Below are 144,179 nucleotides of genomic sequence, written 5' to 3'. Positions count from 1 at the left end.
AACTACATTAGATAAGTAATAAGTACTCAGGAAAAAAATTAACTACAGAGGAAATTACAGTTTCTCTTTTATGGTCATTATATATGCTGAGGATTCATTATTCCACAAGACATGAATCAATAAACTAAAGGTTTTTTAATAGGGTTTTAATTAATGTTTAGTATTTAAAGACAAAATAACGTGAACATTGAATTTTTTTAGGTTTGCAAGGATGTTATTATGACTGTCAGATGTGAAATTTAACACAGACAAACTACCTCCTGCAGAGATTGCATTTCATTTTATGGCATTCACCTGATAGCTTGCAATCCTCAGTTTGGAGTTGATTCAGCAGTATTAAAAAGCCAACTCCTGAACCTGAGTGCCCAAAAACCCCACACATGTAAAATCACACCCGTAATCTCTCAGAGCTCATTTCCACTCCCTCACTGTAAACCCTTAGGGTTTGAAAATGAAACAACTTTCAAGCCTTAAAAGTGAAATTCACTTCACCTGCATGAAATCATAGTAATCAAATTTTTTATGGGTGAAATATAGCAGGGGAAAGGGAGAAAAAAATTTACACTCCAGAAGTGTGGGGTCAAGTTAGGAGGTCCCATACAACCCTTTTCCCTCCTTCCCTCTCTTGCAGCAGCTCCTTTTTCTGGCCTATAGACAGTATCAGCAGCTGCAATTCTTCAACACACATGAAAAGCTAGGACTGTGAGAGCTGCAGACTGCCTACAACCAGGAGCACTTTCTCCAGACCACTGTCTTTCCTGTCCCCCTCGGCTCCCAGCTGTCCATGCTTACCTTGAGACTTGATTGGGGTTAGTTGCCTGATTAGTTGAACCATTTAAGTCCTAATACAGAGCTCCTGAAGGCTGGAAGAACTTTTCCAATGAATTAGAAATTGAAACTCAAGAGGGGGGAGGGTCCCTTAAAACAAGCAGGAAGATATGAAGTGGCAAAATGACTGTAACTGGAGAAAATCTGGGACTGCTGCTGGACAAAATTACTGGGATTCACCAGCAAGGGTAAGGGTAAACCCAGATTGTCTAAAGTAGACTTCAATAAACTGCATTAGTACAGACCTTCTACAGCAGTAGGGTGAAAACTAGACATTTACAGGATATGTGCCAAAGGTGCTATCAGAAATGAACTCAAATACAGGTTGGTCTGTGGATATAAAGATTTAGTGTTTTTATGCGAAAGTATCATTAGATGGAACTGACTGTTGCCATTGCCACAAGGAACATTGCAAATACTGTAATTAAAATGCAGAGATTCTTTTTATCCATCTGCAAATACATGACTTTCAAATAAGATACAAACTCTGAGAGCTGTCAAATGCTATCTTTGCTACAGGACAGAAATTGTAGCAAAGCCAAGGAGAAAAATATCAATCACATGTGCATGAATTTGATTTTAGAATATTACTGAGATGAGACAGTGTTAGATAAGATTTGCAAAGGCTGCAACTGCTGGTGACATCCTGCAGAAATAAATTCAGACTGGGAAGGATTGTACTAGATTGTCATATTGATTTAGCAGGGTGGTAGTTTCTGAATTGTTGTAGGAAACTCTGCTATGAAGAATATAATAATGTAATCAGGGGAGGAAACAAGATAGAAGTGATGTTTTATAATAGTCTAAGATGAAAAGTGACATTAGGAAAGTAGTGTTAGATGTATGCCAAAATTCAGGCCAAATTAAGCAACAATTTTCATGATGTGGTACAGGAAAATTGGCTCCTGGGAACAAAGTAACTGTAGATTTGTGCATGTTGGCTGGAAAAAAGTCTCTTCAGCATTTCCTAGGCTATTATTGTTGCTTCTCTGAGGTGGCCTTGCTTAAAGAAACTATGAGTGATTGTGTATACCCAGTTTGACTTTGCTACATATGCTTTGCTTGTCCTGGAAGTGTCTGAGTGCAGCTGTAGGGCACAGAACATGATTTTGAGTGCTTCATAAAAAAACAGGCTTTTAAATACACCTTCTCATTTGCATGACCCTCTATGACAGGTTCTCAGGGGAATGATATCTGACTTATAAAATGTCCAAGAAAACAGTTGTGGAATCAGACACTGACACTTTTTAGCTCTTTGATGACAGAAAAGCATGGAAGCCAGTTCTGTGGATGCTGCCATGGGACAGCTGTTTCCCTCTAATCACTAACATGAATTTTTTAGACCTTTTAATGTGGACAATGCACTTGTCAGGCCAGCAACTGGTATTGCTGGGGGTGCTTCAAGTTGTGGAAGAAGGTCATGGCTGAAAGATGAGGAAGACAGTATCATCTCTAAAGCCACAATTCAGTATGCACACCCTGGCACTGCCTGGGGTAAAAGCTGAGACCAACACAGCAGCAATTTAAGATGTGTGCTTTGCTTGTGCACAGTTATGCTGACTTTTAACTGATATCCCGGGAAAAGTACCAAATGAAACAGTGGGTTTAAAGTCTCAGAGGACTAATACCAAGTGTTGGATTTAGATTTTAGTTTTCTGAATTTACTTCTTTTTTTTAACATGTCTTACTTCCTTCTGTTGTTTTTAGCAAACACTTAGATTGTCTTACAAAATCCCTGGTGCCCAAGTTTCAGTTCCATACAGGGTTATACAGGTTAGCAGCTAACCTAGACACTTACATGACTTACAATAATTTGGAGAAATGTTGGTGTGTTTTGAATAAGTAATGATTACATTGCAGAATTCTGCAACTGGTGGTGCTTATCATCAATTTACATTACATATTTAAGTAAGAAAAGGTTTGTAGTATCAGAGAGGAATTAAGTGAAACATTTTGCACCTAAATTATATACTTTCACAAGCAAAAGAGAAATATAGCTATCTGTGAAGATAAAGGAGACGTTCAAAATAATTTTTAAAAGTATCTTGCATGCTAAAATGTTGATAAAGTTAATAGTTGCTTTTATTATATGTTATCATTAAGATTGAAACTAAAGTTTTCCCACCTGCATGCTGTGAAATAAGTGACTATACAAAAACAGGGTACCGGTGCTTGCTCCAGGCATTGCCAGAATCCTCAGCACCAAATACTCAGTCTTGGATCAAAGGCTCAGCAGTTACACACTTCTTAGTTCTTCCCTGACAATAGTGTTGCAGAGAGAGTGCAGGGGACCTTCCTTGTGGTTGTGCTGTTCTCTTCACCTGTACCTTATTAGAGGAAAAAGGTTCCAGCACTAGATGCCAATATTTTAAGGAATGTAACAGACCTTTTCATCTGTGGAAGTATTTCCTGCTCTACATTCTCTGATACAGCCTGTGGTTCAGAGCCAGTCCTGGGTAAAGACTATATTTGTGATATTTTCTAGCTCTGTTCCCAGTGCAGAAACTTCAGCATTTACCCTTCAGCCTATCTGGAACAGCTGATGGTCAGTCCATACATCAATTCTTAGATCTTTTCACAGATTAAATTCTGAATGTTTGGGTTTTTAGTTATGGTAGAGTGAGCTGGGGCTTTGTGTTTTACACTTCCATCTCAAAGCCATTGCTGTTTTCCCAGTAAATCGTTTTCTACTTAGTCCTGCTGCATAGTTGGGAAATAAGAGAAAGATGTTATAAGGCTTTGGCCCCAGATATGGTAATCTCATTTTCAGGAATCTTCACAAGAACACACCCACTCTGGTGGCTGCTGTTATCTCCAGAGAATAGCAAATGCCAGTAATCCCATGCTGATTTTAACATCAGAACTTTACCGAGGATTTCAAACCCTGGGAGGGGTGCCTGTGTGGCCCTGCAACCTTCTCCTGAGTATAAGCATTGTGCACTTCATACAGCAAAGTGTCGTGTGAAACTGCCTTGTGTTGCAATTTATGTTCCTTAGACTATGGAAAAAAAACCCTCCTGGTGGCATCCTTCACCCCAGACAGTGTGTTGTGTGCACCACGAGGGAGTCGTGGTGCAGAGCACGGGCTGGCACAGCCTTACCTTGACACATATCCATAGGGGTGAGGAGAGTGTCTTGGAAGCGCTGCTGTGCATCTTAGGGCTCCGTCCTGTCCCAGCAGGTCTGCCAGCTTGGATCACAGGCTGTGCTGGCTGCTCAGGGCTCTCTTAAACACCAGCTCTGTATGGCAGGTCTGGATGCTTTTGAATAGCTCATCTTCTTTTCAGGAACAACCTTTTTTTTCCCCTAATAGTGCTTTTGAAGATTAAGTAAGTGTGAAATAGCCATTTATATGATTCCTGTCCATAAAAGATGTTATCTGCCTGCTGAGCTTCCCTCCCCTGTTTGCTAATGGGAGTCAAGTTCTTCAATTCATGGTGCTAAATTTACTGTAATTAATTATATCTCTGTTCCAGTGGTGTCTTTGTAATGGGTAATAATTGCATGCTCTACACAGACAGATGTTCATTCATTACTGTCTCAGGGTGCCTGGGCTGGGTGTATGAATAAGTTCACAGGGGTGATTGAATTCTGAAGACTCAGCTTTATTTTGCAGCAAGGAATTAGACCACTGCTTTTTATTTATTTTTTTAGGAACCTATTACTTTTTTTATATAATTCTTTTCATAGGCTAAGAAATACAAGTTGCAACAAAAAAATTATTTCACATATGACACGTTGCTGTATGAAGTGCACAATGCTTTTACTCAGTAGATATTGCACAAGAGAGCTTTACAAAGCTATTACCTTTAGGAGTGTTCACGGGAAGCACAATACTGGTTGATTTTATTCCCTGCTTTTTTTTGCAGAGGGATGAGTGGGAACTGAATTTCTGTACCACTGAAAACTGTAGGTTTAATATCTAGATGTCCAGGTTTTAGGTCAATTGCAAAATTTCCATCTGAAACCTGTTTCTTAGAATACTTCAACAATATAATAATTATCTTCTGTTACTGTTAAAGAAAAATATCAGCATGGCATGGTCCAAATCTCATGGATGACAGATTCTTGGTGCACCTGACAGGCCAATGAAACCCTCACTGGAGCCGTGTAGGGCTGTTGATCACTACCAGAGCAAACCACCCTGTGCCTATGACTGGACCTGTTTAAGTGACCAGGCTGTGTTACAGACTTTTGTAATACACAGTTTGAGTGTGAAGAGAGTGCATTATACTATTTACTGCACATGTAACTTGCTTTTTAGTGAACAGGTCCAGTTAGGACTAAAGATCCCTCAATGATTTTCCTAAGTTTGTTGCCAGTCTCATAGATCAGCTTATATGTCACTCAACTTGTTTACTCATTTCTTTGATTGTAGGTCAGGGGACACAAACCTGACTTCTTGTCAACTGCTGGTAAAAAGTTCTAAACAGGACTAGGTGCTCCTCTCATTAATATTATTTATTCAGTTTGTACAAATAAAAATCACAATTTGCATTCTGTAGCTTACAATGGTTCTCAGTGGAAGAACTTTAGTGTTATAAAAAAACCCTCTGTAAATATATTTAAAGTTGAGGGGGTTGTCCCTTAACGTGAACCATGCTTGATCAAATGGAAGGATTTCTGGGCTGTGTCTTGTATACCAAAGAGAAATCTGGAAAACAGTTGTTAACATTTTAAAATGGAGTTATGAACTCTTGAAAATATGAGCTTTCCCTGAAGTTTGGCAGGAGAGCATACCCTTGTACTAATCTGGCTTGCAGGTGATTCTGGGTTTATTAAGCTCATACACAGTATTTTTGAAATTTTTAAGTGGTGCAGTGCCTGCATCTGTAGCCCTGTAGCTATACTTCTTGAGATTTATTTATTCGCAGAGATTTCTCTTTCAGTTTTGAAAATGTAACTTATATTTTTTATACTTGCTAAAAGTAGAATTTCAACATGGTATTTAGGGGATAAAATGCCTTCTTAAAGGAGCTATAAGAGAATTACAAGTTTAAATTTGTTTAGCCTCTCAAGGGATGTTTCAGCAGGCTTGTATATTTGCCAAGTATTTTCTACATAAAAGACTCTACTGTTGTATCTCTTCTCTCCTGCTGTTGTGGGGAGACTGCTGCATTATGGAAACTGATCATTTTGGATATGGTATTTTCCAATATCTAATCAAATTTTCAACCTGTCTGTGTGGATATAACCTAAGTTGTTTTCTCCTGCTGGCCAAGAGTCATTACCAAGACCTAAATAACAAAACTCCCTCTTTGGAAAGCGTATAATCTGTGGAGGGCTTCAGAGAGATCAAAAAATGGCATTTTTCCAAGTCTCATACTACAGCATTTGGGAGATACTTGGATCAAAAATGTGCTTAGGTGTTGTAAGTACCACAGAACCAGGCCAGCATGAAGATGAATTCTCTAAGTCTCCAACAGTGATTAATTCAAGCCGTGATCATTCAAGCTGCACTTTGCAGCCTGAGGCCCCTCTGTCAGGCTTGTGGGTGGGTAAAAGCTAGAGAACATGGTGAAACACAGTGAAGAGACAGTAGTGAAATGTAATATATTAATGAAAGTATTAATGAATTAATGTTATCTATTTCTTTTTTAAAGAGTACGGAGGTTGGCTACTTTTTCTTGATATTCATGTGGCACTGATTAACTTGAAGAATTATGTGCAAGAATACACTATGAAATTTGCATTTCTACCTACCCGGTCAGAACCTTTTATTTCATGCTACTGTTCTATATTGCTGCAGGGTTTTGGTTTTGTGGGTGTGGGGGTTTTTTGTTTGTTGTTTGTTTTTTGTGGTTTTTTTTTTTTAATTTGGGAATTTTAGCTCATTTCAATAAATTGTTTAAGCTTTATGGCAACTGGGGAAGTACTGAAATGATGAATTCATAAGTAAATCAGGTAATCAAGAGGAAAGCCCAAATTTAAGTCAAACTACTTCACAATCTCTGCAGAGCGTGATTTAACCTTATTTAACATTTAACAAGAGCTTCATTTACATAAAAAATTATGCGGTTAAGGTGCCAGAGCTCCTCATAAAAATCCCTGAGGCTTCCTGCAAGTCTTGCAGCAAAATCAAAGAATATTAATTTCAACTTGCTTGATCTTTCTAAGGAAAATATTTTGAATCCTTTAGAAAAAACTGAAAACTGATTTAGAAGAGAATACCTCACTTGATTGAAAAATTTCTGTGAGCTTTTTATTTCCTTTGAAAATAAAAAAGTTTCCATTGAAAACATTTAAAGTAGAAGCACAATTTATAAAGTTCTCTTCAGACCTATCTAGAAAAATAAAAAAGCTGATATACTCATTAAAACCACTGTATTTCTTTAATTGTTTCATAAATTGAATTAAAGATCAAAGATTAAACACACATACAGAGAAGTCATGTGTGTTTATGTAGAGGCCCAAAGAAGCAGGAGAGGGGAGAGGACATGGAGCACTCCATAGTGGAGGTGGTTCAAGAGCAGGGTGGGCTGGTCCTGTGAAGACCCCACTGCTCACAGAGACCTTGCACCAGGTGTGTTCAGCCTCCTGGTGGATGGTCAGCATTGCCAGTTCTACTCCTTCCTGAGGACAGATTGTCACTGAGATGGGCCTGCAGACTCTGAGACAGACTTTGAGAGAGAAATGAAAAGACAAAACAGATTTTGGACAGTAGAATTTAAAGTAGAAAAGTTTTAAGTACATAGAGTGGCACAGATATTTTCTCTGCCTCAGACTGGAACAAGGCATACTAATGAACATTTACATCTTTTTCTTTTGATGCAACCTTTCACAAGCTCCTTAGGGCACAGAATGTTAATTTCCCATCATAAAAACGTCATTGACAGTGTTAAATAGCAAATAACCTTAAGTAACTACACATGTATTGGCAGATAATTAAGTATTGATCTGCTTTTTAAAATAGTACACCGTTTCTCTATGAACTCACTGGAAGATACGATTATGCTAACAAAACATCCATGTCAAAAGTACATCTACAGATTACTTATGCTGTAAAAAAACAAAAAAGAAAAGTCTGCTGATCATGTAGCTGTCAGTCTCAAAATAGCCAATAGCCTATTTTTAATACCACCTCTAAATATTTCAGGGAAAATAAGCTATGAGTTGTAAGGTGGGGTGAAAAGGTAAAGAAGTTTGATTCTCTCAAACACACTGTACTAGTCTCAAAAAACATAACGCATGTAGTTTTTGCAGTGGTATGGGGGCTTTCATTATTTTTAAGCTGGATTGCCATGTTTGCCAGTCTTTATGCAGCTTACTTTGTACTAAAAAAATAGTTGCGTGATCCCATTATGCAGATTCGTCACTATCACAGTGAAACATACTCCAAAACCAAAAAAAAGTAGGAAAGGAAATTAGTTTGAAGTGGCTTTCTGTGAAGAGCTAACGTACAACAAAAGATGTTTTGCATTTTTTCCCAAACATCTACAGCAGGACAATATTTCATAAGAAAGGAGCTGTTAATTTCAGGCAAATGTCAAAGTGTACCTAAGGACCAAAATAAATGTTCTCTGTTTTGGTAAGAAACAGTTCTCTATAAAATCCCCCGAGGGCAGGTGTGGGCAAAGATTCAAAAGCCATTGGATGCCTTGTCCTGCAATACAATTACAACAATTAAACTTTTTTTCCTTGTCAATGAGAGGCAGAGAAAAGGAGGCTCTTAGAGGCTGGAAATTTCCTTGATCCCATTAAGTGAAGCTCCCTCCTTTAGTCAAAAACAATCACATTCCAACTGGGACTTTATGATGTAAAACATCTTAAAGCTTGTTTGGGCATATTTTTTTTCCCCAATTTCTTCCCTCAAAATAAAGCTGAAGCAGAGAGGCAGGCAGGGCAGCGGCTGCCCAGCCAGCTGGACAGGAGGCATGGCAGGAAGTCCAGTAAATGCTTCTAAAGTGAGTTAAGGTTTGTTCCTGAAACACTAGTCTCCCCCTTTCATTCAGAAATCCTCACAGGGTCAGCTTTGCTGACTTGAGGGGAGAAAAAGGAAAACTTTTTCTTCCTGTAAATACTTAAGCAGAAAGGAAATTTCACAGGGGAAAATGATTGTCATAAAGGCCATAAATCTTTAAGGAGCTTAGGAATACAAAGTGTCTGGAGTTCAAGAATCTTTTAATATCACCTTAGAGGAACTAGAGATCCCAATGCTCAGCCTTCCTGCTCTTAAAGCTACCTTCCCTCTGACACTGAGAGAAAAATGTGGGAATTATTACCTCCTTGCATCATTGCAAAGAAAAACTAGCCCATGACATTCACATATCTGACCACACAGGCACAAAACAGTCCCGTAAGTGGCCCCTGAGTGCGTATAAATCCTGCAAGCCCATGTTCTATCAGCATAGACTATACATTTCATATCTTTCCAGCCACCTCAGTTCTCACAATTGGCTAGTGGATGATATAAACCACCATCTCCATTTTCAAATGGAAAAGGGGAAAGATTTTTTTTTTTTTTTTCAGCAGTCTGGAAAATAATAGCGATTGGTTTGAAAGGTTAAACCAATAATAAATCTAATGTGGGAAATAACATAAGTGAATGAAATTAACTTTAAAAGTTACTTTGAGTTGCTTTTCTTCACTCCCTTTCACCTACTTTCATTATCAGAAGCTTTGCATTGGGACTGAGTTAATTAGAAGTATGTTTCTGATCCTGACATCTAGACTGGATAAGAATGAACAGTATCTTTTTCAGCTTGTGGAATAACAGAATTTGACACTGCCTGTAAGGTCTCCTTGGTAGGAATAGAAAGATCAACTGCAAAGCCTTCTTTTATACTGAAATCCGTCATCAGTCTGAGTAGGGGGGAAAAAAATCTAATGAGTTTGGTTCAAGTATTTCCTAAAGGCTAAACCCCACTCCTCTGATAGGCCCCAGATTGGAAAGATTCATACATATTCATAGAAATTATTAAAATATTCCTTCAAAAGTCTTCGTAAAGTGAGAAATCCCAGACACTTTGATGATATTGAAGTAAATACTTCTCATGCAGTTGGGGTCTACTACAGTTTAAATTTCCAGAGGTTATAGACTGCTGCAGTTAAATGTCACAGGTCTTAGAGTCTGAAAAAGGCTGTAATTTCTGCCTTATAAAATCAGGGTATCTAGAGATCCCAAGAAAAATCATTCCTATTTATTGTAGTAGATATTTTGCAGAGGACAGTCTTAGTGCTAGGTTATTCTCAGCTTTGAGAGGAGCTGGTTCTTTCTTTGGGTTGATCTTATCTTCTGCCCCAGCTATATGTGTTTATGAATCGGTGCTTGTCCTGCAGAGGACAGGGCTGAGCACACTCGAACTGCCTCTCCAGTCTTTCATTCCAGACACAAGAGCTGATACTGGCTTCTACAAGCACACAGTAATTCCATACATCTGGAAGTGGAAGAAGCAAACTCATACCTCTGTGTCTCATCATATCGATGGAAATGGTGTCTGAGGAATAGAGTCTGTTCTGCTCCTGACTTGCTCCAAATAGCAGAGCAGACAATTCTCTGTTGAAATTAAAGATATATCAAATACAGTTCAAAGGTCTGTCCAAGGTCTGGTTCTAGTTTTAAGGGCTTTCTTTTAATATTTTTTATACTTGAAAGGAGAGCAGACATTAAATTCATAGGTGACCCCACGCTGGGAGAAACAAGAATAATGGAAAACAGGACAAAAAGTTGGAATTATCTAGGCATAGTGTTCTGATAAGATAAAGATGAAGTGCGGTAAAGACAAGGTACTTAGGTAATCAGGTATAAGCAACTGAACAAATGCAGGATGGAGCATGACTGGCTGGATAGCATTTTGCAGGGGAGAGAGCAGGGAGAATTCCAAGATAAACAGAAATCATGGACCTAAAATGTTATCTCATGAGCTGTATAAGCAAAAGCATTTTCCACAAAACACAGAAGTATTTCTTCTCTTACTGTGTTGATGAGTCCTTAGCAGGAGGATTATATCTGATGTGGGGCAGCATATCAGAGTTGGTGTGTTCTTGTTCTGACTTTTAAAACACTGATATGCCTTCCTAGTGCTTCAGGGTGTGCGCTGTTCTTCAGACATCCCCAGCTCCTTTAGGGGTGCCCAGGCTTTTATGTCTGTCACAGCCACATCAATGTCATGACTCTATGCTGCTAAAGGCAGATCTCAAGAATGGGACAGGAAAGCAGCTTCAGATTTCTATGTTGCAGCCTCAAAACCCATGCCACCTATTAAAACGAAGAGGTAATACAAGAGCAGGCGATATTTCACATGTTTTTAATAAAGGCAAGAGAGATTTGAGCCTTAAACATGGGAAATCCCACATTATAAGGAATGTTTGGTGACTCCAGTTACTCTGAAAAAGATGTGGATGATCTGGAAGGGGTCCAAAGAGGACAGTAAGAATGATTAACTGTCTAGAAAGATTGACGGCCAAAAGAAGGGAAGACTGAGGAGGCAGACAGCCTTAAGCTTCCAGCATGTAAAAACATTGCTTCTGCAAGAGGAAGGAAGTAATTGGTTTGCCGTGTTCATGTTGGATAGGACAAAAAAGGAAAGGTTTATATGTCACTTAGGGAGGTTTAGGTTAAATGTTAGAAAGTGTTTCTGAACAGGCAGATCAGTGAAGCACAGGAATCATATTCCCTAGGGAATGGATTGGGACATACGGTCTGGATCACTGGGCTAGCTGAGAACAGGCTGCAGAGACTGAGCATAGCCCAAGGCAGAAAAATGGTAAGAGCAACCTTGCAGAGTCCTTCCAAGCACTGGAAATCTTCCCAGTACTATTTGTAAGTCTATCAACAGCAGCAGAAAGAGGTAATCAGCTGAGTGGAAATTTTTTTTGAAGTATTGTCTTGAAAAATTCATTAGCTCTTCAGGCAACAGGAAAGCTCCCATAGCGTGCTTTGAAAAGTACAAAATTCACCTTTAATACTCCATGCTGATTTCTTTAAAACATTCTGAGTTAAGAAATAGTCAGCACAAAATAAATTACAAAATTCAAATCAAAGTTAAGGGTTCAATTTTGACTTTTATTGTCTGCCTTTCTTTACAGACAGGCATCATCTACAGGATCAGGGAATGCAGTACAGGAACAGAGGGAGTTGGGTATTTTTTATTGCAGTGTTGACAATGTTATTTTTTTTTAGGTAATGCCTTGTCCCTAAATCTTTTGTCATGCATTACTCAAGAAAAGTAGATTTCACATTAAATGGATAGGTGTGATAACCAACATTAACACTACATCAAATAAATATATGTATATACATATACACACACAAAGCAAATATATATTTATTCTCCTACAATATTCATTACTTTCATACGGCTTAAAGGACTATTTGCTACATCTGGTTACTGAAGTTACTTTAATTTAGACAGGTAAATTTTCTTCATTCTTTGCAGGGTTAAAATTGCCATTTGCATGTAAAATTTCATGACTCTGTATGGAGGTCCTAGGCCCGATTTTTGAAGAGTTCATGACTATGATTGAAAACCACCAGACTATAAGAGTAAAATATTCTAATCAAGGCAGAACCATCATGACTATGGCTAACCTATCATTTTAATTATACTGAATGATTAAACAGCTATATTTAATAACTTCACTAATGACCAAGCCTTATAGTGCAAGACATGGCATGATTTTTCTTTAAGATATTAATTTTATCCTAAGACTTGATTTTTTTCTGACATCTATATGCCAGTTTCTGCACTGGCATCTTCATAGTGCAAAATTAATTACACCTGGGCAATTAAAGTTTCTGAATTCCTTTGCAATTTATTGTATTCTGGTTTTAATATTTGAAGGTACCATGAAAAAATATTTAAATTTCTCACTCTTTCATTGCTCTGTTTCTTTTGAAGCAATACACATTTTTCCAGGACCTAATAAAGGTGAAACTGCTCATAAAAGATTATTTTTATGATCTTCCATTTTCTGTATTCAGTCACATAAATGTGATATCATTACCCTGTGGGGATTGTGTTTTTTGTTTGCAATGGCACCCCAGAGACAGTATAAGGATGCATTTACATAACCATTGCCCTCAGAAATGTCATAGTATCAGGTTTAACTTACTGAGCAATAAATTCTTACCAGTTTTCAAATCCAAAAGCGGCAGCCTGGGAATGACTCTTTATATTATGTCTTTAAACATGCATTTCTTATACTTTCTAGGTGATAGAAAAATTACAGTGAAGTAGGGAGGGAGGAAAGGAGAAAGAAACAGTAATCCAACCCATGCTGGGGAAATCTGAAAAGGTCATTTCTTGTTTCTGGTCTGCTAACACTGGGGCACACTTTTCTCTCTTTCTCTGCCCACCTTGTACTAATGCTTTTTAGATGAGGTAAAGTTCATCCCCCTTCATGATGCAGTTCTGTTTCTGGGTGAAGACAGAACCAAAACCAAAACTGAATAGGAACAAATAGTATTGGAAGACACTTTCAGCCAAGTCTTCTGGGTTTCCCCCTCAATTCTCTTTTCTGACACCAGATTCTTCTTCTGACACCAGATGCTTTAGGAAAAGAAACAGTTTTGATCAGCTTCCTCACCCTTTTCTCAACTACTAATTCAGCTTTGACTTAACATCTGGTTTTACCTCCGAAATAGATTTTATGAACAGCCCAAATGACATTGCTCTTTTAGCTCTGATTTTTCAGTTAGTCAGACTCTTTCTCTCTCCTTCATCCTGATCAGTATGACTTAGGAACTGAGAAAGCATTGATTCTGACAGCACGTGTAAGCCACAAACTAGAAGCATTAGTATGGCCCCGCCATTGTCCAGTTCTGGGGTCAATGCATTTGAAATTGTAAGCAGAAGCATAGAAATATTCAGATATACTCTACTGCTAAACTATGCTTTCTACATCCTAATCATCCATCCTATGTATACTCTTATAACTACAGGCTGCTAATTCCCATTGCAGCAACAGGCAAATCTGCAGCCTGGTCAGTGGGTGGCAAACTGGAAATCTGATCTTTCACTGCTGTGTGGCCCCTAGTCTACAATATTTCATCTACTGCTTTCAACGTATTACTCCCATCAGAGGTCCTGCTATAAAGCTTCAGCACTTTACTGCTCTGAAAGGCAGCTCTAATTCACTCATCTGTGGTTCTGATCCAAGTCTCCTTAGTCTCTCAGTACAGATCCCAAGATAAATACAGTCCATCGCCATGACAAGCACACTGGCTCCAGATGCATAGTGCCATATACATCCCTAGGAGGGAGATCTAAAGTACCTGCAAGTAGTAAAAAGAGATGAAGTCTCAGAGATAAAGGCACGCCAGAATCCAGTAGATGAATAGGCAGAGGATGTCCCCATTGCTCCTCCTCTCCATCCCACCTGCCTGGAGGGAGGAGACTAAAACTGGCCCCTTCTTTCCCTTCTCCTCCAGATAGATGCTGCTGTGGCAAAGTCAGTGTGGGAGGCAACGTGGCAAATAACTATGCTGGCAGGATTTCTGAAATTTGGCAATTGCATTAGGTATCTTCCCACTCTTTATAATATTTCTCCTTGCTTCTATCATTTTGATTATTGTATGAAAGATGGCAAAAGCTAAATGATGTGGGAAATGGAAGTTTAGAATTTTCCTGAAATTCTAGGGGGAAAAAAAAGAAATAAAATACAACTTTTCCATCATTTATAAGAGGCAGATATTTATCATTTCTCATTTCCTAGTGTTATAATGTTTTGATACAATAAAAACTTAGTCATCTCCAAAACTGTTACAGGACTGCTCAATAATAAAAATGGTTTAACAGCTGGGCACTATCCTTGGCCAAGTGCATCAGGTGACAGTGCACCAACACCATCTACTGATCAACTGGCTGTACTACCAACAAAGAGAGACCCCCAGTTGGACTGATTTGGATTTGCAGATTTTAATTCACACATTAAAATTCTTCTACAAAACCAGAGTTTGTCACGTTGAATATGCCTGACAAGGAGAGCAAAGACAGCTAAATTTAGGAGTCTAGAAGAACTATAAAACTAAAAATTTTCAGGGAGCAACTATTTAGAGGCTGGGGATAATACTAAGCAGCTGCTGGAAAAACTAGATACAGATTATTCAAGTAGCATTTTGATTTGACTTACAAAAAAAACATGAAAAACTGGTGACTGTATGGTAGGCAACACTGATTAATGTTGCACTGAAAGGATTAAATGCTGCTTTCTTTTCCTGCACTTTTACTCATGCTAATAAAAATCATCAGCAATATTGTGTAAATGATGTCTGACAACTCTCCCAAGGTGTTAGGATTCCTATGTCCATTGAAAGGGATCAGCAATGTAATGCATTGCACTTCACAGGGCACACACTCAGTTCTTCAGCCTAAGCTCAGAGCACATCTGTTCAGAGTAGCTAAGCTGTTGCTTCTCATATTTTCTTGAATTTGATTATATAAATTGATAATTATTTCATGGCAAGGCATTTTTATAATTATGAAAGTGCTAAATGGATGTAAAATTTTGTAGCTTAAAAGTGATTATGTTGGTTCATATTCTTTATAATACAAGTGGTCCTTTTTCAACCTTTTAAGGTCTCTGCGTACTTAGACCAGCTATTCACTTTTTTAAGAGGCTGCATAGAATCTTTTTCTGCCTCTGTAGCAAAAGGATATTTTTTACTGGAAAAGTTACGGATGTTAAAATGTGATCTCTCAGCCTTTTTTATGTTATTGAATTATTTTGTTCTGATACCTCTGTAAACCAAGTTGATGAGAATGAGGATTAGCCTGGCAGATCCAGTTTGTGTGTAGAAGGGGGAGACTAAACAAGAATCCTGCTTTGTAGCTTGTGCAGTATCTACACTCTGCAAAGGGACCTATCAAAAATACCCAGTCAGAGCACAGAATTTCACATCTATTCTGTCTTGGTGTAAATGTCAGTGCATTGTGTATGAAGACACAGACTGGTGTTCAGAGACATCCTTTCCACTTCAAGTCCATCCTCTTTTGTTAAAGTATTCCATGTGGCTTCTTCTTCAATCCACTTATCTTCTTTTGCCTATGCTGGTAAATTGTGCCAACTTACAGCAATAGATAATGTTTTATGTTCTGTGCTAGTGTTACCTCTCTGCTCAACTTCACCATGTCTGTGCACTAACTTAAATGATCAGTGCTTGCACCCAGTCACCTTTGATTTATTGCTGAGGGTGCCATGCACACCTCTACACAATGAATGGTGTGATAATAACAACTTACTCCCACTGAACAAGAAATCAGACACTAGGTAATGACCCAGTGGGCTGTCTTGTCTTTCGCTGTGGTCAGGGGAATTTACAGGTGTTCAGCTGGCCACAGGAGGGCTCTCATATTGTTCCCTGGGTTCACTAAGGAATACTATGTGAGCAAACACCACGTAATTCAGATCAGAAAAATTCTCTCTTCCCAGAATACACATATAGTTATGGAAAAGGAAGGTTTTTTATAGTTCTTAAACAAAGACTTTCCATCAGGGTTAGGGCCAGCTGGGACCATTAGATCCTGTTACAGAATATGAAACCATTGTTCCCAATATTTTTGTAACTGGAACTCCCTGCAACCCCCTTCTCCATTTTCCCAGTCCCTAGACTTCTTTTTCTGTCTGGTGCTTTCCACTTCTGTTTTCTTCCTCGTGTATTCCCTGATTTTCATGTCTCTTAATGGCAATAGCAAGGAGGTCATGCTAGTTATCCCAGTAGGGCTTATTAGCCTGGACTCCAGTCACTGCTGTGCTTTGCCTCTAATATCGTGACTCTGTTCTGAAGCACACTTGAGTGACTGGAAAGTAAGAATATGAGCTTTTGTTTTGTCAAGATGTTTTTGCTGAATTTATTGTGCCTTTAGACAGTATAGTAATTTTTAAAGAATTATACTAAATCCATAGGCTTTAAAGTAAACAAAGAATGAAAGTCTTTTACTCAGTTAACACTTTCCTTGTCTATATATATAAATATATATATGCCTACCAGAGGCATGCACAGATACAGTTGTATGCATACATATATGTATTTTTGTGTCTTGATATCCTATGTATCCTTTTAAAATATGTACATAAGGATTGAAGAAGGACAGCACTCTGCAGTGACATTGACAGCATATAAAGAAATGCTTTACATGGAGGGGAAATACAAGAAAAGCACACTTAAATTGTACAACTTCCACGTTGGTATTATTAGATTTCCGTTTTCAATAGTTTGTGCATATCCACATGCATGTGCATGCATGGTTATGTGGTTACAACCGTGGTTACACGGTTAGGCCTAACATTCAAAGAGTTTCCTACAGTGATCATTTCAGTAGTGTTTATGTAGGCTATCACCGGCCTAAGTCCTTCATTTCAATGGGAATTGTGTGTCTAAACATTCCTGTGAACACTGTGCCTGACAGTCCAGAGGTACTGAAGTCCTTCACCTCAAAGCCAGCACATCTCAAAAGCAGGGTGGCATGCACTAAGCCAGTCTGAAACAGAGGCAGACAAACTCAGGGCACATTTTGACAGCTAACTTTTAGGACTAGTCTGAGTCACTCCCATGCTGGAATAACATCCCCGAACCAGAACAAATGCAGGGCTTCCTGGGATCCTCTCACTCTCTGTAAGTATGTGATCCGGTTTTTTTGTCTACTTTTTTTGGGTCAAACCCACTCATTCTTATCCCAATTTTCTCCAGCTAGATAAAATCACAACATTATAAGACACGAGTAATGAGTTCACCTCTCGTCTTCTGGGCTTCCCCAGAAAAGATTCATTCATTGTGCTTTGGAGAATACATTGCAATTAATGTCTTTATTTGGCATAATGTTTTTAGAAAGCAGAAACTGCCAGGATCCCAGTTTTTGTGGCACACTGCTTCTGTACTGTGTTTGATGGCCGTACCATCTTTGTCAATAAATGATCTCAATATATTTTCCCAGTTCCTGCCTCCAATATTCTTTTGTAGTGTACAGGGGCTGTAAGAGAAACAGAGTAGTCTTCGTGTCCTTGAGCCTTGCACTACAGGAGTAGCCTGGCTTTTGTCTATGAACATTGTTCCACAATCCCACCCTCAGCAGACTCTTAAGTTTTTTTCCTCCTGGGGAAAAAACCGCACCACATTTTTAGATTTCTTATTAGTCTACCCTGCCTTCCCAACATATGGCCACAAACCATCTTGCCTTAGGGTTTTTTTTGTGTTGGATGCAAGAGCTGATAATAACACTTCTCTTTTTTTATTAATTTTTTACTTTACAGAAGGCATACATTCAGTTGGAGGACTGTTCCTGGAGCAGCATGGGGTGTAGGAGTGCTCAGTAAGGGGCTGTGAATATTCCTTAGGAAATAGCACAGGGTTTGGTGTAATATTAAACTGGATGATCCATAACCAGAGCTGGCATATGGTGTGTCAGCATGGTGGGAAACAACAACACATCAGGCAGAATCAATCCTGTGAATCAAGCTAAATGGAAGGCCCTGGAAAAGCCAAAGTTTGCTGCCTTTGCTGCTTCGGTGAGCAGCAGAGGTTTGGTGCTCGCAGGAGTCTGCTCCGATAGACAACTCTCCACTTCGCCTTTCTCAGAGTCAGTCCTGCCCACATGAATGTTCAAAGGGTTCAGAATGCCAGACACAAATGTAATTTCACAGCACTTCAGCCCCCACTTCCTGAGGCTTGCCTCCTGAGAAAGCCTCAATTTTTTCCTAAGGAATCATGAGATGAGTCCCTTACAGCCAGTTCTATTTCTGATGAATTATGATGCCTGGTCTTATTCACTCATGAGACAAATAATACAGTCCTGCCCATCATTTCAGTATTTCACATTTCACTGTGTTTATCTTGCATGGTTCTTAAGTTCTGTCTTTTCCAGATGATGAGTAATTCAGGCAAAACCACCTGCAGATGCTCCTTCTCTCATTCCTGCTCCCCTCCCTTGGAAATCTGTGGCAGCATTCAATTCAGACAAACAGTCCTGCAAAAAACTGAGAAGAGCAGATTCTTGGATAGCAAGTAAGACAATAACTGCTCTCCTATCTTTTTAATGTCATTTAATAAAATTTTCAGCAAATGTTCAATTCTGATACATTTGCAAACAACAGCACAGAGCTCAGGTTTAATTAACAGTCAGGAATTCGGTCCTATGTTTGTGCTTCAGTCAGTATGATCTCCTCTATAACAAGGATAATGCAAACTTATTGTGAGAAGTATCACAGTTCAAAGGACTATTCAGCCATGTCATGTCATGTCATGTCATAGAATACCCTGAGCTGGAAGAGACCCACAAGGATCATCAAGTTCAACTCCTGGTCCTGCACAGGACCAAGAATCACACCATGTGCCTATACCATATCTACATGCTTTGGACAAACACAGGGATAAAACAAAGTGCAGAACAGAGTTCTGTGCATTTCTAATAAGTATACAGGAAAATAAAGGAGAAGCTAGGTGAAACCCAAGCCTGAGAAGTCTTGGCACAAGTGTATAAATATTTGCTAGTATGGTAATTAACTTCTTGGCTGAATCTAGATTACATAAAATGTTCAGTCTCAGTTTACTCAGAAAAGAAAAGCAGTGGACCACAAAAAAAAAAAAAAAGGCATTTAAATATAATAATGAATTGCCTTTCAATTTTTTAGTCTGCAGGTGAACCCCTTCATTTTTAAGTTTATCAATTGTGTTTTAAATGCATAGAAAAAGAGCTGCTATCTCCTTTTCACTAGAGCAAAGAGTAATTTAATTTTCTCTTAAGCTCTGGCATAGAGAATATTGTCCTCTCTTCTTCCCCTGCCTGACAAAAACTCTTTTATTGTTCATCAGTCCTTCGGTCACCTTCCTCCAACAGATTTCTGATATTGTTTGCTTTCTTCCTTCCCTGCCAGATGCAGCTTTGACACTTGGCTTTATTCACAATCTCATTTCCATTGCTTCACCCTGCTGTGTTATGCACAGACAACAAGTGCACTTCGGGTTTTCAGGGGCAACCTGAAAACAGCAGGACTGTGATTATCTTTACTTCCAGGGAATGGCAAAATCTTAAGGATATTGGCTTTGGCTTTTGGTTATTTCCAAAATAATGGGAGAGAGCAGGAAAAGGAAAAGGCACAAGTACACCAAGATGCTTCCTGTGACAATGAGCTCTGGGAACCATAAGGCTCGGAATAATAGCGAGTAAACCATCAGAACCAATTATAAGCATAAATACATGTGAAAAAACTGAGCAGTTTCCACATGCTAATATGGCAGAATTTAATACTTATTTGTCACATGAAACAACTTGGTAGCAAACTCTGTGAGCCTGACAACATTAGTAATGAGCTTGAGTTTAGTGACAGAAGGGAAAAAAATGATGTTGCAATGTGCATCATGTTAATTGTTGTGGGAGGGACAGTGTTTAGCACAAGCTAATTCAAAGCCAGGCCCCTGGGAGCTGAGAAACTAGTTGCATTTGCTGGCACAGCTGTGGCTGTCTAAGAGATTACTAAGCCCTAATGGGATGTGTGTGGCACTCAGATTCAGCAGAACAGTCATTTGAGAAAATTTATATCAATAATTGTCTCAGTGCTTTGGGTTTTCTTAACTAGGTAGTTAAAACTAAAATATTCCCCAAATTATTTCCAGTAAGAACTGGTGGAATATGGTGGAATGAATACCTGAAATATTTTAAAAGTCAAGCTTAGATAGAGCCTTGAAAGTTCTACTTTACAGAGGTTCCAGGACTATAATACAATTCTCTGTATTTGCAAATTACCAATAACTGTGGGCTATTTTTAAGCTGCTGCATAATTGCATTTGGACAAAAACCTGAGCCCTAAAAATGGCAAGTGTCCAGCTCTTATGAAGAAACAATGATTCAAACTGATGCAGCACTGTCTGTTTGAGTCAGCAGGTGTATTGACACCAAAGAAAGATGAGGGGTGAATTCTGATCAGTCCAAGAACACATACCTCAATTTAGATTAAGGAAAGAAAGAGGTTGAAGTAGGAATGTGAGAGTGGATAGCGAAGGACCTGTAGTAATAAAGATTAGGTAAAAATGCTAATTGCAGCAGTAGGCATGTTTAGGATAAAGCGCAGTTTAGAAATATAAACCAGGATAAAGGTATGAGATAAAACAAGTCGGAAAAAAAGATAAAGAAAAAAACCAAGAAAGTGCTGGTCAGAAGTCTGGGTGAGAAGGAAAAGTAAATAGGTTTTAAATGGTAAAGAAAATGACAAGGTTTTTGAGTAGAATGTTATAATTTCCAGTTGTGAAACTGGTGTGCTGGAAACTAAAGTTTGAAGTAAATAAAAATTGGAGCAGAAAGATAGATGAGATTTTTGGTAAATGTAGGCAGTAGCTGAAACCATGAGAATAAGTGAAGTGTCCTGGGTGACAGGAGATCTGAGAGCAGAGATAACAGGCACATGGGAGGAAAGGGAGCCACAGAAAGACACAATTGATTTGGGAACTTCAGGGAAATTCTGTTTCAAAATTCTTAGTAAAATTATGTCTTCTGAGACAATATTTTCCAGTTTTGTTCTCATTTATAAAGTGATTTCATTTTTTTCCCCCAAAGACTAAAATCTGTACAGAACTTGTAAAAAAAATTTAAGTTCTCTTAGCTCTTACCCAAATGACAGTCATCCTTTCAGCTAAATGGAGCCCTAAATAACAAGAAGGACAAAGAAGGATTTTAATGCTGAATAACAACTTCCTCTTAGTTATAAGTCTGCTTTAACCTTACAATAATCCTTAGTATGAATGTTGTCCCCTTTGTTTCTTTTATTCAGAATTTTTTTATATTGGTGTTCTTACTAAATCCTTACCTCTCAGAGTCAGGGGTTCATCTGCAACTCTCTGATATTTTTATTTTAAACTCAGCTTTCAGAAATGCAGGAAAATCTGGAAAACATAACTACCTTAGAGGTTAAAAAAAAAAAAGTGCTAGTCACAAAATGTGCTGATGTCTCCTATAGCTCCCAAAAGCTCCACAGACCCCACACACTGTTCCTTCATCCTTCTTTCTCCAGCCCAAAACCCACTAACTCCTCGGTCATCCTTTCATCTCTGCTTCAGAATGACAAGTCTCCCAGTCCCTTCTCCACTGCTGAACCCAGCCTCCTAAAACCCTCATTTTGACTTCAAGACTCCCTATTAGCCTTTCCTCTGCAACCTTTATGCAATGCTTACAGAGTTTTTTTTTTTTAAATCTCAGCCTGGTCCCATTCTGGCAGCTCCCACGAGATACATATAATTTTATTTAATATAGAAATAGGCCATTAAAAGCTACTTTGGGCTCTAATATTTATTGAAGCCTCGAGCTGGTCCACATCCAGTTGTCTGCCAAGGGATTTAATGTGCAGCCAGGTATGGGGATCTATTTCACACACAACTGTTTCATGCTGACTTCCCTATGTAAACAAGTACTTAGGTCTTGCTTAGGCAAACATTTTTTTACCTTATGAGCATGTATAGGCACTAGTTGACTCATATTAATAGCACAGCATGTGAGATCTTCAGGGTGAAAGCTATTTATGCAAAAGACAGCATTATGTTTTGGTATCCACATTCAGTATGTCTCCAACTAAAACCCAAACACTGCTAGATTTCATGTAAGAATATGAAATAATTGTTGTCTTGGCCATAAAACTTTGCTTTTCTCTTTGAAATACTGAGGACTAAATAGCTTCTATAATTTTCATGTAAAATGTGTAATACTACATAATCTGTAGCTAGCTCAGTTTACCAGGAGCATCACAAAATAATCTTCAGGGCTTTGTACTCTGATGTTCACTCTTTTTTTTGGTTTATATTTAGTTTTATGTGATCTTCCATATGTAAAGTAACTTCTGCACTGTAAACAAGAAGTCTTCTAAAAATTATAAAAGTACTTCAAAGCAATTCTCAAATGCACAGACTGCTGCTACCAACCAGAAAGGCTAGATAACATCCTGCTGGAGATATGCCTTTGTTACGAACATTTGCAACTCCTGGTTCAATGAATTCACTTGCTGTGTAGAAAATATTTAACTTTTAATCCATTATAGATTTGTCATTGGCTGTCCAAGCACTGCTTTCATAACTTACATTTGTCTCTGTGGAAATAATACCACAAGAAACACAGTACTAGTTGTGAGAGAGAGAATAGAAAAGAACAAATTAGCCCAAGTTTTTGCTTAAGTGTATTCAACTCACCATTAAGAAGTGTCTGAAAACTGATTAAAAATTGGAAATGTTAACTATAAGCCTAACTGCAAAGTAATCTGTATTCTCTGCAAGGCAAGAGAATTGGAAGTGTCTGTCTAGTAATGACTGGTACAGAGAGACTCATTAATAGGTAGTCATGTTGTAAGTATATTAGTATTCACTATGTGAATGGTCAGCTGTTTGAAAATGTGTTTGTACAATTTAAAATATAATTTACATTGTTTGTATAGTGTTAAAATGTCCTGTGCATAGCTTCAAATAGGAAATACTGTAGAAAGGAAAAAATTCCCACCTTTGGATAGGAATAGGTTCAGCCATCTAGTTTCCACTGCACCTCCAATGCTAGGGGTCAAGTATTCTTTCTGAATAGAAATCACAGAATCACAGAATGGTTGAGGCTGGAAAGAGCTTATGAAAGTCATCTAGTCCAACTTGCCTGCTCAGGCAGGGCCACCTAGAGCTGGTGGCTCAGGATTATGTCCAGGTGGCTTTTGAATGTTTCTATGGATGGAGACTCCACAATCTCTCTGGGCAGCCTGTGCCAGTGCTCAGTCACCCTCACAATAAAAAAGTGCTTCCTGATGTTCAGAGGGAACTTCCTGTGTTCCATTTTGTCCCCATTGCCTCTGATCCTTTCATTGGGCACAATTAACACAAGCCTGGCTCTTTGCACCTGCCTTCAGGTATTAAAACACATTGATCAGATCCCCTTTGAGCCTTCTCTTCTCCAGATTGACCTGTTCCAGCCCTCTCAGCCTTTCCTCATAGGAGAGATGGTTCAGTCCCTTCATCATCTTCATGACCCTTTATTGGACTCTTTCCAGTACATCCACACCTCTCTTGTACTGAGGAGCCCATAAATGGACACAGCACTCCAGGTGTGGCCTCAGAAGTGCTGAGGAGATGAGTGGGATCACCTTCATTGTCTAATGCAGCCCAGGATACCATTCACTGTCTTTGCTGTGAGGGCACACTGCTGGCTCATGCATGACCAGAGTCAAAGCTGAGCCCTCACTACAACCTGACTTCGGTCATATTATTTTATTAATATTTATTGACACCTCCCCTCTGGTGTTTACTCAGGCTGCAGTAAATTGTCTCCTTTTTTTTTTTTTTTTCTTTAAGGGTGTCTAGGCAATGGGTGTCAGCAAACAAGGCATGAAAACGTGACTGGAGTATAACTGGTATTTGCTTAAGTCTGAGGAGGATTTGAACCCAGCTCTGAGACATCAACTATCCCATGTGTCACAGGGAGTTTTCATCCAGGAATCAGTGGCATTACCAGTATGTCAGTGTTCGATACTTCAGTGCTCACTGAAGCAAGGGAGAAAAGATCATTTCAAGAGAAGCTCTTTGGAGGAATAGCTCAGCTTCATTTCATGAATGGGTGCATTTATGAGAGTGCTACCATACAATCATATAGATAAATTCAGCTTATTCAGGTAGGAGACAAGCCCTGTGTGTCCAGCGTAGTCTGTAAGCATATCTGAGCTGAAATACAGACTGATAATGCAGGGAGTGTGTGGCACAACATATCCCTTGTGTTTTCAAAATCTGCAGCCCAGAGGTACCTTGGGCTGCATCATAAGAAATGTGGCCAGCTGACTGAGTGAGGGAGGTGATTCTGCTCTCTACTCCACTCTCATGAAATCCTGCCTGGAATACTGTGAACAGCTCTGGGGCCCCAAATAAGGTCGTGGACCTGTTGGAGTGAGTCCGGAGGAAGCCACAAAGATGATTAGACAGCTGAAGCCTTTCTCCTATGAGTAAAGGCTGAGAGAGTTGGGATTGTTCAGCCTGGAGAAGAGAAGGCTCCAGGAAGACTTTGTAGCAGCCTCCAGTATATAAAGAGGGCCTGTATTGTAACTGTAATGGCCATTCTTCATGAACGAAGAACCGGGGAAGGTCTTTCCACCTTCCAGCCTGCGCATTGGATTTTTTAGGTGAGACACAGTGGGCGCGGAACTGAGCCCACCCTTTAATCCTGAGGTTCATCTGCCGGGGCCAAGCGAGCTTGGACGGTGGCAGCGAGGTCCTCAGGACGTAGATGGATTGCCTTACAGGGCTAATGAGCTCCATCTGCCCGAGGAGTGGCCTGACTGGGAATCGAACCCGGGTCTCGGCGTTGACAGCGCCGCGGAGATGGACTTTTTACAAGGGTCTGTAGTGACAGGACAAGGAGAAATGGCTTCAGATTGAAAGAGGGCAGGTTTAGATGAGATATTAGGATGAAATTCTTTACTCTGAGGGTGATGGGACACTGGAACAGGTTGCCCGGTGAAGCTGTGGATGTCCCATCCCTGGAAGTGTTCAAAGCCAAGTTTAATAGGGCTTTGAGCAACATGATCTTGGGAAGGTGTCCCTGTTAATGGCAGGGAAGTTGGAACTAGATGATCTTTAAGGTCCCTTCCAACCCAAACCATTCTATGATTTTGTCTTCTCTGTGCAATTTCTCACTCCTTTTCCAGCCCAGTCATTACACGTTATCCACTGATGTTGCAAGGACTGTTCTATCTGTGCTTTTTTGGGGGGTGAGGAAGGGGGGGTAGAGAGAGGTGTGAGGAGGGGGGTGGGGTTTTTTTGGGTTTGATTTGGTTTGGTGCTTTTTGTTTGTTTGTTTGTTTTTTGTGAAAAGTATACAACTATATTCAGGAAAAGAATACAAGTATATTCAGAAAAATGCATTTTCCTCTCTGTAACAAATTGCTCTAACTTTCATTATGGACAGAAAAAGCTTTTATATAAATTTATAGCTCTGTGTTCATCCTATTTATGCTAATTTAAGTTCATGCACATCCAGAGAAAGGGAAACAAGATCTCAAAAAAAAGATGCTATATGTGATTATTTGCCACATGGCCAACCTTCTTTCTTTAAGGAGTTGCCTCACAATCACTAACAGCTCCTAAAGTATGATTAGTTTTCTTATAAATCCACTGGGCTCCTCAGGCCATGCTCCATGCAAGATAACTGTTCAGACATGCCATGAATTTACAATATTGAAATCTTTGTTTATGGCAAGCAAGAGTAAGATCACATGATCTGTATTTGCTCGTTTGGTTTTCTCTGTGAAGTGAACTGCCTTTTTGTACCTTGTTTTCTTATAGGACCGAACTTTACAAATAAATCCTCCAAATTCTCAGGATGCAAAGATAAAGTTGCAGTGTCTACATGTTATTTATCAACACTCAGAAAATGCACTTGAAAAACTAAACAGTAAACCCAAAATACATTGTAATCAATTGTAGTGTCTCTTAAAAAATCTGGAAAATCAGTTTTAACACTTCTGGGACACTAGAATTTCATAAAATTCATAAAAGGAACGACCTTGTGGTAGCTCGTGGTATAGCTACTCTGGTCAAATATCGAAGTGACAAAATAAACAACTGTACTGCTTTCTAAAAATCAATGTATAAGGCATTGCATTTTTATTGACAGATTTTATTTAAAAATAGATATTACAAATAAATCCTGAAGCTTTAAGACACCTCGGGGAGAGATTAAACTTGAAGGTATACAAACTTCAGTCTTACAGGGAAACTGAAGCATTGGCAGTGTTTGGAAGCAGATCGTGGGAAATCCATGAGCCGGTTGGGCAGGGGCTTTGCTTTGCACAGCTGTGTAAAGACTTGCCATAATAGCTGTCTGTAGCACCAACCTCTGCGCTGGATGAAACATGAGGAGCGCCTGTTCTCCCTCCCTTAGGACACATAATGCTCAGCAGAGCCCGGGAGGGGAGGAGTGACGGCTGTGCCCTTGCGTTCAGCCCCCGCTGGCCTGGAGAAAAGCACTCCGAGAGATGTTTTTATGGAAGGTGCAACACGGCAGTGGGGAAGCCCCAGGGAGCCTGTCCTGCCCTGGGCAGTGTCCGCAGCGCTGCCCCGGCCGAGCCCCGCACGGTGCGGAGCGGGAGCCGCCGTGCCCGATCGCAGCCCTCGATGCCACTGTTTTCAACCCAGAGTTCGCCGTTCCCGTGCGGTTCGCAACAGCATTTTTTAAACAATTTTGCATTAAAACCAGTAGATGGGTGCATTTGCTGTTGCTCTGTGGTTGGTTGTTTCGTGGTGCTTTTAAAATCCTCTTTAAATACCACATCAGCAGCAGCAGCGGGGGCCATGGCCGGCGGTCACGCGTGGCCGTGAGGGACCCTGCGACCCTACACGTCCAAGCCGTGCGAGGGAGCGGGGCACCGCGCCCGCCTTCCCGCCCGTCCCTCCCGCTGCTGCGGCGAGCGGGGCCGGCATCGCCGGGGAGGCCATTTTGCAGCTGTTCGGGGAGGGAGAGCGGGCGGCGGGCGCGGCCGGGCAGGACCCGGCCCCCCACGGCAGGTAAGCGCGGCAGCACCTGGCGAAGGGCGGAGGGGCCGTGCGGCTGCCCCGGGCAGCGACCAGGGTGGCGGGGCCGGGCCCGGGCGGCGGGGCCGGAGCTGCAGCCGCAGCAGCCGGGCAGCCAGGGCGGGGCGGGGCGCGGTCGGCAGGGGGCGCTGCGCGGCTGGCGCGGGGCAGGGCAGGGGGAGCCGCCAAGGGTTAAGGGGCGGGCGGGGAGCTCGGGCTGCTCCCGCCGGGAGAGAGGGGGGACACACGGCGGGGAATTGAAGAATAAACCCGGGCCGACAGGCAGCGGAGCCGCGGAGTGCTCTCGCCTCCCTCTCCTCCCCCCCGCCTCCGCCGCCCGCGGGGACAGCGCGGGACGCGGAGCCGGGGCGCAGCGGCGGGACGACAATGCAGCAGGCGGAGAAAGCAGGAGGGGCAGCGCACGGCAACATGGAGGGAGGCGCGGAGCGGGCCAGCCCCTGATGCGGCTCTTTCTCCTCCTCCTCCGGGCAGCGGCTCCGGCGGCGATTCCCTCCCTGGCGGCGGCTGGCGGCGGCGGGTGGAAATGAGCAGGTCGGCGGCGCTTCTCCTCTGCCTGCTGGGCTGCAACGTGTGGAAGGCGGTGACCAAAACCTTAGGGGCGCCCGAGGCGACTCAAGGTCGGTGCGGGATGGGCGGCGGGACTGGTCCGCTTTGTGCGGCGGCCCCCGGGGCGGCCGGGGCTGCATTGTGCGGGGGGCCGGGTCGGGGGTACGGCAAAGGGGAGCGGCAGCAGGGCGAGAACTCTCCCGGCTCTCACCGCCCACCTCAGACCCTGCAGCCCGAGGAGACGAAGGCAGCCCTGTGGCTGGGGAGCTTTTGTTACCGGCAGGGGCAGAGGCTGCGCTGGCCTTATTGTGCTGCCCCCTCCCACCCTCCGTCCCTCGGCGCCGCCGGAGCTGTTGCATTGCATCCTTCTCCCCTGGTTTCCCCCTCCCCGCCGTGCCCGCCGCAGGGCCCGCCGCGGCGGTGAGAGGCGGGCGAGGGTCAGCGGCGGCCGCAGGCCGTGCGGGGCCACCGGGCCGGGCTGCGCCCCCCACGCTGGGGTTTGCCCCCCGCGCTGGCGGCGCGGCTCGGCCCACGGCCCCGGGACGTTTCCGGGCCTCGGCCGGGCCTTTTGTTCGGCGCGGTGGCTCCGGCCGGGCGGGGTCTGTCACGGCCGCCCCTGGGCAGCCGGGCAGAGACGCTCCCCGGCCGGGCAGGGTCGTCCTCTGCCCTCGCGTGGAGCAGAAGCCGCAGCGAGTCTGTGCCCGAGGGGCCGCGGGGGTTTCCCCTCCACCTGGGGCAGCTCCTGGTGCCTGCCCTGGATCCTGCCCTGGGCTGCGCTGCCCTGACCCTCACCTGTGCCGTGGGGCGGCAGCCGCTCGGCCGGCGAGGTGCACCTGCCCCCCAACCCTCGGTCCTGTGGAAATTCGGCGAGGGGGGGGAACACTGCCGTGCCCCGCTCACCCTCCGCCTTGCGTTCGGTGGCTGGAGCGTAGCCCCTCTGTCGTGCTTCGACAGGGATCTTGCCGCAGCATCGCCCCTGCCGGGACTGGGTATGTTAGGAAGCAGAAAACTTGTGTACGAGACATGCTAGGATAAAATGCATCCTCCCTGGTGGTCAGTGTTGGCCCTGTGGCACGTGTTGTCAAGTGGCTAAACGTGTCATCTGGGACGAGCGATCCTACGCCGGCTCAGCCTTGGTGGCGGCGGGCTGGCAGCACCCTTCCCGCTGTGCCGGGGTGGGACTGCACCGTGCGAAGGGTGCTCTGCTTCCTCAGAGCTTTCCTGCCTTGCATGTCGGTAAGAATCAGTAAGCGATTCCTTACTGCAAGAAGGAGAACGTTAAAAGTAATGTCTTTTGGACTCTTTCTTTCGGTGGTTGTATTTATGGTACACTGAGTAAAATCTAACTGGGCCTGTGCTCTCATACAGAGTAGTCAAAAGGTAAAGGTGTCTTGTAGAAAAACCTACCACGCTAGGCAGTCTGACGTCAAACGTAATGTCAGATTATTTTTTAAAGGACAAAACAGTAGGAGTTCTGGATTAAAAGTACTAAACTATAACTCAAAGGCCACTAAACTCAGGATACACTGAGTGTGTTGATAAGCATACCAGAAAACCAGAGCTGTGTTTTTCCTATGAGGCTATCACTTCAGATACTAAGGTAATATAAAAATCTGTTGTGATTTCTGTATAATATGGAAAATCTCCATCATGTATGCAATTGAAGTGGTGAGGTATTGGCAAAATTAGTGCCTTTCAACTGCCCTGTCGATTTCATCTTCTGTTGTCAAACTCAATTCAGATCGTGTGGAAAGGCGTGTCTCTGTAGCTTCTACATCTACATCAAGACTGATGGCTGATTATTTAAGTAATAGCAGCTATGTCAGTGAGTAGAGAACACTTTTATCTAAATAGAATGGTCTAATTTTGTCTTCCATGTAAGAACACGAGTTTTCGGAGATATTTTCATTTTCCAAAGCCCAATTACAAGCCTAATCTTTAGTCTTTGGACATGTACATTGAAAAGAGGATATGCAGAACTGATCTCATATTGAAGTGTATTCTGCTCTCTAGTTACCAGCTATTTACTGTGAATCTCTTTTTGAAAGTTTATGTGATGCCAGCTTGTAGCCTTGAGTAAGTTTCTGAATATCAGATATGAACACTTCCTGGGGAAAACAGTTTTAGCACCAGGTACATTCCCAATACGTATACACACAGCACAGAAGAGAAGTGCTAAATGGTTGTAAAACCTAAAACAATTTTTTTCCCTCTTGCCCTTTTAGCATCCTGGTGATAGTTGTAGGTACAGGTGAAGGGCTACTGCCAATGTTCAGGGATGTTTGCAGATGACTGGCTTTCCTTTTGTGGCTGGGAATATCCTAGTTAAAAAGCAAGGGATTGGAATAAAGGTGGATATGAGAAAGCCATAAGATGCCAATAGGGAATGATTACTTCAGCTGCAGTATTTATTGTTGGGCAGTTTACATAAGACTAGGGTGGAGAACCCTTCACGTGGTGGGACAGATTAGATGAGACGCGGTTAAGATGTTCGATGTCTGTGTTAAGAGACCAAATAAATAAGTCTTGGATTTGGAGCTATTTGAAGGTGGGATTTGTAGTCAGTGTTCTGATTAAGGAAGGGATGAGGAGGGATGCTTTGCACCAAGCATTTCTCTCCTTCTTTGCTCTCAGATGGATGTTCAGTCAGTCCCAGCTTCAAATTCTCCTCAGTCAGACTGATTATGTAATTTGTGAATATGGAAAGTACTGGTAATTAAGCTCTGCACTTAGCACCCTATTTAGAAAATTGAATGACTTTGGCACAACTGTTACCTTATTCGATTCATTATGCAGCTCTGTTGTGGCCTCTGAAGGTCACAAAGGTACCCTCTAACTTTCAGTACCTTGTTTTCTTTAATATGGTAAAATCCTCACAGCTGAGTTGTTAATTTCTGTTGGTGTTGGTGCTTAGAGCCCAGCACAGAGGTCAGTAGACATCCATGAAGGCACACTTTAGGATTGGTAAGGCTTTACCTATATAACTTCTCTCAAATACGTAAAACTTGACAAGTATTTCAGATGAAGAATAAATGATGGTTTTGAGGGTTTGGTTGGTTGGTTTTGTCTTTTGTTGTTGTTGTTGGTTTTTAATAGTTTTATCAGGTATTCCAGAGCTTGAATTTGTTTGAATGCTGAAATGAATGTGTAGCAATTTGAATTAAAAAACTCCAAGCTGACCCTTAAACTGTATTCCTGTTGGCATCGGTGATTTATCTGATGAGTACACAAAATACACAGTGCACATTCTTCACATGAACAGTTCCCTTTTAAACTTAGGGAGCCTTGGCAAATAGGGATTTAACAGTTATATGAAGAGGTAACACTAACCCAGGGAGAATGTAAGCAAAATCAGTGTAATTCAAGAAGGCATTAAGTTTCTTCATTGCCTACAAACTTTGCTTCTCAGTAAAAGATGAGGATCATTCATTCATAGATGCTGGGGAGGGTCTTTTAAGAGAAATCCTAGAATATTGTGTTACAGTGCAGAAATCTGGTATTACTTCTGTCCACTGCAATGGGTATTGGTTTTAACGCGTATCTTAATTGATGTTCCTATTTTATTAGTTAGAAGAAGTTATTACTCAAATGTTATTTTATTATTCATAAATAACACCCAGCTCAAATAGTAGTTTACTAGTAGATAAATGTGTTCAGGATGTCCCACCTTCACACTACCAGAATGAGATCAAGCAGATGCTTTTTTCCCCAGTACGATGGTGAATAAAAGTTCAGCTGTTGCTGCTTGGTCAGAATTCACAGTATCTCCTCCCTCTGTGAGCACATAAGACAGGAGAGTTGATGCTTGAGTGCTGCTGTTTGGAATTGCCTGCCTACAAGCAGCCATTACAGTACTTGACACTGTGGAAGCTGACTTCACAACCATTTCAGCTGAACATTCTACAAGGCTTCTTTTCTGGACAGCACAGTAACAGCTGTGAGGAGACCCTCAAGTTCTTGGCTTTTTTTTTAAAGCCAGTTATCCCAAGCTTGCAGTTTTAGCCATGATGGTAGAGTTTAGATGATGCGAAAATGAAGTCTTTCTCTTTCCTCTTGCACCGCTATATTGTCTCTGAAAATTACTGATGACCTTCAAATGCAAACATTTATTTCACTGAAACCACAAATGGACTCATCAGAGTAGAAGCTAAATTGCTCTAAAGCAGTGCAAAAGCCATTGCTTTATTTTAGTGGAAGAGCAAATTGTTTACTTAGTACTAGATAGTATTGTAAAGTCTTAATGAGGAGGAGGCATTTTTTAGTTTTATCAGTTATCAGATCCAGGTTTTGGTTGGTTGTTTTTTGGTTTTTTTTCTTGTATACCTTGAGCTGCTAATGCCTGCAAATGCCTAGTAACTGATTTCTCTCAGTCAGATGAACAAGTTACCTAGGTGATCTGAGGGTTTAAAACTGCAGTCTTTTTCTACTAAACAGTTGTGTTTTCCCTTTCGACTTGCAATACCTTACAGTAAGTGATTCAACTTACCTTAAATAATGCATGTATGCACTCATCAAGTGATGGCAAATTCACATGCTGGCTTTCCCTGTGGTCATTTGTCCACCTGTGTCTTGAGATGGTATAAATTGCCATCTGTTACCTAACACAAAGGTTAAACCAATCTTCTCTCTTCCTCCTCACTTCTTTTTTTTTTTTCCTTTAAACCCCACACTGATGCCTCTTCCTGCTCAAGACTAGAACCTGGTTCATGAAATTTTTAGGGACGGCTGCTCTCTGTGCCAACTTTTGGCCAAGTGAATGGTTTCAAATAGCAGTCCTGTTTCTGCAGGAGAGGTTTCTGGTAGCAATAAAATGCAGTTTTACCATTGTTAATTGTAATTGTTAGTTTAACAGAAGCCTGGCTATATGTATTTGTGTACTGGGGAGGAAGAAGGATTGTGCATTTAGATTTGTTGGAAAACTTTGGAAATATCTAGTGGTTTTGGTGCATGGAGGAACAGAAATGTCAATATGCTTCCTTTTAGTATAAACTTCAGAGTAGTTTTTCACTCCAGTCTTCTGTTGGCAATGACTAGCCAGTTGTGGTGCATGAAGAAAACCAAGAGGAAAATGCATGGCAAGGAAACTCAATGCATAGATTGTGTCAGAATATGTTTGTGCAGTACCTGGTAGCTTGATGGTTCAGCTTTAATGGCATTTATCGACAGCCCTGCTTGAAGTGTGACCACTGATTAGCAGTGTGGTTGGGAATGATGCTTCTCTTCCACATCTCAAATCACTCTGGTACATTTGATCAGCACGTTGTTGCATATCTCAAGCATAGAGAGAGTTATTAGGGAGAGTTACTTTTCCAGTCAGCCAAAGGCAAACAAAGCGATCTCTAAAACTACCTGCAACTTGAAATCAAAGTGTGCACTTTCAGCATTTCTATTGGCGTGTACGATCATTACCTTATGCAAGCTGCATTTTTGTAAGATTAATTTTCCTTTGCTCCTTTATCTATTCTGCCTTGAGATATTAAAAAAGGCAGCTTCTGAGAGAGCTGTTGCTGTTGGTATTCTGCTTCTCCCACAGGTCTCAGTGGTTTTACCATTTACCTGCCAGGGAGCACAAATAAGGAGGGCAAGAAGCCTGTGTAAATGGTTGTATTTTACTAGAACAAATCGGTTTAATAATACTAAGTATAATACACACTAATAATAAACACTAAAACATTTTGGTTTAGGAAATGACAAAGAGAACAGAGTGCTTTTTTTTTCCTTCAGAAATTCCAGAAACATTTTCCTGAAAGCTGGTTTACATTAAGCTTTCAGTTAATGTAATGTCTGGCTTGCTGTGCATGGGTAATAAGCATTATACACATGCTTTTTACAAATACTGTCTTTAGTTTTATTAGAAACTGGAAAATATGTATGTATTTGTTAATAGAGAGCCATAAGAATGTAAGCACACTGTAATTTCTTGTTGTTTTTACTAAGTGCATTGAATCTTTCACTTTAAAACAGTAAGACAGTCACAGCTGACATAATGACGAATCTGAGTCTTTGAAAGGAGTATTTAAGTATATTTCAACATAGAGCAGCATTTTTATTTAATGTAAAATGCTGATATTCTGATTCAGGTTACCCATTCCACTCTTGCTAGCTTGGAGAGCAAGGGATATTGAGATGAACTGAAGGAAAAATTTAATTTATGTGCAGTATAGTCTCTAAATTTGGCTCTCTGCTACTTGAGGAATTGGGTGTATTTAAACAGAGCTGCTGTGGATATAAAGTATGTTTTGAATAGAAGCAGTTTCTGCAGGCAGGGCGCAAAAGTCCCTGGAAATCTAACACCAAAGCTGTCTTTTAGCTATTCCTACTCTTAGTTATTGCAGTTCTGTGAGCTGTCACTGCCTGGGCCAGACTGTGGAGGCATACTAGGGAGTGAAATCCTGTCCTTATTCATTATTTGTACACCTCATGCATTGGGAGGTGTCCCTGTCACTGTAAGTAGGAATCTGTGCTATGGAAAACTCTCTCTTCTGCTGTAGTTGCTCTTCAGATGGAGGCAAGAGCACATAGCAGTAGAATGGACACCACGTAAGCCTTGCTGGAACTCGGGTGACTTGTAGGGGCCACCCTCAGCCTCTCTGCCCTGTAGGTACCCGACTTTGAGGAGGCGCAGCAGCAACTGCAGTCAGGAAATGGAGCAAGGGGGGAAGCCAAGGGGAAGGAAGTAGCAGCATCCTTTTGACTCGGGGACAACAAAGGAGCTCAATCCAATGAGGTGCAAAATGCTTCAAGTTTAGTTCTAGCTGCAGGAGTGCTGAGAGCTGCTGTACTGTGTGGTAGGTGTAAGTAATACAAAAGCAATGTAAAGGGGAGCTTGCCTTGACAGTTGGTAAATGCTGAGATAAATAAGAGATAGAGGCAGAAGGTACTCCTGTTTTGTACAAGGGAACAGTGCCCTTTCTTCTTCCTGCAGTAATTACCAGAGGTGATAGTAGTGTTGGGCTCTCTCTCTTATTTCATCCCACCTTTGTGATTGTCATGACTGAAAACACAGTGTCTTTCATCCATTAGTATGTGCAAGGGCACATACTAATACTGCAACAAGTATTTCTCAAGTGATTTTGTGAGACTTGGTAAGAAAACAGCACCATATTAAGGTAAAGGCTGCATTTGTGCTGCTGCTGGGAGGAAATTAATGTATCAGCAGTTTCATCCAGCCCTCTTGTTCTTCATCATACCATGAACAGTTGTGCAAAGTGAAAGGTTAAGATCCAAACATGTAATCTCAGTGTGGACTTCCTACGTGGATGTAAGATTCCTCACATGGGGATATGTAATTGTCATCCAGGGTGGGAGGCGTCTTGTGTGACTGGGGTGTCTGCATCTTAGCAAGTCACCCACGGTCCTTTTACAGATGTGAATATCTGATCTTCTCAGCCAATGGAACCGAGTATCATTCCTGTAACCTGGAGTAAGTGCATTTGGTGAGAGGAATCCTGCTGTGTCAATCTCTGCTGAGGAGCATGGCAGCCAATACAATTGTTTGTGCCCTCATTTAGTCGGATGAATCCTCCCTCAGATACTGTAACTGAAAGTTTCATGAGTTCGGTGTTGCCCTCTGGCTTGGCCTTGAGCTACTGAATATATACAATGTAATAAACTGTGTAAAGGAACACTCTCTTGGATTACCTGGCTGGGTTATCTTGTGTTTCTCAAGGCTCACACAAGAGTTATTGCCTATTTACATTTCTAAACCATTTGTCTTTGTAACATTATGCTTATAAGCCTTCATATTTCACTCTCAAGAGTAAATAAACAAAAAGAAATATTTAGAAATAAGTAAGGAGGCTTGCAGAGTTGTTTGGACTTGTCTACATGTTTTTGCCGTGCTTTTAATTAGTTTTGTATTCCCAAGGGTTGATTTATTTTGGGATAAACTGCATTGTTACTCTCACCTTTGTCTGTTTTCTCACACTGGCATCAATGTGGTAAACCAGATCAAGGAAGTTATCCAACTGAGAACTCCTGTATGTACCAGTTCTCTCTTTCACCTGGATCATTTCCCCAGTTGGATTAATAAAAATTTTACAAATGCTGTTGCTGGTGCAGAAGAAAGGGCTGAGAGGACGTGGTAAAGGAAAACAGGGACTCCATGGCAGTGCCCGTGGATGCATGATTAAATTTTTTTGTAGAACTAGAACATAATATGTGAGGTACAACATTTAGCAACTTAACTTTTTTAAAAGTTACTGCTTAAAGGAAATGGCTATTGTCTGAAAACAAGATAGCACCTCATTGTTCGAAGTAAAAGCATAAAGAATTTCTCAAAAACTAATTTGCCTACAGTAGACAAAAATCTGCGTTGTAACAGTTAATGCTGGCAGACCTGGACCTGGGTCCTGGCAGATGATTTAAGACGCTTTCAGTTGCAACTGTCTATGTCTGTGTCAGAAGGTTTTTATCCCTGCCTAGGATATTCCACTTTGTACCCTTCATGGAAGTTTAAAGAGAGTTTCATCCACAGTTTCAACTCCAGTGAACTGTGAGATGTAGTGCTCATGAGGGTTTCTCTTATTTGTAGGGTAACAGGTGGGTTAGTACCTGGATCTTCTAAATGGCTTGGGAGGAAATGATATATTTTGGCCCACTTGAATGCCAAAGAAATGTGGTGGAGCAGTACTGGCACTTAGAATAGCCTTCTGGTAGAGTAACTTTTGCAAGCTAACCATCAACATATGATTTGGTGTAATTAGCACATGATGCCTCATAATGTCTGGTCACTCCTCTGATCTGTCTGTCAGCTGGAGAGATTCTCACCTTCCTGCAGCTCATTACCTTGCTTTCCTTAGTCACTGCACTTCCTCAGTGATGTCTCTCAGATTGGAGTGTCTGCTGAGAGATAAGAACTTTTCACTCCTAATCCTACCCTTCCTCCTTCTGTCCCTGTGTTGGCTCTCTGCTATCCTGAAAGGCTTGGACTGGCTTTGCTGATGACAGGCAGGAGATCCTGCTAGGGTTTGTTCATGGCCTTTTTTTTATTGATACTTGAGTTGGGCAAGCATTGCTAAGAAAATAAATGGATCCAGGAGCTCTGGAGACAGGACTGATGGTCTGCAGGGGTTGAGGCAGACAAGGGCAGAAGGGGATAAACTTGTCCAGGTGTTGCACTGTGTTTGCAGGATGGGAGACATCAGCTCAAGACGGGAACAACATTTGCTTGCTTTACTTCGCTCTGAGTCGTGCTCTTGGCAAGTTCTGGAACCTGCTGAGTAGCATGCTGACCTGGGCAAATATTACAGTAGTTAAAAAAGCTACTTGTGATAATAACATTGACAGACACAGTGAAAAACAGCCATGTACTTGCTCTTTCAGCTTTACTGCTAGTACCCAGAATATTCATGCAACTGAGCTTATTTCAGCATGTGGTGTTGCATTTGAGGTCCTGGCAAATAAGTTAGAGCCAATCTCTAGGTTCATGATGTATGATTTACAGGACCCAGGAACACAGGCGTTCGAAAAGAGAGCTGTATTTTTGTTATTCTGTGGTGTACCTGTGTGTGGGACTGTTACTTTTTCCCTCCTATAAAAACTTTACTTTGAAAACTCTCATTTTCTTCAAAGGTTAAAATTTCCTTTGTTCTTATAAGATAGTTATTTCATTATTTAGTATACTGTTAGTTAAAACTTTTTAGAGGGAACTATGGCATTAGACTTACTTAATGGTAGGTATTGACGTTAGCAGGTTACATGAAAATTAAAGATGCACTTGCTTCAAGTAGCCTGAAGCAGTAGGAGTAAGAACTTCTAATGGGATGAATTTCCAGTTTACTGATTGCCATAAGCTGTTGAGTTATAACTGCAGCAGGCTTTGGAATATTAAACTAATAAAAGTACTTTAAAAATCAGTTGTTGAAGGAAGAGAACCCGATGTACTAAAATTCTTGTTGAAAACTATTAGTTTTTCCAGATATTTGATAAGGTTTCCATCTTTAGTTCAGCTTGGAATAACTATCTACTCTGTGAAGCTTCACATCAGCAAAACCTACTTGACATTCTTTAGCTATGTTCAGAATCTTGATGGAGATGTTGTTTTAGTTAGTAATTTTACCTGAGTATGTAATTAATCTTTCAGTGATTATTGGGGGTTTTTCTTTCATTTGGTTTTTTTTTGTTGTTTTTTTTAAGGCGTGGTTTACTATTGCTGTTGAAAGAGCTGAGTGAGCCCTCTCTGCAGATGTTGTCATTAGAAAAGGGATCGAAGTAGTGTAATGTCACAAGCTGACTTTCTATGCACAGAAAAATATCCTGAGGTTTTGAGGGGTAAGAGTGTAGGTAACAGAGTAGAGCAGTTTTTGTGGTGGTGTCCTAGAAAGGTAATGCGTTTTCCCATGTGCAAGTTAACGCATGCTTTTAAGAATATGCTGTATTAAGAAAAATCCAAAAAGAGTATATATAAGCTGTCAAGATCAAACTCATAAATAAGTGATAGCCCTGTAGGTTCCTTTGGAGCAATAGAGAATCTTTTCTTACCATGGGTGATTGCACATAAACAAAGATGCATTTTAATATCTAATTCATTCAGGTGTCAAGTCTTGCATCAGTTAGCTGCTCGGAATGATCAAGAATCATCTTCCCTTACCCCCAACCTAACTGTATGGGGGAAAATATTAAAGCTGAAATTCTTATGGACAAACTCCCTCAGATGTTTCTTCAGTCCAGGTGCTCTGTGTGCCTATGGTGATGTTAGCATTTCCAGGGAGGAATATATTGAATGCGAGGAAAAGCAAATGCTCAGCAGTGTTCCCTGACCATGATGCTGACATGGGGTAGAAAATCTCATTGCCTCACTGTTACTTCATGCGGTTCTGTCTGCTGCTATATGGTTAACAGACAGTGAGGATATATTCGAAGTAGTCTGTCCTGAAAGAGCTTTGCTGCATCTGGAACTGGCTATAAACAAATGGTATCTGATGGTGTCGGGTTGCAGATCATTGCTTACTTTCTGGTGTGTCTTTGTGGAGACAGTAAAGTGCAGCCTTCGTTACTCCAAATGTTGTTAAAATTCCAAACAGCTTTTAACAGCCCAAAGGCTTTGAAGGAGGTGGGTATGTTTGCCAACAGGAATAGCACTTTCTCTTGCTGAGCTGCATCTTTAAGTTATTCTTATAGCCTCTAGAGTGTATAATAAAAAACAGAATTAATAAAAGAGTGTATCTTCCTTGGAGAAGAAACACTCATTGTTTGCTCTCTAGTCACAGGATGAGGAAGATGTCTTGTGCAGAAAATAAAGTCAGGATTAAAGAGAGTGCAGTGATCATGATGATCCACTGTCTAGGTCAGGGCTGGGAAGTAAATCAAGCCCACACAACAGTTGAGTCCTAATTCATACCATTTTTACTTTAACAGTTAGGGAACTTTTAGTGAATTTACTGATACTCAGTAATGTAGTTTCTGCTTGGACCCTTGTGAAATACTTTTCAGATTTATTCACCTTCTTCTTTCAGTTCCATGCTTTTCTTCATTGTGCTTGCATGAGTGTAAAGGGTAAAGCCAAATAGCTGCCTGGCAGTTAGTGGGCAGCACAGTGGTGTGTCATCTGTCTGGGCTTGCTTTCAGCCTCCTGGGGAGGCAGGCAGCCCCCACCTGCTGCACTGATGTTCAAATTTGAGTTTTTTTTAGTGTAAGTACATACATACCCACTTGCCCCCCAAATGAATGGCAAGCTTGGTTTCAGAACATATATATTATTTTAAGAAAGTAAGAAGATAAAAAAGGAGGCAAAAAGAAAAAGCAGGAAGATGATAGGAAGGCATGTTAAAGTTCCTGTGTAGGAAATAAAGTTTCAATGGATTCCAGCTACGAGTACTAAGATACATCTTCCTTTTCCCCTTGTTCTTTTCCTCATCTTCCCTGCTCTATTGAGGTGAGCTTAATTTTTAACTTCATTTCAGTCTGTCAGAAGACAACCTACTTTTTTAAAACAGTCTTGTAAACTAATCTGTATTTCAAACATACTTGCAAACTTTATGTTGCAGGTAACATCAGAATCTCATTTCGTGTTCTGAAGCAGCAGGAGGATAAAACCCTTCAAATTCAAGGTGCTTTTAAAAAGCCAGTACTTGTCTGTAGTTACAAGAAAATATCATAGGAAGCAATTGTTTTAATTCAAAGAATGAGGCAACACTGATAAATGTTGATTTCAGGATGTTTGCTAATAACTAATTGCATTTGTAAAAAATGTGCTTCTAGTATAGTATTTGGTTTAACTTTTTTGTGATTTTAAACCTAGACTGATGACCTGTGATTTTTATGAGGTAGCTATGTACTGCATTCACTGGACCTCTTAGCCTGAGGGCAAAATAAAGAGACTGTATGTTTTATACCACATTAAAAAGAATAGGGAAAAAGAAAAGAACTTATTATTAAATCCAATGATCCCTTTCCTTGTCATGAATTATTCACATACTGGTGTAATTGGTTTTGTTAGACTTTAAGGGTTTTTTTAAAACCTTGTAAAGAGAAGAACATATATGAACATAATACTTAGCATTAGTATAATACCTAGTTATCTTCACACCTTAGTTTGTCTCAGTTTGTGTTAATTACCGGGTTTCTGAGACAAAAATAGCGAGTCAGTATGATTATTTTTCCTGGTTGACTTTGTAAAAACTACGAACTTATTGTTTGTTGGAATACTCCTGTCTTCTCCTTCTGCTAAGAAACGGGGATGGCTACAATTGCGGGTTGGAGACCTCAGCATTCATGCACACATATGCAGACATGCACACATGTGTGTCCTGTAAGGCCATATGGGATGAATCAAAGCTTACCTCACAGTAGTAAAACTGCAATGCATTTTCCACCATTTTCAGTTGTGTGTTCATGGCATGATATTCTGTACTTTGAACAATTTACAGGGATAGTCCTTTGTAAATGGTCATTATTCTATGAAATTAATGTGTTCTCCAGGACGCTTGGCTTCAATTTTGTCCTTGGATTGCTGTGGCTATTTCAATAACACCAGAAGTTGCGTCGTCTTTTCTGCTCACTGGCTTTGTTCAAAGCAGCTTTGGCTTGCAAATGCATACAGATGTGTTTTGTTCTTTCCTGTTCATGGCAGTAGATTTGCAATAAACCCTTGCTAGCAGATAGAAGGCATGTGAACTAATTGAGTGTATGAGTATGTGTACTTCCGTGTTGAGGATTTTTAAACAATCTGTTCAGACCTCTAATTACACATCACTAGCTCCTGGTTGGTTTTTTTTCTGCAGTTCTCATGGTATTTGCATACTATTCTTACAAATTAGCATTTTTATTATAAAAATCCACTTTTTTTTTTTCTGATAGACTTTTAGGTCTTTCACATAAAACTGTATAATTTAGAAATTTTTTTCTCTCATCTTGGTAGTTCAAGATGATTTATCTTTTAGGCTGCCATAGTGCCTTTGATACTATTAAAATTATCCTTTCTAGAAACACAAATATGCTTAGCATTAAAATAGAGATTGAACCTACTGTTTATCTTTTTTATCTGTTCCAAGATAAGTAGAGTTCCAGAGGTAGTTAAAACACCCTAAAAACTAACCAGATGCTGAATCAGATGTATTCACCTTGAAATAGTGAATGCCATATATTTCCATTTCTTTTTCCCAAATCAGTGGTGCTTTGTGCTAGAATCTGTGTGATTCTGTAGAGATGGTTATGTGACCAAAGGAAGAAGAAAAGCTTACTTCCAAGGTAGTATTACCCCGAAGTAAGGCAAGACATTCCATTAAAGCCACAATACCCTGTAATGAAAGATTAGGAATTTCTTGGATATTCTTAATACAGGTAAAAGTGACGGCATAATGTCTTATCCTGCAAGTTACATTACTGAAAATCAATACTGGTAGGTTCTTCTCTTTGGTACTGATCGTAGGTCCTTGACTTCTAACTGCTCCCGTACACTCTGTATACTTGTTTGGAACTGATAGGCTGTCATTTTTCTTTATCAGAAATATAAAATATCAAATAAAACTATGTCTACTTAGATAAATGTGTAAATTATGTGTCTTGCATATTGATTTTTTTATCATTTGTAAACACTCCTAAGCATCCTTCCAGAATATGTCTGGTAGCTGAATCTTCTGCCACACTTGTCGTTTTTGACAACAGGACTTCTGTTGCGAGCAGCTCTGGTGTAGATAATGGCCTTGGTGGAGTGGCCAATGATTTCTTCACATAATAATGATGACCTTGACTTTCAGAGGAGATGAATGTGTGTCCTCCTCAGTGTGCTTCTATGGCTCTCTTAGAGCAAGGAGCACGCTCAGGGCAAAGTATGAAGGAGATGAATAGTTCATCAGGGAATTTTGCTGAGGGTTGCTTAGTTATTTCCTGATTCTTCTTTCTGAAGGGTGTCCATTCTTGTGTGTACTCTGGAGATACTTTATGGTTTGTCAGATTCACTTGAACTTTCTTCTGACCCATATTTCCAACTGTTCATTGCAGAAGTTACATTACCTGGCTGTCCACTCAAAGAATCATAGAATCACTTAGACTGGAAAAAGACCTTTAGGATCATTGAGTACAACAGTTAACCCAGCATTGCCAAGTCCATTACTAAACCATGTCCCTGAGTGCCACATCGACATGTCTTAAAGCAGCTAGTTGTCTCTGAAAACTTGGCAGTGTTTCAACCTCTCCTTCCAGTTGTTTGAAATACATCTGCATTTCAGCTTCTGAAATGTTCTCATCCATGTGTCTTTTCTTCTCCCAGATTCTTAATCCCAGTCAGAAGTGATTGAGAAGGATTTGGTTGCTCAGAAGTTCCTGGAGAGAGATGCTCAGTGTGTAGGTGGAATAAGACATTCCTCTGGCTTTCAGTACCACAGAGGGATGTGCATAGATGGGGCTGTAGCAAGCACTGTTTCTCTGTGTTGTTCATACTCGAGGGAAGATTAGTTGGCTTGACAGCCATGGCGATATCCTGTGGCTACTAATTCTTATGGTATTGACCAGTCCTTTGTCTTCTTCTTGGCACGTTGCATCCAGACTTAGAAGGTCTATTGTGTTGGCTTTCTGTCAACTGAGGATCCTAAACTGCAACTTCTTTAGCTGGTATGGCAGAACATGCAGCAGTGAGCAGGCTGTGCTCCTGCTCTTCACACTCACCCCAGCCCTGCTGCTGCTGCCTTTTGAGTAACTCTACATCCAGATTGCATTGATCTGTGCAATAATTAAAATAAAAGGGTGATTCTTATGAGTATTTTGTGAACTCATTGGGGAAAATGAAAAGACAGACATCTTATTGGCTTCCATTCAGAAGAATGGTGTCTGCTGTGCAGTTATTTTTGCCTTGCTGCGTGAGCTTTAACAAATGTCTCATTGTTTTGCTCTCAATTCTTGCAGATGCTGGGCTTGCACTGCCTACCACTGCTGTAAGTTCTTGCTTGGCTGTTAGATATCTGTAAACAGCAGTAGTGCATGAGGGCCCCAGCTTGTGCCTGGGGTTCTGCTGGGCTGTAATCTGTCAAGTTTTTGCATTTTTAGTGTTCTCCATTGCTAAATGGAAGGGAGATAAATAGCAGAAGTTCTGCTTTATGACCACTTCTAATGCTGTCAGGTGTGCAACAGAGAAAAGCAATTAAGCTAGAAACAGAGGAAAAAAGTTCACATGAAAATGCAAGTAGTTGAAAGAGGTAAACAAAAGAGGAGAGGATACATGAAAGGTACTTATCTGTGTCTTACTGGCTTTGGCTGCTTGTTCTAAACTAGTAAGGGATGAAATGTGTCCACCCTAAGTTGCCAAAGGCTGACATACTCAGGATTGCTTTAGAACTACTATCCTTCAATACTGAGTACAAGATTTGAGGGTAGTTTACTGTTCCTTAGTAGTTGTTGGCAGCTTGGCCTTGATGGAAGTGAGTTCTTATAAAGGAGGTAAATTCAGTGCAAGGTTATGAAATGATGGAGTAGCATTTTATATATCTTTAAATATTAGCTCCTTTATTCACGTTGCATTTTTCTGCTTTGAGACGGTGTTTGTATTGTCCAGACATTGGGGCCTAATGTAGTGATGTGATGTTTGTATGATGGAATAGCCTTTCTCCATAGGTGTCAAAAAGATGAGCTTATGGAAAAAGGGCATTTCTTTGAAGAATTATAGACATAAGCATTTCTTACTCGTGCAAAACATTCTGTCTCGGGCATTCTGTTCAAAGACAGTCTCTGATTATGTGGTGCTTGCCCTGCAGGTCTTGCAATGCTGACCTTGTCTCTGATCCAAATTTGCTGTGGCTGTGTTTTAATGCCATATGTTAATCTTTACTTACTGAGCACCTTTAACATGAAACTGGTGTGTTGCGTGTTTGAATACTGCTTCAGACTGCTCCTTTTTAATAACAGTGCTAAAAAGGTTTTGTGCTCTTGCCTGTCCCTTTCACTGACGAGTGCCATTGGCTCTGTCACTGTCCCTCCTCTGCACAAGTCTTTTCCCTCTAAGAAATCATACTGCTCTCTTCAGCCTTACCCATCACTTCTATATAGGTCATGTCTGATTCTACATACTCTCTTAATTTTGATTTCTCTGTCTGTCTGGTCTCAGTCAGCTCCTGGCTACAGCATAATTTATTACAAGTGACATATTTGGAGGAGGAGGTCCTCCGCTGTATCATATCTCTGACTGTTGTACTGATGGCAGATGATTGTGCTATGACATTCCTCGGCTTGGGTGTTTTAAAAAAGTTCTAGGATGGAGGAACTGACATGTTCTGCAATTTGTAAAACCCAAAGGAGTTTAAAGTAACAGCTGCCAAACAGCTTTAACTCTTTACTTTCTCTCTTGGTTTATATTATGAATGAAGAATAAAGTTAATATTTAAAAAAAAAATGAACTGCATTGTGAACTGATGAGAATCAGATGCTGACTTTTTATTGTGTGATTCCTCAAAGAGTTAAAACATGACAGCAAGGGTGTTAATCTAGCAAATGTCTTCCGATCATGTTTTAAACCCAGCATGAACAGACATGGATGTTTTTAATAAAAAGACAGATATTTAATTCCAAGAAATATACAGGTCTTATGCCAGAAAAAATGCAATTTTGTGATTTCTGGTTAATTTTTTATTATTATTATTTTAGAATTATTTCCTTGGGGGCCATTTGTAGACTTTGGAGCACTTCATAACTTCTGCTAATCGTCTCAAGACTTTGTGTATTACATAAACTTCAGATTTCCTTGCTAGTAATCTGTGTTTATTTGACTTTCTGAAAGCTATTATAGGCACCAGCAACAGCCTGTACTTGATTTTTTGGGTTACTGATTTTTTTTTATTTTTTAACTTTTTTCCCCACTTCTTTGGTTTCAAAGTTCTGACTTGTCTCCTTTCAGTCTGGAGCAGGATGGTTGTTACCTGCGGAACTTGAAAAGCAAATCTTTCCTAGCCGGAAGGGAGTCTGTCTCATTTCTCTTCTTGGTGTGCACCAAGATAGCTTGTTGTTTTCAGAGTGAGTAGCTTGGTGTGCATGGTTGCAGTTGGTGCTTTTATGCAGAACAGAAGTGGGGACGAGGTGAAATGCCACAGTATTATATTGCAGATCACCCCAAATGGCCCCTCTGCCATCCAGTCTGTGATCACAGTACTGCAGAAATTTCACGTGGTGTGCAAGAGTGACCACATCTCCTTTTGTAGACACTGAAAGGTAGTGAAGTGCAGCAGTATCTGAACTTCTGTGTTTGACCTAAATATGCTTGGAACACAGTTATGAATATGAATCATGAGCCCTATGGAAGTGTAGGAGTATGGTACTGGAACAGACTGGATTTTCATCTCCGTAGCAAGTGCCTTGTGAGCATTTCTTGAATCTGATTGACCTCATCTTAAAACAGAGTTCTGCTTCACTTCACCAGTGTGAGTCAGAGGGTGTTTCCAAGCATTTCACTGTTATTAGTAGTATTTTACTATCCAGTGCAAAATTTTATCTGCAAGAGTGAATGAAATAGTTAAGTCATAGTTCATGGAATAAGGCATTTTGCTGACCTTCACTGCCATGCAGGGATGTGCATAGATGGGGCTGTAACCCTACAGCTTGATCCATCTGGTTGAGTTCAGTGAAAGTTGCAGTTGTACAAATGCCCTCATTAAAAAAGAAAAACAAGGTAAAAAAAAAAAGTTCAAATTTTCACAGGTTAAATACAGAGCCACAGTTGGTCAAATAAGAAAGCAATTAGTTCCTATCCAGTTAATGATAAACAAGTGAGAACCTAATAATCCCTCATATTTTCCTTCTATAGTATTATCCACATTCATGTAGCTTGCACGTGGTCCTGTAAAATTGAAAAATGGCAGAGAGGCTTGTAGACATAAAGATTTATCCATGTCTCTGACAAAGCTGGTTTTCCAACTTGCACATACCTCAGTACAGTTGCTCTGACTTTAATCTGGTTAAGTTAGTGCTGAGACAAGTTGAAGGAGGGAAATAAGAATGGTTAATCCATTAAATTGGGGAAAGAAAGGCATTGAAACTGTGGAGCTATGATCACAGAATCACAGAATAATTGAGGTTGAAAGGTACCTCTGGACCTTGCTTAGGCAGGGCGAATTAGACCCAGTGGCCTGAGACTGCTGACAGCTTTTCAGTATCTCCATAGAGACTCCAAAACCTCCCTGGGCAGCCTGTGCCAATGCTCAGTCACCCTCACAGTGAAAAAGTGTTTCCTGATGTTTTAAGGTAATTTCCTGTGTTTCAGTTTGTTCCATTGCCTCTAGTCTTGTCACTAAGCACCACTGAGAAGACTCTGGCTCCATCATCTTTCCAATAAAGTAGGAAGTGATGAAAAACTGTGGCATATGGACTGGAAGGGATACTAAGCAAGTTTGCAGATGACGCAAAACTGGAAGGACTTGTTGACTTCCTTGAAGACAGGGAGGTCCTGCAGAGAGACCTTGACAAATGAGAGGACTGAGCAGTCACCAACTGTAGGAAGTTCAACAAGGGAAAGTGCCACATTCTGCCTCTGGGATGGTGCTACCCCAGATGTATGTACAGACTGGGGAGTGAGATGCTGGAAAGCAGTGCCATGGAAAGGGACCTGGGACTCCTGGTCACTGGCAGGTTGAATAGGAGTCAGCAGTGCCCTGGCAACCAGGAAGGCCAACTGGGGGCATCAGGCAAAGCATCACCAGCCGGGTGAGGGAGGGGATTGTCCCGCTCTGCTCTGCACTGGGGCGGCCTCACCTTGAATATTGTGTGCAGTTTTGGACACTGCAATATAAGACATATATTAAACTGTTAGAGAGTGTCCAAAGGAGGGCAATGAAGATGGTGAAGGGCATTGAGGGGAAACTGTATGAGGAGTGGCGGAGGTCACTTGGTCTGTTCAGTCTGGAGAAGAGGAGACTGAGGGGAGACCTCATTGCAGTTACAACTTCCTTGTGAGGGGAAGTGGAGGGGCAGGCACTGATCTCTTCTCTGTGGTGACCGGTGACAGGACCTGAGGGAATGGCCTGAAGTTGCATCAGGGGAGGTTTAGGTTGGATCTTAGGAAGAGGTTTTTCACCCAGAGGGTGGCTGGGCACTGGAACAGGCTCCCCAGGGCAATAGTCACAGCACCAAGTCTGACAGAGTTCAAGAAGCATTTGGACAATACTTTCAGGCACATGGTGTGACTCTTGGGGATAGTCCTGTGCAGGGCTAAGGGTTGGATTCAATGTTCTTTCTGGGTCCCTTCCAACTCAGCATATTCTGTGACTCTGTGAAAACAATTGTGCCACATTCAAAGCTAGTTTTTCCAAGTTGAACTTGGCTGGAAGGTGCTGCTACTGTTAAGACCAGAGTGGAAAGTTCTGTGTTTGAAAAATTATCAAACTTTTACTGATTATTTATTCAGTAGAAGATATCTGTCTTGGAAATCAAGCCTTGCATGTTTCCTCAAAATTGTTAATTCCATGCCAAAGCCAAGAAGTTTACAGTATGCCAGGTTATTTTGAGTAGACTTGTATTCCTTTTGTAGCATTTGTTGTTAAAACATGGACAGCAGAGATACAAGGTGGACTGCCAGAAATTCTGGATGTTTAACAGTTGCCTTTGGTCTCAAGAACAATGTTTTCACACTGCATCTGTCTATCCAGTGCTCTGGCTGTATAGAATTTAATATACACTGAGCTGTGGTAGTGCCCTGATTGTATGCTTTTAGTGCCATATGTGTTGGCATCTATCTCTTATTTGATAAGCAGTTTTATACCATGTTTCTTATACTGTTTCCTCCTTACAGCTAAAATATGATCATCTTTTAGGTCTGGCAGAGTCAGCAGTTATTGTGAGATTGCTGTTCCACATTTTGGATAACCTCAGTTGGTTTTCACCTAAAACCTGTCAGCAGTATTGTTGCCTGAAGTCACTCCTTGGCTGCTTTTGCAGAGATAGAAGATGAGGTGCTCAAGTAATGCTCTGCAATCCTTCAGCTGTGGGAGTAATAGCATTCAGATGGGGGATGGTGCTGGGCAGGCTGCGCATGAGCATCTTCATCTGCTACTGATGTTTGTGATTACACCGTTTCGTACACCTTTGGTATCTGTGGTGAGCAGCTGTTACAGCAGTATTTGATCCTGTTCAAAAAGCTGTCTTATTCTTTTGGCTGATCAGAAGGGAATGTTATTTTCCTATACAGAAAAGGTTGCTGTTGGTAGCCTGAGCTCACAGCTTGGCGAAGCCATGTGGGATTGTTTTTATTCTCTTGTTATCAGTTTGTGCCACCTGGCACAACTCCATTATATTCGATATTTTTTTTTTGCCCAGAAAGAAGGAAACAGGCACTTGAGGCCCTCAATAATCATCTAAACATCAGTGTGTGATGATTGGAGATAATAAATGAATTATTAAACATTATTTTTTGTTCTTATAATATCCATTCCTACCTGGCTTTTGAACTACACATGAGCTTGCTCAGTCACACTTTTTTCCTCATGGCATAATTAACTTATTTTTTTCTAGTACAGGTTGCTGTTTTCTTTTTTGATTTCCTTTGAATTAAAAAAAAAAAATTAATTCCTTTGAATGGCCTAACACTGCATTCCAGTACTGTCAGCTGTCTATCCCTCAAAAAAAAAAAAGGAGTTCAGGGGTTGGGGAAGATTTCTTGAGGTGTTCTCTAGTGTTGTTCCTCTTAAGGTTATGGAACCCAAACCTTTCTGTGCATGCAGTAATAAAGCTGTTAGTAACATGTCGTAAGGATCTTACTTTCCATTTGGCATTGCAGAAGTATTCCTGTGTGACCAAACACACTAGCCTGTGAATAGTTGCTGAGTATTTGTGCTAGTGTTAGTGTTTTTTCATTCACGTTTCTAATAAGGAGATTTGTAAAGCTTTGATTTTGAAACATTCTTTACAACATGAAGTAACTATATTACAGTATGAATTTGTGTCTTTTGGGACCTGTAACATTAATTTTTAAGTTGGAGGTTTATCAGCTGTTAATTATAGGGGAAGAAAAAGATACAAGAGTGTTGGTCAATCACAGAGCATTTTATGAGCCACCAAAGACAAATGAACGGTGATTCTCTCTGCAGGTATAGAAAGAACCAGTTTATGGGAAGAGTAACAGTTGACAGTTTGGTCTTGAGAAAAAAATATGCAGTTAAAAGAAATACCTCTTGAGGAATGGGGTTGGGCACAGCAGCCAACTGTGTAGTGTAGAAGATGAGTAATTACTTCTTTAGGATGAAACTTAAAAAGCTTGAGCTTTTTTTGTAATGTATGTTTCTTCTGGTGACAGAGATTTGACTGGATTTGACTACCCACAAGGCTCCTTTATGTCCTTTATTCTAATTTAAAACATTCTTCCTAAGAACAAGTTTTAAAAGAATAGAAACACAAAAAAAGTAATAGCACAATGAAGATCCAGCTAAATTATTTTCCCTTTGTTTTTAACTTTTGCTTTTCAGTGGAATAAAAAAAACCTCTTTTCTAAAAATGTCCTGAGGTGACTCAGTATTTAAATAAAAACCTAAAACCAACACAGGATGATGAAAAAGTGACTCTCATATGTCTTGAGATGTACAATTCCTTTTGTATTTGTATTGCAGCTAATTAGGGATTGTATATTAGTATTCCATGAAATTTCTATAATTTTTGTCCATTCTTGCTGCAAACAAACTTGTAGTCCTTTGAAAATAGTTACAGTTTTATTCTCAGCGCATATGGGAAGTTATTCATGTGTTGGATAGGGGACTGAAAGGCAAAACACTGTGACTGCATTTCAGGGCTGATGTGAATGACTGTTGAATATGGAAGAATTTGCCTTCTTGTTTGTGGTGGGTTTGGTTGTTGTTAAAATATTTTTACAAAACCACCACTGGATAGCAAGAGGAACATGAAAAGCAAAGCAAACTAGTAAATGTAGCTCCTAATTTTGGGAAAAGCTAAATGTCTGTTAAATGTCTATTATAGGATCACACAAAGGTGTGAGTGCTGCACATGCTGCCCTTTGAGTTGATGGAATGAAATGTTTGTAATGCCTATTTTCTTCAGCAAATCTGTTTGAAGAATATTAGTCTGTGGGTTTCTTTGTGTGCTCATCTGTTGTGTAAAACGTTTGGGTGATAAAGTAGGATAAGTTGAAGCTTTAAAAAGACTATCCAAGTATTCTTAACACTTGGATAAGAATACAGATACAATCCATGTTTGGAGAGGTAATTAATGCTATATTTAGCTATAGTTTGTTTTAACCAGCAACCGAGATAATTCAGAATTGTAGAAACATTAATTTTTTTTTTTGTGCTAATGTATAAAGTTTTAGTGACGCTCAGCTCATTTAGTATACAAATCAGATTGCTTCTGAGAGGAAGGGATCTGATTTGGTTCAAGAAGCTTGTAATGCTTCCTGAAGACAGTAATTTTTTCTTTGCCATTCATAGTGTTAAGGATGGGACCCTGGGACAGGTATTAGCTTGGGAACATTGTGTTGCTGAGTTTCATGGGAGAGCAGCAGAAACCTTGATTTTGGCAATAGAGAACAGCTAATAGCAGTCTTTCCCTCTGGAATGCTGTACTTCATCTTGGGAAATTCCTCTGCATGCTCCTTTGCCTTTATTTCACCTCCACACTTAAAAAGTAGTATTTTATTTTAGCTCAGTTTTTCTGCATGGTTCTTGGTGGGAATATTACTTCAGGTATTTTGCAAGAATGCTTTGGGTTATGGAACACCCTTCTTCATGAACTCTCATGCACAGCTAAGTCTGTCCAAGTTACTGCAAATAACTATTTAGCTATTTTCAAAAGTATTTAATGTTTTAACACTTTCTCCACCAAAGAATGTTCTGTTTTTACGTTTGGCTTGACAAAATTGATTGTTAGTTGAAAACCAAACCCAAGTAAAATTGCAGTAAAAATAGATACTAAGAACAAGTTCTTTTTCTGCTGTGTGCCCTTGTCTTGTGCCTTGCTAGCTGCTGTTTCTGTCTACAAGAAATGCAGATTTGTCACCTAAATCAATCTGACCTGAGCAACTTTTTGCCTGGAAAGTTTTTTTTTTCCTCCTGCAGTAAAATGGGTATGGAAATTATTTCCTGGTGATCCAAAAAGTTCAGCATGGGAAGTTTCTTGATAATCATGGAACATCTTAAAGGTTATGCGTTGTGAGTAACTCTTCTCATCTGCCAAAATGCAAAACTGTGTAAGAAAAATGAATATGCTGTTTCTGCATACATGAAAACCGGGATACAACTGCACTGTTCTTGACCCCAACCACACATCTCTCTTTGCACCACCTTTCAGCTGTACTAGCGCCATCACCACTCACTACACTGTGTCAGTGACTCGATCTGGGTTAAAAAAAAATGTCCTTCCCTTCTTAACTAAGTTTTTTAACTACAGTCTGTTAACCAGCCCATATATGTGTTTATGGGGTAGTGGAAGTGGAATGGATCAAAGGTCTGCAGAGGTTTTTCCCTATTAAGTGCACCTGTACCGTGGGTAAGTCCCTTCTGGAACCATCTGAAGAATGTCTCTTCTTGCACCCACTGGAAAATTTTTTTATCTATTAGTTCTTTTAAAATGACTATCAAATACAAGTGCTTGACAGACGGAGCTCCATCTGTCATTATGCCATTATCTGTTGTATTTCTAACTTTGCTCCCACTTGTAGTGCTTGTGAGAATACTTTGGCATTGTTCTTAATTGTTCCTTGGACTGCTTGCAGAGATATAACCTTGAACAGTGAATTAGCTCTTGGACAAATGCATAATTCATTACATGATTTTATGTAAGACAATGCACTTGGCCCTATCCTTTGTTCTTTTAATTTCATATGTGTGTGTGATGCAACTTTTTTTTTTTTAATTAGACTGACTTAGTCACTTTCTTGCCAGTCTACAATATCGAGCCAATGCCAAAGGCAAATACCATGTTAGATACAGTAGTGGCCTGATCTGGTGTGGCAAATCCTATTTCCATTCCTTAATTAATTTTTTTTTTTAAAATATGTCTGTTAGTTTAAAGTCTGATTTACTTAAATCCAAACCACAGTGAAGTATTGCTAATTGCCTTGTAATAATTGTGTATTTTGAGATTGAGTGTAGATTAAGCTTTATCTAAAAATGTAAAGGAGCCTATGGCCTTGAGAGTGTCAATATAATGGTTTAATCAGGTGAATAGGTTTAATTATTTCAGTAGTCACATTAGTAAATTGCAGAAGCCAACAAAAGATAATGCAGTTTATAGGATCACTGGTTTGATTCAGCCCATATACATCATTCAGGAGTCCCTGATCTGTAAACTAATATTTGCAGCAGCCATTAAAAACCCCACCCAAACTGCCTGAAGGTGCATTTTAGTGGTTCAGCCTCATTTCCCAGCGTTGATACTTGGTTTTAGTCAAAGCAGTGACTGAGTTCTGTCACAGAGGATCTATCAGGTGCACTGTACCTACCCTCTGGCTCTGGATAACCCTAAATTTATGTGGCTAAAACCCATCCCAAACACACAAACAGAAATCAATGGGTTAGTCAATTCTCTGCCTTGCTTGTTGTCAGTTAAAGGACACTGTAACCTGCATTGTAGTAGGGGAATAAATGCAAAATGTTTGGTTTTTGAGGACAGTAGAGTTTTTCAAAGAGTTCATTCCATAGGAGAATTGGTTCATTTTAATATTTCGCTTAATTTTTGTTGATATCTTGACAAATATAAAATGACTGGCCAGTTAAGAGGATATCTGTTTTTAAGTGGTTAGTTGAGGAGGTTGATAGTAATTCATGCTCTATTGTAGAAGTTGCCTTTACTGTCCAGGTATAACTTACCACACTTGACAGTGGCTTACATTAAATTTCCCAGAACTGCCTGGGGAAGAATTTTCTGATTAGATAGTTTTCTTATCTTAAGAAAAAGCCCTTTTCAAAAATCCTGTGGCTGAAAAGTAGCTGGAACTGGGATGTCTAGTTGTCTTCTTACACCAGCAAATGCGTTCATCTTGTGCTTTTTCTAATCTGCTGCAGATACGTTCACTGGCAAGGTAACTGGGATGTGTGTAATATGGAAAAGTTGATATTTAAAGCCACTAAAACATGATTTATAACAGGGGATGTAAATCAACTGAGTAGACACATGGGGACTACTGGTATATTTTTAATCTGCTGGTCCTTGCAAGCGTTTGGCTCTTCTGTAGCTCTGGTTAATACATTGTAGATATTGCAGTGATACTGAGCCCCATTTTGTCTCTTCGTAATGTGTATGCAGACCTTGGACTGTCTTTGTAGAATTGGCACCAGAGAAGCAGCAATTTAAACCAAGGAAGAGCTTGACTCTTTGCTGCTTTTTTATGTAAATGATACTGCTAAGAAGTAGGGGAGCAAAAAGCCTATAGTTTGGCAGAAGAAGAGAGAGGAAATAGATCTTTCTTTGTGGAAAAAATGAAGTAGCTTTAGACCAAGTTGAAATCTCATCTGGAACCTCATGAAGGTCATCATACATCCGTATTTGTAGGTAGTTTCCCTCCTTTCTCACACACATGCTCACACTCACTCTTTTGTAGCAAGCCAGGGCTTGCAAAAAGTAATAACCAGTATTCCTTAATGCAAGATGTAGACCTCTCCTTTTAGCATTACTTTCTGTAAAGCTGAAGAATCACTACACATGATCACAAGGCTACTAAAAGAATAAATGTCTTTATTCAAAGTAGCTATGAATATTAACATTCTTAATGGAATTTTTCCCCATATGACAGTATAGTCATATTCTGATAGCATTGGTACAGGTAGAGAGCAAGAGAGATACTAAATGGGCAGGTCTGCAGACCCTCCAGATCCTTCTAACCAAGCTTCCTTTGGAGAAAAGGACTGACTTAATGGTTCATTTCAAAATCATAGAATCAACTAGGTTGGAAAAGACCTCTTACATCAAGTCCAACCTTTCCTTGATGTTCATCCGTTCTGTGATGTGTGTTGCCTAATTCGAAATCCTAAAATGGATGTGTGGTATTGCTGAAGGAGCTCAGAATAGTTCTGATGCAGCTGAATATGGAGATCTGGGCATTACAAGTTAACATGCTTGAAATGCCAATTTTGTTAGTACTTAGGTGAATTTAGTACCTGGCCATTTAAAATACTTGGAAAGTAATCAAATTACACCTTGAAGTCCTGTATGCTTTACTTCCATGTGATAATTGCATCAATGCTGTTTTCCAGTGGTGTTTGCCAAGAGGAGCTTTCTGTCCTCAAGAGAAGGAAACTCTTCATTTGTTCCTTTTGTCCTCTTCCCTTTTCCCAGCCCCACACATGAAAGCCAATGAGGGATAAGGGCTTGAGAGCTGGAGTATTTTTGTATGTTGTATACCCATGAAAAAAACATCCCTGCAGTCAAATATTCATGCAGTTAATTGAAGGCATTTTCTGTCTTCACTCATGTATTTTTTTCCTCCCCACTTCTGTGAGTAGGTTGTCTAAAGTCATGTGTACTGTGTAGTTGATAAATGCAAGCTGATGTAGTTAGTGAGCTTTTTCTACATTCAGGAAGAAAGTCTAATTGAAGGTATCCATCGAATAGCTTTCCAAAATATTTACCAAAATTATGGAAATTTACCGAAATTTTGGTCATTTACTGTAATGAATAAATCAGCTAACAGCCTTAAAAAATAAAGCTTTTTAAAAGGCCACAAACACCAAGGTGGTCATCTAAGCCAATTTAAGTTGGCTAAATGTAAAAGATTGTGTAGTATTTGGAAAAAATGGAATTAAGCAATGTGGGTTTGATTTATATTGTTCTTGACAGATAAGCGGTCCAGCTTTTGTGTTATCACATTGCCTTTTTGCTTGCTTGTAGTATGTTGACTTGTGAACAATCACATTTTTACTTGAAAGTGAACATTTCATTGCTCTTTAAGCCCTCTTTGTGCAAAGCAAGTTTTTAATGAGCATGCACATTTAACTGTAGACAGGAGGACTCTCACGGTAGAAAAATTTGTATTTTGAAAGCTTGCCCACTACTGTCCTTTATTTATGATGCAGTAGTAAACTAATGCAGTGTTACAGCTCTTGCTTCTGCTTGTGGTCAGGCTCTTTTGATTGTTGTTGTTTGGAAGGGGAGACTGGCTGTAATTAAGGTGATATATCCATTATATTCATATACAGGAACTGTTAAGTAAGATACTTTCACCTTCAGCTAACATTTAATGTGTATATTAAATCAAATGTCAAAGGAAATTGAGGTGCAAACAGTCATTAGGAAATATCAGGAATGAAAGCACTCTAAGGAGAAATGGAATCCAATGGATTTTAAAAAGTGGCTTGATGAAGATAATGTTCTCTGTTAAGTATGGAAGAAAAACATATTGCTTTTTAAACCAGTTTCCAGGCTGCTTCAGTGTTCCATCATTTCCATACTACTCTTTCACTGTGTTTTCTCAAAGGACGTCTTTCAGCAAGATCTCTCTTTCACCATGGTTTACAATAAGGTAACGTACTGCAGCACAATTTGAATGAGGTGTGTTTCTTGCTATATAAAGTTGTACAGCATCCACTGTTTCTCTTTTAAACATAGTGGAATGGAGGCAAAAATATATGGTTGCAATTAAAATCTCAACCTTCTTCTTTTCTAGGTGGAATTAAAGGGAGAGGGGAGAATATCAAATGCAGGGGTCTTAATTTAGTAGGCAGGCTTGTTTGTTACTAGCATGTTTGTTACCAGCATGTTTAACTTCAAAACTTCTAGGAAAGCTGGAATTGAAACATTTGAAAACTGGCATAGTGTTTAATTTCATTGCTGTGGATAATTTTCCAAGTAAACTGTGTGGGATTTTTGCATTGTTTTCACCTTGATAGTGCTATCAGTATTGATAAGAGGCTAATTAAAGTACATTTTTAGCAACTTTTGTAGTGGTCAGAAAGCAAAAGGGAATAATACCACTGAGGGTTAAAGATTGCTCTGGGAAATTGCTCTAAACTGACAAATAATGATTTGCTGTCTTTGACATCTGTTAAATTAATACAGCTGAACTTAATTAAATAAAGGCATTGCTGCTCAATCAGTCTCCTTTTCCCCTTGCTTACCAAGTTCTTCTTGGAGAGACAGTTTGACTACAAACCCTTTCTCCAATTGCCTTGTGATTTTTCTGCATATATCTTCAAGTAGGTATGTGTAATGTTTTTCAGTCTCAGTTTTAAGCTAGTATGGGCATTTAACTTGCTTGCAAATAGAAATATCAAAATAAGGATCCTATACACTTTGGATTTTTACTGGAGGAATATTGAACTTCCCTGAAGGTGTTGGATTTGAATGCTTCTGGCATTAAAAAACTGGTGATATAAACCCCCCTCATTATGTGTCCAGCGCAGGATTTTTATGCTCTTTGAGCTTGGTCTGATAATTGCAGCATTTTTGATCCATGAAGAAAAAAAGTCAGAATAAGATAAAATATCTGCAAAACAAGTCCAATGTCAGGAAGTAGAAGTCCTGCATGGAACAGTCCTGTTGCTTTCTTGTGGTGATGAACCCCTGAGGAGCTGTAGTCATGGGGAACGACCTCAAGAGACCTGGAGGGTCACCAAAGACCATCGTGGTCAATTGTCCTGCTCACAGCCGTGTCTGACAACCCCTGGTATGTGGTATCTGCCTGGTAAGGGGGAAAAGTGGATCTTCACAGAGTTCTGCTTCTGGCTCTGGCACTATAAGGTTTTACATCAAGGTAATTTTTTATTAGTGGGCATGCTGTGCATGGATGGTGTGATTCCAGCAGCCACACCACATTGCTGGATACATCCTGAGATGTGACATATTTCAGTCCTTCAGTATATTGTGTTCATATAGGGATAAATAAATATTCCTGGTTTTGAGCTACCTCTGGAATCTTCTGGTCCTAAAAATGTCAGATACAATAAGTTTTTGCTTGTCACTTACAATTAAACAGCCACCAAATGGATGGTACTGAACTAAAGTTTGTCTAAAATTGTAGTCTGATTTAGGCCTTTCTGGTTGGGTTTCTTAGCTCATGATTAGTACCATATGGTGGAGACCTGAAGAAAGCCCATGTGAAGTGGAAACTGTGGTTTCTTGATTTAACTGCGAGGAAGCTAGTCCTCAGTCTCCTTTATGCTTCTAAACCAGTACTTGTGTTAAAGATGGAATGCATAAAAAGTGTAACAAACTCCACAAAGTTTTGTAGGAAAATACTTTCCTAATTAAGAGAATACACTGCGGCAGTGAAAGAAAGGGATACTCTGATTTTCAGATGTTTCCATTCTGACTTGGCTGAAGGAAATTAGAAACTTCCCATTTAATTGTTTTCTTTTTTACTAAATGACTTATCTTAAGCATTGTTTCTTTGTCCTGCATGAAAATACAACTTAAAGATAAGCAATGTGGTAGTGTCACTAGTAGCTGTAAACTGTATGAGGGTGTATGCTAATATTAAGTAGGTTGAATTCCTGTGGTGGCCACGTTTTACTCTGCCTCTGGCATAAAGCATGACAAAAGCACCTGGTGTGCAGCAGTGGGCTTTTAGTTTGTGTCCTGCTGTTACCTTCCCCTCTCTATGAGCACAGGAGGAAAACTGCTACTTTTAAAACACCACCCACAGATTAAATTTTCTACATTACAACAATCTCAGCAACCTATTATCTGTTTCAATAGCTGTCAGGATATCGACTGTGAACGTTTATAATGCAAAATGAAAATCTGTATCATTGTAGACTTGTCAAAAAGTCAAAAAGTTGCAAATCTATTACGAGTTAAAAAAGCAAAGTGTAATTAGATGTCTCAGTGATCTGCACAGCCTTTCTTTCTTCTTCATTGTGTTTTCTTCCATGAAGTAAAAAGAGACAGCAGCCTCTCTGTGCAAAGCAAGTCCAAACCCTAATAACAGTCTTTGTTTTTCACTGAGGTGCTGTGCAAGTTTATAGGTCTTTGAGTCAGCCTAAGGCCCTGCTCAAAAAATCGGTCATCTCCTCAAAGCACAAGAAAAGTCATGAGTATTTTTCTTCTCTAGTATTATCTATGGGGTCAGGAGTGTGTGTGCATGTGTTGTTTTAAGGCTGAATAAAGGAAAGCTTCAGATTGTGTCTTATCTTTGGGACTTGGGTGTGGGGAGTCCATGAGATGGTAGAAGAGTGCTTCTTGGTTCCCCATCTGCTGCTGGGTCTCTTGGTTTCAATAATAAAAGGAAATCTGTTTTCAGCACTCCCACATGATGGTTTCTGTGTTGCTGTGACAGCAAAGCAGGGTAGCTTCTGAAACAGGCACACGAGGGGTTCTGCAGTAAAAAATCAAGGCAGTGATTAGTGCGTCACCAGATTCCTGCTTGTTCTCGCAAAGAGGTTGTCATCATCAACCCACTCACCCCTTTGTGAGCCCTCTTGAGCTAGCTTTGGATAAAAGAGGCATTGTGAGTGTAGTTGCCAGGGAGTCAGTCTTCCCTTCAACACAGTGAAGAAATACTTCTATGTGGTCACCATGCAGTTCAGTAAATATCAAGCTCTTATCAATCTCTTTCAAAAAAAAAAAAAAAAAATCAAAAATAAGAGCCTAAACTTAAACTCCAAATGTTGCTTGACTTCTTCTCAAAGGTATGCTGATGTCACAGGAGCGTGAATCCCTAGAGCCTTTGGAATCATGGAGGTGTGTACATGCACAGACTACTCAGACAACTTAATTTTCTGAACTTGGTAAAGCTTGTGATTTCTGAGGTAGCTGAACATGCAAGTGACAGTCCTACAGTTGTTCTTTGTGACACTAGTGAGTGCTCCAAATAAAACTCTGCTGGAAAATTCCTATGTAAAAGCTAGAAAATATTTCACTGTCCATGAGGAACATAATTAAACTAATTAAAGAAAAATCTGTAGTCTTTTACCTTCAAAGGAACCTGCAAAGATTTTTGGAGTCAAGGCAGGATATAAAAAGCAGCTATGACACATTTTGCATACTTTTTTACTAGTTTTCACTTTGACTATTTTGGGGTATTGCTTCATATCTGATTGCTGATGTGTAAAGATGTCCTCCACCACCAGTCATCTCTCCAAGTGACAAATCTTTGCCATTTGACTCTTTTCCTTTTTTTTTTTTTTTCCCTTTTCACAAAGTGTGATGTGCAGATCATCTTCTAGTACTTACTTCACTACTTAACCTATGGTTTGCTTAAGTGTTTGCAAGAACTGTGTTGCTATTGGATGCCTTTCTCATTGCAACTTGCTCTGGTTTTATCTTGCAAACTGTAGGAGGTGTCCCAGCTGCTGAGTGCTGTCACATAAGCTATGCCAAAGCTTCAGGGGGAGAAGAGTCCACCATGTGCTTTGCAGTTCTCACTGGGGTGGGACCCAGATGGGTTACAGCTATTTCAAAATTTCATCCTGTGGAAAGCAAGCTGCAGAAGTCAAACGGATGGCATATTCCTAAGTATCCTTCCAACATGGGGCTGGGATCTGTCGAAGCAGTGTATACATATCCGAGAGCCAAGGCATGTCCCAAGGTCCCACGGCGGAAGATTGGAGTTGGTGTTTGTGAACAACTGGTGGTTTCAGGGCACACTGTTTGATTTACCTTCCCCTCTCTAAATATCCTGCTGCTGGTTTTGATGCTTGCACAATGTGAAGTCAGTGCTGATGTGAGTCATTCTGTGCCTCTGAGGGGAAGGAGGGAGGGGTGTAATACTCCTGCAATCCCTAAGCAACATCAGAGCACAATGTGTGCATAAACAAGTGTTTGTAACTCTTAGCCTGTCCTGACTGCTGCAATGGGAGAATCATAGAATCAACTGGGTTGGAAAAGACCTCTGAGATCATCAAGTCCAACCCTTGATCCAACACCATCATGGTTACCAGACCATGGCACTAAGTGCCATGAACGGTCTCATCTCAGAAACCTCTGGGGAGGGAGAATCCACCACTTCCTTGGACAGCCCATTCCAATGTCTGATTACTTTCTCTGTAAAAAATTTCTTCCTAATATCCAACCTAAACCTCTCCTGGCAGAACTTAAGCCCATGCCCTCTTGATTGCCTGGGAGAAGAGACCGACCCCCACCTGGCTACGACCTCCTCTCAGGTCGTTTTAAAGAGTGATGAGGTCTCCCCTGAGCCTCCTCTTCAGCAGAGCCTGGGATTATTTGGTCTCCCCTACCCTCCGCAGTTCCTTAGCAGGTAGCTGACAGCACTGAGGTGGCGGGTTGGGGATGGTGTCTGTGGGAGATAAGAGACCAATGTGACCCAGCAGGCAGGAGAGTGTGCTGGCTGTGGAGCTCCCCTGTTCTGTGACCTGGCTCCGTGACAGCTGCATACAGCTCTTGGACTGGAGTGTCTCAGGACAGCAGTGATGTACTTCTCTGCAAATCACAGGGAGCAGCTTGAAATACTCAACTTCTGTCTTTCTTTTCTTTCCTTTTTTTTTTTTTTTGTTTTCTCCTCCTCCCCCAACACTCCCACATGCAGAGGGAGATACTTTACATATACAAACCCCACATGCATAGGAGGATCTTAAAAGTGAACAGCCAGCTGCTGTAATAAATATAATGTAGCAAATGATCTCAAAGAGAAAGGGGAAGTGGAGTCAAAAGGCCAAGGTGTTCTGGCCCAAAACAGATGTTGGCAGTATCTGGGGTTGTATCTGTTGGCAATGCTGGAAAAGGAGTGAATCTTGGATGATGTGTAAGCCCAACAATGGGGGATGGGCAGCACCCCTGCAGAGTGAAGGAAGCCCAGCTGCTCTTGGCTGTGGGTGGGGAACAGAGCTGTGTGCTGCCTCTGCTGCCTTACTCCTCTGTCCAGAGAACTTGGCAGGTAAGGAAAGGGGAGTGATGAGTGTATTAGCAAGCAGGGCCTGTGGCACCACGTAGATGTTATTCTTTCACTACTGTACCAAACAAAAATTTTCTCTGCATCTTGCTTTTCTCAGTACTTTTGGATCATTTTTAAAACCAGTCCAAGTAAGAGCAAATTGCAGCAGTCAGTCTCGAGCTGATGGGAATTACTGGAATGGATAAAGACTTATAAAGGAAGGACAGTCAGTATTTGGGAAGAAAAACCCTTATGTTGGGTTGTGGTTTTTTTTTTTTTTTTTAAACTGCAGGAAGATGGAGGAACATCATCTTTGGACCTTTACCTTTCCCATGAGCATCTCTCCTCATTCTTGTTTCCCTGTTGCAGTCGATGGAGATTATCCACCTGTTCCCATGTCTTCCAATGTCTTCCTGTCCCCTCCCATTTTACCCAAGCTGACAGGTACAGCAGGTAACCAGGCAGGCTTTCAGCTGAGTGTCTGTGGTCTTAGAGCCCGCTTACTGTTCATCCCACATCAGCCCAAAGGCCTTTCCTTCACAAGGATACATTCACTCATCTTTTTTTTTATGGAACAGGAGGTGAAAGTCCTACTGAACATGAAACATTTTGTAGATCCTCTGGTAACTAATAAACTGTCAGAATAAATTGTGGGCTTTAATTAAACTCATACAAAAGCTAGATGCTGCTCTATCTTTGTTACATTTTCACCCTCTGTTTTTCTACTTTTTTTTTTCTCTGAGTTCAGAGCTCCTTTTCCTAAATAGAGTCTGTGACTATTTCTTAAGAACTCTAAACCAAAAACCAACCCCACTGCCATCTTAATAGACTCCCTTCATAAGTCAACAGTAGTTTTTAACCTTTTGCTTTTATTGATCCTATTAAAAATATATTAAAAAATCCAGTAACAGTAAAAATGGCAATATAGCACTGGTAAACCTCATGACTTGCTCTTTTTCTGGTGTCATTTGTGACTCTCTTGATGTAATCTGTAGGTTTAAGGGCGTTGTACAGAGCCTGAAGAAAGCTACTATAGGGGAAAAAAACCAAAAAGACTGGGAGGTGATTGCTTTCTTCAAAAGGGAGTAGGTCAAGTAACATCTTTAACTGTTGCAACTGAGTGATAGGCAAGAGAAATTAGGGCTGCCAACACAAAATGAGAGGAAGATGCTGCTTTTGTATGGGTCTGCTGGAACCTGCATTTCCTCACCCTGGATATAGGAGTTCCAGAACTCTGGTGTACCAAAGGGCCATCCCGCTGCTCTGAACTTCGTGACCATACTGTGTTCCAGATATTCAACATACTTTGCTACGTGATTTAGTGGGCTTCTTTTATCTCTGAATTTAATGCATTTGGGAAAAAGGTTTGGGAAAAATATGAAGCAAGGTGTTTCACAAACAGCTCTGAAAATTTATAGCTGAGGTACTGAACACATCATCTTACCCAAGTTGTTTCAGCAGCAGCTCATTATGCCAAAGACGAGGTGGTTTTAAGCCAAATGAGTCTTCAGCACAAGAGTGGAAAGTAACCCAGACCAGGATTCCTGGGAGAGACCATCAGCCTTGAGCATCTTCTTACGCTGCTCCAGGGACCTAGGCTTGGCAAGATGCTCTGCAATGGCTCTGCCTGCCAGAGAGGCTTCAGGGCTTGCGGTGCAGCTGCCTTTCACACACCCTTTCTGCACATGATGTAGCCAGGACAGCAGAAATCAGAGAACTACCAACATGAAGGCTCCATCTTCAGAGTCCAGGTTTTGTTACAGCTGATGTAACAGGCAGTCCCCAGGGCATTTTTCCAGGAAACCCCTCTAATTTGCAGAGAAGGATAGGCATGGTTCAAAAGTAGCTTATGGCCTGCAGAGCCATCTGCTTCTACCACTGTCTGTGTTGACAGCAAATTTAGCACTGCATCCCTAAGTGGATCATGAAATCTCACCCGTTATGCTTCACATAAAAAAGTTACCTATTTCATTTTTTAAAAGTCCTTTTTACCAAGGGAATTGGAGCAGTGGCTCTTGAAAACACTTTGGCTGAGGTTCCTTGTTGAAAAGGGATTTTAAGTAATTCCACCCACTTCACTGCAGTTTTAACATGGCAGTAACAAGAATGAATTTTTAAAATGAGCCTCCAAAGTAGGCAGCAGTTTTTTATATGTAAGCATACCCAATGAAAAGAACATGAAATGTATTTTGCTTGGCTTTGGTACTGCAGATAACATAAGAATCATCATGTTTTAAATGAGTATCTGTACACTATGAGTGTCTAAGCTGAGTGATTCTCTTGCTGTTTTATGCTGTTTGTGGCCCCAAGCATTTTGGACTCTGTGTGAATATAACCACAAAATAATTTCTGCGTAATTTTAATATTCATGTAATGACTAGAAAAGATGAACTGAAAGTTCAAATATTAAAGGTCTTATTTGCATAGCTAATTATTATTAGCTAATGATTTTTTTTCTTGTCTTGATTTTTCTTTATTTAACTGTCAACTCAGAGGGGAATATCTGATTGAGTGGTCCAAAACTGAAGTTGAAATCCTTCTTGCTCACATTGAACATCTTGGCATTAGCGTAAATCTGTAATTTCGGGAAGAAACTTGAGTCTGCAGATAAACTGCTTTACGTTGCCATTTAAGGCAATTGGATTTTTGATTATTTTGTTTGTGGGTAGAAGATGTTAATGTGCCTCTATAATTTTGTTGTAACTGTGTAGAATCAGAACTATCACTATTTTGCTGTGGTGTGTTGGCTGATCCTGTACTAGAGCGGTGGACCCAAATTCTTTTCTCTTTGTAAACATCTAAGGCAACTCGAGTGATTGTCAGCATCCTTGAAGTAGACCTCTGGTTCCTAGAGGCTGCTGGATTTCCTAACCTCTCCACTTTCTATGATCTTTAAAATGATGCATATTGTGCTTGTCCAGCTGCTGGCTGAAAGTCTCAGTCATGCTGTTTTGGTAGCACAAGCCTACCTGGGAATGCAGGCTGGCTTTGAGCGGTAATAGCAATCTGCTGTCATTTTATGCTTCCCTTAAGTAATTCTGCAACCTTGTGAGAACAACTGGCCACTTTGGGTTATTAAACCAGTATTGAAATAAATACACCTGTAACACTCACGTAATACTCACTGGAATTGTATTTATGACTAAACATGGTAGAACAGGTTTTTAATTTATTGGGCTGGTTTCTTTAAATTCTTGGTTAACTGTTGAATTTCATTTTTCTTAGCAGTTCCTTTGTAAATGTGAGAACAAAATTAATTGCAAACAAAGAGATGATACACCTGCATGAAATATGTATTTTATTAACTACAAGAAACTATCTGTAAACTTGTTTTTTGAATAGGTTTCAGGGAAGTGGTATGGACTGATAGTCTCAAGGAAATGTTAAGTAAATGCTGTCATTTTTAGTGTGATTAGCTGTACCTTGTGCTTTCGGTTTAACTTAGCATACATATATATGCATAATATATGTGAACATTTTATCTGCCAGTCATAGAATCTTTGAGGTTGGAAAAGACCTGTAAGATCATCGAGTTCAGCTGTTGACCCAGCACTGCCATGTTCCCCACTAAACCATGTTCCCAAGTGCTAATAACATTATATTTATTCTGGGCACATAGAGCGTATTTTGCCCTTTCAGAAGTTGATTATTGGTCTTGTATATCTATTTTTTCATTTTCTTCCCAGCAAATTCCTGTTTTAACATCCTGTTAATGCAGCTTCTGTGTGTAAGTTTAGCCTCTGTATGAGTTAGGTATTTAGAAAGGCCTTCTTCCTGCTTCCTCTGTAAGCATTACTTGCACGCAGTAGATCACTTTCCAAACATACAGCTGTTTGTTTAAACCAGTATAATACTTTAATACAAATGGTTGCTTAATGTGTAGACTAAGTGGCCTACAAAATATTCATGTTGCTGCCTGTGCCAAGGAAGCAGAGCACACCGCTGGAATGTTTTCAGTTCTACATGTCAGCTTGTTAATGGGAAAGTGTCTGTATTTGTCAAACTGGAAACACCAGCAGCCCTGTGTGACAGTATTACTTACTAGCAGATGTGTGTTTTGCAGCACAAGTAAAAGAAACAGACGAGGTAAAATGAAAGAATTTGGGAGATTCTGTGCTGAGGGAGAGATCTTGAGCAGAGTGCTGTGTACAGCTATAAATCCCTAAGATGGGTTTATGCCAGAGTGTAAGCATTAACTCCTTTATGTTGCCAAATGGACAAACTAGTAAATAATGGAAGTGTTTGCCAAAGTTCTGTATGCCCTGAACAGACTCTTAGGTTGGCCACATGTGGAGGGTATAAAATGTACTTCTTTGAAGATATTTAACATTATGTGGGATTTTTGATATAGCACAACGATACAAAATATACTGGCATCACAATACCAATGTTAATAGGAAATACAGTAACAGCAAGTTCAATCACTACACCAACGTGTGGTACGTGTTGCTGGTCTCTAATATGCTCACCATCACAGTGCTGGGCTTCACCAGCTACCAAGAAGGAATATGCGAGTTGAAAACAGCCCATAGACGCCTTTGAATTTATTTGTGTTGCTAGTTGTTCAATTTTTATACTCTCTACTGGTCTGAGTCACGTATACACGCCTTCCCCATGCTGGTCTGGGAGACATTTCCATCTTTTAATGAACTTGGAGAAAGATTTGATCCACTCAACTGTGGTGTAGTCAATTGATTCACTCAAATGACATGGCTGTTCATAGCTAATACAAAGGCCACCCTTGGGCCCCATTTGTATTGAGATACAGTCAGCTCTGTTTGCTGCAGCTGTGCCCAGTCACACCCTGCATTATTCCCTGAGCTTCAGGGCACGTTGCCCTTGCTCATCTCCTTTCAGCCTTCTTCTGCCATTTATTGGCCAGTCACAGCACTTTACATTGAGATTGATCTTTAAAGAGAACAGGTAATTTACCGATCTGTATGATGAGCTGGGATTCATTGGTCTTCAGCATTTTGATTTGTGAACCCCAAGAGTCCTTCAGCAGAGTGCCATCCCCTTCAGACCCCCTTTAGGAAGGCATTAAACAAATACACTTCTCCAAGTTACATTCATACATTCCCAAAGCTTGGTTCATGGACCTCCAAACCTTTGTTTCTAGCTACAGAGGTAGTCATAGGAATGTTATAAGCACCACTGGGAATCAGAGTTGCAAGGTGACCAAGAAATGCAAAGGTATGTTCCAGTGCTTTTCCCATTAGGGAGAACAATATAAGGTGTATGAGCAGCTTATCAAACCCCCGGTAAGTGTCACTCTTTGGTTTTTATATACAATGAGTCTGTAAGAAAGATGAATGTTGCAAGTGTAATTGTAACTGCACTTTCCCATTATGACTGAATTTCTGGAAGAGCCGGTAATGTCTGATTTACATAATTGACTTCCAGTGTGGTGGAATAGAAAGTAACTTTTCAAGATTCACAGTTTTAGTCTGATTATAATTTTTTTTCTCATGAAATCTTAACAGCCCTAAAATTAATCCCCTGCCAAGAATTAAAATCACCATGGCTGTTATGGTAATTTAAACTGACGCAGGTTTTGGTTGCTGAGTCAGTTATGTATTCTCTGCATACGTATGCAGTCATCATAGCTGAAGTATAGACAGTACAGCAGCCTGGTTCAAAAATATTAATTGAAAAATTAATTGACTTGGATGAGAAGGCTTCTGTGTGACTGAGATTGGATGAGTAAACAAAGGGCAATAACAAATGGCTGTGTGTTAAGCTGCGAATGTTTTACTGTGTTAGGATGAAGGGAACTGTAGTGGGTCCTATTTTATTTGAAGTTCTTATTCATTATCCAGAAGAAGATCTAGATCACAAGTTGATTAAATTTTTAAGCTAGTCCAAATGAGGAAATTTAAATATTGTTTGGAACAGAAAAATCTCAAAAACTTGGAAATATAATAAATATTTTTGGAGAATAAGAAAGTTTCAGTATTGTCAAGTTGGGTGGTGATTAAATCCTAGGCTATAGAGAGAAGAAAATAGAAGTCACAGCAAGTGACATGTAGAAATGTTGATAAAAGCAAGCTTTTTATGGTCAGAGGGAAACAACAGTAACCTCCTCCATCCACCCAGCCAGAAATAACAACAGGATTGTAGAGGTTTTTCAGTGTTCAAGAGAGGTGGTAAACACTGTGTAGTGCCTGTGCAGAAGTCCTCACTGCTCCATATCAAACCCTTTCCTGGCATTGTCACAAGCATCCTGTCCTTATGGAGCCAGGAAATTTAACTACTGTGGTGCCAGTATGCAGCAGTAGAGGTTGAGAAGCATTTGGGAATCAGTATGGGATTTGGGAGTAATGCAGAATTAAGGTCTATTGCAACTATTCATGTCGAGTACTGACCTCAAGCTTGCCTAGATCAGGAGATGGACAGGCTTCCCTTCCAAAGTGACCGCAGGGGTACAGTGGAGCTGACCTAATTGCCTGTGAACCAGCAGGGATGGTCCTGAATCCCTTCTTTCCCTCTGCCAGTGTTGCACTTGGCCACCACTCTCCACCCCCACACCTGCCTGTTCTGCTGATTTTGGCACTTGGGGCTGTGTTGCTTCAGCAGTTCAACCTGATAACCTGGCACTGAGCCATTTGATATGTTAGGCCAGTGCTGTGCTGGGTTAGTAAATGGAACCAACACAGTGACAGGTCCAGGGAACAGTAGGACAGAACAAGACAAGGAGCAGGAGTCTGCAGCCAGGCCAAGGAGGTAGGAAGGGATGCTCCTGGTTTTGCTGTGGAGTAGCTGAACAGTAGTGCTGCGTTCCTCGTCACCCTGCAGAGCTGCCTGCTCAGGCTGGCTGGGCTGGAGGAATGAGGTTGTCACTATGTGTAGTTTCACCTATGATTTAATTTTCTTGTCTGCCAGCTGGGGATAACCTCTTCAAGTGATTATAAATTGACTATTGAGTTATTTGAAAATAGGGAATGTGCAAGTGCCTAGATAAAATTTTAACTCAATAGTTTGCCTCTGTACCTGTATGGGCTTACATCGGCAGAGTACTGAGAAAAGTTTGCACTGCAGGCTGCAATGGGAATGTGGAGAGTCACTTGAGATGGGTTTGTTTCAATTGTTACAGTGGTTTGTTTAAAAACAAACAACTCCAGTAAAAATACACTCCTCCAATGTTATATCTAGGTTTGCTTCCACAACAGGTTTTGGAAATAAGTAAACTTAAGATTAAAGCTGCTTGGAAATGAGCAAAAAAATTGCTTGTCTCTTCCCTGCCCCATTGCATACACATTAAGTCACTTAAACATAGAATACATCTGCTTTAAATTGCTTTCATCAGATGCATAATTTTATTAATAGAGTTAGGATAAAGTTGTTCTGAGAAAATGTAACACATCCATTTATGGCTAAGCAAATCCAATCTTTCCCTTTGCTGCTCCCCCCCCCCCCAACTAGACTGATGATGCAGTAGGTATAAAGTTGGCTTAAAATCCCTTGGAGCTGCACAGTGGCTGAGCTTGATGTCGTGTTATCCTCAGAGCTGATGTTGCAAAATCAGCTGTGGTCTTGTTTGAGTCAGTGGAGAACTCTAATGCTGAGCAACTGGAAAATATCAGTGCATTAACTGTTCATTCCATATTGATCTCCAAACAGAGTTTCAAAGAACTCTGTTATGAAAAAAGAGGGTTTTAAGCAGGGATTACTTTTTCATGACTTGTAAAGAATACATTATGCGTGTGGCAAGCTAAAGCTTTGAAACTCAACTTCCATCTGCGCTCCATGACAGCATTTTATTTAATTCCATGTCTAAGAGACAAGGTTTGGAAATGAAATTAGTTTGTGTCATGCACAGTTCCTGTAGAGATCAAAGGCAGACCTGTTAATGCAACTATTGCTATTCATGAGTTTCATAGCCGTGTGAGTTTCAAGTTAATTATAAATGCTTGTTTAATCACTTAACAATAGGGTATCAGAGTCTCATCTGGGCATTATGCATATAGCTCCCACTTTTTTTAATTAAAGCAAATTCCTTCCTTTTTCCCAAGAAATCAATTTTGGTGGTAATGCTCTAGGCTCTAGCAGGTCAGAATATGCAAATCTTCTTTTAAATGTTGGACAGTTGCATGATGAATGTCTTTATTTTATTATCCTGTAACTGCCCCTCCCTCCTCTTTGAGTGCATGGTTGTGTAGTAACCTGGTTGTCACTATACATGGCATAAATTGCTCTAGTTCATATACTAGAATTCTTTTTGTGGCATTTTATTAAAATGTGTGTACATTATCCCTAGAAGATAATGTATTTTGAGATAAACTAATGTATTTGTAATTTTAGGTTCTAAATGCTTTGTTTAATAGATTTTAAACACGAAAAAGCAAGGAGGACACCTGTCTGACCTTTATATCACAGACCACTGCTTTATTTGAATATTGAGGATTAAGTCTAATTATCGGATAATTAAGATAAACCATTTCAGTCCCCTGGAAATTAAATTCTTGTGCACGAGAGGAACTAGTGCCAACAATGCCTGAGGCACTTGCAGCAGCAAGGAATATTAGATGAGAAATGCAGATGAATCAACCTGTGCTGCAGAGAAGGGTGAAAAAGCCTCAAGTGCCACCTGAGAGCAGCCTCCTTCACAGCCTGGGCTCCTGCTTGTCGCAGAGCTGAGATGAGCAAGATGCACTACTGGGGCATCACATGGGGGCTTCTCTGTGTCGGCTCTCATTGCACCAGCTCTCTGTTGTTTCTGAGGAAGAGCAAGGGGGAGGAATAAAAGGAAAACTCAGAGTCATAGAATCAACTGAGTTGGAAAAGACCTCCGAGATCATCAAGTCCAACCCTTGATCCAACACCACCGTGGTTATCAGACCATGGCACTCAGTGCCACATCCAGTCTCACCTTAAAAACTTCCAGGGATGGTGAATCAACCAGCTCCCTGGGCAACCTATTTCAATCTGATTACTCTTTCTGTAAAAAATTTCTTCCTAATATCCAAACTAAACCTCCCCTGGCAGAGCTTAAGCCCGTGCCCTCTTGTCCTACTGCTGATTGCCTGGGAGAAGAGATCGAACCCCCACCTGCCTGCAACTCCCTTTCAGGTAGTTGTAGAGAGTGATGAGGTCTCCCCTGAGCCCCAGCTCCCTCAGCCTCTCCCCATAGGACTTGTGCTTGAGTCCCTTCACCAGCCTCATTGCTCTTCTCTGGACCTGCTCCAGCACCTCAATATCCTTCGTGAACTGAGGGGCCCAGAAATCAATCAACTGTGCATTTGGGGAAGAAAGTTCCTTCTTGAGTTCTGAGGTGTGAGAGTTAATTATAGACATGATACTGCAAGTACTCAGTGTGCCAAGGACCATGCTGATAGTCTTCCCCATGACCTGTAAAGCACAAAAGTGTTTAGCAGATTCAGATTGCAGTGCTAAAAAGAAGCACCAGAGACAACCATTTGGGCCGGCTTCATAAATGTTCTAAAATCAAGCATTAATTCTCTTAACTCTTAACATTAATTTTAAGCCTTAATTAAACACCTAGAACTAAAATTAAAGCTATTTAAAAAATTAAGAAAATAAATCTTCCCATAGCCTGAGTGAATCTGCCACCTAGTAAGCTGTTTTCTTGTTGCACCTGAATTTGCTTAGGTTCAGCTGTTGGCTGTCTCTGTCAACAAGACTGAAGGTCTTCAGCTGACTTGGTTTTTGCAGTTTCTTCTTGACTTCTCTTGATGAGGAGTGCAGCAGCCTTGGTATAATTTGGAGAATGACTGAACAGGCAATGAGCAGACTTCCTGCATCCTGCCCTCTGCATGGTTGGATTCCCTGGAAATCAGTGACAGACACTCACCCTAGTTGAAACCTTGGTGGATGGGAACGTTGTGTAGCACCACTGATTTTCCTATAATGAGGACCAGAGCTGGTTCTGAACAGGGCCATTGTCTTGGCTGTGAATCTTCTGCAAGCAGTACCTAGTTTGCCACTTGAGGTGGTACCTGTGTGCTTCTGGAGGGGTGTTACGTACATATTTTCTTCATATGAACTTATTCTGCTGCTATTTTGAAGTGTGGTTGTCAGTAGAGCCTTCTTGATGCAGCACCTTAGAAAGATATGATGATATGTAGATGCTTGAGTTGGCATCTGTGGCTAGGGGATGGGGAACAGTACTTTTTCTAGGAAAATGTTTTCCTTTAGATAAATGAAAATCCTATTGTTTGGCTGAGGATTGACCTCACACATGGGCAAAAGGTTAAGAGGCAGAAAGGCTTATCCATTTGGCATGTAGGATTCAAAGCCAGGCATGTTGCCAGTAAGCAGAGTCAGAGCAGAGGATACAATTTTAAATAAAGTTCATAATGGCATTTTTTAAATGAGCAGGAAGTTGTTTTGTTTTTTTTTTTTTCTAATCAAAACCTAGATAATTTAAATATCTCTTTCTTTGGTAATATCCTGACATTGTCCATGGATAAAGGACCCCCAAAGGAAAAGCTAAGTGATAACGGCTGCCTGTGTCAGCCTGTTCCCAAAAGAGATCATCTGTCCAGCAGACGTCAGTGGGAGTCTGCCTGACAGAGGGGTGTGTGCACAGAAACCAAATTGCAGAATTGGGATCTAAATAGGATTGTGATCTTTGACTTCCAATCTGTGTCATAGTTTTTCTCTGTTTATTCCAGTATTTGAGATCTGACAGTTTGCCTTTGCTCAGATCACTCAACTGAAACCCAAACCCACCAAAAACCAGTGCTTTTCGTTATTCAGGAATTTGGTTATAGAAGACAGCACTGATGATATCAGTTCTGAAGGAAACTATTCCCAAACTGAGAGTTCACAGCAATATAAAAAGCAGTTGTGAGTCCAAGAAGGGGTTACAAGTGCAGAAGTAGTTGTCTTAAGGTTAATTGTATTTCGGGGGAGGCAATAGGGTTCATAGAGCAGATGGCACAGGAAGGATTGCTCAGAGAAAGTTTGGATTTAGTAAAATCTCAAAAATCAGATTAAGAAGACAGATGGGATTCTGGATTGGAATGCTACCATTTAAAGGGGTTTTTTGTCTTTTTTTCACTTTCCCAAATTATAACCTTGAAGATGCTGGAGTTTTTTATATAGCTTACAATAAATCTGGTACTAGGAAACTGAGAGGGAGTTACACAGTAAGCAGCTGTTTTCATGGTAACTAGTAGTTTTGGTTTACCGTCGTTTGAAAAACAAGTAAGATGTTATTGCTTGCAAGGAGACAAAGGAACATGACTGTAAGAGAAAAGACTTATTTGTTTGAGCATACACATACATCAGCCTTGATCTCTTTGTGCAATTTACCCCTGTATTTGCTGGTTTTATTTGCTGTTTTCCCACTAACCCCCTTTTCCTGCTTTGCTTTGGGATTTTTGAAGTAGAGTTGCAGGTCGCACTATTTAACATTTGTGAGTGGCCCATTCCTACCTGCACTTCTAGACAGAGACACAGAAGCTTTTTCCTTGATGATCTCAGAGCTCCTTTCCAACCCATCTGATTCTATGATTCTATGATTCTTTGCCTGTGTTTATTTTCTGGGAATAAACAGTTATCATAAGTGGCTCTTGCTTGGACATGAATCTTTTCTGTAAGAATATAATGGCAGGGCACATGCTAGTGGTGCAGGCAAATGACTCTCCTCTCTGCCTGTGCCCACCTGTGCTGCACTGCAAGCCAGCGGGGCAGCACGCGCTAGGACAGCCAAGGTCTGAAGGAGTCACATTCACACCACACTGGTCAGGAACCAGGTACTTTAGACAGGGCTATGGCTCAGGCATAGCCTGTCCTGAATGGGGCTGGCTTGTCTGGGGAGATGGGAGAGATCACAGCTGCTGTGGGTAAATTCATCAGCCTGGGATCTGTCACCTCAGCCACCTCTGCTTTGCTCTTGAATGAGAGAACGTCAGCACTTTTTGCCCTTATGTCCCCTTACCTCCTCCAGGACCTCACTAGTAGCACAGAGCAGAGCTCCTTCACAACTTAGTAATTAAATATTCTTGCTGTACATACAACAGTATGACAAATCTGTGGGAGAATGAAGGAGGCTTCTCTTTAGCAGTTCATGTTCTTGGACTTTACCTTCTGCAGCGCTTTCAGTTCCCCACCTCCATTGTGTTCCCTGCTTACTACAGATGTCCGTCCTTCTCTGAGTTCACGTCCTTAATTCTGTGTGACCTCTTTGCTGTGGAAGGCTGTAAAACTCAAGAATAATATATCTGTTTTGCTGAGAGTACCTACTAAAAAGTTTGCCAGATATTTTAAACACTCTATTCCTCAGCTAACAATGAGTCTTCTAAACAGCTTTTTCTAATTAATTTCTTGTACTATACCTAATGTGCAGTCTAAGACCTCCCTCTTAATTTGAGGTCAGGCTGATCTTGGGTCACTTGCTGCCCCTACTCTTCTCTCTTATTTCCCTCCTTCAGTCCTCCTGATCTTCAAGTGTCTGAATATATCCCAGCAATTATGAAACTGTCTCTTTTTATAGGTTGTTCTCATCACATCAGTGTTTGAGACGATGTTTTCTTCAACAATTTCCCTCCAGTTTTAAGCATTTAATTCTGTTGCTGTGGAAATTACAGTGATAGTGCAGGGTTTAATGTTCATGACTTTACTGCTGCATCAGATAAGAAAAAAAAGGGAGCTGTTGTGTGGGAGAAAGCTCTGAATTAAGCAAGCTGTATACATTTCACATGTATGTCAGGGAAGTTAACACATGAAAAGGAATTAGGGTTGTTCAGGGTGCTAGAATTTTCTCTGTTTTCTCAGGAAAAAACAAGTCTAAATGTCAAAAAGGAGGAGAAAAAAAGCTCAGTGTCTGACCTAGGGACTGTGGTTTGGAACAGCAGTTCCGGTCTGTTGCCTTTCAGGACATCAGTCTTCCATCTTGGATGATGACCTTAGTCATTTCTGTTTGGAAAGAGGATTTTGGAAACCCTTGAATCCCTTCTTCTCAGAAAGAAAGAAGGATGCAGAAAGAAGCCTTTACATACCTATGAAGTGAAGGACAAAGAAAGTTCCTACCAGAGATACCATACTCTCTGATTTGAGAAAAAAGACATGGATTTGTGTATACAAAAGAATTTTATCAGTTTTTGTCTCTTAATCAATTTTAGTAGTAGTCTCTATTCTAGAATTTTGATTGTCTATAAAGAATTAAATAGGTTTGATACTTCTGTTGTTTTCTGACCCTCTTCCTTAATTAATATTTAATATTCCAGAGCTCCTGGGTTGCTTCTTCTTTGTGGTTGTTTTAGAAAAGGCTAACCTTATATGTTACTGAAATTGCTAACAGAAGTGTTCAGGTTGTCCTGTTCTCTTGCTTCTTCTTTAGTGCATCACCCATTATTCTTAACCTCATCTGTTCTCCAGCATTCTTTGCTAGGCAATTCAAAGTGGAAAATACTAATAGCACAGCTATCTGCCTTTGGATCTAAGCATATAGCACCTTTTGAAAATTATAATTTATATTGCCTTTTGTCCTCACGTTTGTAAATACATGTACAGTTTGTAAATACATAAATACATCTGCGTTCCTCCTTTGATTAATGTGGCTGCCTTTCACATGCACAAGATATCACAAGTTGCTTGGTGGTCAAGGCAGGGTTTCTAAGGAGACACTCTGTGTGTGTGCAACACAGCCTATGGACTCAGGTTTTCAATATACATTGTTTTCTTTGACTACTATGTGCAAAACTTGGAAGAAGTCCAGAATCTTTAATAGCTAGAATGTATTTCATGCTGATCCCATCTAAATTGGCATCCTCCATTGCCAAGTTCTAAAGTGAGGTCTGTGATGATGATGAATTTCTGTAATGGGGTTTTTGTTCAGGGCTGCCCAGTATTTGTATTTTCAGTACTGCAGGATTCAGGCAGATGATCTCAGCTTATAAAAGGACCCATATCTTTCTAGCTCAAATGCCCTTAGGACAGTTGTGCTGATGTTTATGTATTAAATTCTGAGATCCTTTTAAAATTTTATGTTGTTACAGTATGTTTCTCAGCATACTCAGTTGTGTCATTTCACTATTGAAAGTCAAAACAGAGATTTTGTTAAGTTCCTTGTTGTTCTTCTTGGTGTTATGTCTTGCCATATGCAAGTTCTTAAAATTGTAAGGCACAGTAGTAATAGAACAGAATTGTACCACCAATTCTGTTCTGTAGAAATCAGTGCATTGGTTTTAAATATATATGAAAAAGGGGTCATGCTCTCTTTTCTGGGCATCATGTGCAGAAATGAGTTGCACGTGGAGTGTAAACATCTTGCTTGTGAGAAGTTTAAGTCCCGGACACAAAAAGAGCATTGGCAAATACTCACTACTACCCTGGGGAATGAGTAAGCTGGTGTAGAGGACTTCATGCAAAAACAACAGAATTTTCAAAAATTAGGGTGGGAATGAGAGAAAGGGGAGAGTGGGAGAGAAGAGAAAAGAGGGAGGGAGGTATTCATTTAGGAAAACAAGGCAACTGGAAATGAAAAAAAAACAAGGAGTGTCTTGGTAGAGGCATTGGATCATTGCATTCAAATCATAGTTATTACAGAAAGGCAACAGCTGCTACTTTAGAACATGAGGCAGAGGAACTACTGCAAGCACAGGAAAATAATCGTAGAGATGGAGGAATGCCTTCCAGAGGGACTGTCTTGCACAAGCCAGTCCATGTTATGTAACAAAGGCCTGGTGACACAATGCATGGAGTGCCCAGAGTGGGCAAGTATTGAACAAGTATTCAAGTATTGAACATCTGGAAACATTTAAACTAGTAATTAGTTTCTGGAAAATATGGCAAATTACTCAAGGAAAATTAGTCCATTGTGTTAGCTTCTGAATACATATCTGCAAGATGTATGATTCTCCTGGCTGCCTTAGCTGTCACTTCTTTGCTTCTCATGCTCACCAGTAGCATGTGGGGACAGAGGATACAGTAGTGTCAGGGCTGACAGGCTGACACGCTAGGGGCTCTGACATTTGGGCAGAAATGTTACAGAAAAAGAGCTGGTGAACAGAGAGGACAACAAAGTGTTCCCCTCTTCCTCACTCTGCATCCCACCTAGTTGTCCTGTGCTTTGAGGACATGGACCTGATCCTGTGGGATTTCACCACCTTGGTTAGACATCACCAGGAAAGTCCTGTGCCAGCTGGGACAACCTCTCCCACCAGAGTTCTAAATCTCCTCTGTAGCACAGCCTGCTTCAAAGCCCATTTTCTTCTCGGGCTTCTGTCACAGCAGATTTCCTCTGTTTGCTACAGGGAGACAATTGTTTTGGGGAAGGGGTGAGGGAGCACAGCCCACTTCCAGCCTTTCCCTCTCCCCACTGGTGCTGGAGAAGGCTGGCAGGAGCAGAGGCACCAGCAAAGCAGGGACCTTACATGCTATCCATGGCTAATATGTGATGTTTGATAGCACACACATTTAGAGTTGCAATAGTACTGTGTGATTGGTGTGTTGCCCATCAAACATGGCAATATGGGGGATGTGCTGCCCAGCTACATGTGGGTCACAGGTGGAATACAGATGCTTCCACAGCTGAAGTTAGCGGTCAGGCAATAATTCAGGACCTGGTCTTGCCTGTGGCACAATCTGCAGTGTCTCTAAAGATTGCTTGCCTGAAATGGAGAACTGCAGGCCAGTATGAGAGGTTGTATGTGGCATCAAAGTGTCAGAGCCCGGTGTCTTTTCAGTCATTGGTGTGCCAGCATGTTCTAACTTCTGCCTCCTGCAGCAACTTTTCAGACGATAATCGCTGTGGTTGTTTGTCATTACAGAAGTAACGCTGAAGGTCCATGTAAGCGATGCCAGCACACATCAGCCAATAACTGAAGCCTTCATTGAGATTTTTACCAATCAGATCTCCATTGCATCTGGAACCTCAGGAGCAGATGGCACTGCCTTCCTCAAGTTTCAGTATAAGTTGGGCAATCAGCTGATAGTGACTGCTAGTAAACATGCATATGTGCCAAATTCTGCACCATGGAAACCTGTAAGATTGCCTGGTAAGAGATCTTTATTTTTGTTCTGAGGTAAGATTTTGCATCTAAAGGAAGTTACACAGTTTTGTATGATGTGTTTCAATGCTTGAGATCCTGGGTGGGAGGAGAAACATCTGTGCTTTTCAAATATAGTAACAATTATTCCTCAGTTAAACTGCAGCATCAGGGCTGTGCAGATATTCACTCTCCTCCTGGCTTGTCCTCAATACAGTGCTACATCAGTTTTCAAACAACTGTTGGTGCTCTTACAGCTCCTTAGGAAACAGAAATCCATCCCAGATCTTTTTTTTTGATGGGAACTCTGTTTCCAAGAGCTTTGTTTCAGCAGCTGTGAGGCAGCTCTCCCAAGGTGCAGCAACCACTGTTGCACTGTAGGCTGTAGTGTACCAAAAAGTCCTGCCAGTTTAGTTCTTTGCCATGTCCATAGGACAGTTTTAATCTGCAGTTAAGTTATTCGGATGTAAAGATTTTTACTAACTTAATTAGCATGGTTTGTTTCTTCCACAGGCAAACAAATATAACAGCAATACTTGCATGTCAGTTTTTGTCAGAATGCCTCAAAATTGTATGGAAAGGGGTAGACTTGACATGAGAGAAAACTGAGTCATGAAAACTTATTTCTGTACTGCTAAATAGAAGAGATTGAGGGCGGCTTTCAACCCTTGAGGTATAACATCTATATGGAGGTCACATCCCTAGTTCCATCTGCCTTTTCTCTAATCGCCAACCACAGTTAGGGTCCAAGTAATTTGGGAACAGCCCCAGGCTTTATTGTACCCAAATCACACCTAAATATCACCTCAAATTTGATAATTAGCCTGGGCCAAAGCCATGACAGGTTTTAAGTGCACTAATATTTAAATACTATACATGTTCCCGGGGCAGAGTTGAATTCCGTGTCTTGGCTCTGTTTTATTTATTAATATCAACATAGCCAGAAGGACTGCGTGACTTGCTGCAAGGTCAAGCAGCAAATGTATTTTCAGAAGGGGAAAGGAACATGAATCTCTTCAAACGCAGAATTATGCTTTAGGCATTTCAACGTGCTGTTTACTTATCTGCATTCACTTGCTTCAGATAAGATAAGACTTCTACATTTTATATCCTGTATTCTGCCATGTTTCTCAGCTACTTAATGGAGCTACAGCAAAGACTAAGCCAGGTACTTTGGGGTATAGTTAAAGAATAAGAAGTAACTGAAATGAGTTGCAGCTAGGAGAGTTTCAAATTAAAAACAGGCAACAATTCTTTAAAGCAGCAGTAGTCAAAGATTGGAATTTTACAATGTAGAAAGGTTGTGAAATCTCCATCTTTAAAGACATTCAAACTCTATTGGATACCCCTCTGCTTGGTGGAAGCAGGTGACATCCAGAGATTCCTTTCAGCCATAATTGTTCTGTGACTGTTTAGAAATTTCCTTGGTTTTATTTTTCCTATTTAAATAAGATGAAGTGCAGCTCCCTCAGCATACTTCATGTGCTTCCTTAAGACAATCTTAAATGATTAAAGCATGCAATAACCTTTTCTTGCCTTGTGTCTCTTATCTTTCTGACTCATACCCTGGATCTTTTGAATGCAATGTACTTTTCCATAGCCTGGAGTTTGTTTGTTTAGGTTTTTGTTTGTTACTTTTTCTTCAATATTGGTTTTGAGGCAAGAGAATGAAACAGGGCATTTTTGGTTTAGTAAGTCACTGAAGTTTAAAGAGCAGTAATTGTATAGGTCCCACAAAATCTTTCTTTCCATGGCTGAAACATGAGCTTAACTCAGAAAATAGATTCCTTTCACCTCAGATTCTCACCCATTGAAACCGGTAGGTAGTTTGCCATTGATTTAATTAGAAGTAGAATCCTTTCTTTTGCTTTCTGTACCTTAAACTTAATCCTTTCTTTGATTAAAGAAACAACAGGTTACAATTTGATACACCCTATGTAGATTTAATAGGGTTGTTCTTAGAATGTCCTGAAAAGGGACGTGGCATAAAAGTTGAGGCCCAAGATACTTAGGCTGTTATTTTTTGTATTGACTAATATGCCCAAAAAACTTTCCAATAACTGTATTTAAATGCCCTGTATTTGAAGGCCTATCATGCTTGTAAGCAGCATAGTAGTTAAAAGTTTTGAAAAATGAGAGAGTTGTCTTGTTGGTATTTTTTAAGCTGGTTTGAATGATGGGGAACAGGCAGCATATCTCAGTCTTCATTCTGCATTGTGCAATCTGGGCACACCCGTACAGCTGGATCCTCATGTCCTGAAAATGCCTTTTGACAGTTCTAGGAGCTGTCACCCCACAGAGCAGATCCCCCACTTGGAGCAGTGTTCCACCCGTGGCGGTGTTTTAAGCTGATGTGCCATCCTGTGTGCTCTGGGAAATGAACTGTGGGCGTATTAATTCAAATATTGAAATGATAATCACAAGCAGGGAGTAGGTGTGAAAACTATAGGATGGTAATGTATAAAGTACTGCAGCAGAACTTTGCCAAAGGATCAGAATTCTCCCATCACAATCAATATGCAGTAGTTATAACCTTATGCTGAAAAGCTGTGCAGCCACTGAACTCGTGGTATTGTAATAGCTTCGAGAAGTAAGAATCAAGGGGTTTCTGTTCTCATAATTTGGCAAAAATGAACTTTTCTTATATTAACCAAAATAATTACTGACTCTTTACCACTTAAGCAGGAGGATTATTTATTTACATAGAGATAAATGGTAGGAGGAAAAGATTAAGATCTTTCTTTCCATTAAAATATTTATCAGCAGAGCCATGACTCCACTTATTAACAGTTCATTAATTTAACATCACTTGAGTTGTTGAAGTGTTTGTGATGGAAGCTGTGTTCATCAGTCTGCTTGTAACCAATTTTACAATTACTAATTACAAATTACTAACTTTGTAAGTAATTTGGAAGAAAACGTTTGTGATGGGTAATACTTATTTAAAAAGACACTTGTTTGGGACTAGTGTGCGCAGTGAAGAGAGGGCAGTTGCTGAGACAGCACAATTCAGACTAGCTTGTTGGGACAGTGTCATGGTCTAACTCCAGACATCAACTAAGTACCAGGCACCTGTTCACCCCCACCCAGCCTCGGTGCACTGGGAGTAAAATCATAAAAGGGTGAATACCATGGGTTGATATAAGAACAGTTTAATAATTGAAATAAAGTAAAGTTTTGTAATAATAATGAGAAGAGACATAACAAAAAGAGAGTGAGGAGTAAAACAAGCGATGCACAATATAATTGTCCAGCCTGTTTTTGAGCAGCAGTTGACCCCTCCCGGACAACTCCCCCCAGTTTATATACCGGCCAGGACCTTCTGTGGTGTGGAGTATCCCTTTGTCCAGTTGGGATCAACTGTCCTGGCTATGCTCTCTCCCAGCTTCTTGTGCAGTTCCTCACTGACAAAACATGGAGAACTGCAAAGTCCTTGACTTAGGGTAAGCACTACTCAACGACAGCTGAAACACCAGTGTGCTGTCAACGTTATTGTCATACTGAATCCAACTCACTGTGTTTTACCAGCTGCAGAGAAGAAACTAACTCTAACCCAGCTAACCCAGGACAGTCAGGCAAAGGAAAGCATGGTATTTTTGGGAGGGGAGAGCTCATCTGGAATAGTTTAGCTGTAAAAATAAGGTAAAAACTGAGAAGGTGGAGTATAGTATTTCATGACTTGTCCTTGGTGCAGCCACTCAAAGAAATGTGTGTCCACTTCTGCATCCACACTTCAAGGAAAATGTTTAAAACTGCAGTTTTATCAGGAGTGATTAAAAGATTGGAAGGTATGGCTTACAGGGAAAGACTTTAAAGTGCTTAATTTATTTGGTTCCCTAGAGAGAAAGTTCATAGGGTAATTTGATCATAGTCCATCAATACCCTCATAGAGAACAGGAAACTGGTAAGAGAGAATTCTTCTGTCTAGAGGGCTTGTGTAAAAAGATCAAATGGCTGGAAATCTAATCTCAATAAATTTTGATGGGTAAAGAGGCTCATAGTTTAGCCACCCTCATAATTATTCACTGGAACACTGATGTTGTGGTGCGTTCTTCACCACTAGACACCCGTGAAAGAAATTTGGATAGTTTTTGTACCACATATTTTCAAGTTTATGTACAGCTGTTGCATCTAAAGCGGTAATTAATTCAGGAAAGTTATACAGGAATAAGGCTGGATCATCACTGTCATCCTTCTGGCCTTAAAAACGATGTCTTTTGGTCTTTGTCATGCTGAGAAATGATTGTGCAGAAAAGCTCAAGGGAAGTTTAGAAGTTATATATTCATTATAGTCTGGCGTATGTGGAAGATGTTGGCATAGTTTATTGTATTGAGCTCCCCAGGGTGTCTAAATTATATTAGCTTTCTTCATACAAATTAAGTTACTGGAGTAAAGACAAACAAATTTTGTAATTGTGTGGCTTTTGTGCTACTTACACTAGGCTTTCTTACTTATGTTGCCTGATATGTAGATCTGTTTACATGTAGGGTGTTGGAAAGAAAATTCTCAGCTGTACTTACAATAACTTATTTTAGTTTATTTTAATGTTCATTTGCATTGCTAAGACCATCTTTTAAGTGGTGGTTCTTATCAGTGTGTTTCTCCTAGTTTCTTCTCCTTTCTCCTTTACTTCTCCCGACCACAAAAATTTCCAATCTCTAAAAAGAGAATGTATTTCTAATAACAGAAAAACAGTAGTCTCCCTATTGGTAGCTAACATCTATAGTGGCTCTTGGATTAAGTAATGCATATTAATTTGGAGGAAATTGATGAAGTTCCAGAAAATCAGAAGAGTTTGCACTGTTCTTCTACTAACTGGTTCTGGGAATGTCTTCCTCAGCTTGTGGTCACTTCAGACTGGGATGAGTACTTTCCAGGTGCAAATGTAGGATGCTGCCCAGTTAACAAAAATTACTAGTCTGCATTAGTCTTCTCCTTCTGTCTTTGAAAGCCACAAGTGGACTGTAGTCAGTCTTTCTCCTTACTATTTTCATGGATGGGGGAATCAGGTGTGCTCGGTGGTTAACTCCTTCCGGATTTCTGGTCTTTTGGGTCTGAAGAACTCGGCATGAAATTATATCCCATTTTTCACTCTTCAAAGATGTGTTTGCATATAGACACAGCCCCCCTTAAGGAATGTCAGTACCCAGTGGAAAGGGAGGTCCTTGCAGGCAGACTTCTTGCAGCAAATATAATTTATTTGTCCCTTTTCGCACCGCTGGTAGGATGACAGTAGTTCTGCTATATATATAGCACTTCTCTGGTGTAGGTGGTGACTCACTAAGGACATGCTGTATTTTAAAGCAAATTATTCAGACCTATTCATCATGCTTTGCCTTTCTGTATGACTTACGTAAGCATCTCAAAGTACTTAAAAGTTAGGTTTCATTAAAATCTTTCTGAGGTAAGAAGTATAGCCATTGTACAGAAAAATAAATCAGCCAGACTGAGCTAATGTTTCTCCTCTCTTCAGGAAATGGCATGTCTTTCTGTGGAGCTGGGAATTGCTCCATGAAACCCTGCTTTACACTGCGCTCTTCTGTGCTTTGAGCTACCATGCAGAATGTGCAGAGGCAAAGCGTAGAACGTGTTGTTTAGTTCAATAATAATTGCCCTGGCAATGTAACTGTTTGGTTTAGAAAATGTGTGTGGTTTCTCTCATGTATACAATACGATTTTAATAGTCTGTGTGGCCTGCTTTTGCAAAAATGTAGAAGAAAGTAAGTGCTGTTGTTGGATTATGTTTATAAGAATTTAAATATATCCCACTTAAACCACTTCTCTCCCACAGTGTTCTCTTCACTGAGCCTCGGCCTTCTTCCTGAACGCTCAGCTACTCTGATGGTCTATGACGATGTAGTCCAGATAGTCTCAGGATTTCAAGGTATGCTGGCTTTTGGAAGTTGGAATTGAAATCTGAGGGGCACTAAACAAAAAGCCTGACAGCCTGATACTTTCTGAGCTCTGTCCTGTGGGTGAGACTGGTATTCTGTGGGGAGTTCTGAGTTCCCTGAGGAATGCTTCTCTGTGGGATGGTTTTACTGAATTAATAGCTGAATTCATCCCTAACTGCTGTGACTAGAGAATTCAAGTTACATGCTAATAAAGGAGTTGGGACTTTAGTGTGCTATTTGAGAGGTAGAGATTAAATTTCGTACACTATCTGTTGGATGTTTTTTCATGTAGCCTCATTTAGCCATCCTTGCAGTAGACATTTTCTGATGTTCTTATTGTCTGAGAATTTTTTTTTGTTCCATTTTGTGAATGACTTAGAAATTTTGGGCACAGAAAAACCAAAAATTTATTGTATCTGTGTTGTTGTATACCCTGTATAAACTTGTTTTTCTTAAGTATTTCCTTGAACCCCTTATCAGACTGCAAGCAAACTCAAATAGTACAGGATGAAACTTGCTGTTTCAGAAAAATAAAGTTTGAAATACTTCATAAGGCCAAACTCAGATGTTAAAGCAACTTTAGTATCAGTCAGATGAATAGTGTTTTCTGAACTGCACAGTAAAGAGTAAAATATTCATCTGACTTAGGGATCGGACCTAAAATAGTCTAACTGATGTGATAGCTGAGGTTAACAAAAAACCAGAAGCTTTAAAAGATACCTTGATGAACCAGAACAAGGGGACGTCCTTTCTGTGAGCACTGTTATTGGGCAAAAATGGTGTCTTATTCACATGTCTTATGCTTACTATCATTTTAAACTCTACTGAATAGTTAATAAACAAGGGAGTACTGCCCTCAATAATATTCCAAGATAACCTTGTTTTATCTGTGGGAATATAATACAATTATGCCTTCCTGACATATTTTTTTACATTTAGAAACCATCCAGACACAATAGGCTTTTCATTAATGATAGCACTAGATGTGGCTGGAGCTGAAAAAGCATTAAACAAATTAGGTAGCTGATGGAATGCTCAGAAGGAGCTGGGGAACAGCACAGCTGCTGTACATATATTCTGCAATTTGAGAGCTGACATTGTCTAATGGGATAAATTAGATGGATGGTGAACTGTGTTGAACTATAAGGAATTCCATTAGGCAAAACATGAAACGTTGTTTACCAACAGCATTCTACTATCATGATGTATTAAATACTCTTATTCTTATGCAAATGTGTTCATGTTATACAATTAACTGAAAAAGAACAATATTTTCATGTTTACAGCTTCCTTCAAAAAATAGGTGATGCTTTTAAAGGACTAGAGGGACATTAACAGCTGAGTGAGACTCATAACTTGCTCCCTTCAGTGAATTGATCCAGTGTGTTCCCAAAATATTTAAATTTGAATAATATAATAACTAGTTCTATTGGGATAGTAGAGAAAGAGGAAGAAGGTGGTACCTAGGGTGTTCTAAGGGTTGGGATTTGAACACTCAGCCTTGCCCAGTAAAATCTATTTTATAGGTCCAGTCCACACTTCTTTTCTTGGGAATTCTCTTGTAATGAAGCCTAGATGAAAGACAGCCTAGACATTGTTCCAGTATTTGAATGGAGCCTCTCTAGTCTTGATCCAAAATCCTTGTGACCTAGTTTTTCTCTGTTATTTCTCCAATTTGCTTCCCAGTAACCTCGTGCTGCTTCAAAAGAGCTGATCAGGAATTACCTTAATGCAAAAATGAGAGCAAACCAGAACTCATTATACCAGGAACAGGCTGGGAACACTGGTGTTTGAAGCACCAGTCAAAGGGAAAGAATGGCCTGTCTTAGTACAGTAAGTTACCAATTGCATTTGAATAATTAATCAAGCAAGCAACTTATTATGCAATTGAGAAGTTTGTCTGAATTGATGCAGGCAGCTTCATTTTCATGATGGCATTACAGTCCACTGCTGTGCTCTGTCAGTAATTGTGAGGGATGGAGCTTGCCAGCCACTGGGTCATTTAAGTTATTTAATACCAGCACAGTGATGAGCTGAACTTCAGCATTCAGTGAATGGGAGCTGTATGGGGACCCTCTATCTGCCTCTGACCTACGAGACATCAGACATAATGAATTAGTGAGACTTAACATTTTACTTCACATGGATTAAAGCTCAAATGCTGGTGTTGTGCCACATGTCACACATCCAGCATGACAAGGGGCGCCTTACAGGGACTCCTTGAGGTTACATCTTCACTGTGCACTGGCAAACTGGAGCTGACAGCATTTGAATCATGGCTGATATGTTGACAGTAGGATGTTTAAAGAAGATCAGTGCTCACCAGTCCTTTACCTCATGGCACTAACCAAGTGGAAAAAGCTCACATGCACATTTTAGACTTGAATGTGTTTGGGTGTTATAAGTAAAAATTAGGTATCTTTGGTAATAGAAGCAATACTAATAATCCACTCTCAGTGATAAGTGATGACTTGTTGACATACACTCTGTCTGGTCAGTACAGGTTTCTCCTGTTTACCACCTCTAATTCCCTCAATAAGTCTATCCCCAAACATATGCCCCGAAGTCCACTATGACCTCTGGTAAAGGAGTGCATGGGATTATCTTCTAGCAAGGTGGTGAGAGAAGGTGAAAGCTTTAGTAGCTCCTTCCCTCACAAGCCTTTCACTGGTGGCTCCCTCCTTTGAGGTCTCTTGCTGGATGTGAGGAGACCCAACTGAGGAGCCGAGGGGAGAGTCAGGGTGAGTGGCAGGTTTTGGGTGAATGTCAGTAGGAAGGAGTTGTGTTAACTGCTCTGCCCTGATTTATTGTATGTGTATGCACTATCTACAGAGGAAGCCATTTCTTCACCCTTAAAGCATGTATCCAGGTTGATTGCTGTGTGGGTTTCCTGCCAGGTTTGGGGCTTAGACATAAGAACACTTTTTGCTGACTGTAGGATTCAAGGCTGTTGAGGTTGTCTTCCTGAGTCCTCCTTACCTACTTAAAGTTTGGCAGCTCAAGGCTCTCCCAGTACTAAAACCCAACCATTTTTTCTAGTAGAAAACCTATAAACTATTGTATTACAGACTCAACAACAGTTACTTTGTTTTTAATTTTTCATTAGTTGGTATCTTTGGAAATATAATACCACTTCCTGGCAACTTGAATAATGCATCTTAACCAGAGATTTAGACAGCAGAAATCCTAAAATTTTACATTAAACTGTTAGTGATAATCCTGATACTAGTTTCTTTGTTGAGTTTTTTTTTTCCTGTTTTGTTACTGTAGATGTTTATCCCCATGGGCCTTGGGAGTCTGCTCTGCAGTGCAGTTGAAGGTTTCCAAGTACCTGAGCAGATCTGTCCCTGAGGTACAGCCAAACTGCTACAGCAGTTCAGAGCACTCAGGAGATGAATCTTTTCTGAGTTCATTGCAGCCAATTTATTTAATGTTTTATATTGTTTTCCGTTTAAGTCTGGAAATTGGATAAGGGAGATTTCTTCTCTTGTCACATGAGTGCTGTTTAATGACTCTTTTAAACACTTTGGATGCTACCAGTCTTGAGAGCTTGCTGTAAACACTTAAAAGTTTCAGAAATTAAAAAATTAAAGTGACTTTATAGCTTTTTCTTGCAGCTTTCTTTATAGCTTTTTCTTGTCATCAAAGAAATGACAGCTAAACAATGATCAGCTCTTTGGAGGTACTTACTCCCCTGCACAAAAATTTTATGGGCCAACACAGAGTTTTTTCTGTTGAGTTTTATGTTTTCTCACAGCTAGAGTTCCTGCTAGAAAATTATGCAAGAACACATTTCAGTCTCTAGGTTAATGACACTGGCAGTTATAAAGCTTAGGAGCAAGTCAAGCTCTTTATTCTTTCTCACAGTGAAGCTACGTGTAACCTAAAAGTGCTGCCAGAGACTAACAGGGGAAAAGATGCAGAAATATATTGACTTGACATCTTTGAATCACATAGTCAAATGCGAATTAAGAAAAAAAATGCTTGCCTCTTGATTTTGTACTGTGTGGGAAGTGTTCTGTGAGTATGCAAAATGAGCTCTGGAGAATACAATAGCTTTTGATTTAAAAATTAATTTGCATGTTGTGCACACGAACTTGCAGATGGAGTCTTGCTGTGTGTTGCTAAACAATATTAATGGGGAGTATCCTTTGAAAAAAACTATTGATTTTATAAACTGGGATTTAAATGAGACATGAAATGCCATAGTACTTGAAACAGTCTTAAATCATGTTTTGCAGACCCTTCAATTAACACCTAGTGATCTTTAAAGAAACACTAACACTATACAAGACAGAGGAAAAGAGAAATCTTACATGCCAAGTAATCTGGTTCTGTTTACAAGTGTTCTTTGCATGGGAAAACATGGAAAATCTTTTCACTCAAGGTTTCTCAAGTGAATCTTTTCTTCCAGTGATTTAAATATAGTGGCTGGTTTCAGTTCTAGAGATAGTTATCATGGCCAAAGTTTTGTAAAAACTAAACACAGAAATTACACAAGTTAATTGAGACTGCAGGTAGGATTGTCTCTTAGAAAATAATTTTAAAGAGTATAAACTACATTTATTTTGCTATTTCAGGGAAAACAAAATTTAAACAAATATGGTGAATTGGATGCTTTTGTAAGCTGTCACATGCCCTACCTTTAAACTTAGTTTTAGTTACAGTTATACTCATTAAAAGAAGCATGTAATGAAATTGGAGGTGATCTGGGGAAATAATATAGTCAGAAAAGCTTCTGACATTAGAATACACTTTTGTTCTGTAGTACTTATGAAGAAATAATAGCAACTTCAAAATAAATGTAAAAATACTGGTTTTCCCTCTTTTTCATTATAGCCTTCTAATGTCTCTGTCCTTCCCAATCTACTGCAATTTATAATGAAAAAAAAATGTACCAGTTCTTCCATAAATATGAACACCTAAATATTCTGCCCACCTTGGATATAAAGTCACTTTTAATATTTTCAGGTGCACGGACTCAGCCACAAGTTCACTTTCAGAGAAGATCTGTGAAATTACCAGAGAACACCACCTACAGTGACTTGACAGCATATCTGACTGCAGCCAGTTCACCCTGGGAAGTGGACAGTTTCCCTTATTTGCAGGGATTAGATGGAAATGGAACAGGTAACCCATTAAGTCTGGTTTTGCTCTGATTTCATATTGGTTCAGTGCTTGACTTCTGGTCATATAATTTTTCCATTCTCCATTCCAGCAAGCATTCTTTCAAATTTGGATAACGCGAGGAGTTCAAATGCTCTACCAAAATGTTGTTTCCATGAGCAAGAGGGTGTGGTCAGCTATCCCTTAAATGGAGCCACTGAGTAGCAAATATGAAAACTCCTTGGCCTTGGGAGATAAGGAAAGTTGGTTACACTTATAATTCAGAGCTGAGTCTCCAAATGCATTGCATGTGCACATACGAGATTCAAGATAATGTGTAGGAAGAAAGAGAATTTAATCTCTTTTTCTAAAAATAAATGAAACGCCTATATATCAAGGATTTAATACTGTGTTGTTTCAATGGCCTCGTTGATACTTTTGAATCTAGCTTCCAGCCCAGATGTGCAAATTTGTCTAGCACCAAAGGGAAAATAATGAAAATTCATAGTAGAAACACAACTCCTCTTAAGTTCAAAGTTATGATACATTTCTATGACTGCCACTGTCTATTATTCTTCCACTTTTCATTCAGTCTTGATTGAAATAATTGGTGCTTTCTAGGTAAGAGAAAAATAGCAGAATCAGGCAAAAAAGCCTTCAAATTCTTAAAATTCTGGTGTGAAAAGGAGAATAATGTTTTCTCTGTGCCCTTATTGGGTTAGAAAGATATCAGTGGCCGTGAAGTGTAGCAAGAGAGATTCAGGCCAGTGCTTAGGAAAACCTTGCTATGGTGAGGATAGTTTAAGCTGTAGAATCAATTGCTTGAGGGTGTTGGACAGAGTTAGCGACTTGTGAGGATGGCACAGACATAACTGAGCCTGCTTTGAAGCAGGCTGAATATTCCCTTGAGGTCTCTCCCTGCTGTTTCTCAGGATGCGTTTACTTGTGATGTGTTGATCTAAGTGACTTTGAATGCTAGGTTGTCTGTGTAAACGGTATCTTGCTAGCTTCTCCCTTCTTCCCTTTGTACAAATCTGCATATCTCCTTTTCTAGTACAACAAAAAATGTGTCTGGTACCTTACCCCAGTCGCTCTGTCTGCTCCAGTGATTACATCTCGTCCTATCTCATTCTATCTCTCTGTCATTTTCCTATTCTCATCGTCCACCTCCAATTTTCTCTGACTTTTCATAGTCAGACATGATCAAATATCTCTATCTTTTTTAAAATGAAGGAATGCATTTGATCTCATTCATTTGTCTACTTCCTTGTCTCCTTTATTGCTATCTCTAAACCAACTGAACAAACTGCTGACAATGTGTGTGGGATTCCTCTTTCCCAAATCTTTCCTTAGTATTCTGCAACCCATTCTTGCATTTTTTTTAGTGAGCACAGGTCCTGCCAAGGCTTCAGGCGATTCCATCTCATGGGAACAGCAGAATCAGGACATTGTCTTTCCCCCTATAAAATGTATAAGTGCACCCTTGGCTTTTTAGTCTTCTGTATGCTTGCATGACAAAAACTTTTTTCCTTGAACATAGGGATCTGGACTTGACTTTTAGCCTTCAAATAAAAGTATATCACAAAAAAACAAAATGATTGTTAAAGAAATGGAGTTTAAGAGGTTGAGAAATACCTTGTCTTCTGAATACTGTAGTATTCCATATAACGTAATACAGACTACAAATGCAAGATATTGTAATATGCACTGTAATATAGATAAAATGTCCTCTGTCTTTAGTAGAAGTTTCTCTTGATGTGGAAACATGACACTTTAAAACCCTAAAGTTGGATTGACTTTCTATGCCTGTATCTCTAAGTAACTCGGTAAAGACTTTGCCTGGAAAACTTCAGAAGGAATAAAAAATTAGGTTAATACCTGCTGAGGATTTTTTAATATTTTGGTTTTCAAGAGGAAAAAAAAGGTACAAATTTTAGAATTCTAAAAAAACTTAGCGTTAATTTGAATGAGAAATTTGGGAATTTGGCAGAACACTGCTCTTGCCTCTCTCCCACTTCTCCTTCTCCCCCAGTTACTCCTCTATTCTTTCACAGTTTCTTTACATATCCGTAGACTTTTTGAGAGGTCCCTTCATTTGTTTCAAACAGATCAGTTCTCAGGCTAGAATTTGTCCAGAGTGACTTTATAGTAGTTTTAGCTAAAACCTATTCTCTATGACTTCAACAGTTATCATAAAATCCCAACTGGGTGTTGAATTAGTAATATGGAGCAGTGAAAATGTAATGCATGAATCAGCATGTTCTAAATACAAAAATTTGAAGAATTTCATTGCAAGTAGTGACAAACCTGTGTAGTGTTAGGTTATTGTTTATATTAATCATCAATTGGAGAGCAGTAGAGTGATTTCACAAAATCTTGTCCTTTTAACCCAACTAAGCAAAACTTTCCATTGTCTGTATCAATGGACCAAGCTGTCTAATAACCATTACTCCTCCTTGTTTCTTCATAAAGACTCATGTCTAAAGTGACAGTGGATTCTCCTCTGATTATTTTTAGAGCTCTTTACAGGTCACCAGATGTCAAAAATGACAAGAAATAAATGAGAGCTGACATTTATTGAAGTCCATTCCCATTTAATCTGTGTGTGTGCTTATCAATTCTGTAGGATGCAGGAGTTTCATAAGCATTGATTTTCATTTGCCTTCAAAACAGGAAAGAGAAACATTTTATCTTTTTAATGAGCATTAACATACTGTACAAGGTGGCAAACTGAAGAATTATTTCTTCTTGCTAGAGATCAGTGGATTTCAGAAATTTTTTCGTTTTGTACTATAACTTGTTCAGCCCAGTACTGAGCAAAGTGTCAGTGCATCATAAGTAAAAAAAATGCATTGGGATTTTTTCTGTGACTGCTAAGTCATTTTTACAGACACATGCTGTATCAAGACAGTAATAAAACAAACATTCAAAACTTTTAGTATCTAAAAATATGGAAAGTATAAAGCATCACTTAATCTTTTATACTAATCGAAAATCTGAAGTTATACCTTTTTCCAATTGGAATTTGCATGCGCCAGAACATGGTCACGTTACAATGCTTAGCTAAAGGAATTAATTTTCTGATACCAGCCTGAGAACCTTAGTGGTCCAAGTCCTGGGGACAAGCATCAATTTGACAAAAGTTAAAGGTGGGTGGCAGAGGCAGTGTATTGAACAATCAGGAATAAAGGAAAAACTTTTCCCTCACCATTTTGTTCCTCTCTCTTGCTGTTTCATATTCTAAGGTGTCAAGGGGATGACGTTGTGAACCACCGGAGCCTGTGATATACATGCACGTGGGCAGGCTGGCAACCTTCTCTTATACCCTAGCTGAATTTTCAAACCTCGTGTTTCTGTTTTCAGTCTGTTAGCTCTGTGGCTCTCTTAGATGGCCACCTTCACAGAGCCTGTTTTCTCAGTTCTCCAATCCCTCTGTAAGATAAGCGTCCGCACCTCTGTTCACAGCAGTGTGTGTGTCCCTTGCATGTCAGCTGTGCAATGCTGACACTCACCTGGAAACCTTGGGAAAGTGTGTGTCAGAGTAGATGCTTTAGTAAATAAGCCACATGCAAAGTTCCTTATGGTTATTTTCCATTTTCAGTTTGGCACCTCTTGCAAAATCCAAGGAATTTAAAATTTGGAAGAGTTTTGTCACCTTTTTTCCCTTCCCTTTACCATTCCCCACCCCTTCCTTTCCTGGTGATGTCTTAACTTTGGTGAGCTGTTACTCAGAGACATCAAATTTAATAAAGGCCATGCCTTGAGACTTACTCACTGTTATGAGAAATCATAAAGGTCTCACTGCTTTTCCACCATTCCTTCAAGTGTACTTATCCTAGCGAACACTGTCACTGAGATGCAGCATGGTCCTGAGAACCTCTTGTTGTGCCACCACTGCTGGGTGTGAATGTGCTGTCACAGGCAGTTTATGCAATGTAGGGCACCACGGTTACAGCAGGGACAGTACCCCACCTCTACCAGCCAGGCACCCTCTTCCTCCTCTCTGATCAGCCCCTCAGCAGGACAAGCAGCTGCAGAGGCCCTGGAGTCAGCACAACGGAGGCAGAAGGGATGGTGCTCTTAGCAGCCACGTGGGCCTTTGGGGCTCAAGTTCCCTGAAAAACTGGAAGCTCTATATCTTCCAGTTAAAACCACTCCCACTATTGCCTTGAGCTCCAGATCTCCTTGGTTTCAAACCTCAGGTTTGGGTTTTTTTCACCTGAGTACATAGATACATCTGGGGTGTTTATCCCTGTCATTAATTCATTTGGTTAAATGATTATAACGCTTTTTAAAATCATGTTGTCATTAGGTAACATTCATTGGCATGCAGTTTAAACATTAAGAATAATTATAGTCTTACATAGATAAGATAACATTGTATATCCTAATAATCCATTTATTCATTGCTGTTGGTTCATTGCAGTGAAAGGCCAAAGGAAATGCAGCCTGCCATTCTTAAACATGTGACCAGTCATCCTCCCAGTGCCACTGTTTCTTTGGGTGTTTGTTAGTTATGATACATGCATGTGAGGTTGTAATACAGACTTGTAAGATAATTTGTTTTTGTCATGATTATGGCTGTGATACTCATACACATTTATTTAAGGTTAATTAAGATGAGAAAATATATGCAGGAGATTTTTTTTATTGTAGTTTTCTTGTCTTCGGGTTTTTCCCAAAATTAAATGAAAACCAGATCCATATACATCTTTCTTGGAGCTTGTGGTTTGGGGCTTTTTTTTTGGCAGGGGGAGGGTTGTTTGTTGCCTGGTTGGTTGGTTGGTTGATTGGGTTGGATTTTTTTTGTAAGGCAGGGAGGATTGCTGCTACCATCCCTTGAGAATTATGTTGAAGAACTATTGTGGTGTTGAACCACATGGGTCTGTCTTAAATTCTGGTACCTTCTGTAGTCACAGTGTTCATTCCCTCTCTCAGTAGGAAACAGCACTAGGTATGACCTCACCCCTGTCACTGCCGTCAGCGTCCACCTCCTCAGCAGCGATGGGACCCCCATCCCTGTGAATGGCCCCATCTATGTAACAGTGCCTCTGCCAACAAACAGCAACTTGAAACACAATGCACACGTCCCAGCATGGAGGTTTGACCAAAAATTTGGTAGGTAACGTCTCACTGTGGTTCCCTAGGTGGCTTCTCTTCTCTGAATCTAGTGTCTCACTGCATATATAATGTTAATATAGTAAAGTCTTCACTGGATTGTACAGAAATCTGTTTTCTGTCTAAAAGAAGCAAAGATTGAGTTTTACTTATCAAGTAATATATATGCAAATACTTGACTAGTGTTGTGTGCCACTTTTTGTGCAAAATGTACCGTTTTGCAATTATTAAATATTTTATTTTAAAACTATCTTGAGAGAACTGGATTGCACCCACAGACTGAGAAGCAGAGACTTATTCACTATGGCATTAAATTGGAAGTCTGGGGAAAGGGAAACTTGCCTTATCTTTGCCAGCAGCCAGCTATCTGACCTTGGGTCCCTCTCTTGTCTTGAGCTCTGTTTCCTGCCTGTCAGATAGGAAACATAGTACTGACTTTGTTTGTAAATCACTTTGAGATTGACTAATACTATCAAGGAAAGTACATGTAAATAAATTAAAAAAATTTAAATGTAAATAAAAGAATTTTAAAAAAGAAAAAAAGCAACAAGGAAAATTCATTAAATACTTTGAAAGGACAGAATGACTAATCAATAAAATCTGTAAAGTGCACTGTTCTTTATACTGCAGAATATCGTTTGCCATTGTGAACAGGAGTTTTCCCAGAAATATGTAGTTTAGGCTCTCTTTTTTTATTACTTATTTTCTTTATTTTGTTGCTAGCTGGTATACTGTACTGGCCTTCTTTACAGCTTCAAACTTTAAAGGATTAAGGAGTGCAAAAGTTTGTCCTGCTGATCCCCCTTAAGTTGTTGCACTATGTTTTCTGAAGTATGTACCAGAGGATTGTTAAGAAAAAGAAGAGTGTAAGATGAGAAAGGTAAATGCTGTGAGTGAGGAAGAGAGGAAGAAAAATGAGCCAGCAATATTGATTTATATAGACAATTGCTGGCTTTGTCCCTGTAAGACAAGTGTTTTGAGCCATTTGATGATCACATCCAGAAGCAGAGCAACGAGCACGAAAGCAGCATGTTGGAGGAAGGGGAGAGGTGAAGGGAAAAATAATGTTTTTGCTTCCTTCCTCCCTCTGTTTGCTGAAAAAGGTGATGTATGCCTATGAATCTTTTACCAGAAGCTGGCTATTTTAGAGAGTAAAGCAGTAGGATTTAATGAAAAGTAAATTTGAATATTATATAAAATGGAATAGTAGAAAAAGAGTGCAGTGAATGAGTTTGAGGTTTCCCTTAACTGTGGAAATGACACTTTTCTTGTGCTGTTCTGGCAGCAAGTTTCACTACATTTTTTCTGAAACTGATTTTGATTTGTGATTCTAGAAACCATTTTGTTTTCCCTTGTTCAAAAAAAGACAAGGAAGACTGCCTCACATTTACTTTCCTCAGAAGAAGGAATCCTTCCTGTCTGCTCTAGAGCTTCAGCCTGCCTTATTACTAGGTACTCATTGCTAATAAAATGGTTCTGATTTTGATTATGGACCTTTCTCATTTATGGCCAAATTTTCATGTCCCTGCAGTGAGGTCACAAAAGCTCTTTCTTAGTATGGAATATGATTTTTACTTTAATCTATAAAGAGCTAGTTACCCTATCGTGTGCAGTGTATATTAGTATAGATCAATATAGCTTAGTTAATGTTGCAGGCTGAGGCTCCCAATCTTGAGACAAGTCCAGCCTTATTTGATTCATGACAAACTACTGGAGTACTTATGTTTTTGGAAGCAGAAGGCTTCCAAAAGACTGCTAAACAAAATACATCTTTGTCAGGACACTTAGCTTCACAAAGCTGTGGAGAGGGAGATATTGAAGGCCTTATGCTTCAGCTCCAGCTCACACTTCAGCTGCAGTAAGCATCTTTCCTTGCAACCAAAAATGTTGAACAAAGATGCATTTTAAGCCCTGACTGCAGCATGCCAGTTGTAGTAGAATTTTGGCCACATCCCAAACAATTTAAATTAGAGTATCCTAATTTAATAAATAGACCAGCCATACTGTCTTGTGCAGGCTACAATAGCACCCTAAAGTCTGTCAAAGTAGCCATGTGTAGCATGAACATGGTGGTGTTCTGTCATTCCCCACCCCTGATATGCTTGGATGTGAAGGGAGGAGGATGGATAATGACTGGGATGGCTCCATGCTGGAGAAATCCTTAACTGGCAGATAAGTTGTTGTAACCTATTTGCATTACCAGATCTGTGCCTTGTCAGGATAGGACCTCTAACCTTATTATTCTGATTCTCTTTCATTTCAGGGCTGCTTTTTTCAGTGCTAGTTATATTGAGGTCTCTCCTTAATAGATTTTCAGTGGCTTAAATTTTCACATTTGTATCTGAACACTGAATAAATGCCAGAGATGGAAAACTATGACTGTGTTACCAGGCACTAACACAGTGCTTCTCTCTCTCGTGTATTAGCAGTACAGTGGGTGCTTGTTCGTGCAAGCCATTGTTTTTGTTTAGAATCCATGTGGTTGTCATCATTTCTGCATGAAGACCAATTTCTGCTCTAAAAAGCAGAAATATTTTTCACTTTTAGAGGGACTAGAGAAGGCACAGAAATACTGCAAATGTATTTTAATCCTTAGGATCTCATATGTTTTGCTGAGCTCATAATGTACTGGTATGAACCAGAGGCATCTGATTGGAAGTGCAGAGATTTTCATAGTTTCTACAAAAGTGAGGCATATGATAGCAGCCAAAAAAACTAATGGCTTTTTAGGATGTTTACCATAAACAATCTGTATTTTCATGTCCATGATTTCTGTCCTTGGGAGAGAAGAGGGAGAAGCAGCATAGTCTGCTTAAGGCTGAGAGTGGCTCCACTCACACTGATGAAACACATAGCCAGAAAAAATAGCCTGACATCAAAATAAGACAATCTGCTGCATCTATTTTATACTATTCCAAGTAAGATTTTTCATTACAAAGAAACTTACTGCCTTATGTGCACAGCAAGCAAATTAAATTAAAGCAGTAATACCTTTTGGAATAGTTAATAAAATGTAGATCAGCTGTCAATGCCCTGGAGATGTTTTAAGGGTAAACAAACCTTGTTAAGGGTAAATGTAACCTCGTTCTTATGTTGGTCCACCACCATTTTCTGCAGCTTTTCTTAGTGATGGTAATAATAAACACAGATGCATTGATGTTATAGAGACATATATGCTAAAATGCGATTTAGTCATTCCAAGCTATTGGCATACCATGTCTCTTGTGTTTCACACTACTGTGGGACTGTGGTTTTATTTCATAGTACACACTTAAAGGTTTGAACATAGAGATATGGATTTTCATGTCTATAATCAGGATTGCCTTGTAAGGTTTTCTAGGGTTTTGGGGCATTTTTTCCTGCCAAGTGCTGTCTTGTTTTTCTCAAAATCTGAGGGGGGCTAAAAAACTTTTTTCTCTTTATCTGTAAACAGATGGTTGGGATCATGACTTCTTTCCTGTATGTTTGCCCTGATGTCAGTAGGATTTACAGCAATATTATTAATCTCTCTATTCTTGGACACCAAATTTCTGTTCAAGACTTCTTTCTAGCCTTGTCCTCTTCAGTCAGAAATAAATACCACAGATCCCAGTAGAAATGAAACTTTGTTCCTCCTGTGTCATCTCCAGCTCCCACCAGCTGGACTGAATAACATGGCTGTATTCTCCTCAGTCTTCATTTAAATGTTTTTTGGTTTTGTTTTTTTTTTTTTTTTTTGATGTTAAGGTGTCTGGTTTTCATTGGATTCAGTGAGCAAAACTTTATTTTTAAGTCCTCAGTTTCATCCTGCGTGTGCTATGTAGGCACCTAGACCTTTAGCTCCACATCTGGAGCTGTATATAGGACTTCAAAATATTACCGAATATTCCAAAGTGCATAATACAGAAATGTGATTTATTAATATGATGCATCTGCTAGTTTGAGCCATTCCCACCAAATAACAGGAAAATATTCTGAACACTGTTTTCAGCTTTGTGTGCCAAAGGACTCTGTAGGGGAGGGGTCAAACCTCTTCTTTTTTGTTCATCTTCCCTAAAACATGTTATTTCTTGCACACTACATGCAAATGAAGTTCAGAATACTGTTCCTCTGTTATCCCCCCCAAGCACTTGGTGTACATCTTTGGCATGACCTTGTTATCTTTAAATAACTAGCGTCTTTCGTGAAGAGGATGTTTCCCCAGTGCCTGAAATTTCAACCAAGTATTATTGTGATGGCAGAATATGGAGAAGAGTATCTTGGGAAATTCTTTATAGCTTTATGAAACACAATACTTTATGTACTCTGCTGTTCTTGGTCAGTGCTTTCTGACTGCATTTAATGCCATAATAGATTTCTAAATACATTTAAAAGCCTGGTACTTGCTTTTTCTAGTTGATGTCCTGCCTTCACTGGTAAAATTTCTATTGATTTTTATAGTCAGAATTTCCTGATGTTCCTTCCTCAGCAAAATGAAGATAATGTTTTCTGTGCTCAAAAAAAGTGATGAGGATGTACTTACGTATAAACAGTATCAGTGCCTACATAAACTTGACTGCAATATGGTTTTCCTGTATTTCATGGAGGTGAAAGGATGCTTGCTTTTTGTTCATAGTGTTTGTAGGGAGAGAGTGACAGCTACTGTCAGGCAGAAAATGTAAGAGGGTTACTGTATATCTACCTGTCTAGTTCACTGCACATTGCTTGCAAATAGGATAATTTGTAAATGTCTCTGATTTAAGCTTCCCATGTGGTAGCAACAATAATCCACCCACTTAAAGATTGACTTACAGTTTAAAAATTAAATGTGTTTCTTTTGTTGTGAATTTAAGTAACTTCTGATTGCCACCACATTCATACCCTGCATGAGACAGAAAATAATCATTAAACAGAAACATTCTCAGTCTGTCTCTTGATCTGACACTGAGTGTGAGCCCCTGAACTTGGATAGATGGCCTGATTTGGACTGTGGGCAGCTGCGCACACAGCCTGGGACTTCATGCACTTCTCCATGCATTTCATTGGATTTTCTATGTCTGAGAAGTGGACATGCTTAGGAAATCACATTCCTCACCCCCAAAAAGCTTGAATTTCATATAATCAGCTCCAGAACACATGGTTCTAGACCAGATTCACTGGTAATATGAAGATTTGTTTGAAAATTGCAAGGAGAAAACCACAAAAGCTCATAGTTCCTTTATTTCTGTAGTTTAAAAATTCCTTGGCAATTTGATTTTGACTTCCTTTTTTATCTCAGCTATGAAGGTTAAATTATTCTTTAAGACTAAATACACTAAGGAATACAAATTCTTAACTAACTGCTCTCAAAGAATTTCGTATTTTGTGTGTTGCCATAGAAATGGCAGCTACCAAACCCAGCTTTTTACCATGTACGATGTCTACATAATAGGTGCAGATATAATTGCAGAGTATTAGACAGACCTCATCACTGAAAGGAAAAGAAGCTCTTCCTCCAGTCCTTCACAGTGTAGCTCCCTGAGGTATGTTTTCACTGTCATGATTCCTCTGGAGAGGATCATAGGAGAAAGCTGTGTTTATTTATTAATATGTGTGTTTTTAAAACCGATGCTGTGGCTTACACATGTGAAAGTGATGTCAATGGGGTTGTTTAATCCTTTCCCCACCTCGTATACCATCTGAGTTACATTTATGCTACGGCATGATGGTGGAGCTTAAGGGGACATTGAAGGAACCAGGTTTGTGCTAAGGTGTAATGATATGTGCAAATAATCTGCTAATATGTAGTCAAGGAAATAAAACTGGAAACAAATCCCATGGCTTCTGGGAGCAGGTTTTCGTGACGTGCTGTGTGTTGTATCATGTACATGACCCTGTAGCTCCAGCTACAGAAGCCATGGAGCAGAAGATGGGAAGAGGTGGACAACAAAACTCCCGAAGTGGAGAAAAGACCTTTGCGCATGTGCGGTTACAGAGTTTGAAGAGGACCTGGACGTTGGTGGAAATCCAAGCAGGCGTGCATAGAGCAGGAGTGGGAAGTGTCTGGGTGGGGCTGGAAGAGGCTGAGGAGGACCTGGGACAACCTTCCTCTGCAGCCTTGCGATGTTAGATCAAATCCCATTATGCGTCTGCTTCCACTTCCAGTTTGAAAAATAGAGACTGAATGTGAGTGTGATGTGAGGCTGAAGGAAGGAAAAGGCATGCAGTGTTTGAATTGCCTTGTGCTTCTATTTATTACTTGTTCTAATAATCTTGTCAGTAACCGACTGAATGTGATTAAGGATGTGGTAAAGCAAATTTTGAAGGCGATGTCTTTCACGTATACCAGTAAAGAGGGATGGTGGTGCAGCAAGCATAACTAAGCTTTTCCTTTTGAAATGCAATTGTTAACTAGTAATTATGTATGGGATTCATTTTCTTTAATAAGTCTCTTCTGTTCTGGCAGTCTGGAAGGAAATACTGAGGGGACAAAAGCAATGCAAACAGTTTTGTGGACAACATGCCCTGCCTTCTGCTCAGATGTAATTAAGATTATTAAATATTGAAAACTAGTGTGTTCATTTGTTAAGCACTGGACAGGTGATTTTAAGGGGAAAAATGAGAAAAGGTGGCAAAACCCACAGAGCTTCTCAGACATGAGCAATAAATCAAACTATCAGATTTCCTTGCCAAAATCTTCAAGGTATGATGGTAAAAGCATTTCCCTTATAGTACACCAAATAATAATGGTGCTGCTAGAACAGGAGCAGGACTTAGCCCTGAAAGGCTTGTGTAACAAATTCAGTAAGAGTAGAAAAATAAAGAAAGTATGGGCTCAGAGCAGGGACGTTTATTTTTTGATATTGCCTAGCAACCCCAAAAACAAGATTGTAATATTGACTTAAACACTATGAATTTTTAAACCCGTGTGTATAGAGGGGAAGGCGAGGAGGACAGTAAGCTCAAGCAATATTCAAGAAAGAATTTTTCAGCTTCAAATTCAGTGGCTTTTAGCTTTTTAGAAAATGAACAGAAGTAAAACCAAAAATCTCATCCTTCTGTAGTAAAACTTGCCTTGCTGATGCAGATTAGAGGTGATTTTTGGTTGGAAGAAGAAATCTGATAAGCAGCTTTCAACTGGTGGAATGAAAAGCTACAATTTATGTATGTCAGAACATGCTTTAGGAAGTTATTTTTACAAACTTGCCCTTGATTAACTCTTCATAATAACACTGCCATTTGAAGTGTCTAAATCAATTACTTCTAGAAGCACCTTTAGTGTGTTTTGAATCTCCTTTGCTGTCCCACACTGTCTGATAACAACCTGCCTTATTCCTTTTGACACCTATATCTCCATTTAACTGTGAATCTGCCTAATCAAGGCAGTCTTACAAGACATTGTAAACATCACAGAAGAGATCAATGCTGAAGGAAAAGCACTTCTCATTAAGGAATATTTATTTAAAACATCTTTGCTATTAAGTAGTACACTTAAAAATATCTTTCTTTTCTTTACAAAGCTCTTTTGTCCAGGGAAGATAATCTTGTGAATAAAATAAATTCACATAATGGGATTATGTTTAATTTGCTCTCCGACTAATTAAATCCTCTTATTTGTCAAATGTATTGGATGAAAATAATTCATGTTGTAAATAACACAGTTTTGATTCCCTGCTTCAGCAGGATTGGATGATCCTATTGTTAGTTAAAAGAAACAACATAAAAAGCAAACAGTATTTGATCAGTGGGAGAGTTTTTTTACCAAGAGTTCACATCTATAGGTAATTTATGAAAATAAACCACCATGGCTACCATACGTTTAAACACTAGCAATATTTAGGCTTTATGACTGTCCTTAGGGGAAGCTGCTGGCTACAACATACTCCTCTGACAGTCATTTACCAGAACTGTTTTGATCAATGATAGGAAAAATACACAGTCAAAATCAGCAGAAGTCCCTGCAGCAGTGCTGATCTGGGAGGCTCTGGAATGGTCAGCTTGGGAAGTTAAACCTGGAGTAAAGCAGCATTTTATATCTTCCCAGAGACCCAAGCTCTGTGCTGAGATGCCAGCGAGCAAACTCCTTACGACCAGACGACAAGAAGAGGGGAGTTTGTCTCCTTTCTTCTTGACTATAAGAATAGTCATAGGCATCTCTCTCTAGAGGAGGTGGCTTGGTGTGACAGCCCTGCCTGGACAAAGCATGGTCCTGCCTCACGTAGGCCAGTAGGAATTTTGCCGTTTGCTTGAGCAGGAGCAGTGCAGGATTGTCAGCATGCACAGCCACACACGTGGAAGCCACAGGGACGTACAATTCCCTGGGTTTCACTACAGATTGATTTAAAATCATAAGGTCTACCTTTAAAATATGGAAGTAGTTTCTTACTCAGAGGCATCATGTATCTAGAGCACAAAAGCAGATCCATTCGTGCTGCCTGGTTCCAGCAAGCTGTCACACTGAATAGTTGGTGTCTTTGAAGACAACAGGACGTCTATTTTCTGGGCAGACCAACCGTACGTGCAGTGACCTGATTGTGCAGGGAAATAGCCTAGAATAGCTGTCCTGTAATGGCTTCTCTGCAATAGCTGCCCATCTGGGCACTCTCCTTGCTGAAAGTGCCGGAGTCTGATTCAGAAGTGAACTAAACTAAATTACAAAATTAATTACAAATTAAATTACAAAAAGGCATTTTTAATGCAGAATGTGTGTTGAAATGGAGATTTAATGTGCAAACCCTTTGCTGTTAAATTTACTCATGATAACCCCTCCTTGCCCCCATTGGCAAGTCCTAAAAGCTTCCTAGGATAAATAAATGTGTTCATCAAAATCAAAGTTACTGCAAAGTATTAAGATGCTTCTCTCTAGCAGAATTTATTTCTCCTGCTCTGCTGAAATCTTGGACTTGTTTCTGATGTTTTTGCAGCCAGATGGAGCTCAGCTTTCTTTATCTGATTGTTTTCTGATTTGTGTATCTTTAAAGTACTCTGATTTTTATATTCCTTGCAGTGTTCTCTTACCTTGCTTTTAGGTTCCATATATGAAGGAGTGATGGGTAGATGTTTTATAAGCTTTTAGGAAGAAATTAAGAATAGATTTGTTAAATTACACCATTTATTCCAAAAAGCCAGTAACAGGCAATATCATTTTGGTAAGGAAAGCGTTAAACTTCTAGATTCTCCCCCTACCATTAGTGTGAGCCAGGAGACAGCTCCCCTGACTTGAATCTTGGATCAGCATGTTGGCTAAACTCAGCAGTAACAGAGGAAAAAGAGGAAGACAAATGTAAAAATGATCTATAAGCAAAAATGTCTCTATATATAGAAGTTTTCCATGAAGCACCAGACAGTCTTTAAGAATTAATGGTGAATTGGCCCAAATCATGCAGTGCTTACAAACTATACTGGGCTTGCTGTTTCTGCTCCAAAGGTGCATTGACAAGTTTTCTTTGGAACTACACAGTCTTAAACAAAATTATCAGTTCCATTACATCCAGCTACTTTTACTGTTGTGGGTTGTTTTATTTTAATATAATCCTGTACTGCTCGTTACTTAACAGTTATTGCACATCAAGTATAAAATTTAATAAGCAGTGAAGCTTGCATGCTGACTTATGTGTGGGGAGAAAGTAGATGCTATAGGATATTTGGAGACTAACAAATTAAATTATTATAACACAGCCATGCAGGATGGTAAGACCTCTCTTCCCTCATAAATCCTCCTGGTTAGCTCTCCCACAGTTGTAATCCTGACCACACAGAAAACACTGAATGCTGCTTGCCCTTCTTCCATTTGCAGGCTACTGCATAGCAAAGGACAGAAAAACGGACAAAGTTCTTTACTCACTGCCCCTTAGTCTCCTCCCTTGCTTACAGCAGCAAGTTTGTGAGGACATAGGACAATTAGCTTCATTTTTAGAACAGGAAAACATCTTGTTTCCCACTCCAAGGAAGAATCTGGAGTAGGATAGGGAACTCCTTCTCAAGGCTGCACAGCAATGAACTCTTGGTCACTTAAGGCAGCTTGAAATGCTGGGAGCACAGTCAGTACCGTGAATTGGGTTTTGCTTGGTAGAAGGTCCAACATTAGTCATTACAGCAAGGCATTGCATGTAGGGAGCTACAAGAGCACTCCTTGTTTAATGATACTTGAAAAGCAACCGGGATGTTAGAACCTATAAAGGATGAAATATGAGAGAGACCTGGAAATGCTCTGATGGATTTGCAGGATACTGGAAGCATGTCAGTTCCCTCCAGTAATACTAGGTTGGCTTTCAGCTATTTGATCACAAGAGAAACAAGGCAGGACTTTGTGCTTCAGCTGTTTCCACTCAAGCCTGTTTTGTCGCTGCTGTTGTGAAGGATGAAGTTCTTTATTCTTCTCATCCCACAATGTGAGAGGATGCTCTGTTTTATGAATGGACTATTAGTAAGAGATGTGAAAGTTTAAGACAAGAATTTAGCACTGAAATATTGAACCAGGAAAGTATTAAAAAAGGGAGATGATGAGAACCTGTGGTTCCCAGGAAGCCACACTTGGTGTTGTCCTGTGGAAGGTATGTGGGGCCAGTTAAAAAGTAATTATTTTCTGTCATCATATACTAAGTTATAGGGTATGCTCAACAAAAACTTCATCACTTTTGTTTAAAGATGACCAATATTAGATATATGTGTTATGCTTTTGAAATTCTTAACTGAGAGATCCATAACAGAGGGAGGGAATTTACATTTTTCCCTGGTTTATACAGACCAATACTTGCCTTGAGTGTGTTCAGTGGTTAGCAAAAATGGGTGACCCAAGTGAGCAGAAGACAAGCATGAAACCTGACTGACTTTGTGCAGTAGACTATTGCTTGCTTCCATTTCAAATACAGAGATTCCTGCCGTTGCTAAAATATGAGCAATCTGAGCTGCTGCTTGTTTGGCAGGATGGCAGCAGAGCTCTGCTCGCAGCGATAAGAGTGCAGCCTCTGTCACCTTCTTGATCACTGCATTATGCAAGCAGAGTATTACTGAGCAAAAGGCTTTTAAGGAGGAATCGGGAGGACTGTGTTCTTTGGAATGCAGTGTAATGTGGATAAGGCATGCTGGACACAAGTTCCCCCTAGTGAGGGAATCGGTAATAGCTTCTGTTCAAGGAGGTAGCGGTAGAAATAGACGACAAAAATAACGAACATTGCTAAATTACGTATGTCTGTGTTCTGCCTGTGTGTGAGTTTAAAGGGCTTAGAGATGGTAAGAAAAGTATGGGAAACATGATGAATTCATCACCCAGGTCCTTCCATTCTTTTTTTTTTTTAGTCAGCACTTTATATCTCTGTTGAAATTTTGTTGCACATCATTGTGTATTTGAATAGCTAGTGCACATTCTCATTGTCTGAATCTGCAGAAAAAATATAATTACAAGGTTCAAGATTACAGAATTTTTACCAAATGGCATTTTAGAGACAAGATATATGCAATTTTTAACCCTGAGGTTACTTTTCACCTTGTGGTCCAGGGCTATTAGAATGACATCTTCCCCAAAACTGCATGGATAGAAAATCTGATGGGTTAGCAGCCACATTAGTGGAGAAAAAGAAGTCTACATTTTCTAGTTTTTCCAGAAACTTCACACATAACTGTGGACAATTCCATTCTGTTCTTCCTGAAAATGTTTCCCTAAAAGAGGTAAACTAGTGGCCACATCAAGGTGTTCTGCTACAGCAGTTACCAGATGCCACATGTGCAAATCTGTGTACGCAGATTTCTGTACTTTCGGAACTGTGAATCAAAATTCCTTGTCCTGTGCAAATTTCTTTATGAAATTATTATTGCTACCCTATACAGACTAGATACTTGGAAAATTGAAAATTCCTGTCCCCTGTTGCCCACAACAAATTCAGTTTGGTTGCAAATACAGTCACTGTCTGGCAATAGTAGTCACCTAGATCTAGAAATCCTCTCAACCGTGTATTTTTCAAAACCTTTCACTATATTCAGGTGTATTTATTATTAGTCTAAGATGGTGGTCTTACATAGGGAAAATCAGTAGCAGGGAAGAAATAAATACTCAGAAAAGCCCTTCTCTTATGTTCAGGGTTGGCATAGATGGATAATCTAAGGGTCTTGGTGGTATTAAAAAGGACAAACACAACTGCAACTTCTCTTCTGCACTCACTGTACTGTGTTCTGTACTCACTGCTAAGTGTTCAGAAGACTGTCATCCACAAATTCTGCTGCCTAGTCCTGAGTGTTGTCTGATGAAAAGCACCATTTCAGGAATTACACGCAGGAGACTTATTTAAAGGAAAGAGAGTCACAAGTACATGATGCAGCTTGCCTTTCAAGTGAGCATTTGAAGCGCTTAAGGGAATTACAGCATTCTGCCCCCCATCTGCACAGAAATAGAGAGCTGTGCTGCACAGGTCAGCATACTGGTGGCCACCAAAGTGTGGGAAGAACCTCCTTAAGGAGGTCATGCCCTTTGTTATGGCACCCACTGGAGTGCCAAGCCAGGACTGCAGCTTTGGGAAGCAGTGCCTGGCATCAGGAGTGGCTTCTCAGTGATTGCTCTCAGTGTCCAGAAGGGGATTTCTGTTTCTTTCAAAGAGCATGAATATGGGAGCAGTCTACAAGCTATTCTGGACATTTAATGCATCAGAAACTAAGGTGATTTTTTAATTCTACATCCCCAGAATTAGGGGTCTTAAAGAATTACAAAAAGGCATTCAGCTGATTCAGTTGTAAAAAGTTTTTTTCATACCCTAATTCTTGCAATAAAATTAGTCTTCAGGAAGTAGAGCAGCTCTCAACTAATGCAGATTGTCAGTCTGGACTACTTAAGAGTTATATGAATTTAAACACATTGCTTTAAAATTGTTAGTCTTATTTATCTTGAAATTATAATTTAAAAATTCTAAAAATATATATTTAATTTCCTTTAAGAAACATGTTTTTAAAAACTCATCATCTGTTACCAATCAGTATCCCTGGGGGTACTACACACATTCTGAATGGCTAACAGTGATGGTGCAATGTAATTCTACAGTTGCTGGCAGTAGCATTCATAAGCTTGCTTTCAGTACACGAAAACTAACATTTTTAGGAAATATTTTCTTCAGTCTTCTAGAAGATGACAGCCAGAGCTGGTAGAAAGGTGGTATGCAGAATTCACCTGTGGTCTGGGAGATGCGATGTCTCTTGAAATACAGTTTTTAAGTGGGCTCTCTATATATAATCAGCTTCAGGGAAAGGCTTCTACAAAACTAGAGGAATCTAATATGACAATAAATATTTTCTTTTAACAGTTTTTGACAATTTATTAGTTTTATTTAATCTTAAATGGTTTTGTTTGGGTTTTTTTTTTTTTGCTTCTGTGAAGGCCTGGGGGATGACTTGCCTGTGGGAGCTCTCAAATGCCAGGAACCAGAAGGCACAATCACACTTCACAGCAACACACTCAGTCTCTACAGCTTATTGATAGGTTTTGTTACTGCTTTTCTACCTTTTTACAGAGGAACGTGTGAGTATATCTGTAACATCTTCCTACAACCTTTACATTTACAGGGACATGGCTGAAGAGTAGTTTGGGCATTGTACAACAAGAAGGAAATCAGTTGATGTGGACTTATATTGCACCTCAGCTGGGCTATTGGGTTGCAGCTATGTCACCTACTATCCCAGGTAAGATGGAACTGAATTTTATTGATATTTGGAGCATTGAGTAATTATTTATTCACATATAATGTTTATATTTTTCAGAATGACCTCATCTGAGATGCCACAGCTTGATCAATAATGGATTATTAGAAAACAGAAATCCGAAAGTAACGGGCTAAAATCTTTATGGGATTGTGGGGGGCAACCCTTGTGGTCAAAATATCTGAGTCATTTCAATGGGGAACTTTTTAAAGTGTTCCTTCTTTGATGCATTTATGTCACCACTGCCTGGTAGAGCCATTGCTAGAAAATGAGGGGAGTTACAGCGTCAATGTATTGGTGTTAAAGTGGCATGTAGAAAAATAGGTGCTGTGAAGTTTCTGCACAGAAGCTCACAGAGATACAGATTCACCTAAAACCAACATCATCCTGGGTTAGACATTTGCTAATGGTTCGATTGATTGATTGATTGATTGTCATTTTTATCCTTTTGCACTGAAGATGCCCATTATGCCCTGACTTATGTTTTGTGTTATCTCTGTGACTGATTAATTTACACTGTAAATAGCTAGTGCAGAAGTTCTAGGAAGTGTATTAGAGTGGCATTAGTAGGTGAGCTGAATGGTTGCCATCTGCAAGCCTCTTGACATAACTAGAAAATGGCTTTGACTAGGTATTAATTACAAGTGCTTCTGTGCCTGTGAAGATTATTATTGTTACAGCTTGCTCTTTCTTTTTTTCTCTCTGTGGCTGCCTCAGATTTCTTGGTAGTAGTTCTTCAGCCACCAATAATCTTGAGATACCTCTGTGTATAAAAGAGCCAATCAATAATTAAAAACAAAAACAAAAACAAAAAAAACCACCATACAACAAACCAAACCTCAAACTCCTCCTCTTAAAGATTTTTCTTATTAGGTTTTCTGGCTAATCCAGTAGAAATGAAAACATTCTTGCCCTGACTATACAAGCAAAGTAAACTCCATCTAACCAACAAAACAAACTCTTACATGAGAATTCGTTTTAAAGTCTACTCATATATGCCATGAAGTTGTTTCATAATAAGCGAGCTTTTTATTTGAGGTTCTGTTGAATGAAGCTGCTGGAATATTCATCTGATTCATTGCTGAAAAGAGTTTAGAGACAGGTGCAGATCTGAATAAGCTATCACATTGCATTTAATGGAATTTCATTAAATAATTGTACTTTAAGAAAAAGGAACTGCTCTGACCCAAACATTTCCCAGTACAGCCCTGTCCCAGATTGCAAGGAAGTTGCACTAGTCATGAAACTGTGCTTGTAACTCTGAGGTTACAAGGCCTGTAACTCTTAACAGGAGAAGGCCTATTTGTCCTTGCATTTTAACTTGTATGGCAGAATTTCTGCTTGTATTTTACTTTTCCTTCTTTCTGAGGGCTAAATCTGGGTTCGTAAAACTTTTTTGCAATGGTAACATTTTCATGAAAAATTCAAGTGATTTCTCTCATCTTCTTTTTGCCTAATGTCCTGAAGCAACAGTAACAATCAATTATGTAAAGGTAGTGGTGGGACAGAGAGTATAAATATTTAAATTTCCCAAATGCAACATAATTTATGATATTTTTAATGAGTTGATGCATTTTTTAATATTTTATCTTCTAATTGAATCTATTTGGTTTCTTATCTCAAAAAATGGACAAAAATGAGCTTTGTATTCCTAGCAGTGGCTCTACAGACCACTCAAGATCCACAGATGAGGTTTTGCAAACCTCATGACCTAGAACCTTCAAGTTGGCCAGGTTTGCTGTCCTTCACAGTAGGTGCATGTTAGTCTGCTAGCTGATGCTGAACCTCCTTGCCTGCAGATGAAAATTTGGGTCTTTATTTCAAAATCATCGTAAGGATTTTACAAAGCAGCAGGGTAACACGTGCATAATTATGAACAGATGTTGCCCATATGTGTGCATTCCTTTGTATGTTAGAACATTTACTAAGCATTATTTAAACCTGGAGCTACGGTGCCGTTTCACTAGTGGCCTGTTTTTTAAAGCTACTGAAGATCTGCTTGGCTTGGCTTGATCTAGACTTCAGAGCACCAACACATCTTCCAGTGAATCCCATACTGCACTGTATGCACTGTTCAGTGTGAAGCACCGCGGATGTTAAACAGAATTGTTGCCCACAGTGCTGCTACTTGCATCACGGTGATGGAAGATGCTGTGATGACTTTTGTCCGGTGGTGAGAGCTTTGGCACACTGTGTCAGCATTAGGACCCGGAAGGCAGCATTCACTGATGCATGCTCCCATTGAAACTAACTGCTTTTCCACAGAATGATCTAGTTGAAGTTGCAGTCATGAAAACCAGCACATGCTTTCTCCACAACTTGCTCCCTCCTCCAGAGGTGGTCTGTTCAGTAGGCACCAGGGCTATGAGTGGCAGTGTTGCTTAGCACCCTGATAAGAAGGGAAGATGTCCCTGGGCTTGTTTAAGTGTTGTTCCTCTTCCTGTTTGCCAGTTATTACAGTTCTAAATTCTCTTTTCTGGCCTTGCAGGTCCCGTTGTAACACACGACATTACCAGCTATCACACAATGTTTCTTTTGGCAATTTTAGGAGGGATGGCTCTCATACTTCTAGTCTTGCTGTGTCTTCTTTTGTATTATTGCAGGTAAGATTCACCATCCTGATTACTTAGTTCGTGATAGAAATACAAGCTTTTTTTTGCTTCTGAAATTAAAAAACCTTTTGTATTCAAACATTTTTACTTTTGGGGGGGGAGCGGGGGAGCAAGCAAAACTTGGAAAAGAAAGAAACAGTGAGATCAAATTTCCTGTGTTCCTGGTTACATACAATCCCTGCCTTTGGTAGGATGGTAGCTGAATGAATCACACACATCTGTACCTGTGTTGTCTGTGTAACTTCCTATCAGACGTGGGCATAGGTTCAAGATCTCTGTCATTGTACCTGTTACGCATTTGCAAATGATCTTCATATTAGCCTTATATTAAAATGAACATTAAACTTTTATTAGCAAGTGTCTATTAATGAGTGATTTTATATTTGCCTTCTCCAGACATTTGCTCCAATTTGTAATTGGTACTTGAGATATTTCCCAATTGACATTAGTTATTCTTTAATTTTGCCTTTGCTGCTGAGATAAGCTTTTAATTGTCAGGTTATGTAATAAAAGCTCAATTCCCCTAATACTAATCACTGCTTAAAAATCTTCTGTTAACACACTCTCTCTGCTTTTGTTTCTGTGTACAACAGTCATAAATGTGTAACTTCTTTTGTTACTGACTTTTATAGAAGAAAATGTTTAAGACCACGTCAACATCATAAGAAACTGCAACTTTCAACAGCACTGGATACTTCTAAGAAGGATCAAGCAACCTCAATGTCTCATATAAATTTAATATTTTCACGTCGTGAGTCAGAATTTCCTGGTGGGTTGTCCGTTGCTAGCAATGGACACACGGAAAACTCAGGAGCGAAGGAATTAATCAGTGCTGTCCACATGGAGATGGTATCACCTAGTGGGGAAGCAGATATGCATACACCTATGCTCAAACACTCCTTCAGTACTTCCCAGGAGTTTAGCTCCCGAGAGGAACTGCTCTCTGACAAGGAGAAAGACAAGAGCAGAATTTCCTTGGATGACCTGACTCCCAGTGGGTCTCTAAGAAAAGACTACCACAAATCAGCAGATAGTTTTCCTTTAAAGGCAAGAAAGTCTACAGAAACAGCTGAAGGCTATGAGTCCCCTATCAAAGATGAGTACAGGAGAAGTTACAATGCTATGCTGTCTCAGCCTTTGTTTGAAAAGCAGGAGAGAGAAATTCAAGTATCTATGAACCATATTGCTACTGGAAGTAAATACAATATTCAGGAACAAATATACTCCACACCTTCAGCCCCTGAAAAAGAGCTGCTGGACTGCAGACCTGCTGATTGTATGATGTCTCGTTCAGTTGATCACCTTGAAAGACCCACATCCTTCCCTCGACCAGGTCAGTTAATCTGCTGCAATTCTGTTGACCAAGTCAATGACAGTGTTTATAGAAAGGTTTTGCCTGCACTGGTCATCCCAGGTCATTACATGAAATTGCCTGGAGAACACCCTTTTGTTAGCCAGCCTCTGGTTGTCCCAGCTGACCAGCAGATTGATATAGAAAGACTTCAGGCTGAGCTTCCTAACCCTCATGCACGGCTTTTCCCACATCCCCCCCAACAGCTGCAACCCCAGCAGTTGGCATCCCAAGCAATATCTCAGCAACATTTGCAAGATGCAGGTGCAGCTGAGTGGAGTCAGCAAAATGCTTCCATGTCTGAATCTGTTTCCATTCCTGCCTCACTTAACGATGCATCCCTGGCTCAAATGAATAGCGAAGTGCAGCTTCTTACAGAAAAGGCTCTGATGGAGTTAGGAGGTGGAAAGCCATTGCCTCATCCTCGAGCATGGTTTGTTTCTCTAGATGGACGTTCAAATGCTCATGTTAGACATTCATACATCGATCTCCAAAGAGCTGGTAGGAATGGGAGTAACGATGCCAGTTTGGACTCTGGTGTTGACATGAATGAACCAAAATCTGCCCGAAAGGGGAGAGGAGATCATCTGTCTGCACCACAGAGTCACCCACCAGTGCAGGAGCACCAGCAGAGAGAGCGGAAGGCTTCAGATAGCACAGCTTACACACAGCTTGTGTACTTGGATGATATGGACCAAAGTGGCAGCGAGTGTGGAACAGCAGTTTGTAGCCCCGAGGACAATGCTCTCCGATGCCTCCTGGAAGGCACCAGTAAGAGAAGTGGTGTGCAGCTGCCCAGCCTGCAGGAGGAAACAAGAACTGTGGATACCAAACCAGAGCCATTAACTAGTCCTGAACACGGAATGTCCGTTCAAGATGACGATGAGGACGAGGAGGATGAGGAAGATGACCAAGGTGAAGATAAGAAGAGTCCTTGGCAGAAGCGAGAGGAAAGACCACTAATGACTTTCAATCTAAAGTGAGATATTGTGAAAATCCACCCTTCAGTGGAGTATAAAATTGCCAAATATCCTTTCTGTGGAAGTGCTTGATTTTTTTTTTTCTTTTGTTTTTCCTTTTTGGGTTTTTTGTTGTGGAGAGAAAAGATAAAAACAAACTGTGGTGAGCAACATTTGAAAGAACTTAAATGCATTACTGTGTAAATGTTAGAAAAGAATTAAAATCATTCCTCTGATTTAACGGCTGTCTCCGGTGAGATAGCTGAACAAAGAGTGTGATTGTTACTCCATATACTTGATATTGGTCATCCAGGATGTTGAAAATACTGACAAATTGTTTTGGTTGGTTTATGACCTCAATCTCCTTGCGAATGGGAGCTGGTAAAGCTTTTGTTTTGTAGGCCATTTTTATGTTGATAATGCTACTGAAAGTATCTTAAAAACAGGAGTTTGACACTTGGTGTCCAAAATTGTGCATTATCTCAATGAAAGGCTATGCATTGCTGCTTTTAGTAATATTTTGCTTATACTATGCTTTTCTTAATTTTACAAGTTGGTTGTAAACATTTTATGTCCTTTATTATAAACTACTCAGCAATTTATTTTAATGTACAACTGCAGGAAACTTGAGTAGCATCCCTTAGCATTGAAGCCTTTTTATGAAACCAAACTGAACTTTGTGTCGACTAAGATTCCTCCAATTCTGGTCCCATTTTCTCAAAGTGCCTTTTTTACAGTAACAATGAACAGACCCTTCTTTTGCTAAGTCCTTTTAATTGACCCCATTTGAGATTTTATAAACTTCTGAACTTCTACCTTTTATTTTAAGCTGCATGCCAAGAGTCCCATTTTGTGCTGAGCATTTCTCATTTCAAAACAGTGTATTCTGTAGCTATCATGTATATTGTGGATTCTGTTTAGCCAGGATAGACTTAGAAGACATTTTAAAGGGCCCAGAGTAGCCAAGAAGATAGTTTCATTGACTGTATATATTGTTAGTTTCCTCTGGAATCATATGAGCTAATCATGCTCATATAAAATGGACTATAGACCGAGCAAGTGGACTGAATGTGTCTAGAAAAATATTGGGGGAAAAAAAAATGTACTATCCAAAAGTGCCAGAATTACTCTTCTGTGCTTTCTCCATACAGAGCTGCTTGGTTATCCAAAAACTATAATTGAAAATAAACTGCAAAAAATATCTTTGTGGATTTTTTCCTCTGTTGCTGGTTATCATATTATTTTATGTTTTTTAATAAGAAAAATACTTTGATTTCACTCTTCATGAGCATACGTATGCTTATGTGACTTACACACTTTCTTTTGCAGCTCTCATGAACTTCAGTCCATACTGAAGTTTAGACCCCTTTTCAGAAAAGCATCCTCTATATCTTGATAAGTACTAATGATTTGCTTAAGTATCACTGAAGACTTGGGAAAAGAAATTCTGCTATCACCAAAATTCCCTGTGGAGTTGCACTTCCTATGGGACCAATTTTCTTTCTATGATTCCTGTGGGTACTCACTTTTATTGCACTCTTCTCACTTTTTCATGAATTAGGTTCAAAGAAGGAAAAGTATGTGACTTCCACTTTTGCGGAATCCTTCATGTACAATCAGTTTGTCATGTTTCATTCAATTATTTTTATGCAGCATTAGCAGCAGTCATGCTTAATAAAGTTAATTATTAAGTAATCTCTAAAGTGACTAGAAAAAGTGCTATATAGTTCCTATTTAATTTTGAATAATAAGCCCCAACTCAGATTTATTGCTTTATTTTCGGTGGGTTTCAGGGTTTTCTTAGAGGTGGGTGTTGTAATTTCCACCTTACTGTATGTCTTACCTGGAAGTCTGATCTCAAGCCAGGAACTGAACCATGATTTCCCAGTTCCCAGGCCAGGGCTCCTCTCCATCCACAAAGCCAGATCACCTCTGTTTTGCTTTCATTCATGTTGAGAAGTGGTATGTGTTGTAAAAGAAATCTAGAGTATTTGTGGAATGCATTGAATATTGACACCACCATATTAGCAGTAAGTTATGTTTTACTCATCACACGTGTTTCAGGTCCTCTTCTGCTCTGGTTTTTTTTTTTTGCTACTGACCAACTGTGAACTGGTTTTGGGCTCTGGGTTACTTATTGTCTGTCTGTGCCAGGTCACTGAACAGAAAAATACTACTTTAAAGGACTAGTATATGTCAGATGTCAGTACGTGCTGGTAATACAGTGTCACTTATTAATCAGAATGCTGCATAAACGTTCTGGTTAAAGTTTCCACATACTAGAATTATTGTGCTATTTAATTTTCAACTTTCTGTTGTCTTAAATCTGTCATTTCTAATTACATACTTTTTTCACATTCCTTTGCAAAGTTTCCATCGTTGCTATCTTGTAAAGTGAGATTGTTGCTATTAAATTGCAGTGATTTGTTTCTTTAATTGTGTTGGTTTATGTTCAAAACACATAGTTTGATGGTTTGATGATTTGTGGTCGTAATACAGCAAATATATTTGAACAAACGCAGTGTGGGTATGTTGCAGATCTTCTTTAAAGTAGGACTTTTTAATTGTTGTAATATCCCCAGCCACCTCATAGGTTGATTCTGCAGAATATATAGTTTATGAAATGTATTTTTCAATATATACAACACATCTGAGCCATATACTAAATTAAATTGGAACAGAGTAACACAGATCAGATAACAGGCTGAGATTAGTGTGTGTTCACTGTATGCTTTGCTTAATCTTAAACTCCAGTGATGAGTTCCATATTTTAATTTTCAAAAACTTACCTTGAAAGACACTTTGGTAAAACACAAAGAGTTTTGTTGCTTGTATTTTGCAGTTGCACAGTGAAGCAAGTAGCAATAAAGCTTATAAAACAGAGAGAACAAAGTATAACTTGAATAGGTCTCGGCATCAGCAGCTCCAAGTGATCTTAGTCCATGTAGAAGATCATCTAGAAATGAAATTGTTTTCTTATTTTATGTTGGCAAGTGTTAGTGGGTAAAAAATGCAAAAGTTTGTAATGACAAAGCTTACAAAAATAATGAAAATATGTTGGTCTTAAAAAAATACTGGGATCAGGTCTTCAAAGTCCATTTGTATCACTCTATGAAATGTTAGGACTGCTGGGAGTCAATGCACTCATTAAGAGTCCATTGACTTGGTGGTTGTCCCCCACTTCCCACTTTGTTCCTGCTCAAATACTTGATTCTCAAAGCTTATTAAGCTGTCTGTAAAGCACCTTGACTTATCGCAGTAATGACCTTTTATTACTCGATTAAGTGCTTTGTCAGGGTACCAGCATGCTAAACCCTCTGCAAATACAAGGACAAAAATGGATCTTGCCCCAGAGCAGGATATAATTTGCCCCATTTGCAATCTAAGATGTTACGCAAATTATTCAAAATTGGGGTACTGATCTGAGATGAACAGATTACAACGGAAGCCCAGCTTTTGGAAATTGCCCATGATGCTTTTCTCTGTTACAGGGAGGACTGAGTAGCCTTAGAAAAGTGATTTACTCAAATGCCTTGAAATACCTTGGCAATATTTTCATTTTCTACCCTTCATTCTATTCATGAATGCTCTAGAGAACTAATTTTATTTCACTATCCCAAACCAACATGGTTGAAATTTGTAATTAAATGTCCCATGTAAGTTTTGGCCCATAGAATAGTACAGGTATAAATGAGCAAGTGCTGGGTTAGATATTTACTCTTTCTCTAGAAAGGTCCCTAGTGAACCAAAAAGGCTTTTTTTTTAAACCATCTTTCTTCATCTGGGAATTAAAATTTGTTAAACACAGTACCTCTTAAACTATCAATAGTCTGTAACCTCGAGCATAGCAGCATCCATCTAGCACATCCTTTGACTTGGCCAAATGAGAAAAGTGTCCACTTGCTCTTCTAAAACATAAGAGCGATGGGTAAGGTTTTTCTGAATTGGTGCTGCCAATTGGGTCTTCATCATTTGAAATTCGAGTTGTTGTATCTGCCACCTGGTGGTGGGCTGCTCCTCCTTATGTACTGTGTGTAAATCACAGCTTGCAATTTCAATATAAGCCCAGTTGATAACTTCAATAACACCACAAGGCAGCTGGAACAAGATCATCAGTTGTTTCCTGGGCCTGCTGTGAGTCCAAATGCAGAGATCCTTCTCAGCTGAGAGACCTTGCCCAGCCTTCTTGCTGGGGCAGGATTCCGCCTGTGACATCTCCATTCAAATCAAAATGCATCATCACGGATCACTGATAGCTGCCTTTTGAATAGCACCTTGGTTTTAGATTAAAATAAAGTAAAAACAGTTTAAACTACTAATTGTTTTGAAAGTTGAGAAAAATAAGAGCAACTCAATCATTCTGTTCCTCTGATTACAGACAGATGTAAGCTGTCAGGTTCAGTGCTAACCTTACATGCATATATAGATACCTATGAACTGTAATACATAATATTATGATGTATCATATACTGTGATATAAATATATACACACATTATATTTTCATCATATCTGATATTTTCATTTCCATTTCAATTCCAGTTTAACTGGAATTGGAGCTTCAGGTAGACAAGTAGACAGTAGTTAAGTGTCATTTTCAGAACAGAAGAGCATTTTTTTATGTTACTCATGTATTCCAACTGGTAAATTGAGACCAGGTACTATTTTCTATTTGTCAGTAATAACAGAAAGGGTATCTAGTTCCTTATTGCTGTAATCTTCCGGTTTCTACAGGTTATTACTTTGCAAAATGGGGTGCCTGGTCTGTTATCACAACTGAAGTCCTTCTTGTTTTATTGATGTGCTTACCTTCTAGGAATTGAGGGCCAGTTAGTGTGTTTGGTCATTAAATAGCTATTCTGCCTTGGAAACTTGTAGCACACAGGGAAAGAAAATGTGACGACAACAGGGAGGCACAAGTGAAATACTTGTTTACAGGTTAGTTTTGTAATTCTGCAGAGGACTTTGTGTTCACATGGCTGGAAACACAGACTCCTTAGTAAAACTAATGGAGGAATGCTCCTCCCAGTTTTATAAAGTAGGAAATACTACTTGAAATACTGCTATGAGATGAGAACAGCTGGTCCTGCTGCAAGAGATGTTGGGCATCAGAGCTGGAAGAAATTATTTTAAGGGGCTCAAGGGATTAAACACATTGTTTTTTAAAGGGTTTTGGTGATTTAAGGGGAGATTGTAGGGAGATTTAAAAGCCTCAAGACTGTATTCTTCCCAACCCTTGCCGTGTTTTCACAAGCACACTCCCAGTAATGTGGGCTCCTTGGCTTCTCCCCCTAAGTAGAAACACAACCCTGTCCTGCTCTTACGCTGGAGCTTACAGCTCTGGCTGTGGTATATGCACCACAAGCTGCTCCAGGTAGGTTCTGTTCCCTACACATCTTTTCTGGGAGTTCCGTCAATAAAGGAAGAGGCCATAACCACATGGCAAACTCAGGAAAATCTGCATAAAAAAAAAAAGTAACACAGCACGAAATGTGCCCACACTATCCTTACTTACATGCTTAGGGCTGGGCCTTTCTCCCAGTGTTCCCTGTCCCTGGAAATGAGAGAGGCTATGGGCCTTGGCTTCTCGCTCCTCTGTCTTCAGGGAATGCTCCTTCTATAAACACAACTGAATGATCCTGCCTCCAATTTTGTGCTATGCTGTGAGGCCAATATCGATGGGACTTAGAATGTGACACTCTAATATTAGACTTTTCAGTAAAGCTACTTATAGGCCTTGGTGAGGGTGAGCACTCTCAAGGTATCTGCATCTTTATAACGATGCTATTTGCTCTAACTTGTATTTAACACCTCATAGTCCTGTATTAAATAACACAATAAAAATGAGAGAAGCAGAACATGATAGCCAAGTTCCCCTATATGAGGAATGCTTTTGTCTTGACAGCTGGATTGGTCTTTTATTCCTTGAAATCCTTGAAACTATACCTACATAAATGTGTGTGTCTGTGCATACCTGTACATGCATACACATTCACAAATATTTATGTAAATGCATTTAATAGAAAAGCTTATAAAGCTTTTAAAATTAAATACTAGTTTCAGCATTTCAACATAAAGCAATGCCAAAGTAAAGGTTGTTCACCCAGACTGACTGGAAGAACCGGCATAAGATCCCATAAAGACTTGTATTAATTAACTTAATTGTCCTTGTGGTCTGACATTGCAAGGTCAAAACCATGTTTGATGCTGAGTTTCTGCTGTGCCTGTGCGTTCAGCTTCCACAAGATAAATTCACACTTGCCTGCTAGCCTAGACCTGATGTCTAAGTTTTGTGATTAAAGCTTGTCTAATATCTGTATTTTAAGTAAGTTACTCTGGAATTGTTGCACACTTGAGAAAGGCTTTTCTTTTGCATAAAGTTATACAATTCTGAAGGGTAATCTTACTGTTAAATCTAAAATCTTACTGTTAAATCTAAAAAAAAATTACATGGAAATGGAAGAGTTGTATATAGAGTCTGACTTCCCATTGTCATCATAGGGAAGACACTGTCTGTGAGACACTTCTTAATTCAATGTAATTCTCCATGCAGTAGGTGTGCATTCTGAGCCATGCTGTTAATCTGTTTTTAACCTCCCAGAAGGCATGCAGAACCATTATTGGCATTACCCCTTTATCTGATTTGTAAGTTAATGAACATTTCTAGTTGGAACAACCTATAGAGCATTGGAAATTATTTTCTGTTGGCTATCATGGAAATGTGAGAAATACAGCATCTACCCAGAAGTAACAACATACTGTGATTGAGCAGGTTGTCACCACAGGAAGCATTCTGATTGTTGTAAAATACTATTCTCCTTCAAGATCTGCTTGGTGTTTATGCTAATAGAAATAAGTAATGAATACTAAAGGATTTGATGGACATACTATTTGTTTGGGGATAGCCAGACCTTTTGGTTTCTTTCTCTGAACCTGAATTTTGAGAACTATCCTACTCAATATTATGAAGGTTGAAGGTTTTCAGACTCTAATCTAGGATGTCTAAAAGCCTTAAATACCCTATGGCAAACTGGGCATGTAGGAGCACCCTAATAGTTCTAGTCTGTTACAACTCTGAGAGTTGTAGTCAGGCTGTAGCCTCTTCACTCTAGCAGGGAAAAAAATTACATCTGTCACAGGAAAGAGTTCCTTTTTGTTTGGAGGTAAAGAACTATGTGAAACAGACAAAAAGAAAACTCAAAAAACCTTTGATTTTGGAAAAATACTGAAATGGTCATGAGATGAAGAGCAATTTGTGTAGCTATCACTCCCTTCATCCAGAATGAGGGAAAGAAAGCATCTTGGCTGTACCTGCAGCTTCCCTGCAAAGAGAAGGAAACAGCAGGTACACTGATAGGGGAAACTGTAAAAGGCTGATGAGAAAACTGATTGCAGAACTGACAAGAGTAAATTCGATTGATTTGGAGATTGGATGGGCAGAAGTAATTGCTGAGTATTGGTGTGAGCTTTCGCAGCACCAGTATCAACACCATCTTTGTCAAAGAATCTCTCACCACTAATTCTCACTCACATATATAGTTTGAAAAAGGTCTTAGTTAGAATAAAAATAGACATTAAAAATGCAAAAAATGTATATATTTGTAATTACTTGTGTCAGTTCTGATTATTAAATATCTTTTAAGGTAAAGCATGGTTTATTTGGGGTTTTTTACCTTTTGGGGCTAGAGACCGTAGGAACTGAGGAATTGCAGTGCTGGAGCCAGATTGGACCTGTGTTTGATCTAAGACTTGTATCCTGCTTCCAACAATTATCAAAAACAGATGCTTCAGAAAACTGGGGAAGAAATCTCCACTAGCAATAATAACAGGATGGAAGTCTTTCTATCCTTATCACTTATACCCTTAAGCATGAAGGTTTGTATTTATCACACATATTTTTTAATGCTACGTTTTCACCATGCATGTAAATGTCTAATCCTTTTCAATGCTGTATAGGCCACGGCCCTTGCCAATGCAGGCACCAGCATGGAGATGCAGATGATTTTGTGCAAAGGTAAGACGTCAAATAGAAGAGCTGTGGTATCAGCTGCATTTTAAAACAGAATTACACACACAAAAAAAAGATGAATGAGAGTGTATGAGAGCTTAACAGAAAGAGTGGGATGTTTTGAGAGTGCTTGTCCCCCAGTTTGAATGCTGCAGCCAGTACAGGCCATCAGCAAGTGGGCTGTGGGAGGCAGAGGAGGCTGCAGCTCACCAAGCGTGGTATGCAGCAGGAGGCTAAAAAGAGGTAAAGTGGGTGAGACAAACCATGAAGATCAGAGATGGGATCTCACATGAACACAAGTGTGCAGCATATGGGATCCCAAGCTCATTTCATTCCCTAATCCCTAAGCATTTCTACCTATCCTGTTGTTAACTGCAGTAACTATACAGAATTGTTTTGGTGCATTTGTTCTGTTTATTTTCAGTCTGTATTTTCTTACCCTTGCCTCTCATTCAGAACTGATGAAGACACTATTTAAGTTTTCACCATAAAGAGCAGCCAATTAAAAAAAAAACATTGTGAGGTAGTACTAGTAGGCACTTGTATGAAACAAAGTCTTAATATATTTGTTTGCTCCATAACTTTTTTCAATGTGAATTAGGAAAATAGGGAATACTACACTATTAGCTAATTTTTAAATGGGATCAGTTTTGTTTCCAGTTTTGTTTCCAATTTTTCCAAGATTAAAAAGTGGTCACACCAAGTTGTTTATTATTATTACTTGCAATCAAAACCCATTTTAATTTTTAAATGCCACAGATATTGTGCAAAGTTAGGAACAATCCTAAGACTGCATGACAATTTCAGGTACTTCTCTTCTGCAGTGTTTAATACACAAAACACATAGACAAATCAGGTGATGCCAATAGCCTGAATGCTGGATTATATATCACTAGCTCACTGGGATGTAATTAATACCTGTCACTAGGCAGGCAAACAAGTCTGGATTATGCCTGGCTGCTTGAGAGAAACAGTATCTGTGCCTGGCTGACTTCATTCAGTCACAGAAGAGCAGAGAGAAGGAAGGTACAACCCTGACCATGTGCTGCACAGTCTCACTTGATGGTTCATACAGCAGGTGAGATCTGAAAAATATGTACAGCCCTGGGAGTTCAGGATTCCCAGTCCCCAGAATTTCTTACTGCCAAGCTTAGATGGCTCCTCCCTCAGTAGCTCAGGGCTCTTTTGAGCTCACGTTGTCACTGAGATGCCCAAAGTATGTGAGTGTTTGTAGGGTTTTGTTTTGAGTCCTGGAGTTTGCTCTGAGAGTCAACTAGGAAAAGTGAAACATGGCACCAGCAAAGTCCATTTGTGGATCTGGGCCTATACTCATATACTTACAGCCACCTCTTGCATCTGAGGTGGCTCAAAGCCTCTTAGAATTACAGGCACAGGTAAATTTTGTGTAGCCATGGCTGCTGACCCACGATCACATTCTGTATGGAAAGCAGAGGAAAGACAGAACCTGGAAGGAGAAGTAGAATGGGGAAAGATCCAGAAAGCTGGGATTTATGGTGTAGACACTGGTCTGTTCCTTGGTGGCTGACAGTAGTGGGAGCAGCTAGGCAGAGCTACATCTGAAGTAATTTATTTGCCTTTATCTCTTCCTTTCTTCCAATTTGTTGCCATAAGCAACTGGATATTTTGTCTACATCTAGCAGCAAACGTAGAGTCACTGTGAAAGCTCTAAGGAGACCAATGAAAATAACCAACCAATGAATAATTCATGACATGCTGGAATTATTTTAATTGATTTCATGATATGCTGTTTAGTATTAAGTGAAGCGTCTCTCCTCCAAAGGAAGTCTATTTTCCTTTGTTATTAATTTCTTAGCTTTTGTGTAAAATGACTGTGCTTTCCTCTTTTCAATCTTTATAAAATAATTAAAAAAGGCTTTTATCTTCCCTGTACATCTAGGAAGAGGTCTTTTAATCAATTAAGAATAGTAAGTTCACACCTTCACAAATGCTAGCACTTTACCTGGTGAATTGAAAATGAAGCATTTCTGATCGCTTTTGGTGCTCTGCTTAGACTGGTGTGAGTCTGTGGGCTGTGTCTGCAGTATTCATATGCAGCGCTTTGGGGAGTTCCTGGACATACCCACATGCAGCAACAGAGATCTTGGAAGTACAGATGCCCACAGAGAGTCTGTTTGGGCACAGCAGAAGCCATTCTTGCTGCTTACTGTCCTAATGGTACATCCTCCTTTAACTCTCTGTGGTTGAGCATGTGGGAGAAATTCAGAGAAATTCAGAGGTACATTTTTTCACCTTGCTGCTCTATTTTTGGAAGACATCATTAATTTGATAGCCAACATCTATCAAGTAGCGGAACTGCTGAGCAACGTCTGTAGAGTGAATTTAAATGCTCTGGGGATCTTTCTTGTAATTTCAGAAGTGCAAAGGTACATTAGAAATTCTCAGTACAGGACAGATGCATAACTTTCACTTCTAGTCAACCTTCCTACTTGTGGTATAAGCAAAATTCATATATTCATGAAACACAAAGGACAATTCAGTGTTGTCATTTGACCTTGTAACAGTTAAATCTGGTTGCTAATCTCGGTTGTGCCTCTCAGGATATAAACTACTATCCATAAGGGTGTTCTTCATGCATGCTGTGAAGTATAGAATAGCAGCCATTCTGCAGCTAAGCTCCCCCTTCCAGGCAGACTCCCTAGCAGGGGACAGCAACAGGTAGCTTGCTCAGAAAGATTCACATTGCCTCTTTTATTGTCACTATGAACTGCAATGAGAGTCAGGATCTAGGCTTCTTATACTCTATTTGTCTCAATGAAGTGAAGAAAAATGCGGTAAAGAACAGAAGATGGTTAAACCCACAGCTTCTCCAACAGAGTGATTCAATATAGCTGTTTAGTCATTGACATACTGTTCTTCACTTTCTCCTACACATTATTATGAGGGGAAAAAAAGTCATTAGTAATCACTGGATGAACTTCTCTCTGAGCTAAGGGACAATTGCATTTTGTTACTGAAAACTATTGTGTATTGTGCCTTTGTTTTCAGATTTCCTTCCTCTCCGAACCATCACAGCTGAATGAAGGTTTACTCCCAAAGGTCCTTTCAAATTGTAATAACATGGTAGGCACATTTCCCCTCTGAACTACAGTGACAGCCTGACATTGGGAGGTCATACTTGGCCAAGTGTAAATTACAAACTCCACCTTATGCATTTGAATTACAGGTTCCTGTGGCAACTCACAAGTTGTAAAGGACCAAGTGCAGTGGGACACAGAGCAGCCCCAGTCTGGTGCTCCGTACACAGAGGCTCAGAGTTTGACAGTTGGAGCTGGACAGTTTTGACAGCTGTCCTCTGCTTGGCCAGTAAGATCTTTTACTTGACATGTCACCTGCAATACATGATAGAGCAAAACACAACACCACCTTAAAACAAAAATAGGAAAAAGCAATCCAAATCACCACCTTAAATCAAAATGGGAGGAAGCAATAGCTTCCTCACATTAAATTACTTTCAAGGGGGCAGTGGAGATAAGGAGAAATTACAACTGATGCACACTATTATTATGTTTTAATGTGATGTTCGGCAGCACTGCCAAAGCGAGCATTCAGAAATTCTGAATCTCATCCAGAAAGTTTGATATGACCCTGGAAATCAGGATAGTTCAAATAATTAACACAAGTGGCTCTTTATTTCCTTTCCTGGGTTCAAATCATTACCATTCAACTCCAATTTTTCTAGCATGGAGTTTGTAGAAATACAAAAGGCTTCTGGAAAACAGCAAGTGCTGCGAGAGCTGGTGGCCAATGGCCACCATGCTGGGATCGCCCTGGCGGTCTCAGCAGCCTCCACCAGCAGCAACTTCTGTTTGTACGGTTTTGTTTTGAGTCCTGGAGTTTGCTCTGAGAGTCAACTAGGAAAAGTGAAACATGGCACCAGCAAAGTCCATTTGTGGATCTGGGCCTATACTCATATACTTACAGCCACCTCTTGCATCTGAGGTGGCTCAAAGCCTCTTAGAATTACAGGCACAGGTAAATTTTGTGTAGCCATGGCTGCTGACCCACGATCACATTCTGTATGGAAAGCAGAGGAGAGACAGAACCTGGAAGGAGAAGTAGAATGGGGAAAGATCCAGAAAGCTGGGATTTATGGTGTAGACACTGGTCTGTTCCTTGGTGGCTGACAGTAGTGGGAGCAGCTAGGCAGAGCTACATCTGAAGTAATTTATTTGCCTTTATCTCTTTCTTTCTTCCAATTTGTTGCCATAAGCAACTGGATATTTTGTCTACATCTAGCAGCAAACGTAGAGTCACTGTGAAAGCTCTAAGGAGACCTATGAAAATAACTTGGCGGTCCGAGTGATTATGGTGTGGGAAGGAAAGGCGGGGACCGGCAGAAGTCGCGCCGATGCTGCGAGGCCCGGCGGCTGCGGGCCCGGCCGGGGGAGCCGCGGGACGGACACGCCGGGGCCGCTCCTTGGGGCTCCCGCGGTGCGGGGACAGCGCCCACGGGACGGGGAGTCGGGGCTCGTGGAAGGCCGGAGAGGCGGGCTGGATGTCGACACCAGGGGGCCAGGACAGGCCCGGAGCGATGGGCAACACTGCCCGGGTGTCCGGGGCAGGACAGGGCAGGGCAGGGCAGGGCGCGGAGCTCCCCCTGCACGGCCCCGCCCCGGTCCCCGCGGGGCGGCGGGAGCGGCCGGGCAGCCCCGGCGGCCGCCGCCTCCTCCTCTGGCAGCGGCAGCGAGGGGAAGGACCGCAGCTAGAGGGAGCTGCTCCGGCCGCGTCTGCCCGTGCGCCCCGGTTCTTTCACAGGCTCCCCAGCCCCTCCCCTCCCTCCTTCCCCCGTGATGGCGGAGGACAGCGAGTCCGCGGCCAGCCAGCAGAGCCTGGAGCTGGATGACCAGGACACCTGCGGCATAGACGGCGACAATGAGGAGGAGACCGAGCACGCCAAGGGGTAGGGGCGCGCTAGGCAGGCGGGCACAGCTCGGGGAGGCAGCGCCGTGTCCGCCGCCGCGGCAGCGGCCGGGCTGGCCGTGGCCGGGCCGGGCTTCCCCGGTGCCCGGAGCGGCCCCTCGGCGGGGCGGGGGCCGGGCGGTCCTGTCTGCCTGTGGCGGCCTGCGCGGCCCGGCCCGGCCCGGGTGCTCCGCGGCGCCTGCGCTGGGCCAACCGCGGCCGAGCGGCCCCTGCCCGGGCCGCCTCCCGCCGCAGCGAGCGGGCGTGGGACGGCCCCGCCGCCCGGCCCCGCGCCCCTCCGGCGGTGGGGGGAGAAGCGGGGGCCGGGCCCCGGCCCGCGGTGAGGGGGCGGCGGGGCTGGCGCTTTCCCGCCGGACCCGGCCTTGAAATCGTGCCGTGAAAGGGAGGGTGAATCCTGCCTCGTTGTCGGCGCTTCAGGGTTTGGGGGCGTTTCTGGGTATTTTTGGCCGTCAAGGAAACCCCTCTCCCCCGCCCCCCCCCATAGCAGGGAGATGCCCCCGTGCCCCTCGCTCGTTCCGGGTGGTTCCAGCCGAGAGGCTCCATCCACAGACACATCCACCCCCCGCTCCTCTCCCGGCCGGGGACCTGTCTGGGCATCGCCTGTGTCAGCCCGCCCCGCAGACACTCCTCCTCACCGTCACCCATTGTCCACAAGGAGATGGTACCTTCAGATCCACACGCTGTGGAGAGCAGAGCGCGTGTTTTACCGCGGCATTAGCCGGGGCAAACGCTGTTGTCTGGTTTGTAGTTCCTTTTCCGCTAATCTTGCGTCTTAAATCTTCCCACGCTGTGGATCAGGCGGTGTCTCCAGTTGCCTGGGGAGCTGACAGGAGTGGCATCCGGCATAGATGCGGCCCCTCGGCCCCTGGCACTCGACCGCTGTTGGGCTGCCTGCAGTGTAGTCCGTCCGGGCACTGGGTGCCGAGGGTCTGCCTTGCTTTGCGGGCTTTTGGGGCTGGGAAATGGAAGGAATGTGTTTTAAGGGTCAACTTCATTTAAATTGACTTCTTTTGCTTTTTTGAGAGGTTAAGTAAACGTGATTGCAGAGAAAGTGCTTTGTTGTCGCAACTAGGAGTGGCTGGAGTAACCTAAAATAGAACTAGGTTAATCTATACACTGCTACACAGATACCTTCCTCGTGAATTTCTGATTGATCTGGTTGAGAGCCTTCCTGTAGGTGCTTGATGTTTGAGGATGTATGCTGTTTGTTGTCTTCTGCCCCTAGGATTTGCTTGGCAAACAAGCAGCACTGCATCTTAAATGTGTGGCAAGGGAAATTTAAGAGACTTAGGGGAAATGACTTGTCAAAAAGGCAGGAAAGTGGAAAAGTCTGATTCTTGCAGTTCTGTCATTGAATTAATGGCATGCACACTGAAATAGTTGTGTCAGAAATAATTACAGTCGTATAAATCTGGGATATTAGAAAGGGACAAAATAGTGTTTAATTATGTTAGAGCTTTTGTTACAGTTGTTTGAGTAAATATGTCACCATTGATGATTCGTGAATATGTAGAAGTTAGGAGCAGAGAGTTATTATTTATTGCTCTTCATAGGAGCCAACCTGACGTCCTTGGTGATATTGTTTGATAGCCAGATGATGCCTGTCTGGAATTCATTCGGACCATATTCCTGCTTCAGTTTGCTGTCCTGTTTGTTTGTGTGCGTGCCCGGGCAGTAGCTGCCCTCTGCAGTGCTGCTGTGTGCTCGGGCTGCTGTGGCAGCCAGCGCAGTGTGTGAGGAGCAGCCGGGGAACAAAGAATTGCACTTCAGTGTGTTCCCAACTGCAGCTTGTGCTCTACTCCAACTTGGGTCTCGCTGAGCTCTGAGGGACGGTAGCTGTGGGCTGTGCACCCACACTGAAACTTGTTTGTGTTGTATATCCTAAATGGATTTTAGTGAATATTTCAGAAAAAGCTGCGTTATTCATCTTTAAATAAGAAAGTGAATACTTCCAAGTAATATGAAGTTTAGTTAAATTAATGGTAGATCACTCCAGTAGAAAAAAACTCTTAAATATTAATATCTGCTGCATGAAGTGTAATATTGACTTTTGAATTACTTTATTTTCCTGTAATCTTTGAAAATCTTGTTTGCTACTCTTTGTCTGCAGGCTGAAATATTCAAACAAATTCCAGCAAATGAGAGTAAACTCTTACAGTACAGCAAACCCAAAAATCTCCTCCTGATATGGGAGAATAACCGATGGTAATAGGAGCCTAATTATTCTCTGTTTTGTCCCTGTCATCGTATGGTAATTTTTGAGGTCACTTTAAGTTTGCTTTGAGCTTTTAGGTTAGGTTTTCTATACCTCAGCATTTTATGAGCAGTCCTACTACTTGAGACTATGACTGTGTCAACTGACTTGCTAAATTCTGAGTGGTCTCCATTGCTGCTGATCAGTATTTAATCTCATGCTATTTTAACCCTCATTTTTTTAGAAGGAGGTAGAATATGTGTTGTATGTCAGTCTCTAGTAGGATTGCATTATAAATTAAGTCAATTTCAGGATGTTTCATTGACATCTGAAAGTAGGTCCTTGGAATACTGACCACGGGAAAACAGTTTGTATATATATATATATCACTTTTTTTTTTTTTTTTAATTTACAGGCTTCTTATGTGCTTGAACACTGAATGAGTGCAGAAAATACCATTTTATAGCTCTCAACTGTGCAAATATCTTTGTCCTCTGATTCTGCTCCTGTTTTTTAAATGCAGGATTATGTATGTTGTGTGACTCATTGCTGTTTTCCTATTTTGTGTCTGCAGCTTGCTCCTGCTAGATGCATTATGCTGTATTTGTTCTGGTTTATAATAAAGTGTTGTTTACAAAATATCTTTGTTAGTGTGTATGTAGAAAAAATGTATTTGTTGCACCTGAATCCACCCTGCTGAGCTCAGCCTTGTAAGGTCTCTCAGTTCATTCTAAATAGCTCCTTGTGCTCAATGCCAGAAAGGCCTTGGGCACAGAACATTTAGTAAACAGATGAGGAAAAGGTATGACCTTTAAAAAACTCCCCCCAACCCTCACAAATTACTTAGAATGTTTTAGCACTGTACACCAATGATTATTGTTAAAAAGATGCCAACTTTATAACCAGCACTACTTTTAGATTTAAAAAAGGAACAAATATTTTTAAGGTACTGGAAGCACTGCTCAGTTTTAGCAGGCAAGATTTACATCTTGGAGTACAACCTTACAGACTTGGAGCAGAAAGCAGAGGAAACATGCAGATCTTTAAGGAATATCTGTTGGTTAGGTTTTAAGGTATTGCTTCTAGATTCTCATGCTCAAAATCCTTTCCTTTTTAAGTATTGAAATGTATGCAAATGAAATCTTCATCCAGAGAGATTAATAGTAATAGCAGTTTGTTAGTAAGTGGAATTTGAAGGACATAAGTCCTTCTGGTCAGGACCTTTCAATTCTCTTGAAGTGGTAGTAGTCTTATGCAGCAAGGGAAAAGTCCTTTGCGCCTAAACCTCCATTTTCTTTATGAACCAAGGACAACTCTAGTATAAATAATACTGCTTTGAAATTTTTGGAGTCTTGCCCATATACATGAGATCTGGTTTTTATGATCAAAAAGATCTGTGTAACATCTTCAGAAATGTAGATTTGCAACCTCACTTACTCACAGAGAACTACTGTGAAGGCAAGAACTCCACACAAGCCTTTGCAGTTTAAAAATAAACATCTGAAGTACATGTTTGGTTTTAAATCTGAGAAATTGCTAACTTAAAATTACCATTCCATGTAACTTAAAACAGATGTTGATATTACGAAAAGCTGTTTCTGCTAAAGCAGAATTTAGTGTTCAAAAAGGCAATTAAAATAACATTGACAATTATTCAGTGGAAAAGATAATATCAAATCAAAACCAAGGGAGCCAAATAAGTTTGACTGCCTAAGCAGGGTAATTGTCACACCCCTCCTGATTCTTCCAGCTCATCTTTTCATGGATTTGCTCTGAGCATCATGAGGTTTCTCTGCCTTAGCCACACTTCTTCTCAAATGCAGCAGGTATCCCAATTTCTCTGTTAAAAAAAAAAAAAAAAAAAAAAAAACAAAGCCAAAACACCACCACATGCAGGGAGAAGCAAAAGTCTTTTTCACATCTATGCAAAACACCAGATGTGTGTACATAAGTGGAAAGGTATGGGGGTGGGATCAAGGGCTTGCATTTGTAACCTGCAGACAAAATCATAAAACTGTAGGCCTCATTGACAGTCTCAGAGTCCTATCCACAGCCTGTTTCTGGAACAAGTTAGTCTTTTTGGGGGAGAATGAGGTCTTTTGACTCTTCTTTGCCTCAGCTCAGTTATGATTTGCATATCACTTTTGCGCTGGCCTCGCTTTTTTCTTGTCCATCAGACTGACAACGTTGTCATTGTGGGTGCAGTTAAAAATATCTTGGATTATCCCTGTGCTTAGGTACACCAGGACCTCAGTGTGTAGCCTTGCCCTCCTGTCAGTAAAGTTTTCCTGGTATAAGCTTGTCTCTGACACAGTCAAAAATCTTCCCCAAGTCTAATGCTGAGTGATTTCCTTGGTATAACAACCTGTGGTGTATGTGATGGGCTGGTTTGAGCTCCAAGTTGTGTCACTTTAACAGTCGCAGGTTAGTCTGGAAAAAGAGATTTCATGCTTATAAGTCAGTTTTCTAGGAATGGGAAACTTTTCTCTCCCCAAACTTCCAAGAGTGAGATACACTTCATGGTGTCATCATATAGGTTTATCTGATCAGACAAAGGAGAACTCAGATCTTAGTCAGCACACAAGAATGTTTAAGTCAGAGAAGAGCTTTCAATAGGAATTTTTGATTTTAATCTTGTTATCTTTTCATATCCTTTGTGCTGTCATGTCCAGCATAAGTACAAGCTGAGCAACAAAAGTTCCTTCCTTGCCAGTCATTCTCACTCCCAGTTTTAGAGCCTCTCAGTTCTTTTCAAAGTAGATGATAAGAACAAAAAATCCTGAGGTGTTTTGGTTTTGCTTCTGCCCTAATTTGGTTGGTATCTCTGCAACTTGTGTTGGACAAACCTGTTACTGAGTAGAAGTTTCTGCATGCTGCCTGCTGCTAAATCTCTGGGTTGCAGGTGTGCCTAAATAGTAGGATGAGTAGAACTCTAAGTCCTCTTTTTACATTCTGTGCACTGTAACAATGAAAAAGACTGCATAAGTAACTACTCTGAACCGTCCCTGGATAACCTGTGAGACAAAGATGCTAGCATTTATTTTGCAGGAGACAGTGTGAAAGGATTAAACCCGAAGGTCATAAACCAAAGAGCGGGATTTTGGAAGATTTGAAGAAACAAAAAAAAAAAGAGTAGTTTTGAATGCCTTGTGTATTTTACATCAATTTAGTACTGTCTTCCCTTTTCCCTAGCTAAAGAATGTGCATTTCTACATGAAAAAGACCTTGAATTGGTCAAAGAACAAACGAAAATTATCCTGATAAAAGTACAGTTTGACTGGGGATAATATTAGTAAAGCATGGCAAAACTGATTTTTCCTCATAGCTGCCAACCTTTTTTTTAGTACAATTGTTCATTATTTCACCAAACTAAATAAAACATTGACCCATAGGTAATCCTAATAGCAAAATTCCCCTGTGATGTAGGTGGCCCAGCTCCTCCTGAAAGACAAGAAGACAAGTGAGCTGCACTGGTGCAACTCGGGGCACAGTGCCTGCTGAGAGAGTCTGTTCAACAACAGTGCTTGCTGAAACTCCTGGTAGCCTGATGTTCAACACAAAAGCCCTCGGGAGTCAGCTCAAGGACACAGTAGCAGCATTTCTTTGCTGTATGAGAGATGTTAGAGGGAAAGATAAAAGTTTGTGGATGGTTCCAGAAAGTAGAAAAATACATCATTAAATAATCCTAGCAAGGGTAAAATCACTTTCTCAGTATTTTTATCTCAGTTTTGCCACACAGAGTGGCAAAGTCCTAGGTCTTGTACACGTGTGGGTTTTTTACTGTTTTGTATTTATAAGCTCTTGCTAGGCTTCTGGGTCTGGTTTTGTTTAAATTCTGTAGAAAGTGTCAGTTTGATATAAAGGCCTTTGGATAGATTCAAATTTTATTATTTTAAACTGAAAGTCAGTGGCGTGCCCAGGTGGCATCCTGGCTTGTATCAGACATAGTGTGGCCAGCAAGACTAGGACAGTGATTGTACCTCTGTACCGGCTGGTTCTGAAACATGTGTAGAGAAGGGCGGTGAAGCTGTTGAAGGATCTGGAGCACAAGTCCTGTGAGGGTCAGCTGAGGGAGCTGGAGTTATTTAGCCTGGAGAAGAGGAGGCTCGGGGTGCCTTATCCCTGTGCAGTTACCTGAAAGCAGGTTGTATCCGGGTAGGGGTTGGTCGCTTCTCCCAGTAAAAAGTGACAAGAGAAAATGGCCAGAGTTGCACCTGGGGAGGTCTAGATTGGATAGTAGAAAAGGTTTTTCACTGAAGGGGTTGTTCTGCATTGAAACAATGCTCCCCAGGGAGTCACTATCCCTGGGAGCATTTAAAAGACATGTAGATGTGGCACTGAGGAACATGGTTTAGTGGTGGGTAATGGTGGGTTAATGTTGGCAACACCTGGTTAATGTTGGACTCGATCATGAAGAACTTTTCCAACCTAAGCAATTTTGTGTTTCTCTGAAATTGTTAACAGAATCATGTAGGTGATACGGCAGTATCTTCATTCTGCAACAAAAGATTATCTCCCCCTGTCACTTAAGCAAGTCCATCTTTTTTTTTTTCCCTGCAGCCTTCTTATAAATATTGCAAACTGTTTTATCCTGTGTGTTTGGTCCGCCATACTGTTTTCCATTGAGTAACTCCTTGGTCCTGTCCCAGAGGCTGCTGCATTTACAACTTCTCTCCTCTCTTTGCAGGAGTGTAACTTAACCCGGTGTAACTTTAAATGTTAAGGACTGCTTGGGACTGATATGTCACTACAGTCTCCTCTAATGTACAGTAATGCTCACACAAAAACGAGTGTTTGTGTAGTTGTATTGTTTGATTAATTGCAGGCTTTTGACCTCTCTACTGGAGAGAGTGTTTTTTCTTGCCGGTTTCAGCTCTGACAAAGCGTAGATGCTACAACTAGGCACCGTGATCTTGAAAATGAGCGTGTTCCAGTGAATAACATGGCCCTTGCAAATGTGTGGATCTTAATAACTTCAGTTATTCTTTTATTCCTCTTTGATTTTCAGCCAGATATCTGGGGGTTTTCCCTCTCCAGGATTTAAATGAACAGTTGTTTTTTTCTTTTCCAGTGAAAAACGTGCAACCCCCCCCAATTCCAATATCTGTCTTGAGTTCCATTATGTACCTATGGTTTTGCTGAGAGATTAACCTCTTGAAGGGGATTTGGTGTTAACTGACTCATTGCCTCCTTATTTTCATTCTGTCTGATAGTTGCCAACACATCCCACACTTTGCAAATTCTAATCTAATCTTGATTCTATATCTTGATTATTTGTCAAATTAGAATCTTCTTAAAGAAGAAAGAACTTGTATTATTAATAGGCAAAGTATGTCAGAATCTAAAAGTGCGATGTTTACTTTGTTGATTTTTTTTTTAAATTGAAGTTTACTGCATTGTGCTTATTGTTTTAAATCACCAATGTTTGATTAGTTTTGTGTTGTTTCGAACTGAGATTTCAGCAAGACTTTCATTACTACTTATGTTAGGAACAAAATTTCCTGAAAACAGAGTGTTTTCATCTGGATTCATCTCAAATTTAAATGTGCCTGATACTTGAGCATGAAAGGGGAAAAGTATTGGGCCACTAATAGTTACTGAATTTCCAAGGAAGTTACTTTCCTCAGTTCCCACACTTTCCTGTGTTCCTCCAAATTGTTGACTTTAGTAGTTTCACGTTTGTGCTGGGTAATGGCCTGGAGAAGAGCACTGGCAGATATATAGTGTCACAGTTTGACATTAGTATCTCAAAATGCCACGTTGTGCTGGTGTCAGAGTATAAAAGAAACTAGACAGCACTTGCACAAAGTTTTTCATCACTGCTTTCAGTTCCCCCCCCCTTCCTTTCTCCTACCTTTTCTTCACATTGGAACTGCTGTTAGATTTTTCATATTAAAATGCTGGGTTTTCCATATTTAACTATTTTAAAATTTAGGCTCAGTGGTACTGGTTTTTCTCACTGCACATTCTCTGAATCTCTGGCAGAAGTCCTGGAGGGGATTTGGGAGCGAAGAAGAAGAAAAAGAAGCAGAAGAGAAAAAAGGAGAAACCAAATTCTGGAGGCACCAAATCAGATTCTGCATCTGACTCCCAGGAGATTAAAATTCAACAGCCTTCAAAAGTGAGAGCCTGGTTCTGTTTTAATTTGTGCTTGCTTCCTAATTTAATTTTAATTGGAGCGTTGCTTGTTGTAAAAGCAAGTTGGTAGTTCTGCCTAAACACGTCAGAATGGAGCAAATGGTTGCTGTCCTGAGCAGAGACAGAAGCAGGGCGAGACCTGGTGTTTGCAGACTGTATGAAGGGAGCTGGAGAACCGCTGTCACCACCACGATGGTGTGCTGTGAGAAAGGCAGAGGAGGAGATGTTTTGTCTTTCTTTTCCAGCAGTTAGAACTCAGGCTAGTGACAGCCTCATTGCCTGCAATCTTAATCTGCAGTGGTAGTGCTTTTAAATTTTGTGTTTGATGAATTGCCTTTACTTTAGCCACCATCTAACCTGTCTTGGTGCAGTTTCTGTAACTTGTACAGCATAATGCTGTTCAGCAGCAGCAGCAGCAGGAAAGTGGACCTGCTGTGCCAGCCAGAGTCTCATTCGGGCAATGAGCAGCATGTCATTTTACATAAAATGTGGTTATCTCAAACATGGAGATACAGGCTGAAGAAACGTTTTGCCATCTGAAAGGCCTCTGCTGTAAATAAGAATGCAAAATTACCTGAGAGGATGCACAGTCCTTGTGGACTTGGTGGTAAAATAGCATTATTTGTGTGCCTTTGTCTACCGTGTTCTGAATAAGCAGTGAATGATATGATGTGGTGGCTTTTCAGCATACTGCTTTTATCTTGAGAGAAATCTGAGGACTGAAGTTTGTAACACTGGGAAAGTTTGTGGACCATTGAGCTTGTTGACATAGCTATATTTGCTGTATCAGGTTAATGTGTAGAATGTTACCCCATTGTACCAAGAGCAATCTTCATCCTGTAAGATTTGTCAGTTACATTGGGGCTACCAGCTAATTTTAGGGGAAAAAAGTTGTGTTCTGGCTCATTAACATACTGAACATACTGAAAGATTCTTGTGTTTTCTCTTTAGATCTTCTCTGAGTCACCCTGATTACTTTGAATGGACACATTTGGCATAGGGGACACTTTAAATATGTATAGATCTTAAGTACTTTCTGATCTCACTGCTTGTTTTGGACAATTGTCCTACTATAAATTTTTTTGAAAGGAACTTAGACTACTGATCTGGACCAGTGTGGGAAAGTATGATTTTTTTTGCTCTACTACTCAAGTAATGTTTAGATTTTGTATTCCTTCTGCTATGTGAAATATAGGGAAAAAAGGCTTTTAGCATTTGCTTGCTCTTGGTTGAAAAGAGGTTTAGAAAATATTTCAGAGAAAAGTGACATTGTACACCTACCTCTAAGAGAATATATGCAGGATCATCATATAATACTCAGTGGGGCTCCTGAACTCATTGAAAATGATTTTGAAAAAAGATTTTGAGGTCACGTGAGTTTGTAAATGGGTGTATCAGTTTGGAGATGAGGAAAACAGAACAGTCTCCTTGGCTTCTCCCTTTCTTATGTGTGATATTAGACATTTTGAGCACTGGTGTGAGTGTAAGCACAACAGTAAATGCTTGTTGTTAGCATTGTATATTTACAGTAACTTTGAGGACACTTCACTGCCTGTCTCATAAGATTTTGATCACTCCCTATTACAAGTGCCAGTGATATGGACTCTCCACACTGACACAAAGGAAGCTTACCATATCTGCACTGTTATCAGTCATTAGTTTAGTCACCAGTGGCCTATACAACATAGTCCCAGAATAACAGATTGGAAGGGACATCTGGAGGTCTTTCAACCAACCCCCTGCTTAGAGCAGATCCAACCAGATGAGGTTGCTCAGGCCTAGATCAGTCAGTTTAGTCTCCAAGGAGACTCCACAACCTTTGTAGGAAACCTATTCCAGTGTTTGACTATAATTTTGGTTGAAAAAATAGTAATTCCTTGTATCTAAATGGATTTTGTTGGTTTGCAACTTGTCTCCATTGTTTCTTGTCCTATCATTATGCTCCTCTGAAAAGATTTGGCTCAGCTTTGTTTACCTCCTTCCATTAGGCAGTAATAAGATTTCTCTTACTTCCTCAACCTTCTCTTCTTAAGGCTAAACAAACCAAGGTCTCTTGTCTTCTTGAGTGTCATGTGCCTCAGCCCCCCATTAATCTTGGTGGCCCTCCAATGAACTCTCTCCACTCTGTCAATGTTTTCCTTGTAATGGAGAACCTCAGACTGTAAGGTGAGACCTCAGGGGTACCAATAAAGGGGAAAACTTGCTGGCCAGTCTTACAGGTACAGCTCACTCTGCAGCTGTCCTTTGCTGGCCAGCACATTGCTGGCTCATGTTCAGCCTTTTGCCCACCAGGACCTCCAAGTTCTTTTCTGCAAAGCTGCTTCCTAGCCAGTCCTCTGCCAGTGCATGAGCTTTTTCTATCCCAGATGGAGGACTTTGCATTTGCCTTTGTCAAAATAAATTAAGTTTCTGTTTCCAGCCTGTCAGAGTAACTTTGAATAGCTCTCTGTGGTCCAGCGTATCAACCATTCTTGCCAACTAGGTATCATCTATGTACTTGCAGAGAAAGCACTCTTTGTCATGTCATTAAATGGTATTGACCTCTGTGTCCTCAAAATTCTCCCCCTTACCTTCTTGAAAATGGGTGTTTCCCTTTTTTCATTTGTAGGAAACCTCCATCAATTCTATAACCTTTAACTCTTGATAGATCTTAGTGGCACTAACATCAGCTAGCTCCCTCAGCACCCCCACATTCATCTGGTCTGGTTTTGGGGACCTGTGCATGATTAGTTTGTGAAATGGTCCCTGACTTTCTCTCCTGCTGTGGTTAAAGCAAGTCTCACAGACTGTGCTACAGGGCTTGGGGACATCTTGCCACCAAAACTGAGGCAAAAATACCATTGTGTACCTCAGCCCTGTTTGCACAACAGTGCTATTTTGTGCTATGAGGAGATACTTGCCCTGAACTGAAATTACACAAAATAGCTCTTTTTTTTTTGCTAATTCATGTCAAGTTCCATGTAGGTTTTTCTTGCTTTCCACTAAAGGAAAACGAAAAGGGTTGAAAGTAAACTCCTTAGCCAGGATGATCCCTGAATGTTTTGAATGAAAATGGGATTCCTACTGATGTCCCTAACCATGTTGTATTTAGTACCAGAACATGAAATTCTTACTTTACTATTATGCTATTAAGATCTTTTTTAGAACCTAATATTTTAAATTTTTTTTTTATTTTCTGTTGTCTTATGTAGAAAAAAATATTAGAGACAAACAAATAAATTACAACGTGTCAGCATTTAGGTATGATTTCATAATGTATTGATAAGATTTCAGAATTTATCTAGTGGCACTAGTAGTATTTGTGTCAGGCCAGTGGATAAGAGACAAATTGATTTTTAATTGGGAAAAGTAACTTATGTCTCTGTAATCTGGATCTAGAAATACAGTAGGCTTTTTGCGCTGCAGTAGTGTTGCTTTAAACTATGTAAAGATGCTAATTCACAAATACTCAGGTGACAGGTGTTTAAAGCATGCTTACAGGTAAAATTTTGCAATACTTAAACATTATGCATTTTCTTTCATTACTTTAAGTAATTGAAGATTTTATTATAAATAGTAAATGATGTACTGCTTGAGCTCCGGGCACAGAGTTTGACTGCTTTTGTGACAGAGGATACTAGAGGCAGATGTCCACCCAAATGAAGCTTTACTGTCATTATTATGTTTAATTTATGGTATTTTTTCAACACATGAATACTAGAAAGAAAGCGAAATATGGAAATAACGATCCATTGCTACTCAGTAAAAAAAAAATCTGGCTTGAAATCTCTATGCAGAATTGCTTAGCATTTCCAATGCACTTGAGACTATTCCTTCAAATGCATTATTGCATTGCAGTGTTGTGAAACTGAGCACAAGCATTCTATTAGAATGCCTCAGAATAGGACTTACCACTTGGCAGATAACAAAACAAAACAAATAAATAGCTTTTAAAAGAGGGGAGAAAATCCCTTTAGATTTAAATGTCTGTTACCATTATTCTTCTGTACTTTCTTATGCAGGTAAAATTCTCATTCCAGTTGCAGTTAGTCAGAGTGATCAAAAGTGAGGGTTTAACAGCTTAGTTTACAAACACTTAGTCTGAGGTTTATGCTTTTCCGATAACTTTTTTATTTTTCAACTTCTAAGTGGAAAGTTGTTTTATGTTTGTCTGCTTCTGTCAGTTAAAATGGGAGTGATTGGGAGTGTCTGCACAGTTGACGTTAGTAGCAAGATGGTTAACTCCTACATATATGATGCAGAAAGGTATCTAATAATTGCAAGGTAATAAAGGCAGATGCAATATAACTAAGGTTAAAACGTAGCACTCCAGTGTACCTTCAGGTACAACTGAACCATAGTGAATATAAATATTATTTTATATTGTATGTGTGAACTACAACTTCAAACAGCTCCATGTGTTCCAATGATATCTTTAGATTGTTATATATCTATACTGACCTGCTTTTTGTTGTTTTATTGTATTTTACCAGAGGGAACAGGGAATATAAGAAGCTCGTACTGTTGTGATACTGTATCCTGCCTTGAAGCTGCAGTATTTGTGTTAAAAATGTTGAAGTTTCATGGTTAAATGCAAGTGCTACTTAAAACTATTAACTATTTTGTGAAGTTGCTTGCCTATTGCCCAGCATTTTTCCACCCTTTTGTCTCCAAAGGTTATACCTAAACTAAGCATGATCAGAGGAATACATGAAAGAATACGTAACAGTAAAAAAAAAATAAAAAAGTTTGTACAACTGTTCAAAGTAAACATACTCACTAAACTTCCTCTTCTTTTTGTCTATATGTGCAGAATCCAGCCATTCCAATGCAGAAGCTTCAAGACATCCAGAGGGCAATGGAGCTGCTCTCTGCATGCCAGGGCCCAGCAAAGAACATTGATGAGGCTACCAAACGTAAATACCAGTTTTGGGATACACAGCCTGTACCTAAACTTAGTAAGTTTAACTGGATCTGGGCAAAAGATCTGTCTTATGAGCACTAAAGGATGTCTTATAAGCACTAAAGGAATGTGTGCCGGCTCTGCGGCATGTTCTCTAAAATGGGTGTAAAGTTGGACTGTGTGTGGTAGAGATCCTTTATCTTTTGTGTAGTTTCTGTGGAATTCTTGATGTTTTCTAGGGAAGTGCTTGCCTTCCCTCCAGATAATGCACAATAAGATACAGTGTTAATAAATCTCATTCTGATGTTCTCTATAAAAATGGAAAATGCTATTGAAATAGCATTTCTTTGTTTATTTTAGGTCTGAAATCCTAAATAATAGAACGTAGAAGTCTTTTCCACTTCAGGGGAAGTAAGAACTCTTTAAGTGGTGACAAAGTGTAAACTTTGATTTTTTAAAAAAATTTGTTTCTTTATATTCCCTTAAATTCTTTGCAACAGATAGATTTGCTATCACAGAAATATTTACTCTCCTGCTGTAGGTTACATTGTTTTCATACAGTCTTAAGTGGCACTTTTCTCATGTCAAATTCTTTCACTGCTGTGTGTTCATGCTCTCCTTCACAATGTACACTACCTCGAAGACATGCTTTCTCAGAGTCTGTTCTCTGTTCTGGATACCAGGTGAAATGGTGAGGTGACATCTCCTTGCCTTTAAATTTCTAATGAATTTGGCAAGTTGCTTTTTATACTGATCTGATCCCTGATAACACAGTTGGTATATCTTAGTCTTTGTTGAAGAAGATAGTCACTGACTGTCTTGTTTTTTCTGCACTGCTTTCTGACCCTTCTTTTTCTGCTTTCATTATCTTCAAGTTAAGCAGTCGTGGCTTTTCAGTGCCCACAAAACTTGGGGGCAGTAAAACATTCTCAGCACAGTAGCTGTCATTGTTTGTCCTGCAAGTTTCTCTCCATTGCACTGGAGACTAGTATAGAATATGCAGAAGTAAGGTAGAGTGTAAAGCATGGCAGCATACTGCTCTCTCTCTCCACAGGGCAGAATTTCACATTAATCCATGTCTATAGCTTAATCCGCAGTGATCTCATTTCTTCCCGACTTTGTTGCGTAGAGAAGTCCAGAGCAGAGTCCCTGCATGTTGCATTTTCCCCTGGATTGAACTGACTGGGTTGCCTTTGCTCCAATACAAACTATCCAGATACCTTTGTAAACTGATGGTAGTAATTGTCACCAGCAATCCTGCCTGAGTGGAGAAGACCTTAGCTGAAATAAGTTGATGTGTAAATCAAAAAATACTCTGGCCATAGTGAAGCTTTTTCAGAGCTAGTTTCAGAGCTGCACAGTAGTTCCAAGAGTTCAGTTCAGGTTAATCAGTATATCTTACAACACTTACATGGAGATGAGAGTCTGCCAATTGCCAGCCTAAAAAGGCTAATACATTGGCTCAGAAAATTATTTGTTAGTGTTGTTCAGGAGAAATATGGTTTGTAAAATTTGGTTAGCAAGGTTTTGTCCAACAATGCCTATAAATTTCTTCTTAATCCCATAGATTTTTTTTTTTTTGAGCTTTTCCTTTATCTGCTGAATGAACACATGGGGAATTCATTGCTATTTGATGTGCTCTATATGTTGGAAAAAATAATTTGTCAATTCAAGAAATAGTTGTAGGGATCTTTGCATTAAATTAACTTCAGAGTCCTTCTGTCTTCAAGTTAAGGTTGTCAGCAATGGGTCCTTTAGTTGGGCCAAGCCTGCTATGAAGTGGCAGTAACATTTGGGCTGTTGATACTTGTCAGAGTTTGCTTAAAGATGCTGATAATGCTGACCTTCCAAGCTTGGTGGCAGGCCGTAACTATTTGTCAGGGTTGCATATCATTTGGGAAAAATTCGTACTACGAAGGAACATTTGTCTCTCAGGAGCCTGATGATTGTTATGATAGGGTTGAGTGTTTATTGGTAAGAATCAGGGGGAAGGCCAGGAGGGCAGGTACCATGATGGGAGTCTGTTATAGACCTCCTAACCAGGATGAAGAGGCAGATGAAATATTCTGTAAGCAGCTGGGAGAAGTCTCACAATTGCTGGCCCTTGTTCTCATGGGTGACTTCAGATTACCATGTGTCTGCTGGAAATACAATACAGTGAAGGTTCCTGGAGTGAGTGGAAGATAACTTCCTGACACAGCTGGTGAGTGAGCCAACTAGGGAAGGTGCTCTTCTGGACCTGTTGTTCACGGAAAGACAGGACTTGTAGGTGATATGATGGTTGGAGGCTGTCTTGGGAACAGTGATTGTGAAATCAGAGAGTTTTTGATTCTTGGAGAAGTAAGGAGGGGGTCAGTAGAACTGCCACCTTGGACTTCTGGAGGACACGCTTTGTCCCGTTTGGGAGCCTGGTTGACAGAGTCCCTTGGGAGGCAGTCCTGAAGGGCAAAGTTGTCCTTGAAAGCTGGATGTACTTTAAGGAAAACTTCTTATTCCTGCATCATTGCAGGAATAGACTGTCCCCATGTGCCAAAAGATGAGCTGAAGGGGAGGAAGACAGGCCTGGCTGAATAGAGAACTTTAGCTGGAACTGAAATTGTGAATCAGTAATTTGGGCCACTTAAAGAATCATCATCAAAGATACCAGAAAAAGCAGGTTTTAATATAAAATTTGTGGAAGTGCAATTTAACAGAGAGTTTGATGGCAACGTTCACTCCATGACTTGCTACATAGTCATAGATGTAGATGAAGCATACATAGGAAAATGGAATTAGAAGCAATTTAAAATGATTTACATGGAAGCTGGAGATGCAGAAGGGTCAGGGTGCCAAGGATGTGGGTACAAAAAGATAAGGGTGCAGAAGAGTTTAGCAGTACTCTAATCACTGACTAATTTAACATTTATGAAGTGATTCAATAGGATTTAGTACAATTAAAACAGTGACCTAATTATAGAGTCTACATAACAACATTCTTACTATACTTAATTCACACGCACTGCGCGCAGGCACAGAGATGTAGACATGTTCATGTGTGCAAAGGTATCTGTTAAAAATTCCCCTGCAGTTCAGTGACATACTCACATCAAGTCTGTTTCCATTCCTCAGCAGGAAGGGTTGAGCCTTGAGGAGTGGGGGTATCAGCCTAGTCCTTGAGCTCAGCAGTCTTTAGAGTATCACAGACTTGGGGGTTTGCAAGCTCTGAGAGGCTTCCCATTCAGAGGGAGGTGCTGGTGCAGCCCACTGTGGTCCAGGACAGCTTAAAGGGCCTCACCTAGGGACACTCTTCATGGGGTTGCAAGATGATTGGCTTTAGTCATCAGTAAGTTTCCATCCCGGCCATAACTCATATTGTTAACTGCTTTTTTTGGGGGAAAAAAAAAAAGTCCAGTAACAGTGGTACCATTTCACTTCGGCCGCAGTTCAGGTAAATAGTGTTCCAAGGCTGTCAGGGGGTAACTGATTATGTGGGGATAAATGGTTATCCTTTGTTCCCCACCTTGTTCAGGCAATGGATGATCCTAATACAGTCAGTGTCATTCCCACCTTTACTATGCAGGAGCTCCTGTTATTGTCAAGGGACGCTTCACAGCCCAACTTTGGTAGTTTGGTCAAGGCTTATCAGGAACTCCTGAGATTGTAGAGCAGGCCCAAGGAGGGACGGGGCACACACACCACCAGAGGAATTCAGGAAAGAAAATTATGCTTTATGGCCTTTGGAGGAGAGGCAGACAAGTTAGGAGGCCTGTAAGGATGTTCTGAGGTATTGCAGGGAGAAAATCAGAAGGTCCAAACCCCTTAGAACATAATCTGGCTACTGCCATAAAAGACAGTGCTACAAGAAAGATATTGAGGTGCTGGAGTGTGTCCAGAGAAGGGCAACGAGCATGCTGAAGGGTCTTGAGCACAAGTCTTATGAGGAGCAGTTCAGGTTGTTTAGCCTGGAGAAAAGGAGGCTCAGAGGGGACCTTATTGCTCTCTACAAGTACCCGAAAGAGGTTGTAGTGAGGTGGGGGTCGGCCTCTTCTCCCGGGTAACAAGCAATAGAACAACAGGAAACAGTCTTGGGTTGTGCCAAGGAAGATTTAGATTGGATGTTAGGAAAAATGTCTTCACTGAAGGGGTTGTTGAGAACTGGAAAATGCTCCCCAGGGAAGTGGTAGAGTGACCATCCTGGCGATTTTGAAAAGATATGTAGATATGATGCTTAGGGACATGGTTTAGTGGCAGGCTTGGCAGTGTAAGGTTAGTGGTTAGATTATGATCTTAAAGGTCTTTTCCAGCCTAAATGATTCTATGATTTAGCATGTGCTGCTCCACAGAAGAGGAACAGAAGCTGTTGATAGCTGTACACTGAGGGACCAGAGTTGTAAAGTAAGGGAGGAGAAGAAAGCATGCCTTCATGTAGGATTTTAGGAACACTTTCCACATATCACCAGTGTCTCTTAAATGCCCTGGCTTTGCTGTGCCACTGCTCCTGAGTAATCCTGTTGAGATCATGTCTTTTCAAGTCAGTGGTAAACAAGATCTGAGCTTGTTAGATGTGAGTACAACATGTTTCTCTTGATGAGACAGTGGATCTCGTGGCTGGCTAAATGCTGTGCGTGTGCTGATAAGTTGTCCTGTGTTACAAAATAGTGAGTATCAGTTGAGGTAGAGTGGTTCTGTGCATATCTATAAATATTCTGACAAGACAGTCATCAGTCTGAATGTGATCTGTGAGAATGAGTAGTAAACTAAAAATACTAATTTTTTCACCATTTTTTAAAAGCTTCATGTTCCTATCACATAATTATGAGAAAATACATGATGTGAATTAAATGCAGTTTAGAGAATTATCAGGAAAGCTAGCAATATAACAGTTTTTGGTGTTTTTTTTTCCCTCCTCCTCCGTCAAAAGATGAAGTTATAACTTCACATGGTGCAATTGAACCAGATAAGGACAATGTCCGCCTAGAGCCATATTCTTTGCCACAAGGTTTTATGTGGGACACATTGGATCTGAGCAATGCTGAAGTTGTAAGTAAAACAATTTTGATGTGTATCTAAAATAATTCAAGTTTATTCTCATTGATGCATGGATAAATCTTTGTATTTTTGTGTGTGTGTTTTCAGCTGAAGGAGTTATACACATTGTTAAATGAGAATTACGTAGAAGATGATGATAATATGTTTAGGTTTGATTATTCGCCCGAATTTCTTCTGTGGTGAGTAGCAAGTTCCACATTCTGTTCTGCCTGAAGTGCAAAGAAAGGTGTTTTTATTACATCTTCTTAGGCAGTAATTTGTAATTATTTCTGTCGTCAATTCTAGGGCGTTACGTCCTCCAGGCTGGTTACCCCAATGGCACTGTGGGGTTAGAGTGTCTTCAAACAAAAAACTGGTAGGATTCATAAGTGCCATCCCTGCAAGTATTCGTATATATGACAGGTAAAATGCACCATTAGTGTTGTGTTTGTAAAAGAATAATGCTATGAAACAAATCTTAAACTGATGTCCATTGCTATAGAAAAAAAGAGAGAAGGAGCCTCACTGATCATAAAGAGTCAGAAGAATCATCCTGTGTATGTAGCAGAGACTTTTTTTTTTTATTCTTCTCATCACTTCCCCCTCTTCCCCCCTGAAAAAAAAAAAAAACCTTGTGAGCTCATTCCATGAAGAGTACAAATAAATATTTAAGGAATTTTCTTATTGATGAATGATACAGATAATGGCATACAGTTTTCTGACTATACTGGAAAGTATTTAAAGGATGATCAATCAGCTAGCTTGGACAGGTCTTCATACACTGACAAACATAAAGCATAATGGTACCACATAGCATGTGCTTGGATGCCCTTCTGCACCCTAAAGTAAGGCAATGGGTTGAGTCTTGATAGAGCTTTGAAAAAGGACTATAGCAAGCACCTTAGACAGAACTTGCATATTGCACAATTTGCCATTACAGTCAGAGTATCATAGAGTAGTATTTGTTGCAGATGTACTTTGTCACAGGCCAATTTATTCTTACTTCAAATTCTTCTGTCAAAATGTGGAAAACTGTAATTATGCAAATGAAAACATGCAGTGTGTAATTTTCTTTAATTTTTCCTTTATTTATTGTCCTTTTAGTGTGAAGAAGATGGTAGAAATCAATTTCCTATGTGTCCATAAGAAACTGAGATCTAAACGGGTAGCACCTGTACTGATTCGGGAAATAACCAGAAGAGTAAACCTGGAAGGAATTTTTCAAGCTGTTTATACTGCTGGAGTGGTACTTCCCAAACCTGTGGCCACTTGCAGGTAACCTAGGTGATGCTCATAATAACACTGCTTCCTACAGCAGTCATTTTAAAGAAAATTTAATGTAATTACCTAG

The 144,179-nt window shown here is 40.2% G+C and overlaps 2 protein-coding genes across 3 annotated transcripts in view; both read left to right on the top strand.

The window, feature by feature from the left end:
* Positions 1-27,497: 27,497 nt before the first annotated feature.
* FAM171A1 (family with sequence similarity 171 member A1) lies at positions 27,498-114,075 on the top strand. 2 transcript variants are annotated; one of them, XM_027898729.1, is made up of 8 exons: positions 27,498-27,915; positions 76,763-76,990; positions 82,774-82,866; positions 87,848-88,006; positions 92,924-93,100; positions 106,583-106,699; positions 109,206-109,320; positions 109,962-114,075. In XM_027898729.1, exons 1-8 carry the CDS (start codon positions 27,822-27,824, stop codon positions 111,661-111,663), a joined length of 2,685 nt encoding a protein of 894 aa, XP_027754530.1. In that variant the 5' UTR covers positions 27,498-27,821; the 3' UTR covers positions 111,664-114,075. The 2 variants fall into 2 exon arrangements, with proteins under 2 accessions (XP_027754530.1, XP_027754532.1); XM_027898731.1 differs by lacking the exon at positions 76,763-76,990.
* Positions 114,076-124,358: 10,283 nt separating this feature from the next.
* The window catches only part of NMT2 (N-myristoyltransferase 2), a 34,031-nt gene continuing 14,210 nt past the window's right edge, over positions 124,359-144,179 (top strand). The window contains exons 1-7 of the mRNA XM_027898710.1: positions 124,359-124,587; positions 132,787-132,922; positions 137,732-137,876; positions 142,722-142,840; positions 142,937-143,028; positions 143,135-143,251; positions 143,933-144,103. Coding sequence (XP_027754511.1) covers positions 124,478-124,587; positions 132,787-132,922; positions 137,732-137,876; positions 142,722-142,840; positions 142,937-143,028; positions 143,135-143,251; positions 143,933-144,103 — 890 coding nt within the window. The 5' untranslated portion in view covers positions 124,359-124,477. The remainder of the gene's footprint in view (positions 124,588-132,786; positions 132,923-137,731; positions 137,877-142,721; positions 142,841-142,936; positions 143,029-143,134; positions 143,252-143,932; positions 144,104-144,179) is intronic.

This window comes from Empidonax traillii, unplaced genomic scaffold (assembly GCF_003031625.1).
Source record: "Empidonax traillii isolate 1590-97213 ecotype Southwest subspecies unplaced genomic scaffold, ASM303162v1 scaffold619:size634076, whole genome shotgun sequence".
Taxonomy (NCBI): Eukaryota; Metazoa; Chordata; class Aves; order Passeriformes; family Tyrannidae; genus Empidonax; species Empidonax traillii.
The sequence above is the reverse complement of the archived record's forward strand: the minus strand, read 5'-3'. Positions and strand labels throughout refer to the sequence as shown.

Excerpts from the sequence above, each read along its gene's own strand:
- FAM171A1 (XM_027898729.1), top strand. The coding sequence starts at position 27,822 with ATGAGCAGGTCGGCGGCGCTTCTCCTCTGCCTGCTGGGCTGCAACGTG. Across the intron at positions 27,916-76,762 it reads GGCGCCCGAGGCGACTCAAG|AAGTAACGCTGAAGGTCCAT; the intron begins GTCGGTGCGGGA and ends TTGTCATTACAG. Across the intron at positions 82,867-87,847 it reads GATAGTCTCAGGATTTCAAG|GTGCACGGACTCAGCCACAA; the intron begins GTATGCTGGCTT and ends TAATATTTTCAG.